The 132,723-nt window shown below is 42.3% G+C and overlaps 2 protein-coding genes and 2 non-coding genes across 6 annotated transcripts; 1 reads left to right on the plus strand and 3 right to left on the minus strand.

Annotated features, from left to right (window-relative positions):
* Positions 1-26,820: 26,820 nt before the first annotated feature.
* Positions 26,821-118,220, plus strand: LOC102391941 (C-C chemokine receptor type 1). Its single transcript, XM_025272170.3, has 2 exons — positions 26,821-26,988; positions 115,782-118,220. Exon 2 carries the CDS (start codon positions 115,915-115,917, stop codon positions 116,794-116,796), a length of 882 nt encoding a protein of 293 aa, XP_025127955.3. The 5' UTR covers positions 26,821-26,988; positions 115,782-115,914; the 3' UTR covers positions 116,797-118,220.
* TRNAY-GUA lies at positions 27,197-27,268 on the minus strand. Its single transcript has one exon. It is a non-coding gene; the product is annotated as a tRNA-Tyr (tRNA).
* On the minus strand, positions 38,250-38,322 carry TRNAS-GGA. The gene has a single exon. It is a non-coding gene; the product is annotated as a tRNA-Ser (tRNA).
* On the minus strand, positions 49,892-81,715 carry CCR3 (C-C motif chemokine receptor 3). Of its 3 annotated transcripts, none has more exons than XM_025272172.2 (2): positions 81,630-81,715; positions 49,892-51,673 (listed from the first exon to the last, which is right to left on the minus strand). In XM_025272172.2, the coding sequence occupies exon 2, from the start codon at positions 51,660-51,662 to the stop codon at positions 50,586-50,588; it is 1,077 nt and encodes a 358-aa protein (XP_025127957.1). In that variant the 5' UTR covers positions 51,663-51,673; positions 81,630-81,715; the 3' UTR covers positions 49,892-50,585. The 3 variants fall into 3 exon arrangements, with proteins under 3 accessions (XP_025127957.1, XP_006071615.1, XP_044790076.1); XM_006071553.3 differs by lacking the exon at positions 81,630-81,715 and adding an exon at positions 62,909-63,334; XM_044934141.2 differs by lacking the exon at positions 81,630-81,715 and adding an exon at positions 62,909-63,334 and having other exon boundaries at positions 49,892-54,369.
* Positions 118,221-132,723: the final 14,503 nt, after the last annotated feature.

Below are 132,723 nucleotides of genomic sequence, written 5' to 3' on the forward strand. Positions count from 1 at the left end.
CTGTAGTCTAACACATATATACAGAATCTAGAAAAACAGTACTGAAGAATTTATTTACAGGGCAACAATGGAGAAACAGACATAGAGAGTAGACTTATGGACACAGGGAGAGGGGAGGAGAGGGTGAGATGTATGGAAAGAGTAACATGGAAACTTACATTACCATATGTAAAATAGATAGCCAATGGGAATTTGCTGTATGGCTCAGAAAACTCAAACAAGGAGCTCTGTATCAACCTAGAGGGGTGGGATGGGGAGGGAGATGGGAGGAAGGTTCAAAAGAGAGGGGATATATGTATACCTATGGCTGATCCATGTTGAGGTTTGACAGAAAACAGCAAAATTCTGTAAAGCAATTATCCTTCAATAAAAATAAATTAATAAAAAGAAAAAGAATGCATCCTCTTGTAGTTGGTTAGTTAACTTTAGAAAACTTCAATTAAGAGCCTCATTCCAAAAAAGTATACATCTTTCTTCCACTGATTTGCAATGACATGTTTATTATATATTAAATTATCTTATAAGCCTGTTACTATATTCAGTTCTGTTGTTATATTTGTCCACTTTTGTACCAGCATCACAGTTTAAAAAAAAATTGTGGGGTTTTGATATTATAGTAGAAAAATACCCTTGTGCTGTTTTAATTCGAGGTGGACTGAACTGGTCCTGCCAGTCAGATTCTAGTTCCAGAGTAGCAGAAAAGAGAAACCACACCTTCTGGGGAATGTCATCAAGGATTAGTTCTGTAGAGATGTGCTCCATCTTATTATGGCATTTAGACTTTCATAAAATATTCTAGCTGTGAACTAGGCAAAGTAGAAGGAGATTTTTTTTTTTTTTTTACCTTGTTTGCTCAGTGTTCTGATTTCTGTTTGTGTAGATTTCTGGTTAACTCTTTCTTTGGGGACATAACTCTTCTTCCATTTAACATCTTTGACCCTAATGAAAACTATTGGGTATTTTATGACCATAAGCTGATATAAATTTAGATCTCTCTCATCCTGTCTTATACAGCTAAAAATTCATTACTTTATATGCTATTAAAGTAATAAGTATTAGAGGAGGAAAAAAAGTCACACAATATTCTAATAGCAATTGCTTTTATTTTGTTTTTATGCAATTCTTGTTCATAATTTTAGTCCAGAATATGCATAAGCACATATAATTTTGCAATTCACAGAATGGGAAATAATTTTATTTTTATCACATACTGCAAGCTTTATTTCTGATGCTATATTGTTTTTAGAATAACACTTCTTCCTTTTAAAATATCCTTAAAATTTTTTTTAATTAAGAAAATTTTTCCCCAGTACTGATATTAATTATATGCCCAGTAGTCGGATTGCTGTATCACATGGTACTTTTATTTCCAGTTTTTAAAGAAATCTCCATTCTGTTCTCCTTTGTAGTTATATCAGTTTACATTCTCACCAACAGAGCAAGAGGGTTCCCTTTTCTCCACATTCTCTCCAGTATTTATTGTTTGTAGATTAAAATTTCCCCTTTTAAGGCATATAATGTGGTTGATATGGTTCAAATATATGGTTCAAATATGTGGTTTGATATGTGGTTCAAATTCCCTGGTGGCTCAGATGGTAAAGAATCTGCGTGCAATACAGGAGACCCAGGTTCAATCCCTGAATCAGGAAGATTCCTTGGAGAAGGGAATGGCAACCCACTCGAGTATTCTTGCCTGGAGAACTCTGTGGACAGAAGAGCCTGGTGGTGACCTCACAGTCTGTGAGGTCTCAGAGAGTTGAACATGACTGAGTGAATACCACACACACAATGTGGTTGATGTATATCAAATTATTAAGCATTATCATTATTATTGTACATTTGTCTCTAGAGTTTTGCTATTATAAATAGTGCCTTAATGAGTTTCTTTCAGCATTTGGCATTTTCTTATTTTTAGATAATTTTTTTCAGTGTAAATCTCTAGGAATGGAGTTACTGTGTCAAAGAGAAAAAAGTAGTTTATGACTGTTGAAGCATTTACCCAATGACCTTCCAATAGTGTTATGTCAATTGATAAAATATAAATGGATCATGTTCACTATTAACTTATAATATTAATACTTTAGCTGTGATCATATTTGATATTTTTGAGATGTTAGTTTTTAATGCATTGAAAAATGAGACTTTATATACATTCCTATTAAATTTTATCCTCTTAGTTTTAACTGGTTATTTCAAGCTGTCAAGATGTTTTTGAAATCTTATTCTGTTATTTGTCATTAGCTGTCATTCCCAACTTTGTGCCAGTTATTCTAATAAGGCACAGCTTTAGTGCTGTCATCCCAGTAACTGCTAAATCATGGATTAGGAAACAGTTCACTGTCAGACATTTAGTTTACCCCTAAAGACCTTCTTTGAGGGTAATAGTAAGCCATTAATCAGCCAATGCTAGATACTATTGTTGAGCCAGTCTTCATTTCGCCAATGACTGAGCTATGCCTTAGGTCAATGTTAATTAAATCTATGTCTCATTATTTGAACTCCAAATGCCAAGATATGTACTAGGCAGTAGAGAGTCTGCCAAATATCTTGTCAGTAACGTTCATTGGCATTCTTGGATTTACCAATTAAGTAACTTCAGTAGAAAGGGAAACGTATTTGGTATAGCATGAATTGTTATTAGTGGATGTATGTTGTCTTAACAGTGGAAGAGTTGATTGCCCTGCCACGGGAGTATGATGGCACTCCGCAAAGGATTTAAGCAACAACAAAAAAATAGGGATGGGCAAGTAGGGTGGAACTGAAAAGTTGTTGCTTAAGCATGCACAAGAGGGGCTAAACAAGAAGTTCATAAGCATGGTGGACTAATTGCAGGGAAATTTAGGTCAGAAGTTGGAAGTAGAAATGAAAGTGTTATTCAAGATGTTCATGGACTTTGGACACTGAGTTTACCAGAGCAAATGAGTATTTGTTTTTAAATTCCTCTCCACTTCTCCACCCCTTCCTCTCATTTCTGTCATTTCTGGGGGCTTAACGTGTCCCTTGTCAGGCTCCTCATAATTAGTGTCTTTTAATATCTGTGAATTAGCTTCTAATTATTCTGCTCAGCATTTGTGAAGGTTTGGTACCAATCTCATTCAAGTAAATACTCCAGAATTTCTTCTTTTATTGATACATATAAATGAAGTGAAGCAAGGATATCTTACCAACTCCAGTCTTGGCCTCTTCTTTTACTCTGAATATCTTTGACAACAATTTTCCATTTATATCTGCAAATTCTTCCCAGACCTCTAACATGACTTATCTGAATCTGGAGAATAACTCTCTTTCAAAAAAAATGGATGCTTTCGATATATATTCACCAACCTTGAGCTTTGATTTCTTCTTTTAAAAAGCGAGTTGCCAGTCCAGGTTTGATGCACGATACTGGATGCTTGGGGCTGGTGCACTGGGACGACCCAGAGGGATGGTATGGGGAGGGAGGAGGGAGGAGGGTTCAGGATGGGGAACACATGTATACCTGTGGCGGATTCATTTCGATATTTGGCAAAACTAATACAATATTGTAAAGTTTAAAAATAAAATAAAATTAAAATAAATAAATAAAAGTTAAACAAAAGGAAAGAAAATAAATCGGGGGGAAAAAAAGCTCATTTCTTCCATTATAAAGGTGATAGATACTAATTTTTGAAAAATTTATCAAAGCTATGACAAACCTAGACAGCATATTAAAAAGCAGAGATATCACTTTGCCAACAAAGGTGCATATAGTCAAAGTTAAGCTTTTTCCAGTAGTCATGTATGGATGTGAGAGTTAGACTGTAAAGAAGGCTGAGAGCCAAAGAACTGATGCTTTGAAATTGTGGTCCTGGAGAAGACTCTTGAGAGTCCCTTGAACTGCATGGAGATCAAACCAGTCAATCCAAAAGGAAATCAACCCTGAATATTCATTGGAAGGACTGATGCTGAAGCTGAAACAGCAATACTTTGGCCACCTGATGTGAAGATATGACTCATTAGAAAAGACCCTGCTGCTGGGTAAGATTGAGGGCAGGAGGACAAAAGGGTAACAGAGGATAAGATGGTTGGATGAGCATCACTGACTCAATGGACGTGAGTTTGAGCAAAAAGCCTGGCATGCTGCAGTCCATGAGGTTGCAGAGTCGTACATGACTTAGCGACTGAACAATGTATAGAGAGAAGGGAAAAATCACTATAGTACTACCATCAAAAGTCTACATTTTAAAGATTTAATTCTACTTCCTTTTAGCACTTTTCTCTTCATATCACCTGGATATTGTGCCAGTTCCTGGAATTGCTATGATAAGCAAAATAGACATACCTCGTACAGTCTAACTGTGGGACATGGACATAAAATTAAACAAACAGGAACTTCCAGGAAAATGGAGTAAAAGTACTTTCCCCTATTCTTCCCACTGAATACAACTAAAACCCCTGATCATTGTATATAAAACAAATAAGAAAACTCTGAAAGGTGAAGAGAAGAAGCTAAACCAGCTAGAAGTTAAACCAAGTACAACATGGTGGTAAGTTCATTGGGTTTTCTTTGCATCTCATATATCCTGGGCTGGGTGCTGGAAAAACTAGGAACCTGGAACTGACAACAAGTATGGACAAAAACTAGCTCCAATGAAATACTACTCTCTCTAGCCAAGGACTAGAAAGACAGAAAACTTTCAGACGTTAAATGCTCTACTCCAGCCAAATGCCTCAAAGGGAACTGTGGCCCCAGCCTCACCTAGGCTGGCAAAGGCCAGTGTCAAGGCTTTAATGAGATTGCCCAGACTTCTCCCTTCCACCTGTGGCAGAATGGTGTCAAGAAAGTTATATAGGGAGTGGGGACTTTTATCCCCACCAGGTAATGAGGCTTACCCCCTCCTCCCTTCAGTGCCAGTGGAGACTATGTGAGGAACCTGTATTTCAACTTCCACCTAGCAGTAAAAAAAAGGGTCCCTCCCACTATCCAGTGTGTTACTGTCAGAGGGTAACTAGTGGGAAGGCCAGGACTTTTACAACCACTCATTAACGAGGCCCAGTGGTAATGTGGTGTCAGTGGAGGCCACATGGAGGAACAGGAATGAGGCATTCCCATCCCTCCCATCCAGAATAGTATTAGCAGAAACCTAGTGAGTACTCTCACTTCCACCTAGCAGTAACAAGAGCCCTCCTCCTTAAGTGTCAGTGAAGACCAAATGAGAAAATCTGGACATCTACCTTTACATGGCACTAAGAAGCCATAAACACCCTTTCCCCTACCAGAGCAGTGTCCAAGGAATCCAACTAAAACAAAGGGTTTAAAAATAAGATCCACAGTTTTGTATTCTACTCAGAATGTCCAGGTTTCAGTAGAAAGTCACTTTGTCATATCAAGAAGCAATAAAAACCTCAACTTGAATGAATAGAGACAACAAATAGCTCCTAATACTGAGATGATAGAGATGCTAGAAATATAAATAATTCAAAGCTGCCATCATATAAAGACTTCAGTGAGCAATTGTAAACACACTTGAAACATGAATAAGTTGAAGATCTCAGCAAAGAAATAGAAAGTCTCAAGCAAAATACCCAGAAAATATTAAGAAGAACCACATGGAGATTATAGAACTGAAAAATATGGCTGCAATAAAAACAACAAAAAATTGCTTCATGGGCTCAACAGCAGAAGTGGAAGTGACAGAGTAAAATAATCAGTGAACTTTAAAAGTGGACAATAGAAATGTTCTGTACTGAGCAACAGAGAGAAAAAATGAGGACAAAAGAAAAGAATAAAAGCTCAGGAATCTGAGGGATCATAACAAAAGAATCCAACATTCATTCATCATACTTCCAGAAGGAGAGGAGAAAGAAAATGAGTCTGAAAGGGTACTCAAATAAATAATAGATGAAAACTTTATAAGCTTAGAAAAATATATAATCCACACCAAGACACATCATTGTCAAACTGAAAACTAATGATAAATGAAGAATCCTGAAAGTAGTTTGAAACACATTACCTATAGGGGGCAAACAATTATGACAATGAATTTCTCATCTGAAGTCATAGTTAGTGGCACAGTCTTTTAAATGCTGGGGAAAAGGACTATTTGATCCAGAATCCTATACCCAGTGAAAATACCCTGGAAGAATGAAGAGAAAATTAAGACATAAGATGAGAGAAAAGAAGGAGCATATGGTTACCTCTCTTTTCTCTTAGGGAATGGCTAAAGCAAGTTCCTAAAACAGAAAGAAAATAAAATAAAAAAATCTTAGAACATCAGTAAGAGGGCAGGGACAACGGAAAAAGTTAAAATATGGGTAATAACAACACATCTTCCTCCTGATACTGTTTCATAACTGACTTTTGATGATTGAAGCAGAAATTGTAACACTGTTTGATGTGGTTTGAAACATGTAGAGGAAATATTTTAAGACAAAATATAAATGAGGAAGAGTAAAGGGAAGTAGAGGAGGTAAGTTTTCTGTACATCATTTGAATTCAGTTCAGTTCTCAGTCGTGTCCGACTCTTTGCGACCCCATGAATTGCAGCACGCCAGGCCTCCCTGTCCATCACCAACTCCCGGAGCTTGCTAAAACTTGTGCCCATCAAGTCGGTGATGCTATCCAACCATCTCATCCTCTGTCATCCCCTTCTCCTCCTGTCTTCAGTCCTTCCCAGTGTCAGGGTCTTTTCCAGTGAGTCAGTTCTTCACATCAGGTGGCCAAAATACTGGAGCTTCAGCTCCAGCTTCAGTCCATCCAATGAATATTCAGGACTGATTTCCTTTACAATTGACTAGTTGGATCTCCTTGGGACTCTCAAGAGTCTTCTCCAACAGCACAGTTCAAAACCATCCATTCTTTGGCACTCAGCTTTCTTTATGGTCCAACTCTTACATCCATACATGACTACTGGAAAAACTATAGTTTTGACCAGACGGACCTTTGTCAGCAAAGTAATAAAGATACTAAATTAATAATGTAAGACTTTCCCTAAAAAGAAAATTCCAGGTCCATATGTTTTCACTGGAGAATTAAAACCATTTCTATGCAGCATCTCCCAGAAGGTAGAAGTGGAGGGAACAATTACAATTTAATATAGCTGGAAGTATCTTTTTACGAAAACTAGGAAAAGTTAATACAATAAAAGAAATGCAGACCAATATCCCTCATGATTACAGACATAAAAACCCTTAAGAAAATATTAACAAATAGAATTCATCAGTATTTAAAAACTGTTATATTCCATGACCTAGGGGGTTTGTTCTGGAGGAGGACATGGCAACCGACTCCAATATTCTTGCCTGGAGAATCCCCATGGACAGAGGAGCCTGGCAGGCTGCAGTCCATGGGGTCGCAAAAAGTTGGACACAACTGAGCGACTAAGCACAGCACAGGGGGTTTATTACAGGGATGCAAGGTTGGCATATTTGAAAATCATGTAATGTAATTACTACATTAAAAGGCTAAAGAAGAAAATCAGAGGATCATATCAGTTGACGCAGAAAAGCACTGGACAAAATTCAAGATGCACTCATGAAAAAAATCTCAGAAAAGCAGGAATAAAGCAAAACTTTCTACTGCAAAAAAACCTAGATAGCATTATGGTTAATGGTGAGTAATTTAATGCTTTCCTTATAAAGTTAGAAACGAGCCAAGAATGCCCACTTTTGCCACTCTATTCAACATCATGCTGAGTTTTTATTGCCCAGTGCCATTGGGAAGAAAAGAAATAAAAATGTACAGATGCAAAAGTAAGAAACTGTCCCTATCTGCAGATAATATAATTGACTACATAGGAAATTTCAATAAATCTACAAGGAAATCTCCTAGAAATAATGAGTTTGATAAAGCTGCTGGATGCAAGGTAAGCAACTAAAAGTCAATTGTGTTTCTATATACTAGCTATGAACATGGACACATGGTAAAAATGTAACACAATTTACAGTTGCTCAAAAAGTGAAATATTTAGGTATAGCTCTAACAAAACTTGTACAGGATGATTATGCTGAAAACTACAAAACTGATGAAAGAAATTAAAGATCTTTAGAAGTCTCAACATAGTAATGATGCCAGTTATCTCTAAAGTAATATACTAGTGAAGTGAAAGTCGCTCAGTCATGTCCAACTGTTTTCAACCCCATGGAAATCTCCAGCCCAGAATACCGGAATGGGTAGCCTTTCCCTTCTCCTCCAGGGGATCTTCCAAACCCAGAGACTGAACCCAGGTCTCCCACATTGCAGGAGGATTCTTTACCAGCTGAGCCACAAAGGAAGCCCAACCTAATATATAAGTTTAATGCAATTTATTTCAAAATCTCAAGAAGATTATTGTAGATATAAGCAAGATTATTCTGTAATTTATATGGAAAGCAAAGGAACTAGAAAAGCTGTAGAAATCTTAGAAATGAAGAACAAAATGAGAGTGATTAGTCTCCTAGATTTCAAGACTTACTATATAGCTATAGTAATTAATATGTGGAATTAGTGGAGATTTTGATTTTGTTCAGTCACTAAGTCGTGTCTGACTCTTTGCAACCCCATAGACTGTAGCACACCAGGCTTCCCTGTCCTTCATTATCTCTTGGAATTTGTTCAAACTCAGGTCCATTGAGTCAGTGATGCTATATCCAGCCATTTCATCTTCTGTCACCCTCTTCTTCTGCCCTCAATCTTTCCCATCATCAAGGTCTTATCTAATGAGTCATCTCTTCCCATTAGGTGGCCAGAGGTATTACTGCTTTAGCTTCAGCATCAGTCCTTCCAGTGACTATTCAAGATTGCTTTCCTTTAGGATTGACTGGTTTGATCTCCTTGCTGTTCAAGGGACTCTTGAGAGTCTTTACCAGCACCACAGTTTGAAAACATCAGTTCTTCGGTGCTCAGCCTTCTTTATGGTCCAACTCTCACATCTGTACTGGAAAAACCATAGTTGTGACTATACACTCCTTAGGTTTGTCATAGCTTTTCTTCCAAGTATTAAGCATCTTTTAAATTTCCTGACTACATTCACCATCCACAGTGACTTTGGAGCCCCCAAAGTAAAATCTACCACTGTTTCCATTTATTCCCCATCTATTTGCCGTAAAGTGATGGGACCAGATATCATGATCTTCGTGTTTTGAATGTTGAGTTTTAAGTCAGCTTTTTCACCCCGCTCTTTCACCTTAATTAAGAGGCTCTCTAGTTTCTCTTTGCTTTCTGCCATAAGAGTGGTATCATCTGCATATCTGAGGTTGTTGATATGTTTCCCAGCAATCTTGATTCCAGCTTGTGATTCATCCAGTCTGGCATTTCACATGGTGTACTCTGCATGTAAGTTAAATAAGCGGGGTGACAATATTCAGTCTTAATGTACTCCTTTCCCATTTGGAACCAGTCAGTTGTTCCATGTTCAGTTCTAACTGTTGCTTCTTGACCTGCATATAGGTTTCTTAGGAGGCAGGTCAGATGGTCTGGTATTCCCATTTCTGTTAAGAATTTTCCACAGTTTGTTGTGATCCACACTGTGAAAGGTTTTAGCCTAGTCAATGAAGCAGAAGTAGGTGTTTTTCTGAAATTCCCTTGCTTTTTCTGTGATCCAATGGATATTGGAAATTTGATCTCTGGTTCCTCTGCCTTTTCTAAATCCAGCTTGAACATCTAGAAGTTCTTGGTTCACATACTGTTGAAGCCTAGCTTGAAGGATTTTGAGCATTACTTTGCTAGCATGTGAAATGAGTGCAGTAGTACGGTAGTTTGAATTTTATTCTTTGGCATTGCCCTTTTTTGGGATTGGAATAAAAACTGACCTTTTCCAGTCTTGTGGCCACTGCTGAGTTTTCCAAATTTGCTGGCACATTGAGTGCAGCACTTTAACAGCATCATCTTTTAGGATTTGAAATAGCTCAACTGGAATTCTACTCCTGTGTTCTTGCCTGGAGAATCCCAGGGATGGGGGAGCCTGGCGGGCTGCTGTCTATGGGGTCGCACAGAGTCAGACACGACTGAAGTGACTTAGCGGCAGCAGCAGCAGCAGCAGCTGGTATTCCATCACCTCCACTAGCTTTGTTCCTAGTAATGCTTCCTAAGGCCCCCTGGACTTCGGACTCCATGATGCCTGGCTCTAGGTGAGTGATCACACCATTGTGGTTATCCAAGTCATTAATAGCTTTTTTGTATAGTTCTTCTGTGTGTTTTTGCCACCTCTTCTTAATATCTTCTGCTTCTGTTAGGTCCTTACCATTTCTGTCCTTTATGGTGCCCATCTTTGCACAAAATGTTCCCGTGATATCTAATTTTCTTGAAGAGATCTCTAGTCTTTCCCATTCTGTTGTTTTCCTCTATTTCTTTGCATTGTTTGTGGAGATCTAGTCACATAGGTAAGTGAAACAGAATAGAGAATCCAGTAATAGACCCACATAAATGTGGGCAACTGATTGTTGACAAAGGCACAAAGGTAATTCCTGGGAGGAAGAAAAAACTTTTCCACAAATGGCACTTAAGCAGATAGTTGACCTCGGAAAGAAAAAAAAAAATACAAAAACAACTCAAAATGGATCATGGACTTAAATGTTAAAGGTATTTTACAGCTTTTGTTAAAGAAAAAATTTGGGATGTAGTATTAGGCAGAGATCTTAGACTTGATACCAAAAACATGATCCATAAAAGAAAAAGTTGATAAAGTTAAACTTTAAAAGCTTTTGGTTTATAAAATATTCTCTTAAGAAGGCAAAAAGGGAAAGTTCAATGTGGAGAAATTATTTGCAACACACATATCCAACAAAGGGCTAGCATCTAGAATGTATGGTATGAAGAACTCTCAAAACTCAACAGTAAAAAAATAATAACTAAAGAGAAGGACATAAAACATGAACAGACTTTTACTAAAGAGGAAATAGCCAAAAAACACATGAAAAAATGTTCAACATCACTGTCCTTTAGGGAAATGCAAATTAAGTCAGGATGAACTATTACTAAACACCTATCAGATTGGCTAAAGTCAAATGCTGGTGACAGTGAAAAAACTGCTCACATTGCTGGTCAGGATGTAAATAAAACTTGACAGTCATTCCAGAAAAGAAGTTGGCAGTCTCTTAAAATTAAATCTGCAAATATGATATGACACAGCTACTGAATTTCTAAGTATTTATTTCCAGATAAATGAAAATTTATGTTCATAACAAAAACTCGTAGATAAATGTTTCAGTTCAGTTGCTCAGTGGTGTCTGACTCTTTGCGACCCCATGAACCGCAGCACGCCAGGCTCCCTGTCCATCACCAACTCCTGGAGTTCACCCAAACCCATATCCATTGAGTTGGTGATGCCATCCAACCATCTCATCCTCTGTCAACCCCTTCTACCCCCGCCTTCAATCTTACCCAGCATCAGGGTCTTTTCCAATGAGTCAGTTCTTTGCATCAGGTGGCCAAAGTATTGGAGCTTCAGCATCAGTCCTTCAATGAATATTCAGGACTGATTTCCTTTAGGATTGACTGGTTGGATCTCTTTGCAGTCCAAGGGACTCTCAAGAGTCTTCTCCACCACCACAGTTCAAATGCATCAATTCTTTGGTGCTCAGCTTTCTTTATAGTCCAACTCTCACATCCATGCATGACTACTGGAAAAACCATAGCTTTGACTATACGGACCTTGGTTGGCAAAGTAACGTCTCTGCTTTTTAATGTGTTGTCTAGGTTGTTCATAGCTTTTCTTTTCTAGTATTCTTATATTAGGTTAGATAAGAGAAAATAAAGCAAGATGGCTAAAGCCAGATTATATCAAAAACCACAAAAAAGTAAAAAGTAAATGGATTAACATTATTCATTAAAAGCAAATTATTACCCATTGCTTATACAGGAACTCCTATAAGATCACCATATAGATTGAAAATAAAGGGGTCGGAAAGAGTTATTCTATTAAAAAAAGTCAAAAGATTACTAAGATCAAAATAGAATTTATGTAAAATCCTTAATTTGGAAAAGAAGACTATGTAGTATTAAAGCAACAGTCTATTAAAAAAGTAATTTTCATTTTGTTAGTATTAGAAGATGTAAAATTTATAATATAATAAAATACTAATGTTGGTTGTAAATAAATTTTACAAATAAAATATTTTCCCAATTTTAAATGAGAAAGTTTGTCCTATAAACATAAACCCTTATCATGTTTATGCTTGAAACTGCTGGATACTTTCAGATCAAGATTTTTGATAACAATAATTTCAAATTCATGCTAATCACAATAAATGGGAAGCTTTATTTATTTACACAAGTAATAATTTTTAAATAAAAATTAAAGCAAAATATTTACAACCATACAAAATTTTACAACAGTTAAAATTATATTTGAAGAATCTAATAGTTTTTCTCTTTCATTAACAAATATAATGTTGAAATGTCTTACAATGTTGAAGTACAAATGAATATCAAAGGCAATGAAATGTGTTAAGAGTTTAAAAACTGTGCAACTCTACAAAGCTCACAAATATTGTTAGAACAGTCACCCTGCAGTTAGTTTGGATGCCACTAAAAGGGTGCATCAAGCACAAATGGACACAAGTGACGAAATATGTAGAACATAGAGTGCACACAGCTGCTTAAAGCTGGGAGCCCCACCAAGCTTCCCCAGCCCCCGGTGTTAACCAGAAGCCTGTGCTCCATCTCCCAGGCACCTGGACTGTGAACCTCAATTCCGCAGACCCTTTGTCCTTGCTGGGCAGCCATGAGCTCTGCAGCTGGCTGGTGATGTGGGTGTCCCTTTGTCTGGGCTCTTAGCACATTATCATAGAGCACAGGGCCAGGTGGACATCATGAGTTTACTGTTCGTGGGGGCTACATTGTGCACTTCCCCGGGCAAGGGGCTGCCTTCCAGAAAACCCATGAGGTTGCCTATGAGAAGGCCCTGCCCAACTGTCCTGGGGGCTGAAGAAATCAATATGTTACAAAACCTACAGTCCATTCATGGCACACCAGTGGAGCAGCTCTGGAACCAAGACTGTGTAGAGACCTTGATAAATATTGACCAGATCCGAGTTCATAATAGAGTTATTAGAAAATAAGGAAGTGTTATGACACAGACCACAGTCTCTGACTACAGTTTATTAAATTAAAAATTGTGTTTGTATAAATTGTAAAAACCAAAAAAACATGTTTCTGAAACTGAAAAAATAAATTTCTAAATGCCTCATGAGTTAATAATGAAAGCAGAACAGAGGTGACAAAGTAATTAGAGCTGAATGAAAATGAAAGCATCAGTCCGCAATCTGTAAGTCCACAAGTCTGAAATCCAAAAGAATCTGAAAACTGAAACTTTTGTTCGTAACTTTATTTACCCGACCCGAGATCATTCACAGTCTCAGTGATCGCACCTCTAAGCAAGATGGATGAAGGAAAAAAGAACGAGAAAAGGCACAGAGAAGCAATATTATCAACAACAGCCACAAAAGACTAAACTAGAACAGAGATGATAGAATGCTTGCAGCAACTTTATGACAGTACATTTGAAAGTTTGGACAAAATGGATAATTTCCTAGAAAATTATACATTGGTGAAATTGACTCATGAAAAATAGAAAAACCGAATAAACTTTTCTAAGAAATTGAGTTACTAAAATCTCCTTTATCCCTTGGCAACTTTTCAGAATGAGAAAAACAAATGGCCAATAGACAGGAAAATATGCTAAATTTCCATCGTAATCAAGAAAGTGCACACTGAAACAGTATCGGGTTAACCGTTCCCATCCATCTGCTTAGTAAAGATGAAAAAGCCAATTTTCATTGAGGATTTGGAGAAACCAGCCCTCTCCCATAATGTGGGTAGGGATGTAAGTTGGCAAACCCATTTGACAAGCAGTTTGGCAATATCTAGAAAATGTAGAGATGCTCTGATTCAGCAGTTCCATTTTTAGATACATGTCTGGCCTGAAGAAATTTCAATACTTGCACACAAAGAAATAGCAAGGGGGCCAGAGTAGTTGGAGCAGAGAAAGTGAGGGGGAGTGTATGGAGACGCAGGGCAGAGACGTAGTGGGGAGCCCTGTATTGTGTGGGGCAGGTAGGCTTTCGGCAGGGATTTGCCTTTTACTGGGCGTGAGCTGGGAAACTATCTGAGGGCCCTGGGTAGCAAAGTGACTGATGTAGTAACAGGATCACATCACTCTGGTGGCTGCATTGAGCACAGCCTGTTGAAGCAGACACCAGCAGGGACAAGAAAGGCAAAGTTCCCATGACAGAAGATTTTTAAGGATAGGAGTAAGAGGTGGAAATGAGTGGTCAGATCCTGAATATGCTGGGGTCATGTGTCCGTCCTCTCCCACACAGTGAGTTAGAAATCTTCCAACAGCAAACAAGTCAGCTCCCTTTCATTTGTACTTGTTGGAATCCAGTTTCTTCCCAGGAGAGCAGTACTTCTTTCCTGTTCATTGCGAAAGTGAGGAGGCCACCACTATTACCACTTGTTTAATTTTTACCTTTTAAAGAGTTGATGTTGGGGAAGGATTTCTACAAGTGAGTCAATATGACCATTTTTAGTCACATAGAGTGTGGAGGTGTCATGGAATGAAGCAAGAAAGCAGATCCCTAGATATACGGTCAAAATCACTAAGATCTTGAGAAAAGACATTGCAGAAACAAACAAGATTAAAAACTTTACATAATAATAAGGGGAGTTATGACTCTGCCTCCAGAAGCAGTAACGACTGCACTGTATTTGGTGCCCCTTCCTAAAAGTAGATCTGCTCACGTTCTTCTCTGAGGGAAGATTCCTGCTTTGTCTGAACACCAGGATACTGATTCTGAATGATTCACTGGGTCTTCTATGTTTGGGAGTTTATGAAGAAAATAAGGGTGTTTGCAAAGAACCCATCATTTGTTTAAAGGTATGGGATGCTGGGAAAGATTGAGGGCAGGAGGAGAAGGGGACGACAGAGGATGAGATGGTTGGATGACATCACCGACTCAATGGACATGTGTTTGGGTGAACTCTGGGAGTTGGTGATGGACAGGGAGGCCTGGTGTGCTGCGGTTCATGGGGTCGCAAAGAGTCAGACACGACTGAGCAACTGAACTGAATACTGAATGGGTTGCCAAGCAGTTACTTTGAACAGACTTAAATGACAGATATTACAAGGCGGCCCAGCAACATGATTCTGTCCTTTGGTTTAAGAGCTTAGGAACACGTGTCACCCCGCACTGGTCTGAGCATGTGGCTGGGTGAGCAGAGCGCCACATGGGTTTTAGTTGTCACCTGCCCCTATAGCAGGAGCAGCAGGCTTGTTTAGGGAACAGCCTACAAAATTGTCCTTGCCTATCCCTCCTCCAGCCACATCTTGGTAAAACCCAGAGCTAAGAGCAACCAAAGATCTCCTTACTTCAGTCGGGCTCCTTTTTAAAATTCCTTGTTAATTTTTTGTTGTCGTCTGCTCACTTGGGCCCCACTTACCCCAGACCTACTGAGCCAGCAACTCTCTGGGTGGGCCAGTCAGTCTGTACTTCAGCAAGGACAAGCAGGAGAAGCACTGTGAGGGGAGGGCTCCTACACAAAGGCCACGTTGATTCACCTAACTCCAGCTGGGCTCACCACTTCTTTTTATTAAGACTGAGGCATTAATTTTCAAGAGTCTCTTTATTTTTGTAGTTTCACAAAATTTGGACTTTAAAGTAGATACTTTTTACAACCCTTTCTCTGTGTAACAGTTTAGCTATTTTCCCCTTTACAGTTCAGTTCAGTTCAGTTCAGTTGCTCAGTCGTGTCCGACTCTTTGTGACCCCATGAATCGCAGCACGCCAGGCCTCCCTGTCCATCACCAACTCCCGGAGTTCACCCAGACTCATGTCCATCGAGTTGGTGATGCCATCCAGCCATCTCATCCTCTGTCGTCCCCTTTTCCTCCTGCCCCCAATCCCTCCCAGCATCAGGGTCTTTTCCAATGAGTCAACTCTTTGCATGAGGTGGCCAAAGTACTGGAGTTTCAGCTTTAGCATCATTTCCCCTTTACAGATCCATTTAAATATAGGAACTTAGGAGCTATAGCTTTCTATTGTATGGCTCTGTAAAATGTCTCTTGCTTCCTTCTCCTCCTCATCCCTTCTATAATTAAAGCCTTCTGGATATTCTAATTTTGAGGTAGCAGTGGGTTTAGGCTTGCCTGGTTTGCTGTGTGTGAAAAGCTCTTACAATGGTGGAATTTGAGGCTTAACAGATGTTTGGTCAATAATTTTGGTTGAGGATTCTGCAAAAATGGTACTGTAGATGTACCCCTTCTGCTCGCTAACTCCACTGGCTCTTAATTATTCACACAGATCTCCTATAGCTTCATTTTGATCTACTTTATCAGTTACTTTCCTCTTTGACCAAAACAATTTCATTTTTTAGTCATCATAGTTTGAAGCTGGGAGGCCTGAGCTTCAGTCCTGACTCTGCCAGTGAATCTGAGACACTGACCATGGCTTGTTACCCCTCAACTTCTCCAAAAGTAAAGGAAAGAAGATCAGATTCTGTCACAGGTCTAACAGTCTGTGGAATTTGGGAAGTTGTCTCTTGTTCTGTTTAATAGCGCCTTAAAGGAAGAAGAGTAAAAAGGAGCCTCTGCCCTGGGTGTTTCTTCTTCTGATGTCTCTTTTGCTATTTCATTATGAGTCTAAGGAAGTGGGGTGAAAGACAAGGTTACGGAAATGATTCGGCTCTCTCCCCGAATGGGCTTTTTGCACTGTTTCCAAGCCCTCCCTCACAGTGCTTCTCCTGCTTGTCCTTGCTGAAGTACAGATTGACAGGCCCACCCAGAGTGTTGCTGGTTCAGTAGGTCTGGGGTGAGTGGGGCCCAAGACTGCTTTTCTAACGTGTTGCTCACACTGCTGGTTGGAGACCTCACTTTGAGCACCACAGCCTCCTCAACGTCTCTACTTGTGTGATAACAACTAGAGCTTCAGCTGAGCCTCAGGATTCCTCAGGTTTCTGTGTAGTGGTCTACATGTCTTAGCTTCTCGGTCTCCACCACAGCCCTTTGGGGAAAGGGAATGTAAAATTACTGTTGTGCAGAGGAGAAAGTTCTGGTTGTGACAGGTTAAGGAATATTCCTGATCCCCCTCTTTCAGAGAAGGCAGAGATGAAAGTCAAACCCTGGCTGTCTGACTTGGAGCTAGTGCTCAATTTCACTTCCCATTCTGTGTTACCACCCTGTGGACATGGCCCACACCCAGTCCTCTGTGCCTTTGCTTCACTGGCCCTGCCTGGAGTGCTTCTCTGCCGTGGGCTCTGCCGTATCATCCTCAGAGGCCATTTCAAAGGCTCCCTCTCCTTGAAGCTCCTCCAGATTTCCTAGTCTGTTACTACTCTAGTCCAGACTATTGATAACACTTTCCTCCTGTGAACATCCACTGTACTTTATCCTTGCTGTACTCTGTTCGGGCTTGTGTCTTAGCTCCTTATTTTCCCGGCTTCCTTGCACAAGCCTATGAGCTCCTTAAAGGTGGAGACTAATGCTTGTTCATGTTTGTATTCCCTGCCCCCTCCATTCCCAGCACCCAGCACAGGGCTTCAGATGTACTCACATTCATCACACACACGTGTTGGATTGAACTTGAAAGAAGTGGCTTATTCCTTGATGCAGACTGCACCTCTGGGAAATCATCCTGCTGGGTGTTTATCAGGAGTGCTTAGGATAACTCAGGTGGGAGGGAAAGACAGGAAGTAGATTGAGAAGAGGGAGAAACTGGGCTGCATGCAGTCTCAACAAAGGCCTCAGCTGACTCCATGGGGAGCTCTGGAGCTGGGAGAACCCTGTAGAGTTATGAAGAGGGGAGGCAGTGGATGAAAGCTGTTAAGGGTCTGTGACTCTTTTCAGCCAGAGTAATGCCCAGAGGGGGCTGACAGCTGTGTCTGTGTTGGCAGCCCTCCCAGCACTGGGGGAATGAATCCTTCTGATCTGAAGGGGAGCCTGGGATGCAGCACAGTGACCCTGGGTGCACCCCCTATTTGACTCTGCCCACCCTTTCAGCCCTGGTGCTTCCCCTCTAGTTCCTGCTGCCTGCTTTTTGTATCTTGTACCCAACTCAGGCATTTGGGGTGGCCTCTGGCGTGGATTTCTTCAAGAAAATTAGAGATACCAAGGGAATATTTCATGCAAAGATGGGCTCAATAAAGGACAGAAATGGTATGGATCTAACAGAAGCAGAAAATATTAAGAAGAGGTGGCAAGAATACACAGAAGAACTGTACAAAAAAGATCTTCACGGCCCAGATAATCACGATGGTGTGATCACTGACCTAGAGCCAGACATCCTGGAATGTGAAGTCAAGTGGGCCTTAGAAAGCATCACTACAAACAAAGCTAGTGGAGGTGATGGAATTCCAGTTGGTTCCAAATAGGACTGGTTCCAAATAGGAAAGGAGTATGTCAAGTCTGTATATTGTCACCCTGCTTATTTAACTTCTATGCAGAGTATATCATGAGAAACGTGGGGCTGGAAGAAGCACAAGCTGGAATCAAGATTGCCAGGAGAAATATCAATAACCTCAGATATGCAGATGACACCACCCTTATGGCAGAAAGTGAAGAGGAACTAAAAAGCCTCCTAATGAAAGTGAAAGAGGAGAGTGAAAAAGCTGGCTTAAAGCTCAACATTCAAAAAACGAAGATCATGGCATCTGGTACCATCACTTCATGGGAAATAGATGGGGAAACAGTGTCAGACTTTATTTTTTTGGGCCCCAAAATCACTGCAGATGGTGACTGCAGCCATGACATTAAAAGATGCTTACTCCTTGGAAGGAAAGTTATGACCAGCCTAGACAGCATATTCAAAAGCAGAGACATTACTTTGCCAACAAAGGTCTGTCTAGTCAAGGCTATGGTTTTTCCAGTGGTCATGTATGGATGTGAGAGTTGGACTGTGAAGAAAGCTGAGTGCCAAAGAATTGATGCTTTTGAACTGTGGTGTTGGAGAAGACTCTTGAGAGTCCCTTGGACTGCAAGGAGATCCAACCAGTCCATTCTAAAGGAGATCAGTCCTGGTGTTCATTGGAAGGACTGATTCTAAAGCTGAAACTCCAATACTTTGGCCACGTCATGCGAAGAGTTGACTCATTGGAAAAGACCCTGATGCTGGGAGGGGTTGGGGGCAGGAGGAGAAGGGGACGACAGAGGAGGAGATGTCTGGATGGCATCACCGACTTGATGGACATGAGTTTGAGTGACTCTGGGAGTTGGTGATAGACAGAGAGGCCTGGCATGCTGCAGTTCATGGGGTCGCAAAGAGTGGGACATGACTGAGCAACTGAACTGAACTGGCGTGACAGATCATACCAGCTTACTGCCCCACCTCTGTGTCTCTTCTTTCCTTTCTAACTGTGTTTACATTCAGGACAGTCTCCCTTCTAGCTAGGGACGGCTGTGTGGCACCGTCTTGGCCAATGAGACTGAAAGAGAAATCTACTAGAAATTCCTAGGAAATTGTTCTTCTTTCATATTCTTGCTGCCCTACCTCCTCCTCTTAATTTATCTCTTCGTTTTCCTTCCTGCTTAGAATGCAAATATGAGGCTGGCAGTGGGCCAGCCATCTGGAGCCCATGTGGCAGCAGGAGACGAAAGCATTACTCTAGAGATGCAGAGTAGAGAGCTGGATGCAGAAGCTGGGGTATTTGTGCGAGTGAGACAAGTCCATAATTAGTCAAGCCACCCCTGTGGCTGGGTTTCTGTTGTGTGCAGGTGGAGAGACTCAGCTGGAATTGATCACCCCTGTTATTATGGCTAGTGTCTGTGCTGACCACTCAGTACATTGTTCTCACATATCTGGTTATTTAGAAGTACATGTGCTGGAGCTATGAGACACAGGTTGTGGGTCTTGGACTTAGGGAGCCGATGAGAAGTCTTGGAAAATAGGGAAGGGATCCTAAAGTGTGGGTGTGGAGGAGGTTAGGCAGTAAGAAACAAGCAAAGGCAGAGGAAAGATTAAGCCAAATCCTTATTGTTCAGTAATGATCACTTCCTGCCAACATTGTTGCCAACACATCCAGGTCTTTCATGGGCCCTACAGGACTAGGAGGGTGGCCTAGGAGAATTTAGGCCTCAAAGAGGGGCAAAACTGAGGGTGAATCTTGAATTCCTCTCTGGTAAGCTGTGTAGATCATGGCATCTGGTCCCATCACTTCATGGGAAATAGATGTGGAAACAGTGGAAACAGTGTCAGACTTGATTTTTTGGGGGCTCCAAAATCACTGCAGATAGTGACTGCAGCCATGAAATTAAAAGACGCTTACTCCTTGGAAGAAAAGTTATGACCAAGCTAGATAGCATATTAAAAAGCAGAGATATTACTTTGCCAACAAAGGTCCGTCTAGTCAAGGCTATGGGTTTTCCAGTGGTCATGTATGGATGTGAGAGTTGGACTGTGAAAAAAGCTGAGTGCCAAAGAATTGATGCTTTTGAACTGTGGTGTTGGAGAAGACTCTTGAGAGTCCCTTGGACTGCAAGGAGATCCATCCAGTCCATTCTAAAGGAGATCAGTCCTGGGTGTTTTTTGGAAGCAATGATGCTGAAGCTGAAACTCCAGTACTTTGGCCACCTCATGCAAAGAGTTGACTCACTGGAAAAGACTCTAATGCTGGGAGGGATTGGGGGCAGGAGGAGAAGGGGACGACAGAGGATGAGATGGCTGGATGGCATCACTGACTCGATGGACTTGAGTTTGAGTGAACTCCGGGAGTTGGTGATGGACAGGGAGGCCTGGCGTGCTGCGATTCATGGGGTCGCAAAGAGTCAGGCATGACTGAGCGACTGAACTGAACTGAAGCTGTGTGACCTTGGGTGAGTTGCATAGCCTCTCTGAATTTTTGTTTGGAAAAAGATTTAATGTGATTTACATACAGCTAGGTCAAGAGAAACGTTTCAGATAAATCATTGAGGAAATTGAGGAAAACAAGTGGACAGCAGTGAGTCAGGCCACAGAGGGAGTGCTCCAAATTTTGGTATACTTTCTGGAGGCCTTCCAGTGTCTTTCCCTCAGCTCAGAAGCAAATGAAAAGAGTAAAACATGGCTAGTTTTGAATTGTCAGGAGTCACAAAATCAGCAGAGTAGTTCCCCAGGAAATGCCATTCTTGGTACTGAATTTGAGAAAAGTGTCTCTCGTGGGTCTTCTTTGAGACAAAATGAACATGGTGAAGTCTGTACAGACAAGATTGTCTTGAAAAAGGTGGTTAAATAAGTTTGGAAAGCCCCTATCTATCAGATCTTCTTCTTGGAGCGTTCCACATTAATGTATTAAAGACCTTGTGAATTTCACAGCAAAGAGACTAGCTTCCAGAGCTTCTGGAGCACAGAAGAGAATCTTTGACTTCTTTTTCCTTTTTCTCCTAATTTTCTGTCACAGCTGTTCACTGGTGTATCATGGAGCACGTGATGGCAGCTACTAGGGCACTGTAATCAATACCCTTCACAAGACCCATGGAGTAGATACAGCACAGCACTGCAAAGAGCCACTTTAAAGTGGAACCTCAATGTAGGTCAGGTGCTGAAACACAGTTCAGGAAAAGCTATTCTGGGTGGGGGAAATGTGGTGTGGAGGCTGCATCTGCCTCACACAAAGCATCCATTAAGAGTGCATGGATTAATCTCCCCTTTCTGGACCTAGAAGATAGTCCCTTGCTAAGGGATTAGGGCCATTCTTAACATATGAATTATTCCTTTCTTTGGATTGAGTTGAAATTTTCCCTTTTGTGGGTTTCGTAAAAGCAAAAGGCAGGCCCCTTAATAGGAAGGAAGTATATTACTTGTACCTAAATACATATTTCTCCCAACAGGAAGGTCACATGAGTAAGGGAGAGAAAGGCCTGGTACAGCAAGGTCATTCTGAGGCCCCTTGCAGAAACCCCATTCCACTTCTAGAGTGCAGTCAGAAAGCAATGGCAGAAGGGTATTGGTAGCCCAGGCCAGTTTCTTTGAGTGGGTCAATTCACACCTGATAACCAGAGCCATTGCTGGGCTTGAAACATCCCAGGGAAGTTTGCTGAGAAGAGGATAGACAGGGTGCATGTGTCATCCTGAGTTCACATGTGTGAAGCATTTGACGTGGGCCTTGAGGATACCTCCAGTTCTTCCCTCCCAGCACTCAGGATCCATACGCAAAATTGTCCAAGACCCAACTTATCCATGAAGCTTTGGGCAAAAGTTCCACCTCCAGGCAGTCTCTTCATTCTGCCTCATTGCCTGTATCAGTGTTTCTCAAACACGACCTCTGGGGAATCTTGCTACAGTGCAAATTCTGGTTCAGTAGGTATGGGGTAGGACTTGATATTAGGCTGTTCTGATAAGCTCCCAGGTGATGTGAATGTTGCTGGTCCACCCACTTCATGTCAGAGAAAAAGGTCCTACATCAAACCAGTCAGCACTGCTGTTGAGTGTCTTCTAATAGTTCACCCTGAGAGTAGGTCTTACATTTCGCCTCTATCTGTCATAAATTTTAGCTCAGGACTGCATCCATGGACACTGCTTCCTACATGTTTGGTGGGCACCATGGGAGCTCTCAGAAAAATTGCAAAAATCTGCCTGATTCTTCATGGACTTGAGCTAGGATCATGGGCCATTAACAAAAACATCTTTGCCCCTCTATCAGCCCAGGCTGCCTCAGTTTTGATCCCTGTGTTGAAATCCCCTCTTCTTACCTGGTCTTTTTGACCTTTTATCTTAACCTCTATAGAAGGATGGAAACTAACAACCTTTGATTTTAAGTGCTTAATTTCCTCCTTGCAGGTTTTGAATTATCTGCATGACTCATCTCTCCCCCTACTTTTTGAAAGTCTGCATCTCCCTGTCCCCTGCTAACCTCTAAGCCCACTCACTCCTGGGATGTGTCACAGTTCTGTGTCAGTTTCCCTGAGACACTCCCCACCTTGCTTTTGTCATATCCACCTTCTCTCTGGGGTAGAGAGACTGTAGATGCCTCCCCCATCCACACCTTGTTTACCCCTTCTTGGTTGTCTCCACACACTCCCTCTGCTGTTACTCTTAGATGGCTGTGCTTTCTGTAGAGGATTCACACAACCTCCAGGGCAAAGAGTGCGATTCCCAGGTCATGAAGGCTGTACACATGGGCTGGGACCAAGAGGCAGTTCAGAAACTGGTGCGTTGTGATCACCTCATTCATTGCTCTTCACCTCTGCCCAGGTCACTGTGTCATAACCAACAATGTGGATGAGTGGGGACTCACCTAGAACAGGGGCAGGGGAATGGCTGGACTGCTCTTTCACACCAGAAGAAGTGTCCCATGGTGCATCCTACACAGACTCTAATGGAGTATCTTGACCCAGGTTCTGATTCCATCCAAACTGCTCAGTCTGGTGGATGGGGCTTGGTGGTAAAACTGCAGACAACACCTAAATCTGCTTCCAAAAGCCAGGTGATGTGTCTTTCAGAGCCACACCACAGATCAGGAGTATAAAGAAGGCTGAGGCCATCCAGGGCCAGCAGAACCCACTCTGCAGCTCAGCAGGATTTCAGGGCCAACACATGTGAAGTAGAATTCACAGGGGTACTGTCAAGCTGGATTCAGGAATCAGTGCTCCAGAGATTTAAATGGTGCCCATGTTTCTCTTTCATCCACAACCAAGGCAGCCTGATATGAGATATAAGACTAGCATTTGAGGGCATACGATTTTAGGTGGTGATGGTGCGAGGAGGGTTTAAAGGAGGCTGTAATCTGATAGTTAATCTGACACAGTTTCCTTTGCTAGAAGCAACCATTTTGAGGGGAAACTTGCTTTCTGCGGTATAAAGTTTAGTTCCTTATCTCATCAAGGTGTGACTTTCAACACTTGTTTATAGTGGGGTTGTTTGTCTTTTGCTTGCAAATGTGTAAGAATGCTATATATTGTAGATATCAATACTTTATTGGTCTTCTTTGTTACAAGTGTATTTTCTCCAATTATTTTTATATTGGGTTTGCTGTGGTCTGTTCCAGTGGTCCCCAACCTTTTTGGCACCAGGAATCAGTTTCGTGGAAAACAGTTTTTCCACAGACCAGGGTGGGGGATGGTTTCCGTTTCGCCAGTTGTTTACCTTGTTCTGCACAGCCCAGTTCCCAACAGGGTATTGACCGTGAGGTTAGGGACCCTTGGTCTCTTCTCTCCTACAAAAAGTGGAAAAGTGTGTATGTTTACCTTTTCTTTTGTAGCATCTACATTCTTATTCCATATCATTAATATAAGGAAACACTGTTGATTAGTATGTGTTCCAGAAGTTTCTTTCTCTTGAATTTTCTAGGTATATGAATGTCCAGAGTTTTATCTGGACATTTATCTGGTGTTTGTTAAACCGGCTAAGGTAATATTGAATTATAATGAGGGTAGCAGACATTGATAGATGGTGCCTGACTTATTTGGCTAGTTTGGGGTGATACATTTTAAGGACTTTTGGTAACAGATGTCAGCACAGATAGTTTCATAATTTCCCCTATTTTGGAGATAATTGCTGAGCTTTTATCAAATAATTTTTTAGTATCTATTAATGCAGTTATTTGGTTTTTGTTCTTTAGTTTGTTAATCTAATGCATTAAGAGAAGAGAACTCCTAATCTGGATTCCTTTTCATGTTTAGCTATCATCACTTGACCACCATAAATTATTATTTTGATGTACTGCTAGATTTTATTCCCCAATGTTTTGACTTTTACTTATAAATTTATAAGTGAGATTGACATATAGTTGCACTTTCTCTCTTTAAAAATAGACCAACCTCACAAAATTAAATGGGAATTTTTCCGTAGTTTTCTATGAGCTACAACAATTTAAGTATCACAGAAATTATCTCTTCTTTAAAAAGGATAGAAGGTTAGATAGTATATCTGGTTCTGATATTTTTAAAAAGCAGGTATTAATTTACCTTTCTAATTTTCTATGTTAATCAGCTGATTTGTATTTTCCACCTCTTCTTGGGTGAATTTTGATAATTAAAAAATTTCTAGTCATCCTCTCCTTTTTCACAATTTTCCAATGAGTTGCCATAGTGTTGTATGTAGAATTCATCTATAATTATTTATCCTTCCCATCTTGGTGTGTCTGTTTTTTTATCTAATGAGTAGACAGCTCATGGAAGACCAAATCCAAGTGGCTAAAAAATATAAAATATGTTCAAACAAGCAAATTATATTCAAAGTGAAAAATCACTCTATGTCCATTGTACTGACCACATTAAAAAGAGTGGAAATGCCTGGTATAATGAGTTGGTAAAAGACAGGAAAAATGAGGGGTTTCTTCATATGCTGTCTGTGGAAAAGTAAATTATTATTATTGTTTTATAATATAATCTGCTTGGGGCTGGTGCACTGGAATGACACAGGGATGGTAGGGGGAGGGAGGAGGGAGTGGGATTCAGGATGGGGAACACATGTACACCCGTGGCGGATTCATGTTGATGTATGGCAAAACCAATACAATATTTTAAAGTTATTAACCCCCAATTAAAATAAATAAATTTATATTTTAAAAAATAAAAATAAAAAAATAAAATTTAAAACATATATCCTGTGCCCCACCAATCCCATACCTGGGAGCCAATGCCATAGAATTAGAAGTACCAGTGACTGGCATGTAAGGATATGTAAGTAAAAAATAATCTTGAAAAGTGATTAATGCTAAGTACTAGAAATGTTCAGGCTTCCCTGATGACTCAGATGGTAAAGAATCCACCTGCAATGCGGGAGACCTGGGTTCAGTCCCTGGGTTGGAAAGATCCCCTGGAGGAGGGCATGGCAACCCACTCCAGTATTCTTGCCTGGAGAATCCCCATGGACAGAGGAGCCTGGCGGGCTATAGTCCATGCTGTCGCAAAGAGTCGGACACGACTGAGTGACTAAGCATACACACAGCACAGAAAAGTTCAATAAATTATGGCCCAGCCATACTCGGGAATATTATTATGCCGTTAAACAGAAAGAATTAGAGCCAAACCAGCCAATTAGGAAGAATTTCCACAAAGTATTGTTGGGTTTGAAAGTAAGATGCAAAGAACAGTGTATTGTGTATTGTAAACAATGGCAAAAAAGGAAAACAAAACCCCAGACAACTGTGTATGGATATGGTGCATTAGGACAGAGAACAAGGGCCATTTGTGAGACTTGGGGGATATCAGATAGGAGAGGGCAGAGAGGAGATGAAAAGACTGGTAGAAAAAAAGGAGAGAAACAAAAAACTGTGCTAAAAAGATACCCTCAGACATGCATGTATAATATCATTCTATAAAAGTAAAATTATATACCTAATGTGTGTTTTGGAGGGTAGCCAAAGTCATCAAGTGCTGCATCTAGAAATGAGTTCCTGAGTTCAGTCATCCAAGCCCATGCTCTCCCAGTGATGTTAGTTTCTTTTGGACTTTCACTTCAGCCCAGCTGATCATCTGTAACCTGTGAACCAAATGTTACGTTTAAGCAGAACCAGCATTACTCAAACACAATAATGGGAGAAGTAAAGAGGGATGAGAACTACAGGCAGAAACAATACTTGTTTTTGTACCTGGTTTTTAAGACCTTCATCCTCCACTACTATTTAAGTTCCCCTTCTCTATGGCCACCACCTCCATGGATGGAGTCCTTTGAGGTGGCCTAGTCTGTCATCCCTCAGTCACCTGAGACATTCATAGATCTGTCTGTATAGGACTGGGGTTGTTTCTGTTAGTTCCTACTTTGGGGTATAAGGCAATGCACAAACATTCCCCTATGTTTCATATATTATACATACCCTGCCAGAATATGTATATACACATGTATATGTATCTATATGTTTTTCTTTGTTCACCATTTCTCTGATTGTGTAAGGAAATGGCAGTGGGGTCAGGTGGCATTCTCAGTTTCCAATTAAGAACTTTTTGGGGTCACTTGGGCTCTACAACCTTGAAACTACTGGAGCTTAGAGGTGTGAAGACCGGAAGCAGTATCTATGAGTGGAGCATGGGGTGAAAACATGACAACTGTCACAGCCTCCTGTCTCTCCACCCATCTTCACCTTGTGGTTCCTGGCTCTGCTGCAGAGGCTAGATCATCTCAAGCTTCAAGATGCGGTCTCAGCTGGTAAATGAGTTACATTTTTACATAATTTAAAAATAATTTATTGACTTTTCCGGCACGGTAAGAAAAAAGTGAAGAAGCAAAGCGAAGTTGCTCAGTCGTGTCCGACTCTTTGCGAGCCCATGGACTGTAGCCTACCAGGCTTCTCAATACATGGAATTCTCCAAGCAAGAATACTGGAGTGGGTTGCCATTTCCTTCTCCAGGGGATCTTCCCAACCCAGGGATCGAACCTGGGTCTCCCGCATTACAGGCAGACGCTTTACCGTCTGAGCCACCAGGGAAGCCCAAGAAAAAAGCATTACACTAATATATCTTTAGGATTCTTATAAGACTTCTGAAATTGCTATGGTTCTGGAAATAACTACACAGATGTTCTGTCTTTTTTTTCTCTTTAACTTCTCATGAGTCACAAGAGACAAAACGTAGATTTTGACCAGTACCCAGTACGGATATGGGCTTGCCCGGTGGTTGAGACGGTAAAGTGTCCGCCTGCAATGCAGGAGACCTAGCTTCGATCACTGGGTCAGGAAGATCCTCTGGAGAAGGAATTGGCAACCCACTCCAGTACTTGCAGGAGCATGGTAGGTTACAGTCCATGGGGTCTCAAAGAGTTGGATACGACTGAGTGACTTCACTTTCTTTCTTTCTTTTCAGTATGGATATAGTTGATGTAAGAATTAAATGCCATTCAAAAATATGGTTGAGGTAATATGAGACAGGTGAAAAAAATATGACTTGAAAGAATCTAATTTGGGCTTCAACTTTGACCTTACTTTAGAAGAGCAAAAAGCTAGTTGCCTGCATCAGTTATTTTTGGGATTTTGGAACTTTTGAGTGATCAATGGTCATGTGATTGTGCAGATCCACATCATATAAATATGTGAAACACAAGCATAAGTTTATTATAAATAACTGAATTCAGTTCCAAAGATATATAAGCATTTAGAAGTAACTTAAGAGTGAAAAGTGACCTTATTTGCTTTTATATGTTGAAATTCAGTTAACCAATTGAAATATAAACATTGAATATTCCAAGAGGGCTGCAAAAACTGATGGTAATAAACTGTCGATTTTATGTACAAAAGTAACATATTTCTATTGGTTAAATAAATAGGCAAACTTGTTTTTGTTCAGTCACTAACATGTCCGATTCTTTGTGACCCCATGGACTGTAGCACACAAGGCTCCTCTGTCCTCCATTATCTCCTGGGGTTTGCTCAAATTCATGTCCATTGAGTCGGTGACACTATCTAACCATCTCATCCTCTGCCATTCCCTTCTGTTTTTTCTTTCAGTCTTTCCCAGCATCAGGGTCTTTTCCAATGAGTCAGCTCTTCACATCAGGTTGCCAAAATATTGGAGCTTCAGTTTCAGCATCAGTCCTTCCAGTGAATATTAAGGACTGATTTCCTTTAAGATTGAGTGGTTTGATTTCCCTGCAGTCCAAGAGACTCTCAAGAGTCTTCTCCAGCACCACAATTCAAAAGCATCAATTCTTTGGCATTCAGCCTTCTTTATGGTCCAGCTTTCACATCCTCATATGACTGCTGGAAAAACCATAGCTTTGATTAGACAGACCTTTATGGGCAAAGTGATGTCTCTGCTTTAAATATGCTGTCTAGATTTATCATACCTTTTCTTCCAAGGAGCAAGTGTCTTTTAATTTTGTGGCTGCAGTCACTATCTGCAGTGATTTGGGAGTGCAAGAAAATAAAGTCTCTCACTGTTTCCATTGTTTCTCCATCTGTTTGCCATGAAGTGATGGGACAGGATGCCATGACTTTGTTTTGTGAATGTTGAGTTTTAAGCCAGCTTTTTCACCCCCCTCTTTCATCTTCATCAAGAGGCTTTTTAGTTCCCCTTCACTTTCTGCCATAAGGGTGGTGTCATCTGCATATCTGAGGTTATTGATATTTTTCCCGGCAATCTTGATTCCAGCTTGTGCTTCATCCAGCCCGGCATTTTGCATGATGTACTCTGCATATAACTTAAACAAGCAGGGTGACAACATACAGCTTTGGTATACTCCTTTCCCAATTTGGAACCAGTCTGTTCCATGTTGGTTCTAACTGTTGCTTCTTGGTCTACATATAGGTTTCTCAGGAAGCAGATAAGATGGTCTGGTATTCCCATGTCTTTAAGAATTTTCCACAGTTTGTTGTGATCCATACAGTCAAAGGCTTTAGTGTAGCCAATGAAACAGAAGTAGATGTTTTTCTGGAATTCTCTTGCTTTTTCTATGATCCAACAGATGTTGGCAGTTTGATCTCTGGTTCCTCTGCCTTTTCTAAATCCAACTTGAACATCTGAAAGTTCTCAGTTCACATACTATTGAAGCCTGGCTTGAAGAATTTTGAGCATTACTTTGCTAGCCTGTGAAATGAGTGCAATTGTGCGGCATAGTTAATTGTGTTGACTATGAGGGCTACTCCATTTCTTTTAAAGGATTCTTCCTATAGTAGTGGATATAATATTGTCACCTGAATTAAATTCTCCCATTCTCATCCATTTTGGGCTTCCCAGGTGGCTTGGTGGGTAAAGAATCCACCTGCAGTGCAGGAGAGCAGGAGACGTGGGTTCGATCCCTGGGTTGGGAAGGTTTCCTGGAGGAAGGCATGGCAACCCACTCCAGTCATCTTGGAGAATTCCATGGACAGAGGATCCTGGAGGGCTACAGTCCATGGGGTCATAGGAGTTGGAATTTCTGAAGCAACTGAGCACAGCACATGTTCCCATCCATTTTAGTTCACTGATTCCTAAGATGTTGATGTTCATTCTTGCCATCTCCTGCTTGACCATGTCCAATTTACCTTGACTCATGGACCTAATGTTACAGGTTCCTATGCAATATTGTTCTCTACAGCATTAGACTTTACTTTCACCCCCAGACACTTCCACAACTGAGTGTCATTTCTGCTTTGGCCCAGCCACTTCATTCTTCTGGAGCTATTCGTAATTGCCCTCCGCTGTTCCTTAGCATATTGGACACCTTCTGACCTGGGGGGCTCATATTCCTGTCTTATCTTTTTGCCTTCTCATACTTTTCATGGGGGTCTTGAGGCAAGAATATGGAATGGGTTGCCATTTTCTGCTCCAGTGGATCACGTTTAGTCAGAACTCTTCACAATAACCCCTTTGTCTTGGATGGCACTGCACAGCGTGGCCTATAGCTTCACTGAGTTATGCAAATCCCTTTACCATGACAAGGCTGTGATTCATTATGGGGAAATAGACAAACAGACTGGCATTAAAAACAAGAACTTCTTAAGAATTTGTTTTATTTGTGTACTATAGCAAGTATATTGTGTCAATTTTAGGCTGAGAAATGTTTATAAGCATATTAAAAGGTATGAATAGCATTAAAAGGTAGAACAGAAAAAAAGAATAAAGATTTTGGAGAGTCAGTTATAATTTTGATATTTATAGTTGCTTGACCTGCTAGAATTATTTGTAAAATTAAACAAAATGACCTTTAAGAACTGTAATTGAGTCTTAGTTAATTCAATTTTAGCCAGAAATCTTTGGATAAAGTTTTCTATTTGAGAGTTCTTCTCATCCTATGAAAATGAATTAAAAGCAAAATGTGCAGATTTTCACCTTAAAATTTTCCAAAAGGATGTCAGAAGAATATATGAAAATTTTCATGATAAATTTTCTTTGATCCTGACATAGAAAAGAATATGAGGTGTTTTTTTTAAAAGAAAATGTTGGGGAGAGAAGGGAAACATTTTGCTTCATTAATCAAACTTTGAGATAATCTACTTCACAAGAATGTTTTACTAGGAGGGAGATTCAAGAGGGAGGGGACAGATGTATACCGATGGCTGATTCATGTTAATATATGGCAGAAACCAGCACAACATTGTAAAGCAATTATCCTCCAATTGAAAAATAAGGAAATTTAAAAAGGAATGTTTTGCAAAGGCAGAATCTTTGTTTTCAAAAGACAGTTGAAAACAGAGGCTAAAATTGAAACAAAAACTTGTCAAAAGTATTTTTAGAGGTTCCCAAACATTTTCAGAAGTTGAAGAGTTTTGAAATTTGTCCAGGCTATGAATTCTAGATGCAAAGATCCTTCTAGAAAACACGGATTACTGATGATCCTAAATGTGCTGGTTTTGTGTACAATGCACCTGCTATTTGGATATGCAGAGACAACCAGGTATCTTTTTTTGAAACATTTTGTAACCACACAATTCTAGTATGCCTCTTATTTTGTTTGTCAAGAGATTTCTGGGTCTCATGCAGATAACAACTTAGTGAATCTGAAGGAAAGAAAAAACATGTATGGAGTGGAAAATCACCAGAATGTTCTGTAATTGTCACTGATAATGGAAGACACATGGTGAACCTGTGAGTGATTTAGGGATCACAAGCATGCAGTGTTTTGTTCACACCTTCAGCTGTGTTTTCAGAAAGTACCTATGACACTGCATAATGTAGCAGATTGCTGGTCATAAGCACAAAGGTAGACGACCACTTGTGTTATTCAGTGTTTAGCCAAAGATAAAATGTGTGACATATAAGGGATAGTGAAACTGCTTTGATACACATTTCTCCAAAATGCTTAGACAAATGGAATAGCATCCTTGATGTGTTAGAAAGGCTGCTTGACCAAAAGAAAGTGAACTAATACACCTTACAGTTAACAGTGCTATTACAGGAAAACTTGGTAATAATCAATAGTTGCTTGTGGAAAAATAACTGATATTCTGGACCCACTGAAGAAGTCATTTTGAAAGCACAAGTATTTCTGACCAGGTACGGCTGTGGAGATCCTGCTGTCCTTCCTCTCCATAGGTGTGCCTGTCATGACAGCTGAGGTGCAGGTGGAATCTGAGATGGTTTTTTAAAAAAATGTTTAGTGCCATTTGGATTACCTATGGCACCTTATTAGATTCAAGACTTAAGAACAACCCTTTCTCAAGTGCTTGTATGAAACAAGCATGGGAAAATATTAGATATTTAAAATGAAAGTGAAGAAGATAATTGTCATCTCTTGTCTTCACTTGAGTTTCCCACAAGGCAGAGCCTAAGATCAAGATTTATGTGCCAGAACTTCATCAGTGTGTGTGATTGCAGGCCGCAGAGGTGAGGGATGGGGTAGTAGGCAGGGAAATAGTAAGTGCATTGTGGCCACTACCACATGAGCTGGATGCTATGAGATGCTTCTCAAGATTGTCCATCTCGAGGGGTGGAGGCAGACACATTTCTCTGTCAGCTTCTGTTTTCCATTGGACATCAAGTTGCCTGCACTCCCAGCCTTCATGTACACGGTGCTGAGTGTCAGTGCCGGAGTCCTGGGGTAGGTGAGGAGAGGCACTGTACCAGCCCAGACCAGGCACCATCAGGCTACACCTGTTCAAAGCTGACTGGAGCCCCAGCAGAAAAGGCTGAGAGGATTGGAAGTGACTCCTAAGAGGCGTCCAAATAGTCAGCTTTTAAGAACACTCTTCAGAAGGCATCCTCTTGAAGCTGTCCACTAATAGTGAGATTGCATTAGCAACCAGTGATGGTATCTTTAATTCCAGGAGTTAAAGAGGAGACAAACTGTTCCTTTAGTTGATTACCATTAGAGATAAGGAAAGGAAAGCTTAATAAGTCCACAACAACATCACTGTGAGCACTTTCCCACACTGGCATGGTAAGCCCAAGACCTTGGTCCTCAGCCACCTTCAGCAGTGACCACAGGAGCTGCTGAATGTTGACAGTGCAGAGACGTGATTATCTCTGCACCATGATGTCAGACTTTAAAGATGAGAACACTCACCGTTAACGATACAGTTGAATTTATAATTATATTTTAAAGTAGGGTTTCAGATTGTATGTAAATCCCAGCAGTTTTTTCCTCTGAAAGTGACCATTTGGCCTTAGCTGTGGCCAGGTATTTTAGCTAACATTGGGCCATTCAGCGTTCACCCAAAATGTGTAATTGATTAGCCTCTAATTTACTATAGTTCCGATAATCTACATATGTTTTGGTTACTGTTTTGGACAGCGTTTTGTTAGTTGTTTGGGTTACTATTAATAAAAAACCAGCACACAGTCAAGTTTAAGCTTAGGTTTTCCAGTTGTCAGAGCCTTAGAGCATATAGAGTAAGGGATTCTGCTTATGGCTTAATCTTACTTTCCCATTCTTATTTTCCTTTTGCACTTATTTTCGCATATATTGACATCAAAATTTTAAAATTTGTTTTTATGAAAGTTATAATAGTGCATAGTTAAAAAAATTAGATGCTGGCCACAGAGGACAGGAAAAAAAAAAAAAAAGCAATTACAAATAGCATCTTCTGCTCCACTTCTCCCCACCTTTGCCCCACTCCTCCCAGGCAACCATTTTCATCTCTGTTGGTCAGTTCGCCTGCTGCTTACCTACAGTTGTTAAGTAATATGCTTCAGTTGCTGCCTTACAGTCTAACACCTTTCGGCCTTACTTACTGATTTCCTGTTCTTGTAGGGGAGGACTAGCTCGCTCACACTTCCTTCCCCTTTCTACATCTTCTCAATATGGTTATTGTCTGGTTTCTGGTTAAATCTGCTAGTTAGTGTTCATGCCATGATAGCTGCATAAATAGTATTCACTGTGGAGCAATGTATTGTGTTCCTGCAGTTGATTGGCTTCCTCCCATCTACTTTGTTTTATATCCGCCTTACCAGTTTTCCAAAATTCTTCAGTTTGATCTGTCAGTTATTGCCCAATAGTAATTTTTCAGAATGTCCAGACCCCACATTTTCTGTTTTGTCTTCAGGACCAGTCTGGACTGTCTCTGAGGGTGAGTTCCCTTTGTTGCTCTCCTATGCTAAACTGTGTTTTTAGGATCCTGAGACCCCCTTTTTCTTGCTTAGTCCTCATTTTGCTGAAGCATATCTTTTGTCTCTTCCTGAGAACAGGTAAATTGGAGGTAAATTTCAAAGTCCTTACATACCTAATAGTACCCATATACTACCTTCATACTTGATCAAAACTCTGCCTCTGTATAGATTTCCAGATTGAATGTAGTGGTTTCTCAGAATGGTGCAACTGCTGCCCCGCTGTCTTTTATCAGTCAGTGTTGTGTCTTTGCTTGGTCTATTTCTGTTCTTTTCTGTTACCCATTTTTCCTCCTTATAGCTCCCAGTATACTTACTTATTTCTTCTTATAGCCCTCAAACTTATTTATAGTTCGTAAGGATGTGCTGCGGAGAGTATCTCTACATAAGAGAACTGTTACGAGGATTAAATGAGTTAATTTATAAAACCCTTCAACCAGGTCCTGGGAAAATAGTAAAAATTGTTATTATGATCTATTTCCTATTAGTTTTTCTATTCAACTTTATCTTTCAACTTTGACTTCCCTGGTGGCTCAGACGGTATAGCGTCTGCCTACAATGCGGGAGACCTGGGTTCAATCCCTGGGTCAGGAAGATCTCCTGGAGAAGGAAATGGCAACCCACTCCAGTATTCTTGCCTGGAGAATTCCATGGACAGAGGAGCCTGGTAGGCTATAATCCATAGGGTCATAAGGAGTCGGACACGACTGAAGGACTTCACTTTCTACACTTTATCTTTCATACCTTCCGTTAACTTTTCTTTAAAATTTATATTTTCAATTTCCTCTTCTCTGAATGTTCTTGCTCTCTTTCCCTTTTCTCCTTGCTTCCAGAAGCCATACTTTTTATCTCTCTGAGAATTCAGAATGTATATTACATGTTTGGTGGGGTTTTTTGTTTGTTTAGTTTTAGTTTTTTTCATTTTTTTCCATGTCCCCATGTTTCCCTTGCCTCTGAGTTCCTTTTCTCCTAGGTTTTCATTCCAGATGCTGTCTCCCATGTAGGCTATTGTCCTCAATGTCTTGCAGTCCTTGGTATTCCATTTATATTTAAAAGTGAGACACCAAAGCTGGTGGGGAGCATTGAGTGGGCAGAGCTTGTCCACTGGTGGTGTTATCATAGTTGTTTAGATAGTGAGCTCATCCTTCTGTTGAGGGACCCCTGAACTGTGGCACAACCTGTGGGTATCTATCGCTGGGATCATTTGTTTCTGCAGAGGAGAATCTTCTCATCTCCTGCTCTTCCTGGCTGGAGAGATTTTTGAAAGTTGGTGTTTTTGAAGTGGGGCTAGCGGTGTCAGTATTTGGCATGAGATGGTGTGCTCTAATCTCTTTGGTTTGAGTCCAGCACTCACCCCTGCCTTCCACTGTGTGCCTCTGAGTGTGGAGAACCTTGAGTTTATTTACTCTGGAGACACATAAGGGTCTCCTGTGGGGATGAGTAGGATAATCACCTCTGTGCAGGGTGAAGAAGGGTGTGGGGACTCCTTTTGCAGATTTTTAACTTACTGCCCTGTTTTCAGCCTTGAGATTCAGTTCTAGCTTCCACAGTACTTGTACCCCTGAGTCTCAAGAATGGCTGAAGTTCTAAAGGGCTCAACTAGCTGCTTCTCATTGTTCTTAGTAAATTCTTCAATAGGCCTTCCCACCATTCTGCAGGTCCAGTTGATTCTAAATAAATGTGAGTTCATACCAGAACCAAGACCAAGAGGCCACACTGGGCATCAGCCTAAACCCTCCACTTTATGCTGTGAAATAAACTCTTTGCCTAAGGTTAGGGTACTGTGATGATGTATAAACCCTTCAGGAGGTATAAGGGTAGACAGAGTTAGCAGAGGCATGAGTAAGGGAAACAGTCCAGTTACAGAATATTTAGCCCACTGAAGACAAATCCTATCCCCCTCCATAATGCAGCTGGAAGCTGGCTGGTTTGCTCTGAGCATGGTGCCATATTGGAGTTTAGGTTGATTTTTTCCTGAAGGAAAATGGGCACACGGTCATGGTAGGAACCAAGGTAGCCTCAACAAGTAGAAGTCCATGTTTTTAAGTACCATTGTTTACTTTGTTCATGAGCCCCATGATAAATATGTTACAGGAGGGCAACCAGCACACCATATTATCAGAACCTCTTTTCCATTTGTTGAGCATTTATATGAGATATGAATGTTTTTAGGTGTTCCCATTGTCCGAATTCCTGACTCTAAAATAATAAATGAGTGCTGTTGTTCTAGGCCTTTGTGTTTTGGGGTAATTTATTTTATAGCCCTAGATAACCAAGACAATGCAACAACTTGTCCTTCAGAAATATTTGCCAACCCCTATTCTAGATGAATATCTGCATGGTAATTACCAGGACTGTAATGATTTGCTTCAGCAGTGGAACCAAATTTAAAAGAATGTATACAATTAAAGGCACTATCTGATTTAGTTGTAATATTTTACTGTTCTTCTCTAAGACCCATCCGTTTTTTATGTCGGCCAACTGGAGAATTATAAGGAGGTACTATTATAGGAATCACTATGCCTGCATCTTTCTTATCTGTGATGGGACACTGATTTCTGCTCTTTTCTTCATAGGATAGTGTTCTGGTCTTGATTGGGAGAACAGGAGGCCTGCAATTACTTCCACTTGGACCTTCCTCTCATAGTAACCATTCTCTACTGTCTGAAAGCCAGTGTGGGAATCCCACCTTTTGTGTATATCTCTTCCTACACAGCACTTGAGGTCTGGGGAAAAAAATCACAAGGTAGGCTCAGGGTCCTATCCAGTCCACAGTGATACAAAATTCATCAAAACTCTATCATCTGATTCTCATGAGCACTACTCTGAGGCTGACCTCAGTGATTCCTTGGGTCTTTTGGAATTACTGTACTCTACAACTGGCATCTACTAAAAAGTATATTTCTTTTCCTGGTAGTGGTAGAGTTAGTCGCTCAGTTGTGTCCAACTGTTTGTGACCCCGTGAACTGTAGCCCACCAGGCTCTTCTGTCCATGGGATTCTTCAGGCAAGAATACTGGAGTGGATTGCCATTCCCTTCTCCAGATGATCTTCCCAACCCAGAGATCAAATCCAAGTCTCCTGCATTTCAGGTAGATTCTTTACCATTTGAGCTACAAGGAAGACCTTGTTTGACTGTTTCTTTTCTTTTCCTAGTGCCTGTTATTCCAGAAAATTGGCTGAGGGTCCACTTGAGAAAGGTGAGGGTGAAGGTTTTCACAAGTGGCAATTTTTTAAAGCTTTTTCTCAATGGAGTGTAGTTTTCTCAATGAAGTCTAGTTTTCTTATCAATCAAGTGCCCCTGGTTTTGTAAAATTACTCACTTCTGAGAATTTGGACAGAGGATACATTCTCAGCTAAAGTAATCAGGACAGATCTGATTTTTGTCAGACTTGAAATTTTCTTGAGTAAGAGTTTTCTGGGTGTGTCAGATCCCTCCTTGGGCCCAGATCACCATCCTTTGCCTATTGACTTCCATAATGGCCATATTGACTTCCATAATGGCCACACCTACATTGTCTCTTTGGATGGTAAAACATCCACACTTAATATACTCCTTACCTTACTGAGATCAAGAATTGTATTAATATTTTAATTATAGCCCATCCTACCACCACTGCAGATGACCTTCTCTCTCCAATCATGTCTTCAAGACAAAAGAGAGAATGGTCTTCCCTGCTGTAGAGAGAAAGGGAGTGAGGCCGACAAGTCAGAATGCATGTGATAGAGGTGATATAATGTATAGTCTTCCTCTGGGTTCTTCCAGGGGATCCCTGGCCTAGCATGACACTCACCTAGCATGGATGAGCATTTGGTCTAAGTCTGTATTTGCCTAGTCAACAAACTCACAGAACTTCAGCCATTGAGTTTAGTATTTCTGATGAGTGCACATATAAATAAAATCAGTCCGATTAAAATTCTCTTCTGCTCACTTTTACTAAGTATTCTCAAAATCCAAATTCAGCATTTTGATAATATGTATTGAAATTTTTCTATAATCCCTTATGGAATTTTCTTTCCTACTCTGATTTCTGCATTTTATCTTCTGGGTTGTGTTGAATTCAAATTCTGTTTATTAGGTGAGCAACCTTAAAGTGTGGACATGGGGTGAACTGTTAACTTTGTCATGCTAAGGAAAAGTGGCTTTCTTTGGAAAGAAAGGTGTAGATGAGAGTGTGCCAGAGGGCAGTGAGGGTCAGGGCTTCCCAGGAAGCCCTTCTGCATCTGTCCAGGTAGTCCCATTCTTGCCTGTCTCAATTACTGCCTTAATATTCATTCATGCTTTTTGGCAAATGTGTGAATTCGGTTTACATTAAAGAAAGCGAAAGCGAAGTCGCTCAGTCATGTCCGACTCTTTGCGACCCCGTGGACTGTAGCCTACCAGGCTCCTCCCTCCATGGGATTCTCCAGGCAAGAGTACTGGAGTGGGGTGCCATTGCCTTCTCCAGGGGATCTTCCTGACCCAGGGATTGAACCCGGGTCTCCTGCATTCCAGGCAGATGCTTTAACCTCTGAGCCACCAGGGAAGGCCAGTTTACATTAAGACACCTGCCAGTTCTGGCTCTGAGTTGGCTTCCAATAGTCATAACCTGGCGACTTCAAGTAATAAGATTCCCATCCCACCTCCCCAACGTGGTCACAGAAACGCTGTTTCTCTCTAATTTGAAGATGAAAACTTTGGTATTTGAGTGTTTTTTTTTTTTTTTACTGCCCTGAGTTTCTCAGTGCCTTCAGAAGCAGCCATTCTACCCTCTGGTTCTGGCATCCCTCATCCTTCTAGGAGGTTGCATAGCAGCACCTTCCTGCCACCTGCCCCATCCCTGGCCAAGCTCTGTCTTCAGTGGGCCCACAGTGCAAGGTGATAGCCTGACTAACTGTTCACTGCTCTAGCCCATGGCCTGCCATTTTCTCGTTCTGGGATATGGATGTGAGTCTCGTCTCTCTGAAAGTCTTTGATGCCTGCAGCCTGCTTTCTAGCACTCATTTTTACGTCACTTTGTCTTGATTTATAAATGACCCACCTTGAGTCAAGAATGACTGTATGCCTGTGGTTTGGACAGTTCACGGAAGGTGAAAAGGTGAGAAGGACCTCAGAGGAGATCATGCAGCCCCACTCTAGGCCACAGCCACAGGAGCAGGCACTGCCACCCATCTCTTTGTGTCTTCGTTTGAGTTTTTGATTCTGATTGGCCTAGCTTAGGTCAGGCTAGGATCTATCACTCTTGGATCAAACAAATTAAGGAGAACCTAGGAGGAGCCTGGTGATGGTCACTGTAGGAGCCGTTATGAACCAAGCAACCCCCACCCCAGTCTGAATCTGTAGCGGTGTCACTCCGGTTGCCAGAAGGGTACACCAGACCCTTAGCATCAGCGTGTCCTTGCTTCCTCACTTGTTGATTACTCCCATCCACGTTGACTTAGTCTCTATTCCTTGAACATCTGTTGTTCATTCTCAACTTTGCCTTTGCATAACCCTTTCCTACAGCTTTCTTCAGAGGTGTAGTTTCCTGTACTTAGGGCCCGCTTCACCCCTCCTCTTTCAGGAAGTCTTCCCTGAACACTTAACCTGCATTTTCCATGTTTTTTCTTTTGTTGTCAGCTTGTTTTCATGTGCCATATATTGTCTTCTCATTGTCACTCAGGGTCCCAGCAAGAGACGACACATTCAAATTGGGCAATTTGAGAGGAATTTAATCAAGGGACCATTTACAAAGGTTAGCAGGGTGGGGGGAGAATGCAGTCCCCTGAGATGAGTAACTTTGTTACCAGCTGTAGGTCAAATTGCCAACATCTGTTGAATCATAGAAAAAACAAGAGAATTCCAGAAAAACATCTACTTCTGCTTCATTGACTAAGCTAAAGCCTTTAACTGTGTGGATCACAACAAATGGTAGAAAATTCTTAAAGAGATGGGAAGCCTACCTGCCTCTTGAGAAGCCTGTATGCAGGTCAAGAAACAACAGTTAGAACTGGATGTGGAACCACAGACTGGTTCAAAATTGGGAAAGGAGTACACCAAGATTGTATATTGTCACCCTGTTTATTTAACTAATATGCAGAGTACATCACGTGAAATGCTGAGCTGGATGAAACACAAGCTGAAATCAAGATTGCCGGGAAAAATATCAATAATCTCAGACATGCAGATGACACAACCCTTATGGCAGAAAGTGAAGAGGAAGTAAAGAGTCTCTTGATGAAGATGAAAGAGGAGAGTGAAAGAGCTGGCTTAAAATTCAATATTCAAAAAACTAAGATCATGATATCCGGTCCCATCACTTCATGGCAAATAGATGGGGAAACAGTGGAAACAGTGGCTGACTTTATTTTTCTGGGCTCCAAAATCACTTCAGATGGTGACTATAGCCATTAAATTAAAAGATGCTTTCTCCTTGGAACAAAAGTTTTGCTAAACCTAGACAGTGTATTTAAAAACAGAGACATCACTTTGCTGACAAAGTTCCATCTAGTCAAAGCTATGGTTTTTCCAGTAGTCATGTATGGATGTGAGAGTTGGACCATAGAGAAGGCTGAACGCAAAAGAATGGATGCTTTTGAAGTGTGGTGTTGGAAAAGACCCTTGAGAGTCCCTTGGACTGCAAGGAGATCAAACCAGTCAGTCCTAAAGGAAATAAATGCTGAATATTCATTGGAAGGGACTGATGCTGAGGCTGAAGCTCCAGTACTTTGGCCATCTGATGCAAAGAGCCAACTCATTAGAAAAGATCCTGATGCTGGGAAAGACTGAAGGCAGGAGGAGAAGGGGGAGACAGAGGATGAGATGGTTGGATGGTATCATTGACTCAGTGGACATGAGTTTGAGCAAGCTCCAGGAGGTGGTGAAAGACAGGGAAGCCTGATGTGCTGCAGTACATGGGGTTGCAAAGAGTTGGGCACAACTGAGCTACTGAATAGCAACAACAGGTAAAAAGGGGTGAGGGGTGGGAGGAATTGGGAAGATCCAGAACTAAGAAATGGATCTGCTGTGCCACCAGCCCCCAGTGCTGCTGCAGGGAGAGGGTTGGGGGAATAAACACTCTGATCTCACTCTTCTCCCTTCTTCCAGACTCCTGACAGTGTTCCCTATAGACCTAGTCCAGAGAACAAGGGAGAAAACTGGTGTGGTCCATTCAAGGCAGCTTTTCAGGCACAGAACAGGGTGGAGAGTGGATCTGGATGGGACAACAGAATATCCACACACTCCGTAACTTGATAAATTCTCATCTTCTTGAGACAAGCTACTATGTTTTTGTTTTGTTTTAACCATCCGCTTTATCTCCTTGCCTCCTTGAAATTAAAAGATGCTTACTCCTTGGAAGAAAATTTATGACCAACCTAGATAGCATATTGAAAAGCACAGATATTACTTTGCCAACAAAGGTCTGTCTAGTCAAGGCTATGGTTTTTCCAGTGGTCATGTATGGATGTGAGAGTTGGACTATAAAGAAAGCTGAGTGCCGAAGAATTGATGCTTTTGAACTGTGGTGTTGGAGAAGACTCTTGAGAGTCCCTTGGACTGCAAGGAGATCCAACCAGTCCATCCTAAAGGAAATCAGTCCCGGGTGTTCATTGGAAGGACTGATGTTGAAGCTGAAACTCCAATACTTTGGCCACCTGATGCGAAGAGCTGACTCATTTGAAAAGACCCTGATGCTGGGAAAGATTGAGGGCAGGAGGAGAAGGGGACGACAGAGGGTGAGATGGTTGGATGGCATCACCGACTCAATGGACATGGGTTGGGGTGGACTCCAGGAGTTGGTGATGGACAGGGAGGCCTGACATGCTGCGGTTCATGGGGTCGCAAAGAGTCAGACACGACTGAGCAACTGAACTGAACTGAACTTACCTCCTTGCATAAAGACTAGGATGATTATAGATGTTCAGTGAAGTGACCAGCTGAGGTTTGACCAATGAACAGCATCTTGATTGAACATCTTGTTCTGCTCATTGAGTAGGATGAGCAGAACATCTGTCCATCTGTCCCTTCTCACATGGCCTGGGTCAGAGGAGTTGCTGTTCTGATTTACAGATTTCAGAATATAGATTGGGCCATACTTACTAGCAGCTGGGGCTTTTGTATATTAAAAGGTCCCATGCGTGCCCTAGCAAGTCTAGTCTGTTTACATCCTCCAAGAGGCTGTATGTGGAATCAGGGTGGGCCCCATGAAGGCAGATTCTGCCATCCTCCTACTCTCTTCTGGTCGCACGTGTTTTCAGCCTACCCATTGCTTGCATGTGATCTCTGGCATTAGATCTGAATTTTTAAGAGGAGATAGTGTAATTTCTTAGGACTTGAACGATAACCAGCTTTACCAAAGCCGTACACTAGGGAACTGGGAATTAGCCCTGGTAATAACAAAGTGAAACTGTCTTTCTGTCTATCCTCTGTTTCTTCCTCTTGTGGCCACTGCATCGCACAATTCCTTGGGATATAAATGACATCTCCTAGAGTTTGGCGACTTCAGTCAGACAGAATCAGATATAGGCATTCCTGAGTTTCTTGCTGCAACATCATCAAAACCTCACCTCCCACCTAGCATATGGGCGTTTTTTTCTGCTTCACTGTTTTCTTGAGTGCTGCATGGGGCTAGCAGCAGCTCTGGCGTTGACGAAGGCCCCCTAGTGCTCACATTTCCCACTGCGACTAAGTGAAGCGGGCGTTAGCAAGTAAGGGGCAACCTGAGACCAGGGGTCAGTTTCCCGGGACCCAAACTAAGCCACGAAGAATCTTGTCCTGTCTGCAAACTGAGAGGCTTTCGTCAATTCAGAAAGTCTATATTACAAGAAGTAACCAGTCTTCTTTTCCTATTTATTATTTTTTAAATTTATTTTTAAATTAGAAGATAATTGCTTTATAACATTGTGTTGTTTCTGCCCTACAACAATGTGAATGAATCATAACTATATATACACATTCCCTCCTTCTTGAGCCTCCCCCAGCCATCCTACCCCTCTAGGTCATCACAGAGTTCATTGGGCAGTGGCCAGGGGATTAGCTCCTGCTTAGCCACGAGGCAAAATCTAGGTGTATAGAACTGTAAAGGCATTATTAAGTATTTCTCTACCTTAGCCTATATTAACATGTATTTATATCTCTCTATATGTATTACGCATCATTGCTTTTTTCTCTCTCTGCCTTATTTCTTAGCCAGGATCTGGGGGCTCTAACATCCATGTAAGTCCTGCAGAACAGTCCTACAAATTCATGGAAGCCCTCTGTGGACCTCAAGAGCTGAAATTTGGGGTCCTTGAATTTACCGCCAGTATGTTGAACCAATAGGGCTTATGAGAATCTACTTTCATGTCTCACATCCCTTCAAACTGAATTACAGGCTGAAGTTCTTCCAGCCCCAGTGAAAAGTTGCGCCCTCCCATGACTTCTGTCATCAAGCTTAGGTGCAAAAAAATCCCATAATCATTTGAACTCACTAAAAGGAGAGGGCTTCAACTCAGAAATTGAATGGTTGATCCCTGTATGAATAGCAAAGGTCAACTTGCTTTGACTTTTAAACCTTCCTCCACCTCCCAGCTGGCGGAGGGATGAACCACGCCCAGGGGCTGCCAGCCTGCTTGTCTCTCTCCTTCCTTGGCATTCCTGCTCCTCCCCCTGCTTGATAAACATGGTTTCTAGTCCCCCTACTGGTGGGCGCTGGGAGAGGAAGGAAAGTTCTTGATTGACTAACCCTACCATCAGGTGGTGACTTCACCCCCAGCTCCACCCGTGGGAGTGGCAGGTGTAAAGGTTGATTCTTTCTCTCATGGACTGCTTTTGTGGAGTCATTAAAGACGTCCCTGGGAGTATTCATCTTCAGCATAACAGGAGTATCCTGTTGTTTTGGCTGCCCACTGCACACATATTTTTCTCATCCTACAGACAAACTCCATCCAGGCAGTCTTCTTGGGCAAGATTAGAAATCCCCCAGTCAGCTCTTTCTCATTTGGTCTGTGGAAAACAATCCCACGTTCTTTGCCAAAATCAACTCTGAAAGCATAGATCTATCCCAAAGTAGTGGCAGTTTTTCTCTACTCCAGCCCCAGAGCAGTTGGCTGGCCTGTCTCTGGTCTCCCCATTTCCTGAATGAGAGTCAGATCTTCTTTAACCTGAGTGACTTGTATCAGTCTCTTTGTGTGGCTCCATTGGCATAGCTCTTAACAAGCTTGAGGTGAGAGATAGCACCCACCATGCCTTCCTTCCTCCCCATCCCTGAGAGAGAAGTGGTACCAGCAGACCTCAGCAGAGAGTTTCTTTTTAAGTGTCTCCCTAATTTTAATCAGTTCAATTTCTTTGTCCCGAGTAGAGGTGAAGTGTCTCAAGAGTTGTGAAATATGTTTTAACAGTTCCTATGTCCATTCTGCATATGGCCTGCTTTAGAACACCGCATCTGTGGGGTCTGGCTGCCCCAGCTGAAACTTTCAGTGTGCTCTCTTGGTATAGACTGTTAGCATTTTTTCATTAGTGACCAGCATTTGACTACTATACAATCTAACCCTATTTTGATTGTTTAGAACTGCATCCATGGTCAAGCTAGAACTAACCTGTGGATTTTGGCAGCTTGTCTACAAACCTCACATGCTGAGTAACCCCCCTGCCCCGCCCCAAATCTAGTCTCTCTTATTTTGGCTATGCATATCAGAGCCACAGATCCTGTGGGGCATGAATTATCCAGGTTCAGGAAACTTATTCTGTAGAGACAAGAAAGTAAACGGTGCAGGATTTGTGGACTGTGCGGCCTCTGTCACAGTCACTGAGCTGTATTATGGCAGCACAACAGCAGCCACAGACAGCTCATCAGCCAACGAGCATGGCTGTGCTCCAGTGACGCTCTACTCACAGAGCAGGCAGTGAGCTGTGTTTGGCCCCTGGGTCACAGTTCACCAAATCCTGGATTGGATCAGTGAATTGAGAAGAGAAATGGCGGCCTTAACTAAACCCGGGATTTATCTGGGCAGAAAGTGGCGAAAACCTCAGTGATTGAAAGCCCACAGACTATGAAGGACATAAACCTGCTTTGTTCAGAAGGTGTGAAGATTAGAAATTTGGCTCTGGAATTTGAAGAAAACTTCAAAAACTCAAGCTGGAAAAGGATCATATTTTTTAAACCACCAGGATATGATTCTCAGCAAAAAAAGAGGAGCGTCAGGAAAGTCAGCACTGAGGAGTGTTCAAGGTCACCTGCCATTGTCAAGGTCACCCTAGTCTTCACCACAGTAGACTCTCTCTAGTGCACTTTTGTGTCATCGTGGCTGCCAGTATATTGACCTACCTGCCTGAACATTGCTCCCGCTTCCCCTCTTTGGTACATGAAAAAGTCGTTCAAATATGTGGCAAACACTTTATCCCTCAAGCCTTAACTGAGTGTGCCCAGCTGGCTTCCAGCATCCATATCTGCATCTTGTTGCCGGGGAGCTTTTCCCAAAGCTAGAAGGGCTCTGAGAGCCAGGCAGGCTGAAAGTCCTGGTAAATTAGTGCCAATCAGCCAATGACCAATAGGAGTGGAATGTTAATACCCCAACTTTCTTCCCCCTCACATGGGATAATGGAGGACTGTGAGTTACACTGTTTCCCAACAGTTTTCTAGTGGTTTTGAGCTCCAGTTACCCCTCAGTGGAAGGTACACTGTAATGTACCCCTTTTTGGCATCTTCCTCTCCTGTTGAACTTCCCCACTCCCTCCTGGAGTTTCCTTTCAAATAAACTCTTTGTTCTCCACTTCCTGCTCAGGAATTGCCTTGGGGGGAACCCAGCCTAATCAGAATATCATTTTCTCTGTGTACTTTTCTTCAATGATTTCATTCTGTTTCTGTTGCAGGGGCTTTTGGGCACCTGTCACATTTCATTATAGTCACTTGAGTCTATTCCATGGAATGGTGAGTTTTCCAGAAATGAATCTTATTCATCTTTGCATCACTGGCATTTTCCCTAGCCTGTTACACAGTGTTCAAGATGTGATTGCTGACCACAGGAGGCTTGATGCACAGGCAGAGCAGAGATGAAGAGGCAAGTTTGAAGAGGCTAGTGCTGCACCACTAACCACATGAAGTAGCCACTAGCCGCATGTTGGCTATTTAATTAAAATGGAATGAAAATGAAAACTTCACTTCCTCAGTCTCACTAGCCACATTTCAGGTGCTCAGTAAGTGCATGTGATCAGTAGTGATTACATTGGACAACACAGATGTAGAACTTTTCTATCATTGCAGTTGGTTCCATTGGACAGCATGGGGATGGGGAGCAGGGTGGAGCACACTGAATCCATGATTTGGTTTTGTGCGGCTTTGTGTGGGTCACAGAACTGAAAGCTTTCAGGATCAAGGGAGTATGAACCAGCACCTATAGATCCTGCACTTGCGGTTATCTAAGGGCAGATACTTCATAGTGCAAGAGAGAATCAGAGGTGTATAGTTTTTACATGATTGTTTCATTTACATTTTGGCTGAACCACAAAAAAGAGAAAAAGTAACTTCAGAGTTTCCTAGCCAAATTGAGATTCATGTTGTGCGGTTTAGTGTTCCACAGTTCATATCCTGTGCTGTCCATTTAGGGTTGGCCTGAGGTAAGACCTTTCAGACAGGGTCACATGAAGGTAAGAAACCTCAAGGCCACTCACCAGCAGTTGAGGCTGGATTGCATGGATAGCTAAGAGCATGTGTGTCATTTTTCCAAGCATTTGACTAGAATGTGAAATGTTCTGGACTTGGAGTGTTTTCTGGTCTTGAAGGCAGGAGAAGAAGGAGCTGACAGAGGGTGAAATGGTTGGGTGGCATCACCAACTCTATGGACATGAGTTTGAGTAAGCTCCGGGAGTTGGTGATGGACAGGGAAGCCTGGTGTGCTGCAGTCCATGGGATCACAAAGAGTCGGACATGACTGAGCAACTGAACTGAACTGGTCTTACAGTGGAAGTCTCTGTCATTTGGATTGAATTTAGGCATTGGCAGTTTTTAAGACATGATTTTGAACTTGGGCAGCATAGGACAAAGCAGTGTCTAATTCAGTCTGACAGTAGTTTCCTGAGGGGCTTAGTTAAGAACATGACATGTGCTCAGCAAATGTTTATTGAATGAATGGATAAGTGACCAGATGAATGACTAAACACGTGAAACCTGAGTATACCTTAGTGAGCACAGGAACTGCACTTGGTGTCATGGCCAGTAGGAGGTGATGCTGTAAAATTGTTCACTGTGTCACAACCTCCTTTTAAAACAACAACAACAACAATGTATTTTGTAGACTTTGAGCATCTACTTTCTAAAACTTTATCAAGATTAGAGTTTACTTTGGCTATAAAGGGTCTTAGAAATAATCTAACCAGGTCACAGGTTCATTCATGGCAGAGGACGTCTAATCTCTTTATGGCTAGTAGAATGGATACCATATATGAATAGTAGCCTAGTCTTTCATTTTTTAAATATAATTCTAAAATGTTTATTTAAAAAAAAAAAACAAAACACGTTCCCATGTTTCAGAGTCCAAAAGATGCAGAAGACTGTTCAGAGAACTATCCTCCTTCTCTTCTCTACACATGCTGCTGCTAAGTCGCTTCAGTCGTGTCTGACTCGGTGCGACCCAATGGACGGCAGCCCACCAGGCTCCCTCGTCCCTCGGATTCTCCAGGCAAGAACACTGGAGTGGGTTGCCATTTCCTTCTCCAATGCATGAAAGTGAAAAGTGAAAGTGAAGTCGCTCAGTCGTATCTGACTCTTCGTGACCCCATGGACTGCAGCCTACCAGGCTCCTCTGTCCATGGGATTTTCCAGGCAAGAGTACTGGAGTGGGGTGCCATTACACATGCCCCTCCCTAAAGACAACCATTGTTCCTCTTTTCCTTTATATCCATTTTAAGAGGATGGTCAGCGCATCTAAACACAATGAAAAATGTGTCTGTCTCTTTTTCTTTTTTTAACATTCTGTTTTGCCCCCACCTTTTTTTCCCGCATCAACCATATACTGCTCCTAGTGTTTTAACTCTTCCTTCACACTGTCTCTTGGCCAGATTCTCCTCAGGGTGCTCTTGGCACCTCTCTTGATCGGTCGTTGATCTTTCCTTGCCTCCACACTTGCACTTGTCTCCTAACTTAGCTCCCTCCACAGTTCTGGGGCCTCTGCTCCATCCTCCATGTGATACCAGAATTATCTTCCTGACACACCATTTTGATTTCCTTGCTCCCCATGCCTTCCCCAATAAAGCCTGAGGTACTCTGCCTAAACATCATCCCCATCCCAGCCTCCCCACCTCACTCTGCCATCCACCCACATTCATGCCTTCCCCTCTCCTCACTGGCCTTCCCCCCAAACCTCCCACTTCTTCAGAAACCTGCTCAAAAGCCACTTCCTCCATTAAGTCTTCCTCCTTCAGATTCCAGTGGAAATGGTCTTTCTTCCTGACCCAGGTGTAGCATTGAGTGTGTTCTTATTTGCACTGGAGTTATTTGTTTCTGTCTTACATCCTCTACTATAGGGAACGTTTCATGGGGGCAAGGATCGTGTTTGTCTAATACAGTTTGGCATCCTTCACTTAACCTAAGACAATGTTTGTGCATCCTGCCTGTATCACCTAACACACAGTTACTGGATAAACAGTGAGAGTGGGGTGCCGAGGTCCAGCCCCGGCTGATCCAGGGTATTCGAAGGAGAGACAGCCTAGGCGACTATTCAAATGTTAATTAGAGATATAAAGAGTAATAAAAAGAGGATAGCTCAGTAGGAAAATTCAGTGGAGAAAAGAAGCTGAGTGGCTTGGTTTACGCGGAAAATCAATATAACCCGTGACACCAGGTTAGCTCTGACCACGGAGGCCGCAGGCGCCCTCTCAAATAGCGGAAGGTGCCCCACCTTAGACACCTTCTCGAGTGGGTCTTAGAAGCCCAGGCAAATAAATGGTCGCAGAGGATATCCGCGCTCCAGATGGACACTCAGCTGAAAATTGAGGGGAAGAATGACATGGGGAGACCACGTATTGGTGAGCAAGGCCCATAGCTTTATTTTCAACAGGGGCTTATATACCCTAAGTTACACATAGTGGATAATAGGGGATGCAAAGTCAGCAGTTTTTGATCCTTATCAAAAACCAGAGTTTCTTTCCTGCAAATTTATCATATACAAATGGTTTAGGTGATTTACATCATCTTCTGGCCAGAAGGCCTATTAACATTTTATGACTCTTGACAAGGACTTATCAACAAAGACTTATTTTCTCTAAGAGTAATTATTTTAAGGTTTGGTGCCATCTTCCGAAGATAAAATTACATTCCTATAGGGCGGATGTGTAATGGGTTTACAACAAAGGAAAGAATTTATTACCTTAAGGGTCTAAAGTTACTAACACCAAGGCCACTACTTATTTTTCTACATACCAACTATATTAATTAATACACATTCAAGGATACAATACAGGGGATGTGGAAACTTGGCAACAAACATTGGTTCATCAATGAAATCTTTTACTAGTTTTATTCTGACAGTTTCTAACTCTCTGAGAGGCTCTAAGCTATTTGAATATCTTAAGCTTCCCGTGCCTCTCGAGGCTGGGAGACTGTAAACAATCATATGCATAGCTGTAGGTGTCCGGGTAAACTTGTCAGGCGAGTTAGAGAGCCATCTGAGGGGTTTGGATTTAAACACTTCTAATTGCCCAGGAACTTTATTAATTGGAGCTGTAAGTTAACTCTTTGACAGAGAGAGCGAGATGGTGGTGGGGGACAGCCCCCAGTAAAGTCAGAGGTGAGAGCACAAAGCAATAAAGTAGGCAGACTCTGGTTTTTTGGGGGTAGGTGCTCGAGAATATCCGGGGGGACTCCCGAGGCTCGATCCTGCCTTTGCGTATGCCGAGCCTCCTTCCTCATGACCTTTGTCACGAGTGGAATGTCTCTCGCCAGCTCCTGGCAGTGGGGTAAATTAAGACAGTGTCCACACATGTCAGGGCTCTGAGAAGTTTCTGTGAGCAGGACCTTTATTCTCTGTACCGCTGCTGCTGCTGCTAAGTCACTTCAGTCGTGTCCGGCCCTGTGCGACCCCATAAACCCCACCAGGCTCCCCCATCCCTCGGATTCTCCAGGCAAGAACACTGGAGTGGGTTGCCATTTCCTTCTCCAGTGCGTGAAAGTGAAAAGTGAAAGTGAAGTTGCTCAGTTGTGTCTGATTCTTAGTGACTCCATGGACTGCAGCCTCCTAGGCTCCCCTGTCCATGGGATTTTCCAGGCAAGAGTACTGGAGTGGGTTATTCTCTGTACTGAAAATGCCAAATTGCTCTTCTTCTATTCTCCCCCTTGCCTTCAATCTTTCCCAGTGTCAGAGCCTTTTCCAGTGAGTTGGCTCTTTGCATCAGGTGGCCAAAGTATTGGTTTCAGCTTGAGCATCAGTCCTTGCAATAAGCTGATTTATTACATTGTAATAATAAGAAGAAATGTGATTGATTTATTAATATTTCATTTGTTTATTATGTTTCATTTATATCAATAACTGGCTGAAGTTAAGGTTTAAGATATAAAAAGCTTGACTAGTTTATAGCTGCATATAGTAACCATCTAACATTCAGGTGCATTAAAATTATGTGACTCGAGTGAATCAAGCAAAGCTCTGCTTTTCAGGGTTCATAATAAGTCATTGTCCAGCCGTTGACCTTTGGTAATGACTTTGGGGTGCATAGATACACCGTCACCATTGTGTATATATTTTAATGGCTTCAAGAGCTGTGGCCATTGTGCTGGAAGTCCAAAGGACTGGTGAAGAGGTCGATGTGTTGGCTTCATCTGGTCTGTTCATCTTCTTTAGGCAATGTTCTGCATCTGACCTAAAATACAGCAGAGAGTTCCTGCTCCCCTGTTGATGGGGAGACGGAGCTGGTTCTTTCCAATTTTTCACTAGGAAGAAATGGCATGAATTTTCCCAGGTAGATGGCCACATGTCTGTGGAAAAAGTGGCGGAGATGCTTCCGGAACCTCTCACCAACGAAGGCATAGATCACGGGGTTGACACAGCAGTGCGTGTAGGCGATCACCTCTGTCACCAGCATGGCCAGGTCCAGCTGTCTGCTCTGTTCACAATCAGCCTTCAAGTGCATTTGAAAAGCAAACAGTAGGACAACCAGATTGTAGGGTGTCCAGAAAATAAAGAAGACCACCATAATTACAAAAATAAGTCGAATGGCTTTGTATTTTTTTTTACTGGGGCATCTCAGCAGTGTTTTAATAATTCCTGAATAGCAGATGGCCATAACAAGCAGAGGCAGGGCGAGACCCAGGATATTCATTCTCAGAGCGTGGAATCTCTTCCAGGCATTTTCATTATCCTCTGGGTAAAGAGGACTGCAGAAAGTCTGTCCAGCCTCCTCTTGGGTCTCATGAAAGAAAAATTCAGGGAGGGCTGCTAGCCCTGCCAGGACCCAGGTGAAGATGCTGGTAACAATACCAAAAGTGACTGTACGGGCTCGAAGGGCAAACACGGCGTGGACGATGGCAAGATACCGGTCTATGGTCAAGAGGATGATGAAGAAGATCTCACTGTACAAGCCCATGTAATAGAGCCCGGAGAGCAACTTACACATGCGGTGGCCAAAAACCCACTCGTTCCACCTAACATAGTGAATCCAGAATGGCAGCGTGAATAGGAAGAGCACGTCAGAAATGGCCAAGTTGAGCAGGTAGATGTTGGTCATGATCCGGAGCCGCTTGTATTTGGTGAGTATCACCACCACCATCACGTTGCCCAGCAGGCCGGTCATGAACACCAGGGAGTACAGTGGGGGCAGGAACTGGGCCGCCAGCTCCTTGACGTTGCTCTTCTCGCACGGCAGCGCCGCCTCATAGTCGTAGGGTGTGGTCCCAGCAACTTCCCCCACAGTTTCAATCCCATCAGCTGAGGTCGCCATTTCCCTTGTCCCTGTGATAGAAGCAGGCAGAAGTAACCCCACAGTTAACGGTGATTGCTCCTTGTGACCCACACCAGTCAGCTTATTCACTTACCCACTGAAACCACACGGAATAAATAGCCTATACATTCTTCAGCATATATTTCCAAAGGTGTATCAGATATGCCATGGGGTGGGGGAAATGTTAGGAGTGAAAGATGCAATGTTTTGAGAGTCAGCATGATCCGTCATGGGAAAAGAAACAAACATTGTGGATGGTAGTGAAGAGTGGAGATGTTGATCCTGAAAGCATTTGGAAGAAGAAATACAAAACAGGAAGAGATAGGTTGGGTAATGTTAACAATAATCTTATAATAATTATATTATCACTGTATTTTAAAATTTTGTGTTTTATGTTTTATAGTTTATATATGACCTTCAAAATCATCCATTTAAAAACCAAATGCTATTTAATAGTGATTATTGTCCTTAGAAATAACTACCCATTTCCATGGCTCCATAACATAAAATGCAAAATTTAAAAATACAGTAATGGGGAAATTGAACCTCAAAGAAATTTAATAATGAGTCTAAAATCCTTTAGTAAGCAATTTCAAAAGTTCAGGCTAGATCTTCAGTATCTATGCTCAATTCTGTCATCACTGGATTCAAGTACAGTGATTTTTAACTTATAATGATTATTATAATTAGCTGTTGTAGTAGTTACTAACTGTTGTAACAATTGTAAGCAGCATCCCCTTTTCCTGTTCCTGACAATGCTGACATAAGCCAGTCATGTGCTTACAACAGAGCCCTTAGAGTTTCTCCCTCATAAAGGGGCTGAGCATGTGCCAATGGGACTACTTCTTAGATTTTGGATTTTTTAGACCAGGATCCCTAGGGTCAGTGCCTGCTTTTCTTAGAATTACAGACTTGGCTGGAGAAGAAGGAAAAAGAGACAAGGGAGTAGTCCATGAAAGGCAGCTAATCCCTACCCTGCTTCCTCAGGAGTCCTGCTAACCTTCTCTTTTCTGTGAAAGCACAAGTGTGAGGTCATGAACGTACGTCAGCAGGTATTTCTCAAGGCAGGCCTTAGAAATGCAGTAATTGGAGCCGATGGCAAGGATTGTCTTTGCTTTCCTAAGAAAATACTGGGACCCTAAAGTCAGCACCTGTTGGGGTTCTGTGTGGTCCAAGTGACTGTAGAGAGGGGAGACATAGGAGCGGTTCCTGGCCATTCTGCTTGCCAGTGAGAAGACTCAGACAAGCCCTTAACTCTGAGCCTCGTTTATTCATCTCCAAAATGAGGATCATGATAGCCACCCATTTGATGTGGTGAGCATCAAATCAGAGAGTCTACATGAGATCATATTTTAAACTAGAAAAAGAAAAAGCTGTATGGTAGAAAGCAGAAGTGAAAGAAAGGCAATGAGAAGTGGTTTCACATGAAATCAGGAAAAAGTAGAGGCTCTTGGATAGAACTTGACCTATTTTCATAGCTCTGGCCTGGTCCATCATCTACTAATCAGTGACACATTCAGGCTTTCGAGGTTAAAAATGGAATTGAGTAGCAACCGACTTATATGATCTTACCAGCTTTTTTTTTATTCCCAATGGCATAATACACAGCAGCTGAGAAAAAATACCCATCATTTGGTCTGTTATGCATTTTCGGTCATGAGAGTATCTCTCTAAACCTTAATGTTTAAGGCAAGAGTGAAAAGAGCCTCTACTCATCATTAATTATTTATATTTTCTTTCCTTTTCTCACAGACTGATCTGAAAACAAGTCAAACTTTAAAAAAGAATTTCACTGAAGTGTTTTCCAACTTGAAGATCATCTTTAATTCATGTGTCATTTCCATAAATCCAACATGATGAGTGTAAGATTATAGAATCTTGTGAGGCGAAGGGGCCTAGACTGCAAAGCACTGGAAAACAAGTAGAGTTAGAAGTCAAGTCCTTGACCCCTAGTTACATGAGATCAGAGACACAAAAACAGATACAATTTTTACCTGTCTGCACTCCTAATCACAGTCCTTGCAGTTTGGAAAAATTATATAGTAATAGTAAACGAACAACATCAATCATAAAGAAAAGGAAAAAATAGTAAAAACCATCCCAGATCTCACCATGATGAGTTTACTACCATTAACATTTCTCTATGTATGCATATGTGGATACAAAGTTTTACATAAATTAACATCATACTCCTTTAGCTGATTCACTAAAATTGCCCATAGTACAATTCGGTTGTGCAATGTAAATGGAGTTTCTTTAGTTTCCAAAACTATTTGAATCTCTTACCAGCTTCCCACCTGCTGGGTAAAAGAAAAAAGTATTCACAAATTTTAGTCCTAAGTGGTTTAAATTTAGTCTTATCCTTCCATTCATTTGAATGATAACTTTAGGTTTTACTCATCCTCTGTTAATCAGCTTGTAATTTCAGTTCCTTGTCTCCTCTCATTGGGCCTTTCTAAGATGGCAGTAGAGAAGGGCCAGCATGACTCGATGCATGGGCAGAGGGAGAAGAGGGTACTCTAATCTCCTGTTGGTTCTTGATTGACGTGACTGGTGTCTGCTAAGGTAGGGGTCGACCCAGTCCCAACCCTGAGTCTTTGTGCTGGCATCTGCTGCAGTGTTGGTAGTAATGACCTCAGGATCCATTCATTCTCAGTCCTCCCCAGGCACAGTGACCTCTCCAAGGTGATGAAGTCTTCACTCAGCCCTGTAGAATGGAGAACCACACTGCCATTGAGTTCCTGGCCCAAGCTCTACTCTTTGTTTTGAACTGGCAGGTGCCCGTCAGACATGCTCCTCTTTGACTCCATGTGCATGTCCTGTACAAACCAAGGCACACGCAAGACTGCAAACCAGATCTTTTTTTCTGCCTGACCACCAACTTAACGGCTCTGGCCACCCCATGTGGGTAAGGAGATACTTTGCAGAGAGATAGTTTATCTTGAGAGTCCCCTAGTTTATCAAACAGCTCTCCAAACCCCCTAACTCTGGTCAAAGCCTGGATGGGAGAGATAGGACACACAGCTGTGACTGCTTCCTTCCAGAGTCTCTTTTCTTATAATTTCTGAAGTCAGAAGTCGGGGAGCCCTTTCCCTGCCATTCTTGTCTGGCCAGCTCCAATAAATATATATGCACCCTCCATCTATACTATGATAAATGGGATGAGGTGATGGATATCTTGAACTTCATAAATTCACATTCACCAGTGTAAAATTTTAGTGAGTGTTGCAAAGTTGAATTGAAAAAAAATATTTAGAATTGGGGATCCTTCTTTAGAAAATATATTTAAGTTTGAAATGTCATTCTAATTATATAAAAAAAAAAAAACTAATGGTGATGCTCAATGCTGGTGAGTTTGCAGTGAACCTTATTCATTGCTGGAACACTTACTCATTGCTGGTGCTATGTAACTTGTTTTAATAAATTTTGTATCTAACATGAGCCATCAAGATACACATGGCTTTAATCCACTAGTTCTAGTCCTGTGATTTTACCCTGAGGGGAAAAGGTCGAAAATGTATTACCAATACATAATGTGCACAAAGATGTTCGTTGTGGCATTGTTCTCATAGTAGAAAACAAGAAATGGGAGTGATCTAAATGTTTGACACATGAAGGATGTTTTGAGTAAACTGTAGTCCATTTAAAGAATAGATTATTATGTAGTCATTAAAAGTAGTTTTGGATACCAGATAAAATCACAGACAGATGTTTATAAGAACGAAGAGAATGTAAAATGTGTAAACAAAGATTGCAACAACGTGAAATTATATGTACATATAAAAGGCAACAGGCAAATAATCAAAATAGTTGTGAGAGGTAGGTGGATTATCATTTTTAAAACTGAAGATCTTAAATTTTTCTGTATTTCCTTATCAGTTAAACTGTCCCTGAAAGCTAATGTTTTTAGGCAGGCACTGCTAGAAGATTTGGCAGACATTTTCTAGGGTGAAAACCTAGGCAAATTACAAGATGAAGGGTTTACTCATCAGAACTTGAAACCACAAACTGAAATCTAAGGAACTTGAAGAAGAGGGCACACTAGGCAAAGCATTTGAATTTTGTTTTCAGATTAAGAGATCTTAGGGGCTAGGTTCTCCCCTTTGATCTTGGGTTGAGCTGGCATCCAACCATCTAGACTTGGAGAGGGGAGGCGTCTTTTCCGGTCTTGAGACCTGCATTGGCAGGGGCTCGGCCAGCCTCCACGGAAAGAGTGAGACGGCAGTTCAGATGACTGCAGTGGGCACCTGCGTGAGGACAGGTGGCCCGCGGGACACCAGCTCCCTGGATGCCTCCAAATTGTTTGTGTAGATTTATTAGATTATTTATGTATATTATCTGATTAAACAACTGCATTTCAGTATTCATTTCCAGTATGTCTTATCTTTTAGAACCATTTGTCCTATTAGATAAACTTTTGGATCCTGTAGTCAATACTTAGAAAAACATAATTTTGAGTGAAATTTTGTTAAATTTGTAAATAAGTTTAGGAAGAATTGATAACATTACATGTCAGGCTTTTATATTTGGGAACATACTATGTCTGATTACTCTGCTTACCATAGGGCTTTAAGTTTTTGGTGTTGCATGTTTCTTTTTACATTTTTATCTACCTTTATATTCCTCGGGTTATTGTGAATGAGATATTTTTCCCTAACAAATTTTCTAAACAATTGTTGGTAGTATGAAAGAAAATACATGTTTAAGCTGACTACCTTACCGACTTTTAAAAATAAATTCCTTTAGGACTACTAGGTAAATAATCAAATTATTTGTGAACCACTGACAGGATTATATCCTCCTTTCTGGTATTTCTCATTTGTTTCTCTCACCTTATTGCTTTGGTGGGAACTTCCACAGTGATGTTAAATAATAGTGGTGTTTCTGGTTCCTGATTGTAGTTAGACATCCACCCTCCAACCTTTCAAAGTCCCCAAAGTACAGAAAAGATATTATTAATTTGAAATCTGTTTTATTCTAAAACTTTACTAAAGTGGAAAACTGCCATGCCTGTGATGAAGAGTGCTGATCCTTGACAGTAGTGGGAGTTTGGTTGAACTCAGTCATGTCTGAAAGAGGGCCATGTGCTGAATGATATCCCAGTTTAGTAACATCACTAATCTGGTGTGTGTGTGTGTGTGTGTGTGTGTGTGTGTGTGTGTGTGTGTTTAAGTGTTGAGTCTCTCTGAGGGGGATCAGCCTCTCAGGTGAACTTGATGAATCTTCTAAAGTATATATAACAGGAGGGGAAGGAGAGGGTGGGACGATTTGAGAGAGTAGCATTGAGATATGTACACTAGGGTGAGTGAAACAGAAAGCTAGCGGGAAGCATATGTGTAGCACAGGGAACTCAGCTTGCTGCTCTGTGATGACCTAGAGGGCTGGGATGGGGTCAGGGAGGCTCAGGAGCGAGGGGACCAATGTATACTTACAGCACAAACCAATACAACATTGTATAGCGATTATACTCCAATGTAAAAATTAAAAAAAAAAAAAGAATATAGAGAAGAGAGGAGGTTGGGAAGTTACTGCCTACCATCCTGAATCTGCCTGTCCATCTAGAAAAGCTCTGCCCACAGACTCCAAGTGGTCAGCATTCCTGAAGGACCACCTGCTGTTAAGATCAGATTCCAAGCCTAAGGCCCTAGATACTCTTGGTTTCATGGGTGTTGGTGCCAGGGAATCATAGTCATAAGATTTTCTTGCTTATATATCCTTGGTCCTTTTCAGTATAGGATAATGATTGAATTCCTGAGTTTGAAGAAATGACTGTGTGACATAGAGCAAGTAGGTTACCCTCTCTGTGCCTCAGAATCTGTATGTGTAACCTGGTGATTAAGAAGAGTTACTGCCTCATTCATTCAGCAAATGGGGTTCTCCAGTCAGTCATTCAGCAAATAGTTAATAGCAACCTATGACATGCCAGGCACTGTTCCACTGATACGGCCACTGTTCCAGCAATACGGCACATCCGTGAACGAAATAGACAAAACTCTTTGACCTCATGAAGCTTATATTCTAGTCAGGGAATAATAGAAAGCCAAAAGCTACAGTGTCTCAGATGGTCATGAGTGCTGCAGAGAAAGGTAAAGGAGATGAGAGAAGGCAGCAGTAGGGTGGGATTGGAGAGGGGCAGTTTAAACTGGAGAGGGTCAACAAGAAACTCATGAGATGACATTTGAGAAAAGTCTGGAGGGAGGTGAGAGAGTGAGTTGAACAGGTTTCTGGGGGATAAGAGGAACACCAAGTGCAAATATCCTGAGGTGAGAGAGTGGCTGGACAGGTTCTTAGAGGAGCAGAAGGGTTTAGTACGGCCGAAAGAGAAATGAGGGATGGGTATTATGAGAGGGAGTCACAGAGACATGAGGAGCTGTGGGCAGGGGTTCTGTGGAGCTGTGCAGCCAGGAAGAACTTCAGCTTTTCTCTGAAAGGAGTAGGGACTGTAGGTAAGTTTCCATTAAACTTGACATTATCCTCCTCATATTCTGTAAGGATTGTTCTGGTTGCCATGTGGAGAATAGACTATGGAAGCACAATTAGAAACAAGGAACCAGTAAGGAGGCTGAAGCTCCAATACTGTGGCCATGTGATGCAAAGAACTGACTCCTTAGAAAAGACCCTGATGCTGGGAAAGGCTGAAGGCAGGAGGAGAAGGGGATGACAGAGGATGAGATGGTTGGATGACATCATCGACTCGATAGACAGGAGTTTGAGCAAGCTCTGGGAGTAGGTGAAGGACAGGGAATCCTGGTGTGCTGCAGTTCATGGGGTTGCAAAGAGTCATACACGACTGAGCGAGTGAACTGAACTGAAAGAGGCACTTATGATAATACAGGGAAGATGTGACACTGGGCAGGGCTTGGTAGTAGAGGTAGAAAGGGTGAGAATAGACGGATTCTCTATAAATGCGGAAGCTAGCCACAAGATTTGTTGACAGCGTATGAGTAAGTGAGAAATAGTCGACGACTCCAAGAGTTTTGTCTGAGCAACTGGAAGGATGGAGTTGACACCAACAGAGATAAAGTCTGGGGGAAAATAAGCCTGAATTGGGGCAAGCAAGTGTGAGATTGATTATATGCCATCCAAGTGGAGATGTGCAGTAGGCAGTTGGACAAACGGCTCCAGGGGAGAACTGTTGACTGAAAACACAAAAGTGACAGTTGTCATCACATAGATGTAAAGCCTTGATTCTGGAAAACAGCACCAGAGACATAGGTGTAGACAGCAAAGGACTGCATCCCCAGGCATGCCAAAAGTCGGAGGTCAGAGAAATGAGGAGGACACAGAAAGAGAGACTGAGAAAGGGTGGACAGCGAGATCAGAAAAAATGCAGAACTGGTGTCCCTGAAGCTGTGTAAAGAAAGTGTTGCAAGGAGGGGGGAGTAATGTGAGGACTACATAAGTCCTCACATAAACCCATGTGAGAACATCAGCACACAGTGCCAGGCAAATGCAGGCTAGTTCTTCTCCCTCTCCCTCTAGTCACTGCCATTCTCTATTTTTCCAAGTTTTCAGCCCTTTTCAGAATTTCTTACATCTTTTCCAAAATAGGATTTCCTCCATCTAAAGAGAAATTCTTAGCTTTCCACAAATCACCAGTCTGTAACCCATTACTCAGAGTTACAGAAAACACAGTGATTGGTATCCAAAATGTTTTAAAAAGGTATTTCAGCCTTCATTAAAATATGTAGTTACAGTAAATGAGTTTGAATTTCTACAAATGGTTTTGGATCTGTACCAAATTAAATAGCCTAATAGGAACCCAAGAATATATTAATCTATTTATTTACTGACATTCCAATGAAGAATTATTGATAATTCTTTCACAAAGAAATAATTATCTTTCACAAATATGACAGGAATAGAGAGAAAGAGAGAAGTGACAGGCTGTACTCTCCTAAAGTTTTTGAATCTCTTTACTATCTCTGAGTTACATACCTCCAAACTTTTTAAGTTGGAAGAAAAGAGGAAGCTTAAGAGTTGAACTAAGAGTATCCTCAATTGCAAGCTCTTTAGAAGCCAATCCCAAGAGCTGGTTCAGTCTTTATCAATATTAATAGATCATCCAGAACAAAGGAAATCTGCCCGTCTGATTTTCCATCCACCTCTCTTCTCAGCTACCTCTTCATGTATTCATCCAATTATCTGTCCATCTAGCACCTTGAATTGCTTCCCACGTACACAGTCTTAAGCCAATCCTCCTTCCCTTTCATTTCCACAGAAAACCTGGGTAGTCAGAAAAAAACAATTATTTGGTACAGCACTATCCTGTAGACCTTTCTTGCAGTGATGGAACGTTCTGTGTCTGTGCTGTTCAGGAAAGCACCTAATTGAGCACTTGAAATGTGGCTACTGCTGTTGAAGAACTGAGATTTTCATTTTATTCAAATTTTATTAAGTTAAATTGGAATGGCCACAGGTGGCAAGTAGCCACCTTCTTGGACGATGCAGGACTATTGCCCAGTACAATGCCTGACAAGTAATAGCTGCCTAATAAATGCCTCTTAAATGGATAGAAGGATGGAGCAGAATAATTTTACCTTTTTTCACTTTTCAGATTATGCGTTTGAAATGTTAGATTCTCTTCAGGTGCCACATCTTATGAGCATTGGTATCCACCTGCAGCATAGAACAGGCTAGGATGATAAAGGTCTAGAAACATCAACGGTATCTTGCAGAACTTGGAATGTTTTATATAAAAAATAAAAGTCTTCAGGTTTATTTTAATTTGTTTTCTTTTTATCCCAATATGTGTATATCTTTGATCTGGACCAAAGTTTTCTAAGGAGTCGGACATGACTGAGCGACTGAACTGAACTGAACTGAAAGTTTTCTAATCTTTTTTTAAAAAAAGAATTGGATTAGAATGTCCTAGGTTTCTTTGAGATGGGAAAATCTATAATGTGATAGCTTCTGCTGTAGAAAAAGGAAGCAGACTCTACAGAGAGCAGAAATTTGATGGTAGTAGAGGAAACTACATTCAGTCACATGTGGGAAAGAACTTGGTGAGAACCACATTGTGCAGGATGGAATGGGCTGCCTTGTGAGCCAATGAGCTCCTTCCCTGGAAATACACAAGAACCTCTGAAGGTTGAAATCTTGAATAGATGACGTCTTCTTCCCAGCTGCAGGCATCTCCCAGCTTTTATATTTTAGGGCAGCACATGGACTTCCTCAGCTTCCAGTCATTAATATTATTAGAGCAAAGATTATATTCCATTCTTGGAATGTAGTCAGTTAAGTGACTTGGTTTCATCCACCTGCAAAGTAACTTGGAATAGTTTTACCAACTTCTTTGTTCAAAGAGTAGATTTACTCACTATGTTCTAATACCAGGTCTTTCCAGTGTGGCTGATGTTTAATGTTTGTATGCAGGCTGATACATGATTTAATTGAAATAGATGATCCTGAAAAGTGTTTTATGGGGAAATTATGCCTGTGCAGTCAAAGTACACGTGGCAGGAGTGTTCAGTGTACTGAGGGTCAGTTTCCTGGCCCCTGGTATTTCCACCTCCACCTGTGTCTTGAAGAGAGAACCATTGCCTCTTTTCTAGGCATATTGGTTACAGTTGATATCACATTTGCACACCCTTTTGTATTCTGGTACTTAAAATTTTATTGTCGTTCTTCAGTCACTGAGTCATGTCTGACTCCTTTGTGACCCCATGGACTGTAGCCCTCTAGGCTCCTCTGTTCATAGCATTCCCTGGCAAGAATAGTGGAGTGGGTTGCCATTTTTTCTGCAAGGAATCTTTCCAGCCCAGGGATCCAACCTGTATCTCCCTGCATTGGCAGGTGGATTCTTTACCACTGAGCTACCAGGGAAGCCCCACCTGCATCTAATTCCATGTGGTTAAAAATTATATGAAAATATAATTTGTAATCACTTCAACATACTGTATATTTATGGCTTTTTAATCATTGTCTTACTGTCGTGTGATTAAGTTGTTCCCTTGCACCTTTACAAATAATGCTGCAGTAAACGTCTTTGTATTTTTATTAGTTTGTTAAAGTGGATTTCTCAAAGGAATATTTCTACCTCTAGTCACATTTGTAAGGCTCTTGGTGCATTTTGCCAAATTGTTTCCAGAAGTTGTATAACAATTTGTATTCTATTTCGTATTGGTGCCAGTCTCAACAAGCACCCATCAATACCAAGATCTAAAAGAAAAAAATTACTTGGCCAATTTTACAGGTAACAAGGGTGTCATTATTTATGTAACTAATACTTAATAACTGAGGGGGTTTTTTTAGCTGTAATTATTAGTCATTAGTATTTCCTTTTCTGTGAATTATCTGTTTGTGCCTTTTACCCTTTTTATTCTGCTGGATATATCTGCTTTTTTCTTATTGAGTCATGCAGTTCCTCCCTAGAGAAATAACTCAGCCTGCATAGTTCATGGTAATCGTCACCATTTTCTGAAATGAGTTGCAGATATGCTCCAATTCCTATGCTTCCATGAACCAACAACCCCATATTCCCACTCCCTCCCCTCAAAACACTTGCCGAACACAGTTAACTTTCATCTCCAACTGGTTGAAGGTTTCCCAGAAGATTAGAAAGACTTTCTATCCCTACCCTCTAATATAGATCCAAGAAAAGCAGTCAACTTCGTAGATCCAAACATAAAGAGACCAAATCAACCAATCAGCTGATTCATCTGACAGCCTGACTTAGAGTGGATTTTCAGTGAAATATAAAAATTTATATATATACAAATGTAAGATACATGTATGTGCACACATATGTCAGTTATACTTTCACTGCTTCTTACTAATCAATATTACGAACGCAAAACTACTAAAGAGGACCCTTTTGGAGTGGCCATCCTCTCAATAGTTGAGAATTTATGAAAGCACAGGGAAGACAACATGGACACAGTTGTGGACAGGTTGACTGAAGAGGGTAAAAGGCTGAGTTTGGATGAGTGGAAAGGCAAACACATCATGATACAGGTGAGAGAAAGGCAAAATGGGAAAAAGTGAGAAGAAAATGGACATATCTTACAATCAGCTCTCCCACTTTGGCCCCATACTACCTACTGCAGCACAGCCGACCTCCCTCTACACCCTGTCCATCCAAGAGCACTCCTGGGAGGTGTAACTTCCACCTGCCAAGACTCCTTGCTCCATCTCCTTTTTCCGAGAAACCTGACTGTCTTCCTGGAAACCTCTCCTGAATAAACCACTTCTGTTGCATTCAATAGGTTCTTGCCCAGATAAGAACAAAAAGAAGATGATGGTACCTGCTAATTTAGCAAAGTCCTTGATGCGTCCAGTGGTAGCTTAGGTCTTGCCACTCATGAAACGGAGATACCATCTGATACCACCAGAGACATTAGTAAGGTAGGAAACAACACAGCTTCCTGTTTCAAAGAGTCTTAGCTTCTCAGGTTTTGCAAGTTTTTGAAAAGATAATCAAGTCTGGAGCAGTTCTTCTTTTCTATGATTGAGATCACACACAAAGCAAGCACTCAGTTGAGTAATCCTTGAGAAGAATGCTGTTGATGTCAGTAACTGTTTGGGGGATTCTGCCTTCCCTTGGAATTGCTCATTGTTTTGGAAGAGGGATCAATTCTTGAATAAGCATGCATTGACCTGTCAGGAGACAGGATAAAAAATGAAATCGGGATTTCCTTGTAATTACTCTGCAGAGCTGAATGGGAGACTTAGATGAGGCGAGTTGTACTATGGGTTTAAACAACCCAAGACGACTCGAACTTGAATTTCAGTTAGGGCACCCACAGCTGCATGGCCTGGGTTAATCGTTTAATCTTGCTGGACCTCAGCTTTCTCATCTGTCAACTTAGAATGATAATAACTACATCATAGGGTTGCCATGGAACTAGCTAAGATAAATATGCAAAAAGTCTCTGAGGACTGTCCAAAGCTAAGCAAATGTAAGGGATGAGTAGAATACCACTGAGACCTAAGCCTCATGGGGAAGAGCCACGTGCCTGCTCCATGTGCTGATGTGTCCATGGCACCCAGGATGGTCTTGGGCACAGCGCAGGTGCTCATCCAATGTTTTGGGATGAAGTCTGACCATGGATGGTGCAATCTGTGATGCAGTGGCTAAAGTGGACAAGGCAATGAAGTTCACCAAGCGTTCATCAGACATCTGCTGTATATGCAGGAATGTGCTTTATACTTCAAATGATAAAGAAAAGGTAGGAAGGAAAGACAACAACTTTGCTGGGAGGGCTCATGGGCATCCTGGGGCCCCAGTTTGAGGAAGCTTGATAGTCAGCATCTCGGCTCAGGTGGTCAGCAGAGTCAGAGAAGAGTTAGGAGAACTGGAAGCCTCTCTGAATATGAGAAAATAAGTCACCGTTGCTTTCTGTTATTATAGAATTGGCCTTTCCCATGGGCCAGTTATTCTCTGAGAATCATGATCACATAGGATTCTTGTTAGAAATATGACTCGGGGGCCTGTGTAAACTCTGGAAGGGCACTGGTGACTCTGAGAGATCTTGGTCAGATTTGTCATGTATGTTGGGAATTTCTCCTGTGGGGTTTGTTTTTTTTTTTTTTTTGGTATCAAGAGTATTCATTCTTCCAGGTTGTAGCCCCGCATTAACCCTTCATTGGTTAAATGTACTCATTTGTCTTTCCAGTCTCTTATGATCCAGGCATTAGCATTGGAGGTGACACCAAGTCTGACACCTTCATCCTCCTCTCAGGGATCATTGTGTTATCTAATATAGCATTCCAGCAAAGGGTGTGGTGTGGGAGCCCTCAGGGCCTCTCGGACACTGTGTGGAAAACACTCATGGAGATTGCTTCACAGGACGTTAAAATGTCTGAGAAAGCCTCAGTGAGGAATAGGTTTCAATTTGGTTAACCTTGCATTCCTCAAACCTAGTGTTAAGATAGAGAAAACATTGTGTGTGTTTTTGTGTGTGTGTGTATGTTTTTTTTTTTTTTCACATAACAACTGTTAATATACTTCAAGACTGGGGTTGGGTAGGAGAATGCTGCAGGCACTTGTCTAATGACTAGTCAACGTGTGGGCACAGGGTACAGTTGCCAACCCGCTTCTGGCCCATCTTCTCGTTTTGACAAGGGTCTCCTGAGCAGCCCCTCAAGGTATGTGGGGATGCTGTTGTAGACAAGGAAACTGAGATTCAACAAGGAACTTGGCAAATACCACAGAGACTAAAAGACAGAGCTAGGTTCCACCTTAGGGTTTTCTTTTTTTTTTTTTTTTAAGGTATTTTTATGTGGACCATTTTTTAAAGTATTTACTGATTTTGTTTGTTTCCTGTTTTGAGTTTTTGGCCATGAAGCATGTGCGATCTTAGCTCCCCAACCAGGGATTGAACCTGTACCCTTTTCACGGGAAGGCAAAGTTTTAATCACTGGACCATCGGGGAAGTCCCTTACCTCAAGAGTTTAGACTGTTCACTGGTGCTCATTTTTCCTGCCCTGCATCACCATCTGAAGGACTGGTGCTTTCAGCTGAAGATAAGGATGGCAGATTGTAAAGGCAGAACCAGAGTGACTTCCCTGAGGTCCAGAGTGGCTTGTTTGGTCTGACTTTTCCCAGGATGGGCAGGAGATTTTTGATGCTTCTTTCAGGCTACTTGAGACAGTCAGCTCATGAGTTTCCAAGGTACACAGAAAAACCTGACCCCGAACTCTAATACCTCTGATCTTTTCAGATTCTTAATGTAGATAAAACTAAAGCAGAAGCATTTTGGAGAAAACAACCAAAATAATGACATTGACAACAAACCAAACAGAAGACAGCTTAGGAATAAGGAACATCTGAGGGAAAAACAAACAAAAGATGTTCAGAAGCTATATGAAAGGGTCAGAAATTTCTTGCAGGCAAGCTCAGGTCAACTGTGGCTTTGAGCGTGTGAAAGGAAGTGGTTGTTGAGCATCAGGAAGAAGTACTTGGGTTCCTTTATCCTATCTTCAACACCAGCTCCTGGCTGCAGGGTCCTGGGGCAGGAAGGTGGGTTCCAGCCATTTACCTTCTCTTACTGACATGTTCCCAGGGGAACATTAACTCCCAGGGGAGTTAATGGAAGGATTCATGCAGTCAGTGGTGCCTGCCTCTGGCATTTGGTGGTCGAGTGTATTTCTGAGTTGTCTCCATTGACAGTACCCTGCCCTTCTGTAAACCGCCAAATCAGCAGAAGCAAACCTTTACAAAAAGGGCTCCCCCCCTCCAGACTGTTAATACAAGACAAGTTGGAGTGACCATGTGGAAGCTGTATTATTTGGGGAGGTAGTGGACATCTCAAGATTTGAACAGAAGAGCAGGGTCTACACTTAGCATTGGCCTGCAACTCAAATCTAGAATTAAACCAAGGATACAATGAGCCACCCACTGGACAGCTGCAAGCACCTGGCACACTTCCAAGTGCAGGGTGTGTGGTTGACCAAGCCCTACTGCTGGGCTATGAAACCAACACTCTGCTTTCCCCAAAGCCAAACTTCCTGTGGCTTGCCCCACCCCTGACCCAGCCAGCATGGAACCTGAGGCAGGCCCACTCCTGCGAGACAAGGCTTCCACTGATGGCTGCCTTTAGCTGGAGAGGTCCCAAGTAGACATGCTAAACTCCCCTTAGTCTACACAACAGGCTGGGAATCATCTGCCATCCTCCCCTTGCTCCCTGTTTCACTTGAGGCCTGACCATTCTCGCCCACTTTCCCTCATAGGTACCTCCTGTAATAAAGGTGTAAGACCTGCTGGGTGTTTGCTTTTCACTGTCACACCCTGCATATTCACACTAGCTTCAGAATAGAGCCCAGGTCCCTTTAGGCCATTTCCAGGAAAAATTGGGTGGTTGTTGATCTAACTATTTTGTATGTTTCATTTTGCACTTTTTATTTCTTTCTTGTCAACATTGAAAAAAATCTAGTATCAAAATTAGAAAATAAATGATGAAGAAAAAAGTGAACAATGATTTCGAAATGATGCAGAAAATAAGTTTTCTCCCCAAGATATGGGAAGTACCTCTTAATGAGGTGCAAATACAATGCATCTCTGCATAAACAGAAAATTCACCAGATGTCTGTCAAGTGGAGTAAATGACATCTTTTCTTCCACAATATCTTGAACTATAAGATGGGCCCTTGGAAATGTAAAAAGAGAAGAGAGAGCAAGAGCATAGATAAAAAGACAAGAGAAACAGGAGATACGAGGGATAGAGAGATAATAGATATTTAAGTTAGTCTCTTCCTTTTTTCCAGGTGGCAGCCAGAAATTTTCTACCAGATGAGAAAATTTAGTTTCTGCTTTGTTCACAACCATGTGACACAGTGTTATAGAGGCTTCTATAAAGCCCAGTGGCCAGAAGGACACCTAGAAGTGTAACTTGGGATGGAGAGGACTAGATGATTTGTTTTCCTCTGGGGTGTTGTTTTGCATCTCATCTCTGTAGACACAAAAAATGTTCACAACCTAAAAGTAGAGAGTTACATTTTATTTTGTGGGAACTTTTAGGACTTCAAGCCCAGGAAGCATCTCAAGTAACCCTGAGAGAACTGCTCTGAGGAGGCGATGAGGGGAGCTAGGTTATATAGAAGTTTGGCAACAAAGGGCAGATAGTTGGTACATCAAAAGATGATTGTTAATTAAAAAAAAAACAAACAAAACAAAAAACCAGATATCTCCAAGTTAAGGACTTTAGTGCTTTTCTGTGTATGGGCAAGTGCAGGAGTCTGGGCTTGCATCCTGGTTCCCTCAGGGCTCACCATCAGGAGTGGCTGCAGTCTTATGACTGCTACACGGCCGGTATTCTTTTCCTCCTAAGTTTCCTCAGGCCTCACTGGCTCACGTTCAGGGGTTGCAGGGCTGCAATCGCTGATGACTGTGACATCCTTTGTTTATTGATATGGCAAGAAACATTCCGTTTCTCACCCCCAAGATTAATCTGGGTACTTTCTAAACATGTCAAACCTCTGTTTTGAGCTGTGCAAATCCTGAACGAATTTTCAAACGTGCCAGAGCATCTACTCTGGGAAAGATAAGACAGCTAGTGAGGGGGTTGGAGGAAAGGTGTATGTATCATCAGTCCTGAGCTCCAGGCGGCATCAGTGAACTCAGACAGTGACCAGGAGTGACAGGGTGGGGGCTGCCCTGGGGGTGGGCAAGTTATGTGAGAGAAACCGTTCAAAAATGTAAACAACACTTCCTGCACACTTGTGTCACATGTCACACAAGGGATCTGCTAAGGGCTTTATGTACTTTGTCTCTTTTAAGCCTCTCAGTGACCCTGTGAGGTAAATGAGTTTGTTTTTTTTTACCATTTCTCAGAGGAGGAACTGAGACAAGTGGGTTAAGCAACAGCTCAGGATAACACAACTAGAAAATGGTGGGGCTTATTCTGGAACCCACACCTCTGTATGCTTCCATCTCTCTCCTCTGACCACTGTGTCCGCTATTCCTCCAGGAGTCTGCAGATGAGGCCCAAGGAGTGGGCAGTGGGTCAGTTGGTGCTGGCTCTTCAATTCACTCCAATGGTCCATGACCAAGATTCAACAGGTGATTTTTATGTCAGAACACCTTTGCTTTAATTCAACATTAAGAAAAAAAATCTGAAGAAAGCAGGCATATTACACTTCATTATAATAAGGAACAAGTTCTCCTTCTAGGAGAATATGACATATGTTGGCAGAGCTCTGCTGGATCCCCTTGAGTCCCTTTCCCATTTCTGGCTCTCCTTCCTCAGCCTCTGTGCTCTTTTGCTTCCAGCCTCGGCACCTGTGACTGGCTGTGGAGGGCTATCAGGCTCAGGAACCATCGTGCCCCCGACTCCCCCAGCCCCAGTCTCCTGCATAGAGCCAGGAGGAACCCCTCTCACTGCCTTGTACTGAGGCAGGACACACTGCGAGGCTCCTGTCCCAGGGCCCACTCAAGATCAGGCGGAGGCCCTGGGGATCTATGCCTGAGACCGCATCCTGCTGCTTGCTTCCTCCCTTCTTGTCCTGTTCCCTCAGTCTCTTGCTGGTGTCTTCTGAGAGCACCCACTGAATAAATCACTCACACATGAATCCTCCCCTCAGGGTCTGGGCCCTCGTAAGATAGGGCATTTAACATAGATGGAAGTTGCTTGATTTTTCAACAGCTTATTAAGATGTAACTTTTGGACAATAAAGTATATCCATTTAATGTCTACAGTTTGATGAATTTTGACAGTCGTATACCTTTGAATTACAACTGCCATAGTCAAGATATGAGTGTTTCTATCACCTCCAAGAGATTCCTTATGCCCCTTTGAAGTCCATCCCTCCCTCCAGCCCCACTTCCAGGCAGTCACATCTTTCCACTTCCTAAGATCAGTTGCTTTGCAGCCTGCTGCCTAAACTTTAAGCCAGTGCTATATATTTTTGATTTTTGTATGGCACTACTTAAAATTGCCAATTTCTATTTTAGCTTAGAAAATGCTAGCTGACACAAAACTCCAAAACGTACAATGAGCTTGAACGTCTAGAAGTGTATTTCTTGATCATGTACAGCAATCAGGTTTATTGGTGGCAGTCTGCCTTTAATCATTAGTTCAGGCACCTAGGCATCTACATACAGTGTCTACTATCACTGAAGTTGGCATTCAAGACCCAAATGTATACAGCTGCATCAACCAGAGAGGAAGGAGAAGAGTATGAAGGAATGGTCATGGAAGGATTTTTATGAGCTGGTGGAGAAATCGTTTACATCATTTCTGTCCACATTCCGTCAGCTAGGACTCAGTCATGTGGCCACCCATGAATGCGTCAGTAGCTAGAATGTAGTCTGTCTGTCTGTCCAGAAATTAATAATACTTAGGTGTAAGCATGTGTTAATTAATAACTATCTGACCAGAAAAGAACAAGCTCAAAAGAGGAAGATAAAAGACACACTGACAATGCCATTTTAATCATTAACAGCAACAACATAACTATGAAGTGACAAACAATAAGAGTGACTATCATCTTTTGAGGAGTTTGGTGCCACGTGCTTTATGACATTTATCCTGACAGTTCTACAGGTATGCAATTTCCTTATGAAGATCAAAGCAGTAGGAGATTATAAAGCTGTGGTTACCAAATGGCAGAGGACAAATTTGTGCCCAGGTCTTTCTTGATGCCTAAGTTTCTGCAGTTAGCATAAAGCAGAACAAATCAATTACAGCATTTTCCCACTTCAGTGAGAGCTATGAATTATCAGCAGCAGATTTCAACATAATCCAGGGCATCAAAAGTCTGTCATTATTCAGAGATTCTAGAAGGAGCAGTAAATAAACTTCCCACATCTTAGACCTCAGGGCAGATGGCCAACCAGGCACCTGCACCACAGATACAAGGGTGGGGTCACATTCAGCCCTAGGAGAGTGAGAAAGCTCTTTGCTGTTTACCATCCCCTCTGTGTTCTAAGGAGGCTGAATCACAAAGAAAATTCTTAATGTGATGATGGCAGGGGTTCAAGGAAGAGACACATTTTTTTTTAATAACTTGAGAGAGAAAAAAAAAAAAAGAAGAGAGAGGGTGGAATGCAGAGTGGGTGTCACATGAAGTCTAGGAAGAAAGATGAGGCTGGCACCAGGGAGACTGAAAGGGCTCTGTGGGGCCAGGAGGGAGAAGGAAAGATGCCAAGCAAAGGGGCAGTAGATGAGAAAGGATTTAGGAAAAGAAGACAGAAAGTTCAGCAGGATTTGAAGGTGGGTTTTTGTGCAGTGTGGGATGTAACCTTCCTATATCAGTTAGGGTTTGGTCATGAAAAAGGCTTCTCTAGGTATTTTGAGCAGGAAGGGAATTAATGTAGATTCCAATGCCTTGACAACTAGTAAATATTTTCAAGTGCTTATGGAACATTCACCAAGATAAACCATATCTAGAGCCTCAAAAAGTTTTTAAAATTTGCATTATATAGAATATATTCTCAGATCAAAATGCAGTCAATTAAAAAATAAAAACAGAAAGATGACAAACATTTCTAAACGTGAAAAATTAAATCACACGTCTATATAATCCACAGATCAGAAAGGAAGTCTCAAAGGAAATAAAAATGACTTTGAACTAAGTGAAAACAAAAATACAGCATCAAGATATGTGGGGTGCAGCTAAAGCCATTCTGAGGGGAACATATTGCCGCATTGAATGCTTGCATTAGAAAAGAAGAGCAGAATCAAGTCAATAATCTAAGTTTCTTCCTCTAGAAACTAGAGAAAGGGCAAAATAAGCCCAAATTAAGCAGAAAGAAGGAACCACAAAGATAAGAGCACAAAGTAATAAAATTTAAACCAGAAAACAGATTAAAGCACTGAAACAAAATGCTGATTCTTCAAAAAGTCATTAAAAATGAGTGATAAACCTCTAGCAAGATCTGAGAGATCAGATGTCACAATGTGACAATGTCACAAGTGAAAAAATGTCAAGAATGAATACAGATTCTTCAGCCATTAAAAGGACAGTAAGAGAATACTAGGAACAACTTTGGGGATTCCCAGTTGGCTCAGTGGTAAAGAATGTGCCTACAATGCAGGAGACGTGGATTCGATCCCTGGGTCAGGAAGATCTCCAGGAGAAGGAAATGGCAACTCACTTCAGTATTCTTGCCTGGGAAGTCCCATGGACAGAGGAGCCAGGTGGGCTACAGTCCATAGGGTCACACAGAATCGGACATGACTAAGCAACTGAGCACACACACAGCACGTGAACAACTTTATGCTTATACATGCAACATTTTAAAAGAAACAGACCAATTTGTTGATTATTAACAGAGATAAGACATTTGACAAAGTATTTCACCCCCTCATGATAAAAACCTTTGTGAACTGATAATAAGTATCTACAAAGAGCCTAGAGATAGCATCATGCTTAATAATGAAAGATGAATGCTTTCCTCCAAGATCATGAACAAAGCAACAATGTTCGTTCAGTCACTTTTCTCCAAACATAAGTCCTAGCTAGAGCAATGAGACTGGAAACAAAATATAAGGCATATAGATTGAAAAGGAGGAGATAAACTGCCCTTATTTGAGGATGACGTTGTTGTCTACATAGAAAATACCAAGGGATTCTCCCCAAAACTCTTGAAACTAACAAGTTTAGCTTGGTTGCAGGAAAAAAATCAGCAAACAGAAATCAATCACATTTTTATGTATCAGTGAACACTTAGAAACCAAAATTAAAATACCATTTATAATTGCTTCCAAAATCTTTTAGACTATACCTCAGTATAAATCTAACAAAACATAGTCAAGATTTGCAATGAAAACTACGAAATGAAGTTAGAAGAAAAAAAAAGACCTATGGTTTAGGCAGAGGGATATACACATAGAGTAATGGAACAAAATAGAAAATTACAGAACCAGACTCATAAATATATCCAACTGCTTTCTGACAAAGGCACAGTACCTTTCAACAGAAGAACAGGAGCCTTTTTCATAAATAATGCTGGAGCAATTAGATATCCATAGACAGAAAATAAATAAACTTTAACCTAAACTTTACATCATCTATCCTTCAATAAAATTTTTTAAAAATAAATATCAACTACACTTCAATAAAAAACTTAAAAAGACACATACAAAAATTGACTCAATTTATCACAGACTTCATTGTAAAATGTAAAACTATGAAACTTTGGAAGATAGCAAAGGATAAATCTTTGTAATCTAGAATTTGGTGAAAAGTTGTTAGAGTTGATGCCAAAAGCCCTATCCATAAAAAAATAGTTGATAAATTTGGCTTCGTGAAAATTAAAAGCTTCTCTGAAAGACTCAAATATAAGCCAGAACCTCAGGAAAAAACATCAATAAACAATATATCCAATAAAATATTCGCATCTAAAATATAAAGCATTCTCAAAATTAAAAAGCAAAAAACCAATCTGATTAGAAAATAAACAAAGATTTTTTTTTTCCAACAAGGTAGAAGTTTTAAAAGGACTTATCTCAAGCGAATAAAGAAATCTACAGATGGTTAGAAAGAAAGAAAAAAGAAAAAATGGGCAAAGGCATGAACCTCACTGAAGAGGACATGTATTTGGCAGCTAAGCACATGAAGACACATTCAGTATCATTAGTCATTAGGAAAATGCAGATTAAAACTGCCATCACACGTATCAGAATGACAAAAAGTAGTGACAACACCAAATGCTGGAGAAGATAAGGAGGAAACTGGATCACTCCTACATTGATGTTGGGCATATAAAATAATACAGACACTCTGAAAAAGAATATGGCAGTTTCCTATAAAACTAATGGCACTAATGGTAAAGAACCCACCTGCCAAAGCAGAAAACGTAAGAGACTTGGATTTGATCCCTGGGTCAGGGAGCTCCTAGGGAGAAGGAAATGGCAACCCACTCCAGTATTCTTGCCTGGAGAATCCCATGGACAGGGGAGCCTGGTGGGCTGCAGTCCATAGGGTCACAGAGTCGGACACGACTGAAGCAACTTAGCACACAATCAAAACACATGCTTACAACACAATCTAGCAGTCACATTCCTGGGCAGATACCTCAAAATAAGCATTTTTGAAGATTTTAGATTTGAAATGTGGCACGCATGTAATAAAATGCCTAAAGCATACTAATCCAAGTTTTTGCATGTATACACACCCGTGTAACCACCATGACTGGACAGTGCCAGAACCCCAGACCATTCCTTAGTGTCTCTTCCCAGTCTGTATCCACAGAGGTAACTGCTATTTTGTTTCTATTACTATAGATTAGTTTTGGCTGTACCGTGTGTAGTAATAGTAGATTGTTCTTTTACGTTATCACATAGCATTTTATTGTGTGAAGACACCATAGTTTGGGGCTTCCCTGGTGACTCAGTGGTAAAGAATCTGCCTGCAGTGCAGGAGACCCAGGTTCAATCCCTGGGTCAGGAAGATCCCCTGGAGGAGGGCATGGCAACCAACTCCAGTATCCTTGCCTGGAGAATCCCATGGACAGAGGAGCCTGGTGGACTACAGTCCATAGGGCTGCAAAGAGTTGCACACGACTGAAGCGACTGAACACACAGCACATAGCACCCCAGTTTACCCATTTTATTGTTGATAAAAATTGGGGGTTTTCAGTTTGAGACTGTTATGAGTAAAATTAGTAGCTACATTCTTGTGTATATCTTTAGAGTTCATATACACTTCTTTCTCTGGAGTATATACTTTGAGGTAGAATTTTGGGGTCATAGAGAAGGCATTGTTTAGCTTTACATGCTACTAAATGGTTTTCTAAGTGGTTGTACCAATTTATTATTCTTTTGCCAGCAGTACGTGAGAGTTCAAGTTCATCTCCATTCTCGTCAATAGTTGGTATTGCCTATTAGAGATTTTTCTTGTTTTCCTTTTCATTTTAGCTCTTCTGATGGGTATGGGCTGCTATATCATTATGGTTTTAATTTGCATTTCTCAAATGATTAATGATATTGATTATCTTTTCACATATATGTTGGTTATTTGGTTATCATTTTCTGTGCAGTGCCTGATCAAATCTTTTGCTGGTCTAAAAATAATTAGGTTGTTTGTCATTTCAATATTGACTTGTAGGAGTTTGTAATCTATTCTGTATATGAGCCCTTTATCTAAGAGAAGTATCTCTGATCTGTTTTTGGCTATAGGCACTTGTGCTTTTTTCTACCAGTCTTCTGGTGCACCCTGATCACTCCTAATAGTGATTCTATTTGCAAACATCTCTAGGCTTAAGTTTCCAAACCCTGCTGGAGTCACCAACCAATTCTCCAGTGCTTCTGTCAGTGTCTCAGATTCATACAGGCACACGGCTTGCCCTTGCCCAGATTCTGGGCCAGCCATAAACAAAATCTCTCTGTCTTTGATCCCTTCATCTCTCACTTACTTCTCAGAAGCAGGAAGATTTCTTGTTCCCTGAGGTAGAATGAAGTGAGGAAATAAGTTTATTCAAGCAGGTACATGATAATATCATACTCGGAATAAAAGATGTCAAACTATACTCTCACCTGTGGTCACACACACATCAAGGCATCAAACTTAATCAACCAGTCTCCATATCAGCTGCCTCTTATGCATGCAGCTCAATGCTGGGCACTGTGGGAAACCCACAAAGGAGGACTGGACATGGGTCCAGCTGTTGAAAAGCTTACAATCAAGTTGGGAAGAAAAGATGTAATGCAGGTTATGTGATTTAGTAAAATAATGCGTGTTAGATAGTACATAGCATAACTCTTCAGAATCAAAGAGTTTTAGAACTGGGCATGCAAGACCATAAGTGCTAATTCAAGCTGGCCCTGGATGGGACTTCCTTAAGATAGTCTCTCCTTCCCCTTTTCAGCATGGGGGTGGGGAGAAGGGGTTTCTTGGACAACTTTTTTGCATGTAGGAGATACTCAGCACATGTTGGCTGGTTTGAGTGAGGCTTAGGTTGCAGAAATAAATAGCTACATAACACCCATCAGCCAAATACCTACCAAGTACCAGGTACATAGTAAATCACATTTAATTCTTGCCACAATTGTGAGGAGGGAATTGCTTCTGTTTTACCGGTGGGAAAATGGAGGCTCAGGCAAAGAAAAGACATGGCATCTGATAGAGCCACGATTCAAAGCAGGTTGACATACTGGGGCACTTGTTGCTTGCTGTGAGACACCGCCATTTCCTGTTGCTTGAACAAAGGGAAGGGGACAGTGGGCCTAGCCACTCGATGTCAGAGATTAAAGCCCAGGTCCTAGGGTACCGGGTCTCTGAGGCAGGGCCCAGTAGAAGAGGCCAACCCTTCAAGGGAGGCCTAGGGTGGCCTGAGTGGTGACTTTGGATAGCAAGGCAGAAGCGAGAGGGAAGCAGATTAGATAAGAGAAAGTAACACAGCGAGGTGGTCTGTCACCCCTCCCCCCTTCCTGTAACTTCCCCAAAAATAATGCTCAATCTCTCATGTGCCCAGTTTGGCTGGATGTCCATCTGTCCTGTGAAACCCCACCTCCACCTCCACCTCCACCTTGCCATCCAGGAGTGCCCTAGCTATGCCATACCATGGAACTGTGGCTGCTGGGCTGCTGTGGCCTGGCAGTGCCATGCATTCCTCCTTCCTCTCGTCTCATTGTTCTGAAGCAGGAATTCAGACATTGGCCCTTTGTGCTTAAATCTGCCAGTTTTTCCTTCCCTGGTGGCCCAGTGGTTTAGAATCCACCTTGCAATGCAAGGGACACCAGTTTGATCCCTACTCAGGGAAGATTCCACATGTCTTGGAGCAACTAAGCCCATGCACCACAACTGCTAAGTTCTAGGGCCCGCAGGCTGCAACTCCTGAAGCCCGTGTGCCTAGAGCCTGTGCTCCACAACAAGAGAAGCCACGCAGTGAGAAGCCCACACACCAATGAAGAGTAGCCCCTGCTCGCTGCATCTTGAGAAAGAAGTGTGCAGCAACAAAGACCCACCACAGCCAAAAAATAAATAAGTAAATCTTTTTAAAAAATTAAAAACAGAAAAACTGAATCACTTTTCTGTACACCAGAAACTAACAACACTGCAAATCAACTATGCTTCAATTAAAAAAAAATGAAGGCCAGAAAACAACAAAATACCACCAACCACAGCTTACTCCCCTCAAGAAAACCCACAGAGGGAAAAGGAAGATAGTAACGAGACTAGAAAGTTCAGAAAAGGGAAGTATGAACTGAATACAAGATGCCTCACCCCACAGGCACAAACCCATGGTTTGAACTTCTGTTTGTGTGGCATGAAGCAGAGCCCACCCCAAGATGGCAGTGCGGCAAGACCCCTGCCTCCCTCCAGAAAGAGGACTGATCTAGCAGTGGTCTCATGAGCTGGTACATCCCAAGTGTAAGGGAATCCCCCTGCAAATAAGAAATTGAGCGCCAGCTAGCTGTATAAAGGGCAAGCATTTGGTTTCTGCCCAAACCAAAGATTTGTGGACTCAGATACAAAATCTGTTATGTTATTGGATCCCTTTGTCCTTGCAGATTTAAGATGAAAGAGATGGAAATACCTTTCCTGTACATTCATGGTGTGTAGATAGCAGTAATGTGCTGGTAAGTGTTTTAACAATCCACTAGGAAGAAAGAAACAAAAAAGGCATTGAAATGTTTGCTGGTTTCCAGTTCCCTGGTGCAAAGACTCTCCTTGTGGCCAAGTTCAAGCTGCTGACTTAAGGTTACTGAAGGTGGAGTTGGGCAGCCTGAGCTTACCACAGGGTTAAACAACCATAGTGTTGCATTTACCTTATGTGCTTTATGTGCATCGTTGGATAAATGTTCATAGATGAAAAAAGTGAGGCTCAGAAAAATAGATTACTTACCCTGTGTCATTAGCTACTTACTGGTGGAAAGAGGAGTTTAAAATAAATTAAAATTGATCTGCTCTAGACCAGTAATTCTGAAGCTTTTTTGATATTGGCATAAACAGCCTTTTTTTTTTCTTAGTCTTATGAGAGGATTTTATGAGCAATAAATTGGATAGCCTGTGTAAGACCCCTAGTATAGATTTATACAATTGATGATCAATAAATAACTGTTATTTATTACTATCAATATTGTTATTAGTATCATATCCTTGTTATGTATGAGGTAGAGGCTCCTTGCTTTGATGTGGAAAAAATGAAGCATTTGTTGACATGAACCTAGTTAGAGAAGAAGTGGCTATGCCTGCAGTTTCAATAAAATTCTTTGAAAGGCATTTCTTATGGCACAGACCTTGTAAGAAGCAGAGCAGGGCTCAAGGCCATAATTTCTCCATATATCCCAAAACAGATTTCATTGGCTTCTCTTAAACTCTGCTCTTTAAGCCAGATCATAGCATGTGTTGAGGTTTAGATAATACCACACCCATGGGATGCTGAGGGCAGAAACCTTGAGCAGGAGAGAATACCTTGCTGCCAAAGGATGTTGCCAAGCCAAGAAGTACATCTTCATGAGGCACTCAGTGGCCATAAACTCAGCTCCATTCCATGTTTTCCTCTCACTCTTATGTATTTTTACTTTAGAACACTGTGTACACATGGGTGTTGGTTTTATTCTCAGTGGTTCCCAAAATAGAAAACAGATAACAAACACTTACCAAATTGTGGTGCTGGGGAAGACTCTTGAGACTCCCTTGGACTGCAAGGAGATCAAACCAGTCAATCCTAAAGAAAATAAACCCTGAATATTCATTAGAAGGACCGATGCTAAAGCTGAAGCTCCAATACTTTGGCCACCTGATGCAAAGAGCCAACTCATTGGAAAAGACCCTGATACTGGGAAAGACTGAGGGCAAGAGAAGGAAGCGACAGAGGATTAAATGGTTGGATAGCATCACTGACTCAGTGGACATGAGTTTGAGCAAACTCTGGGAAATAGTGAAGGACAGGGGAGCCTGGTGTACTGCAGTCCATGAGGTCACAGAGTTGGTACCTCTTAGTGGCTGAACAACAGCAGCAAGTGCCTAACAAATAATTTTGTGAAAGTACATTATGACTCTATTTTCACAATAACTCAGACCAAACTAGAATCTTTATAGTAGAAAGTATTACATCCCTCACCCATGAGTCAAACATTTACAGATTTAGCAAATGGGCTCTGTGTCCTAAAACGATGTTTACTTGTAACTATTGTTGTTGTTTAGTCACTAGTTATGTCCAACTCTTTGGGACCTGGAGGCCCGCCAGCATCCTCTGTCCATGGGATTTCCCAGGTAAAAATATTAGAGTGGGTTGCCATTTCCTTCTCTGGGGATCTTCCCGACTCAGGGATCAAACTCATGACTCGTGCATTGCGGGTTTGCTACTGAGCCACCAGGGACTCATTTTCTTATTTAAATATGTGATTTTGAGTCCTGGCTCTATGACTTTTTTAACTGACTTGACTCTGAAACTTTATGGCATTGAGACACTCGAGCCCAGAGGGTCACAGGGCAGGTTGGTTTGGGATTTTGTTTTTGTATTACAGTTTGTGGTCATTTTAATTTATCAACATAAAATTCAAATAAATGGATATTCCCAGAAGTTCCCTCTGGGACAATTATTGGGAAAATGCCATTAGTTCCTAAAGTTTAAAATGTCCTACCTCAGAAAATCCCAAGTTGCACACATACCAAAAAGAATAATTTCAAACTCATAGAAAAAGAGGTCAGTTTTGTGGTTACCAGAGGTGGGAGTTGGGAGGTGGGGAGAAAGGGAAGGTGGAACTGGATGAAGGTGGTGAAAAGGTACAGACTTCCAGTTACAAAATAAAAAAATACTAGTCATGTAAAACATTTTGAATATAATTGACACTGCTGTTATAGGTGAGAGGTGTTAAGAGAGTAAATCCTGAGTTCTTATCACGAGAAAAAAATTTTTTTCTATTTCTTTAACCATATCTATTTGAAATGATGAGTATTCGCTAAACTTACTGTTACTTCATGATGTATGTAAGTGAAATCATTCTGTGGTACACCCTAAGCTTATACAATGCTGTATGTCAATTATATCTCGATAAAACTGGAAGAAAAAAGTAATAAAATATTCTTAGAAGAATGATTTGCAATGCCAGTTTTAATGGCTGGTAAGCATTGTATCATGTGCATATATTTACTGATTTTTCAGGTGGTCCATTATTATTAGATACGTAGATCGGGTAAAGTATTCCTCCGTCATTAATAAGGCTGTGATACACATCCTTATTCACAGAGTGTTGTGCACATCTCTGATTGTTTCACTGGACTTGCTACTAAAACTTTGTGCCCTCTGGAAGCTTTTGATACATTATTGCCAGATTTCTCTGCCAAACAGTTGCATTTAAGGTCTTTATTCCCAACAGCAGTTCATGAAAGTGTCTGTTTTTTTCACACTGTCAGCACATCAGATATTGCCATACTATTTCTTTAACTTCTTTAATGATTCTCAATTTTATAGGCAAAAAAAAGTGCCAACTTGTTTTTTTTAGTTTGTACCTCTTGGAAAAAAACATGATTTTTAAAAGAATCCTTTTAAAAAAGCCCTGGACCCCTCACGTTTCCCAGCATCGTGTTGGGGGCGCCACAGCCACTGCACTGGGGCTGCGTGGCCAAGTGACTCACTCTGTCAAAAGGCTAACAGAGTTCCCTGCGTCGGAGGTTCTGTCAGAGCACCACGTGGCTTACTTTTGACCCTAAATACCAACATCCTTTGTTCCGAGAGGAGGGGAAGAGAAAGCATCAAGTAAACATCCTAAGAAAAGGTAGCAGCTGGCAGGAGCATTTCTGCTTTCATTTGTCTGGATTGTTCGGTTCAGACTGAAGGGCAGATAGGAAAGCCCTTTAACAGGCAGGGAAATGGACCGTAAGGAGACTTTGTTTTGACACAGGTCACTCTCGGTGTTTTAATGCACTCACAACAGTTTCTCCTTCTGGTGTGGAGTTGGAACGACCCTGGACTCCACAGAGGCGTGGTGCCCTCCCTGTAGACTGAGCGAGTCACATTCTGTCGCTCCTCTGTTGCAGTTCTGAGTCGAATACGTTTGCCCTCATCTCTTTTCCCCCCTTCTGTTAGGAGCAGACTAAATCTAATACTGTGTTCTTAGCGTATGTTGAACTTAGTGAACTCTGTGATTCTCATGAAAAGGCTCGAGTGGAGAAAGGCCAGGTCTTGTAATTAAAGGCTTCTGGAAGCATCCTTCAGAGCGCATGCCATTGGCTCTTGTACCCTGTTGTCCACCAGAGTCTCTTCTCTGTGTATTTCGGTGTAAGTGTGATGTGGCTAAAGAGAGCTGATGCTTGAGATTTTTCACTGTGACAGTGCAGAATAACAAAGAAGGGGGAGACGTTGCTTTCATTTTATTTTTAGGTTAAGTTTATATTGACCTAGCTTCCATTGCTCTGAGAATTACTATATGAAAAAAAATTTTTTTAATGTAGTCTGTACTATTATATCATTATTATTGATGTAATGGGTTAAAAATTGCATATTGGTTTTCATTTTTAATCCGTCTATTATATATAATATGAACTTTCCAGATGGCACAGTGGTAAAGAATCTGCCTGCCAGTGCAGGGAGACACAAGAGATGCAGATTTGATCCCTAGGTCAGGAAGATCCCCTGGAGCAGGAAATGGCAACCTACTCTAGTATTCTTGCCTGAAAAATTCCATGGACAGAGGCACCTACTGGGCTACAGTCCAGGGGATCGAAAAGAGTTGGGCGCAGCTGAGCACAACACCCATACAGAATATATATTAAATATTAGTTTTATATCTGGTCAGCCTCAACTCTACCCCTTCCTAGGTTTTAACACTTTTTTTCACTTTATTCCAGACTGCAGCTTTTCCCTAAGCTCATATCAGGTCCTCATATATAGAAAACTGCCTTGTTTATTTGAATAAGAAAAAGTTTGAGACTTCCAGAAGAACATTAAACAGCTACATACATACAGAAACAGAATATAGAATATACATTTCTAATTTAACCTTGGTATAAGTCACAACTTCTCTAGACCTGTTTTTACATGATGAAAGGAGAGTTTATCATTAGAAGAGAGAACACAAGTAAACCCTTCTCTATTTCAGACCTGTCAGGGGAGTCAGGCCCCAAGTCTTTCCCAAACCAGGAGCTGTTTCCCCTTCTCCTCCTGAATCTTAGCTCCATTCCCCTCTAGCTCTTTACTTACTAATAGAACCAGACAGTAGGGTTAATAACCACCACTGATTCCTATTCTGGACCCGGAATAGGTGTATAAGGTTCAGAGGGTGGATTTACTTGCTCCATGAGGCACACAGAATCCAGGAGTGGTTGAACTTGAACTTAAACCCATGTTTTCAAGCTCCAGAACCATAATCTCAACCACTGAACTATGCTGTCCCAAAGTAGCCTGGTGGTTCTCCAACATTTTTTCAGCACTGAAACTTTTTAACTGATATCTTCCATAAAATTGCAAAAATAGGGCTGCCCTGGGTAAGAAGGAACCCAGTCTTATTTGCTTGGCCTCATTTACAAGCCTGGGTTGGCCCTATGGTGCTTTCACAGAACACTGAGCTGCAGGAAGTAGGAGAGGAAACCACTACATTCCCATGACTACACTGACCTTGATGGAGCAAAACCTACCTTGCCTCCTCTCCAGAGTCTCTGGGTGAAGACCAAGCAGTCAGGGTCCACAACAGCAGAGGCCCAAGAGCGTGAGTCACAGCTTAAGTAGCAGTGTCAACAGTCAAAGGGCCAATAGAGCTGCCCTATTTTAATACTTCCGCAGCACTGCAGAAAGGTTATCAAGAGACAAGCGGTGTCTGCATTTTCTCTGCCTTGACAATGGACATGATAAGGGATTTGAAAACTCATTTCCCCTGTTCTCTGCCAAGTAAAAACCAGAGTTATACTGAATAAAAATTGAATACCCTATGTGGCTGGTTTGGTAATCATTAATGCATCCTTAATATCTAGCCATGTGTGCTAGTCATACCAAAATCTGCTTTTAGATCTTTCAATTCAGTTCAGTTCAGTTGCTCAGTTGTGTGCGACTATTTGCAGCCCCATGGACTGCAGCACACCAGGCTTCCCTGTCCTTCATCATCTGGAGCTTGCTCAAACTCATGTCCATTGAGTCAGTGATACCATCCAACCATCTCATCCTCTGTCATCCCCTTCTCCTCTTGTCTTCAGTCTTTCCCAGCATCAGGGTCTTTTCCAGTAACTCAGTTCTTCACATCAGGTGGCCAAAGTATTGGAGTTTCAGCTTCAGTATCAGTCCTTCCAATAAATATTCAGGACTAATTTCCTTTAGGATGGACTGGTTGGATCTCCCTGCTGTCCAAGGGACTCTCAAGAGTCTTCTCCAACACCACAGTTCAAAAGCATCAATTCTTCACCACTCAGCTTTCTTTATAGTCCAACTCTCACATCCATACATGACTCATGGAAAAACCATAGCTTTGACTAGATGGAACTTTGTTGGCAAAGTAATATCTCTGCTTTTTAGTATGCTGTCTAGGTTGGTCACAGTTTTTCTTCCAAGAAGCAAACAACTTTTAATTTCATGTCTGCAGTCACCATCTACAGTAATTTTGGAGCCCCAAAAATAAAGTCTTTCACTGTTTCCCCATCTATTCGCCATGAAGTGATGGGACCAGATGGCATGATCTTAGTTTTCTGAATGTTGAGTTTAAAGCCAGCTTTTTCACTCTCCTCTTTGACTTTCATCAAGAGGCTCTTTAGTTCCTCTTTGCTTTCTGCCATAAGGGTGGTGCTATCTGCATATCTGAGGTTATTGATATTTCTCCCAGCAATCTTGATTCCAGCTTGTGCTTCTTCCAGCCCAGAGTTTCTCATGATGTTCTCTGCATATAAGTTAAATAAGCAGGGTGACAATATACAGCCTTGACATACTCCTTTCCCTATTTTGAACCTTTCTGTTGTTCCATGTCCAGTTCTAACTGTTGCTTCCTGACCTACATACAGATTTCTCAAGAGGCAGGTCAGGTGGTCCGGTATTCCCATCTCTTTAAGAATGCTCCAGAAATAACTCATGCTTTAATAGAATCTGACATGTCAGTGTCCTAGTGAAGAATATTGCTTTCATTGTCTCTTGCCTTCTGAAATACCTCAGTCCACTGGGGACCAGTGTATTTATAGTACCCACAAATTGTTTTTAAATTTCAACTGTTGAGTTAGGTGTGCTTGAAGGACTTGTGAGCACAGAACCGCAGCTACACTACCTAGTTGGCCCCAGGAGCACTTATCTTCAGATAAATGGGAGAAGAGAATTTATCTTGACTGCAGGGGTAAAAATCATAGTGCATAATCAATCCAAGCAGATGAGGGTTAGCAATGAACATGCAGAAGAAACCGATGTTGGTGAGTAAAGAGAAGGAGGCCAGAAGTTTTCCATAAGAAGTATAACCTAATCAGAACCCTGGCAACTTGAATGGGATTTAAAAGCATGTCCAAAAGAAGTTTGCCTTGTTGGCTCTCTGGTGGTAGTGGAGTGAGAGCGCTTGGAGCAAGTTCCTAGAACTTTCGGCCACAGTAGAGTGTAAATTATGCAACAATCAAATTCATTTATTGGTTTTATTTAAGCTGAGTTTTTCATTTTGGATTTTTTCTTTTTCACATTTTCAAATACTTCAACCACATGTAAAATCTTCTTTGGAAATGACCGATCAACCAGCATCGTTACAAGTACATGTGGACACAGCATACTTAGCGCAGGATCCTGTATGCACATCCGCTCTTCCATTTGCTGTGTAAGACGTTTCTGTTTCCTAGTGCAGAACACCCTTCTCTGAGCTCACCTACTTGGGACTGCTGATGAACATGGAGGCAGTTTTCAATCTGGGGCTGCTACAAATACAGCTGCTATGAACATCTGTAACATCTTTGTTTGAACATAAGCTTTCTTCTCTCTTGAGTAAATACCTAGGGGTGATATATGCCTGGACTTGTATAGTGGATGCATATTGAATTTTCTTAAAAACTGCTCAACTCTTTCCCAAAGTGACTGTACCATTTTATATCCTCATCAGTAGTGTGGGAGTTCTAGCTGTTCTACATCCTCACCAACATTTAGTAAATTTGTTATTTTTTTTTTCTTTTATTATACTGTTTATTTTTTTTCCTGGTGATTCTCATGCCTTTTAAGGATTTGCCTTCTTCACATCTTCACCTTCCCCCAACCTCTGCAGTATACTTTCTATTCAGTCAAGTCCTCCTTCCGCTGGAAATGACTTCTAAGAGCTCCCCATCCTTACTGTCCTGACCTGGATCCACTTCCCAGGCCACACCACTGTCCTCTGGAAGCTTATCTCCTACTGGGTGGGGCTCCCTGGCTCCTGGGCCCTCCATCTTCCTCTCTTGCTTTGCCTGAGTACAGACCTAAGTAACTTTCAATGGGGAGAAGGCAATGGCACCCCACTCCAGTACTGTTGCCCGGAAAATCCCATGGATGCAGGAGCCTGGTAGGCTGCAGTCCATGGGGTCGCTAAGAGTCAGACACGACTGAGTGACTTCACTTTCACTTTCCACTTTCATGCATTGGAGAAGGAAATGGCAACCCGCTCCAGTGTTCTTGCCTGGAGAATCCCATGGATAGAGAAGCCTGGTGAGCTGCAGTCCATGGGGTCGCACAGAGTCAGACACGACTGAAGCAACTTAGCAGCAGCAACTTTCAATGAGAGAACAATGATAGATAGAATTTCTGAATCCTCACACATCTGAAATGTTTTCGTCCTGCCTTCATACCTTATATACTTTGATAGTTTGATTGAGCAGAGAAATGTTGGCTCAAAGTTATTTTCCTTTAGAACTCAAAAACCATCTATCATCTTTTAGCGTCCTCTGTAGCTAATGATGTTTCATTATATTATTTCAAATCCATTCTTATTTTCAGAAAGAACCTTTCTGCATCCTTGGTTTTCTGAAATGTCCCCAAGAATGTGTCTGAGCCTAGGTGCTGTTCATGATACTAACAACTCAATAGACTGTTTCAATCTGAACACTTTTGTTCCTTTAATCTGGAAAGTCCTCAATCTCAATTTTGTATAATTCCTTCCACTCTGATTAGTTGATTCCTATTAATCACATTTTGAATCTCATCCATTTTTCCCTCCAGGTAGTTTGTTATTTTCTCCTTTATATTTTGTCTCTTTTGTGGTATGGTTTTCCATTTTAGTCACTCAAAGGAATAGAGGTATATCATATTTTAATTTGTATTTTTTAATGAATACTGATGTTATATGTTTCTCTTTTCTTTTACTTTTAACCAATCTATTTCTTAATATGTGAAGTTAGTATCTAAAGGCAGCATTTATCTAATATCTTCATAATAACTTTGCAACTTTTCTGTAAGTTTGAAATTACTCCAAAATTAGAAGTTTATGTTTTTTGTTTGTTTTATTTTATTTTTTAACTTTACAATATTGTATTGGTTTTGCCATATATCAAAATGAATCTACCACAGGTATACACGTGTTCCCCATCCTGAACCCTCCTCCCTCCTCCCTCCCCATACCATCCCTCAGGGTTGTCCCAGTGCACCAGCCCGAAGCATCCAGTATCGTGCATTGAACCTGGACTGGCGACTCATTTCATATATGATATTATACATGTTTCAATGCCATTGTCCCTAATCATCCCACCCTCTCCTTCTCCCACAGAGTCCAAAAGACTGTTCTATACATCAGTGTCTCTTTTGCTGTCTCGTATACAGGGTTATGTTTTTAAAAAGACTTAAATACTAGAGAAAAGATACTTTATATTTACTCATTTCCAGTGCTGTTCATTTCTTTGTGCAGATCTACATTCACTTCTCATATAATTTTCCTCTTGTCTGAAGTTCTTCCTTTAACTTTTTTGTAGTACTGTTCTGTTGGTGATGAATTAATTCAACTTTTGTTTGTAACCGTCTTTATTTCACCCTCAATTTTTTTGATAATTCTTCAGGGTATAGATTCTCAGTTGAGTCTTTTTTCATTACTCTAAATGTGTTTTTCTAGTATTTCCTCATTTGAGTTGTTTCTAATCAGAAATATCATCATTATGTTATGCTGCGGTGTAGTTTTCTTCAGGTTACTTGTACTTGGATATCAATAAGATTCTCAGATCTGCGGATTAATATTTTCAATTAAACGTGAGTTTTGAGCCACTACTTCTAATTGTCTTTTCACCACTGCTTATTTTTAGGGACTCTAATTATTTGTCCATTAGGCCACGTCTTAAAATTATCTCATTGATGATTTTTAAATTTTTTTTTAAATTCTTTTTTCTCAGTTCCATTTTCAATACTCTCTATTGATATCATCAAGTTCACTAATCATTTCTTCTGCAATGTCCCATGTACCATTAATCCTATTCTACTTTTCTATATGTTTTACATAAATTGCCTTTCCCTCACCTCTGGATTATACCCAATGATATTGCTAATGATTTTTTGTACATAAAATGTTTCTTATATTTTTATAGCAGTTCCTTAAATTGGCAATTTTTTCCACATTTCATGGATTCTGAGAAGCAAGTAAGGGGGTGATATTAATAGTATCTGTGTTTTACAGGTAAAGTAAATGAGAAATCAAGTGAGACTGCCAAGGTGTCTAGTGAGTGGAAATCACTGTGGTTGATCATAATCATTTATCTTTTCTTATATGATCATGTTTAATCGGGAACAATTTCCTATTTTTAAATTTGGTTGTTTTGGGTTACATAGACATATATTACATTATAGATGGATATTCAGTTCAGTTCAGTTCAGTTCAGTCGCTCAGTCGTGTCCGACTCTTTGTGACTCCATGAATCGCAGCACGCCAGGCCTCCCTGTCCATCACCAACTCCCGGAGTTCACCCAAACTCATGTGCATCGAGTTGGTGATGCCATCCAGCCATCTCATCCTCTGTTGTCCCCTTCTCCTCCTGCCCCCAATCCCTCCCAGTATCAAAGTCTTTTCCAGTGAGTCAGCTCTTCACATCAGGTGGCTGAAGTATTGGAGTTTCAGCTTCAACATCAGTCCTTCCAGTGAATACTCAGGACTGATCTCCTTTAGGATGGACTGATTGGATCTCCTTGCAGTCCAAGGGACTCTCAAGAGTCTTCTCCAGCACCACAGTTCAAAAGCACCAATTCTTCGGTGCTCAGCTTTCTTCACAGTCCAACTCTCACATCCATACATGACCACAGGAAAAACCATAGCCTTGATTAGATGGACCTTTGTTGGCAAAGTAATGTCTCTGCTTTTGAATATGCTATGTAGGTTGGTAATAACTTTCCTTCCAAGGAGTAAGTGTCTTTTAATATCATGGCTGCAGTCACCATCTGCAGTGATTTTGGAGCCCCCCAAAATGAAGTCTGACACTGTTTCCACTGTTTCCCCATCTATTTCCCATGAAGGGATGGGACCAGATGCCATGATCTTAGTTTTCTGAATGTTAAGCTGTAAGCCAACTTTTTCACTCTCCTCTTTCACTTTCATCAAGAAGCTCTTTAGTTCCTCTTTGCTTTCTGCCATAAGGGTAGTGTCATCTGCATATCTGAGGTTACTGATATTTCTCCCGGCAATCTTGATTCCAGCTTGTGCTTCTTCCAGCCCAGCATTTCTCATGATGTACTCTGCATAGAAGTTAAAAATCAGGGTGACAATATACAGCCTTGACGTACTCCTTTTCCTATTTGGAACCAGTCTGTTGCTCCATGTCCAGTTCTAACTCTTGCTTCCTGACCTGCATATAGCTTTCTCAAGAGGCAGGTCAGGTGGTCTGGTATGCCCTTTTCTTTCAGAATTTTCCACAGTTTGTTGTGATTCACACAGTCAAAGGCTTTGGCATAGTCAATAAAGCAGAAATAGATGTTTTTCTGGAACTCTCTTGCTTTTTCAATGATCCAACGGATGTTGGCAGTTTGATCTCTGGTTCCTCTGCCTTTTCTAAAACCAGCTTGAACATCTGAAAGTTCACGGTTCACGTATTGCTGAAGCCTGGCTTGGAGAATTTTGAGCATTACTTTCCTAGCGTATGAGATGAGTGCAATTGTGTGGTAGTTTGAGCATTCTTTGGCATTGCCTTTCTTTGGGATTGGAATGAAAACTGACCTTTTCCAGTCCTGTGGCCACTGCTGAATTTTCCAAATTCGCTAGCATATTGAGTACAGCACTTTCACAGCATCATCTTTCAGGATTTGAAATAGCTCAACTGGAATTCCATCACCTCCACTAGCTTTATTCATAGTGATTCTTCCTAAGGCCCACTTGACTTCACATTCCAGGATGTCTGGCTCAAGATGGATATTAAATATATTATATTACATTACTATTTACCAAGTTGTAAAGATACATCAATTCCTTTGTTTGTAACCCTATCTGAATTACTTTGCTGACAAAGGTCTGTCGACAAAGGTCTGTCCAAGCTATGGTTTTCCAGTGGTCAAGTGTGGATGTGAGAGGTGGACCATAAAGAAGGCTGAGTGCCAAAGAAGTGATGTTTTTGAACTATAGTGTTAGAGAAGACTCTTGAGAGTCCCTTGGACTGCACTTAGATCAAGCCAGTCAATCGTAAAGGAAATAAACCCTGAATGTTCATTGGAAGGACTGATGCTGAAGCTGAAGCTCCAATACTTTGGCCACCTGATGCAAAGAGCCAACTCATTAGAAAAGACCCTGATGCTGGGAAATATTGCAGGCAGGAGAAGAAGGGGGGGGATAGAGGATGAGATGGTTGGATGGCATCACCGACATGAGTTGAACAGCTCCAGGAGATGGTGAAGGACAGGGAATCCTGGCATGCTGCAGTCCATGGAGTCACAAAGAATTGGACATGACTGAGTGAACAACAACAATCTGAATTCTAGCCAGTGATTTTTTCAGGAAATGTGAAACCAGGAAACAATATGCTAGGTTTCTTCTGTAAATACTGATGAATATTAGTCACATAAGTGACTGAGAGGTACTCACATAACCAAAACGAAGTATAGGAGAGCTTGAATGAGTGGGGAAATTACCTGCTACTAGGCCCAGCTCTCTCATTAACTCACTTTCATGCCAACCTCCTTTCCTTATGCAGATAATAGAAGAGGAAAATCTAGTTCAGTAAATATTTATCAGGGGCTTACTATGAGCGAAACATTGACACATGACTTTTGATTTAAACCTCACCACAGTCCAGACGTCCCATTATATAGGAGAGAGAACCAATATCAAAGAGATAAGAAGGGGCAAAAGGAGAAAAGGAAAGATATACCCATCTGAATATAGAGTTCCAAAGAATAGCAAGGAGAGATAAGAAAGCCTTCCTAGGTGATCAGTGCAAAGAAATAGAGGAAAACAATAGAATGGGAAAGATTAGAGATCTCTTCAAGAAAATTGGAGATACCAATGGAACATTTCATGAAAATATGGGCTCAATAAAGGACAGAAATGGTATGGACCGAACAGAAACAGAAGATATTAAGAAGAGGTGGCAAGAATACACAGAAGAACTATACAAAAAAGATCTTCACGACCCAGATAATTATGATGGTGTGATCACTCACCTAGAGCCAGACATCCTGGAATGTGAAGTCAAGTGGGCCTTAGAAAGCATCACTACGAACAAAGCTAGTGGAGGTGATGGAATTCCAGTTGAGCTATTTCAAATCCTGAAAGATGATGCTGTGAAAGTGCTGCACTCAATATGTCAGCCAATTTGGAAAACTCAGCAGTGGCCACAGGACTGGAAAAGGCCAGTTTTCATTCCAATCCCAAAGAAAGGCAATGCCAAAGAATGTTCAAACTACCACACAATTGCACTCATCTCACACGCTAGGAAAGTAATGCTCAAAATTCTCCAAGCCAGGCTTCAGCAATACGTGAACCATGAACTTTCAGATGTTCAAGCTGGTTTTAGAAAAGGCAGAGGAACCAGAGATCAAATTGCCAACATCCGTTGGATCATTGAAAAAGCAAGAGAGTTCCAGGAAAGCATCTGTTTCTACTTTATTGACTTTGCCAAAGCCTTTGACTATGTGAATCACAACAAACTGAGGAAAATTCTTCAAGAGATGGGCATACCAGACCACCTGACCTGCCTCTTGAGAAATCTGTATGCAGGTCAGGAACCAACAGTTAGAATTGGTCATGGAACAACAGAAAGGTTCAAAATAGGGAAAGGAGTACGTCAAGGCTGTATATTGTCACCCTGCTTGTTTAACTTATATGCAGAGTACATCATGAGAAACGCTGGACTGGAAGAAACACAAGCTGGAATCAAGATTGCCGGGAGAAATATCAATAACCTCAGATATGCAGATAGCACCACCCTTATGGCAGAAAGCAAAGAGGAACTAAAGAGCCTCTTGATGAAAGTCAAAGAGGAGAGTGAAAAAGCTGGCTTTAAACTCAACATTCGGAAAACTAAGATCATGCCATCTGGTACCATCACTTCATGGCGAATAGATGGGGAAACAGTGAAAGACTTTATTTTGGGGGGCTCCAAAATCACTGTAGATGGTGACTGCAGACATGAAATTAAAAGTTGTTTGCTTCTTGGAAGAAAAACTGTGACCAACCTAGACAGCATACTAAAAAGCAGAGATATTACTTTGCCAACAAAGGTCCGTCTAGTCAAAGCTATGGTTTTTCCATGAGTCATGTATGGATGTGAGAGTTGGACTATAAAGAAAGCTGAGTGGTGAAGAATTGATGCTTTTGAACTGTGGTGTTGGAGAAGACTCTTGAGAGTCCCTTGGACAGCAGGGAGATCCAACCAGTCCATCCTAAAGGAAATTAGTCCTGAATATTTATTGGAAGGACTGATGTTGAAGCTGAAACTCCAATACTTTGGCCACCTGATGTGAAGAACTGACTTACTGGAAAAGACCCTGATGCTGGGAAAGACTGAAGATGCGAGGAGAAGGGGATGACAGAGGATGAGATGGTTGGATGGCATCACCGACTCAATGGACATGGGTTTGGGTAAACTTCGGGAGTTGGTGATGGACAGGGAGGTGTGGCATGCTGCAGTCCTTGGGATCACAAAGAGTCCGACATGACTGAGCAACTGAACTGAACTTGAGAAGGGGCAAGGCAGGGTCATGTTCCTTTCTGTGTACAAAGCCCTGCTTGCTATTAAGGAACCGGTAAAGATGAAAGAGAGTTCTTCTCCTCAGGTTGCTTTCAAAATAGCAGAAGTGAACAGATGCACAGACAGTGAGCAGGGAGGCACCAGTTAATAAGGAGAAGCAAGCGCTGCAAGAAATGGTGCTGAAGGCAAGGGAAGCACGTCGGAGGGAGAAATCACTTCTGCCTCTCATGGGTGGGTGAGGGTCAGGTGCTGATTTATCTTGAGAGTAGACTTTAATTTATATATCTAAGGGAGATGATGATTTTTTATAAGCAGAGATATCAATTCTGGGTGCAGGTATCATCAGTAAGCATCACCGTACACAGTGATGATAAAACTTGGAGTGTGTGCAGGACTCAACCAGCAGGTTGGTGTGGGTGGAACACAAGCCCTGGTGACTCAGAGTGTCCCCTCCAGACCTGCTCCATCCCTGTTAGCAGGGAGCTCCCTAGAAATGCAGGCTGTCGGGTCCCACTCCAGATGGATTGCAGTCTGCACAGGTGATTCATGTGCAGAGGAATAAAGGGACAAGTCACGCAGAAAGGTAGCTTCTGATCAGATTCATAGAAACTGCAGGATGTATCGATTAGATGAGGCCTTGGCATACGACCCAGCAATCTACTGCTGGGCATACACACTGAGGAAACCAGAATTGAAAGAGATACGTGTACCACCATGTTCATTGCAGCAGCTGCTGCTAAGTCGCTTCAGTCATGTCGGACTCTGTGCGACCCCATAGACGGCAGCCCACCAGGCTCCCCCGTCCCTGGGATTCTCCAGGCAAGAACAGTGGAGTGGGTTACCATTTCCTTCTCCAATGGGTGAAAGTGAAGTTGCTCGGTCGTGTCCAATTCCTAGGGACCCCATGGACTGCAACCTACCAGGCTCTTCCATCCATGGGATTTTCCAGGCAAGAGTACTGGAGTGGGTTGCCATTGCCTTCTCCGGTTCATTGCAGCACTTTTTACAATAGCTAGGACATGGAAACAACCTAGATGTCTATCGGCACACGAATGGATAAGAAAGTAGTGGTACATGTACACAATGGAATATTACTCAGCTATTAAAAATAACACATTTGAATCAGTTCTAATGAGGTGGCTGAAACTGGAGCCCATTATACAGAGTGAATTAATTTAGAAAGAAAAACACCAATATAGTATATTAATGAATATATATGGAATTTAGAAAGATGGTAATGATGACCCTATATGTAAGACAGCAAAAGAGACACAGATATAAAGAACAGACTTTTGGACTCTGTGGGAGAAGGTGAGGGTGGGATGTTTTGAGAGAACAGCATTGAAACATGTATATTACCATATGTGAAATAGATCACCAGTCCAAGTTTGATGCATGAAACAGGACACTCAAAGCTGGTGCACTGGGAAAACCCAGAGGGATGGGATGGGGAGGGAGGTGGGAGGGGGTTTCGGGATGGGGGACACATGTACACCCATGGCTGGTTCATGTCAGTGTATGGCAAAAACCACCACAATATTGTAAAATAAGTAGCCTCCAATTAAAATGAATAAATTTGTTTAAAAAAAAAGATGAGGTCTTGGAGCAAGACAGGGTGTCCATGTCTGCTCTGCCTTCAGCTCCATCACTTTCCAGCTGTGGGACCTCTGGAAAAGTTACTTCAACTATATCTAAGTTACCTGTGGCCTCATAAGATTTTTTTTTAATGTACTTTATTTTTTTAGATCCGTTTCTGGTTCACAGCAAAACCCAGGGGAAAGGACAGAGAGTTCCTGTTCACCCGCTGCCCCCACACACCTTCAGCATCCTCTGTTACTGACATCCCCAACCGGAGTGGGGCTGTGTTACAGCTGATGAACCTACGTTGACTCATCATCACCCAAAGTCCATAGTTTGCAGTAGGGTTCACCCTTGGTGTCATCCAGTCTAATGCATTTAGATAAATGTGTAGTAATAGGTATCTGTCACTATGGTATCACCTTCACAACCCGAAAAATCACCTAAAAACGTGCTGTGCCTTTCCATCTCTTCTCCCGAGTCCCTGGCAACTGCTGATCTTTTACTGTCTCTAGAATTTGCCTTTTTACAGAAAGTATTATAGTTGGAATCATACAATATATACCCATGTCATATTGGCTTCTTTCACTTAGTAATATGCGTTTTTTAAAGCTTCTTTGCATGGGTTGATAGTTCATTTCTTTTTAATGCTGAATAATATGCTTTTAAATTGTGATTCTGGAGAAGACTCTTGAGAGTCCCTTGGACAGCAAGGAGATCAAACCAGTGACTCCTAAAGGAAGTGAACCATGAATATTCACTGGAAGGACTGAGGCTGAGGCTGAAGCTCCAAACTTTGGCCACCTGATGTGAAGAGCTGCTTCACTGGAAAACACCCTGATTCTGGGAAAGATTGAAGGCAAAAGGAGAAGGGGGCGGCAGAGAATGAGATGGTTGGATAGTGTTACTGACTCAATGGACATGAATTTGAGCAAACTCCAGGAGATAGTGAAGTGCAGAGGAGCCTGGCATGCTGCAGTCCATGGGGCCACAAAGAGTCAGACACGATTGAGCGACTGAACAACAGCAGCAGCAATATTCCGTTGTCTAGATGTATCACAGGCTATTTATCCATTCACACCCGGGAGGGTATCTTGGTTACTTCTAGGTTTGGTAATTGTGAATAAAACTGCTCCAAATATCCAGGTGCAAGTTTTTCCTTAATATATATTTTTTTAGTTTTAATATTTTTTCTTGAAGTATAGTTGATTTACAATGCCATATTAATTACTGCTATACAGCAAAGTGATCCAGTTATACATATTCTTTTAAAAAAATACTCATTTCCAAATACTCAGTATGGTTTATCATAGAACACTGAGTAGAGTCCTCTATGCTATGAAGTAGGACATTGTTTATCCACTCTGTATATAAAAGTTTATATATGCTAACTCCAACCTTCTACTCCGTCACTCCTCCAAACCCCTCCCCCTTGGCAACTGCCAGTCTATTTTCCATCCATAATTCTGTGTCTGGTTCATAGATGGGTTCATTTGTGTTGTATTTTAGATTCCACATATAAGTGTTATCCTATAATATTTGTCTTTCTCTTTCTGACTTAACTTCGCTTAGTGTGATAATCCCTAGGTCTGTCCATGTTGCCCCAAATGGCATCATTTTGTTCTTATTATGGCTCAGTAATATTCCACTGAATATGTGTAACACATCTTCTTTATCCATTCATCAAAACTAGTGGTAATCTGGACTCAGGAAGATCAAAGATAATTATATGGAATTAAATGAACTGCTGAATGTGGTCATAATCTTGTGACTTGTCTCGCATATTCCTGGCTTCTTGATTTATTTGTTTTTCACTACGCTGGGTCTTTGTTGCTGCCTCTGGACTTTCTCTAGTCACAGTATGTGGGGCTACTCTGTAGTTGGAGTGCACAGGCGTTTCAGTGCAGTTTGGTCTCTAGTTGTAGAGCCCCGGCTCAGGGCACATGGGCTTCAGCAGTTGCAGCACACTGGCTCAGTAGTTGCGGTGCATGGGCTTACTTGCTCTGCAACATGTGAAATCTTCCTGGACCAGGGATCGAACTCTTGTCTCCTCATTGGCAGGCCATTTCTTAACCACTTTACCACCAGAGAAATCCATTGCTGGCTTCTGATCTTTGTTTTTAAGATATAGAAAAGCCCTCTTCCTCACACTACTCATGATTTACAACAATTTGGTAATTTACACCTGTGGGTAAAATTAAAATATTTTTCTTTTTTTTCTGTCTGGTTCCTCCAGAAATTGGAGACCCTTGTTCTAAACAACCTTATCAGGTGAATGGGAAAGGCTATCGCTTGGCATGTGCAGGAATCTATTAATAGATATTTTGTTGTTATTGTTCAGTCACTAAGTCATTTCCAACTCTTTGAGACCCCATGGACTGCAGCATGCCAGGCTCCTCTGTCCTTCACTATCTCCTGGAGTTTGCTCATATTCATGTCCGCTGAGTCGTGATGCTGTCTATCCCCTCATCCTCTGCCACCCTCTTCTCTTTTTCCCTTCAGTCTTTCCCAGCACCAAGGTCTTTTCCAGTGAGTCAGCTCTTTATATCAGGTGGCCAAAGGATTGGAGCTTCAGCATCAGTCCTTTCAATGAATGTTCAGGGTTGATTTCCTTTAGGATTGACTGGTTTGATCTCCATGGGACTCTCAAGAGTCTTTTGCAGCACCACAATTTGAAAGCATCAATTCTTCAGCGCTCAATCTTCTTTATGGTCTCTCACATCCATACATGACTACTAGAATAACTATAGCTTTGACTATATGGACTTTTGTCAGCAAAGTGATATCTCTGCTTTTTAGTAAGCTGTCTAGATTTGTCACAGCTTTCCTTACCAGGAGCAAGTGTCTTTCATTTTCATGGCTATAGTCACCATCCACAGTGAGTTTAGAAGCCAAGAAAATAAAGTCTATCACCGCTTCCACTTTTTCCCTTTCTCTTTGCCATGAAGTGATGGGACTGGATGCCATGAATCTTTGTTTTTTGAATGTTGAATTTCAAGTCAGCTTTTTCACTCTTCCCTTTCACTTTCATCAAGAGGCTCTTTAGTTCCTCCTCACTTTCTGCCATAAGGGTGGTGTCATCTGCATATCTGAGGTTGTTGATATTTCTCCCAGCAATCATGATTCCAGCTTGTGATTCATCCAGCCTGGCATTTTACATGATGTACTCTGCATAGAAGTTAAATAAGCAGGGTGACAATATAGAGCCTTGGTGTACTCCTTTCCCTATTTTGAACCAGTCTATTGTTCCATGTCCAGTTCTAATTCTTGCTTCTTGACCGTCATACAGATTTCTCAGGAGGCAGGTAAGCTGGTCTGGCATTCCCATCTCTTGTAAGAATTTTTCACAGTTTATCTCGATCTACACAGTCAAAGGCTTTAAGGTATTCAATGAGGCAGAAGTGGATGTTTTTCTGGAATGAAATTGTCTAGATTTTTGGGGGGGACCTGAAAAAGAGATAAATGTACCCAATCTGTAGATATCCCAGGCAGAATCTGAAGGCAAGACAAGCCATTGGCATGGCTTTACTGGCCTTGAGAGGCCTTTAAAAAGCTCAATCTGAGATTCGTAGTAAAAAGTTTCAGTGTAGTCAGTTTGGTTGGGCATTAGTCCGATGTGGCCTGCTTTGCCTGGTAAAGCAATAAAAGCTACTCTTTTCTACTTCACCCAAAACTCTGTCTCTGTATTCGCATTCAGCACTGGTGAAGAGAGGATGAGTTTTGGCGTCAACACCCTAGTCCTCTGCCTATTTCTCTGATAGACTCCTGCTCATGGTCTGTATCAGATTAAGTCTCTGCAAATGTGATGTCTCTGCAAAACACTTTGGACCCCGCCTACTTTCCTCTGTGCATCTCTTGAACCCAACCAGATTTCTGTCCTAACCAGACTGTGACTTTGTAGACAAGAGTGTCTCACACTGTAATATGCGAAGAAATCCCTGGGGACACTGGTAAAAAAAAATGCAGATTCTGTAGGTTTGCAATGGGGTGAAAGTCTGCATTTCTGATAAGCACTCAGGTCTTCATCACACTTTAAGAGCAAGGATCCAGCACTGATTCTCAGACTCCAGCACCAATAAGAAGCATGTGGAAAGCTTGTTCAACCATAGCTTCCCAATCCAACACCCCCACATGCTGAAATTCTGCAAGTCACAAGGTGGCGCCTGAGTGTCTTCATTTCCACCAAGCTCCCAAGGTAGTTGCTGCTGCTGGCCCACAGACCTGACCTTGAGTTAACACGAGTTCCAGGCCTTGATTAATGCAACTTTGAGACCGTTAACTGGCAGAGAAAGAGGGCGTTTGATAGGCATGTGAGAAATTAGCTGGATGGGAATCAGTACCAGCATGCATCAGCCATGTAATTAGAGCTTTCAGAGCAGATAGATGAGTCAGTGGGTGTGTACATACACATGTGACAGTCTGCAGCTTAGAACTGAAGTACAGAGGGTCATAGTCAGCCTCCTCTTTCCTCCCTGCCTTCCCACCAGGCTCAGCCCACAATGGGCCAGTACCCAGTGCTTGCGGGTACTTCGTTCAGGGAGCTGTCATGGTCTGGTTAGCAGCCCTTGGCCCCAGCTTTAATGGGCTCAGTGGCCACACCCTGGGCTCTATACCAGCAGGAACCACCCCCAGAGATCCTTGTGTTTATGAGCAGGTTGTGGAGGGGTGAAAAGAGGCCATGAGGAGATACAGCACTCCCCCTTTGTCCATAACTACTCAAAACCTGCCCACAGTGTCTGCTTCCTGCTGAGCAGCTCCTTGAGGCAAAACTGCAGAAAGGAGTACCCCGCCCCTTGTCACCATAGCCCAGTCTTGCCCCAGGATGCCGGGCCCAGGGACTGTCTCCTGGTTTCACTGCATAGAAACCATCTTTCAAGTTGCTATTTTCTCACAAAACGGCTTTGAGCTTCCTTATTTCTAAGAACCAACGACCGGAAGAGACAGCACTTTTTTCCGTTAGATGTCATCATGCCTGGATGAGCTGCACCATCTCATGGCCATGAGCAGAGCTGGTCTGTGTGTGCTAGAAAGATAGAAGTGCCCTGGGTCCTGGATAAGTCACAGAGCTGTCATTAACCAGCTCTGTGACCATCTTGACTCTATGTTTCTTATGATTCATCCATTCACAAATGTTTATTGGGGGACTTCCCTGGTGGCCCAGTGGTTAAGACTCCACCCTCCCCAAGCAGGGGGCACAGGTTCCATGCCTGGTGAGGGAACTAAGATCCCACATGCTGCACACCATGGCCAAAACAATGTTTACTGAGCACCTGCTGTGTGGGGCTACAGCAGTGGACAAAAGAGGGAAAATTCCTCAGGAAGCTGTCATTACACTGAGAGAAACGGTGGACAATAACTACATATTAAATATATGTAACCCAGGTAGTAATAAGTAAATCTGGGAAGGGGGTCATTGATTTCTAAGGTGGGAGAAGAGGAGATTCAATTTTAATAAGATGGTTAGAGAACACCTCCTGAGAAAGCATTGCACGCGTGTGGAAATGAAGGAGGTGAGGGAGCAGGCTTTCCGGGCATGTGGGGGAGGGGCATCTTGGCCGAGGAAACAGCACGTGCAAGGGCGCTGAGGTGGAAAGGCACCTGGCGTGTTCAGGGGCATCCTGGGAGCCAGTTTGGCTGGAACGGAGTGAGCGAAGGAGAAACTAATAGATGAAGTCAGAGAGGGGAGGAGGGAGGTGGTGAAGTGCCTTGCAGGCCACTGTAAGGACTTGGAGCAGGTGTGCCTGACCTGAAGCAACCCTTGAGGAATCCCTCCAGCTGCTGTATTGGAAAGAGACTGTGGTCTTGCTTGGTTTGGACCAAACTGGGGCCAGTGGGTGAAGCAAGAAGGGATTGAAGTCTTTGTATGTTCAAAGTGGAGTCAACAGATTCTGCAAAAAGATCGCAAGTCAGGTTCCAAAGAGTAGATTCAAGTGAGACTCCAAGGTTTTGTTAGCTTCCATCAGAAGAATGGAGCTGCCATTTACCTCCAGGTGTGGATGACAGTGACAATAAAATTTGGAGAGATCAGGAATTCTATTTGAAAAGCTTTCGAGAAAACCAGGTGGAGACATTGAGCAGAGTGTTGGGTATGAGCCTAGATTTGAGGGGTGGGGTGAGCTGGAGATGTACATTAGGGCGTCCTCAGTGTGAATGTGATGTTTGGACCCACGAGAGAGAATGGCGCCACCAAAGGCGTGAATGTAGATCAGAAAGAGGGGAGGATTCACGGACCATGCCTGGGGCATGCCAAGGTTAGGAAGTTGGAATATTGAGCAGAAGGCAGTGGGTATGGAGAAGGAGCTGCCTGCTGCCTGTGAATCATGGAAAAACCAGGGAAAACCTGTGTCCTTCATCCTCAGAGGAAGAGTATCAAGAAAAGGGATCAATTATGGTGTAAAATGTGCTGAGCAGTCAGGTCCAATGAGGCTTGAGAACTGACCATTGCATTTAGCCACCTGGAGGTCACTGGTGAGCCTCCCAAAATCATTGGTGGTTAGGGGGAGAGCAGGGTCCAGAAACTTTGGGTGGAGTGGAGCTGGATACAAATAAAGACAACTCTTTTGAGTATTGTAAAGAGCTGTGCAGAAATGAAGCAGTAATCATATGAGACTTCCCTGGTGGTCCAGTGGCTGAGACTCTTTGCTCCCAGTGCAGGGGCCCAGGTTCAATCCCTGGTCAGTGAACTATATCCCACATGCTGTGACGTGCAAATCCCACAGTGAAGATCCCATGTGCTGCACCTGTGATTCAGCACAGTGGAAAAAATAAACAATTAAAAAAGAAATGACTCAGTAGTTAAAGACAAAAGTGGAATCAAAGGAGACTGTGCTTGCTTACTTCTTTGTTTGCTTATATGTTTCAGATTAAGTGAGGGCATGAGTGTATACTGATGAGAATAACCTGACAAAGCAGGAAAAACTGGTGATACAGGAGACGATGACTAGAATGATGCCCTCGTGCTGATGAGAGAGGATGTGATCCTGGGTAGCGTGGACAAGATGGGCTTGAAGCATGGAGAATCCATCCTCATGGCAGGAGGGAGGCAGGTAGAAGGGCCAGGGAAGGGTGGATGGGAAGAAGGGAGGGGGGATGTGTAAACAGTCTCTTCTGAGCCTTCTGTCTTCTCACTGACGTGAGGAACAAGGTCATCAGCTAAGACTGAGGATGATGGAGGTGGTGCTGGAGGTTCAGGGGAAAGGCAGAAAGTGTGACATGTCTAAGAGGGGGAAAACCATTGATGGGCATGAGGGACCCTTTGCATGTGGCCATCAGTAATTCAGGGGGGTCCCAGTCAGTTCCATTGTATGGTTTCCTCCAGCCACGTTCAACTTCACGGTGCTGGTGGGGATTTGGATCTGATCAGGACTGGGTTTGTGCCAGGTGGACACAACCAGATCAGAAAAGAGTGAAGGTGTTGAGGATGTTGTACGGGAGGGACTGTGATGATGGCCCCTGGACTCTAAGGTGGAAGTAAGGGCAGGAGGAGGCTGAGGGTCAGGAGAAACTGACACGTCACTGGTTACACTGGGGTCAAAGCACCCCTGGAGCGGAGATGCTCGAGGAGTGAGGAGTAAAGGTGGGCGGGGCACGAAGGGCTGGGGTGTCGGGACCGGAGCACCACTGAAGCTGAGATGCTCGAGGAGTGAGGAGTAAAGGTGGGTGGGGCGCGAGGGGCTGGGGTGTCGGGACCCGAGACAGAAAGGACACAGATGTCGATGACGGTAAAATCCCGGGATTAGGGAGGGTCAATGGAGCGAGTGGCTAAGGATGGGGCAAGACAGGCCCATCAGAGGACAGGAATTCAAGGAACCCCGGGTGAGGGAGCTAGAGGAAGCCTGTGCTTTTGGTAGAAGATAAATATGGCTTCAGAGCCCTTCCATCTCAGTACACTGGCTTTTACAGTGTGACTTTATTGTTTCCCCTGAAAAGGCAGATCCCCTGAAAAGGCAGATTCTATTTCCTGACTGCCTTGTCTGTGGCTTGGCTCTGTGACTTGCTGTGAGTGATAGACTGCAGCATAGGTGATCCTCTGTGGCCTCAGAGACTTTTCCTTAAGATGCTTTATAGGTTCTTCTCATGCCTGAGACCGTCATGCATAAAGCCAGTCTGGCCGACAGGAAGACGAGAGCCACTGGAAAACTGAGGCACTCCAGTCAGCAAGCAGCGCCCACCATCAGATGTGGAAGTGAGGCTATGTGGGAACATCTAGCTCACAGAATCATAGAACAATCTCCTTGTGATTTTAAGCCCCAAAGTTTTGAGATTGTTTATTAGGCTGCAAAGACAGAGAGGTATTTAGATAGTGAAATGAACAATTGTATAAGAGAACTTTATAGAGTGGTACCAAACGAGAGCTACCATCCAAGGTTTTTAGAAAATTAAAGTTTCTTTTTATTTATGTATTCATTGGCCATGCTGGTCTTCATTGCTGATTGGTCTTTCTCTAGCTGTGGTGAGCAGGGGCTACTCTCTAGTTGCAGTGTGCAGGTTTCTCCTTTGAGAGCTTGGCTTGTTACAGAGCACCGGCTCTAGCACGTGGGCTTCAGCAGGTGGGGTAGGGTCAGTGGTTGTGGTGCACGGGCTTAGTTGCTTTGTAGCACATGGGATCCTCCTGGACCAGGAATCAAACCCTCTTCCCTGCTGAACAACCAGAAAAGCCCAGAAAATTACAGGTGGTAGTCATTCTAATTTTTGAGTTATTTTGAGTGATGCCTTGCTGTTTATTGTCCAAATGTCCAACCTATACAACTAGGTGTGAATAAGAGAAAATCTATCACCACCCCCAAAAAACTTAAAACTCTCCAAGCTCCAGCATCTACTTGTCATTAATGACTTCCTGCTATAGAGGGTCAGAAGGCTTCATGGAGGAGGTGTCCTCTTGGGTAATCCAGGCAAGATGAGAGGCATCATCAGGGACATGTCCAACACCCTCTTTTGCTTTGGGAGCAGACCCAGCACAAGGGGGCAACTGAGCAGAGCAGAGGGACTATTAGACCTTTCCCTGTGGTTTGTCAGGTTGGGGGTTGTAGAATTCTGGGGGCCTGCAAGAGAGCCTGGGAGAGGCCAAGTCGGTAGGGAGAGGCAGAGATTAAGGAGAGAGGAGAAATATGGAGTGAGGAAGGGTGGTGAAAAAGGAGACTAGGGAAGGAAATTAGACAAAGAGAAACAGGGTAGGAGGGCATGGGGATGAAATGAGGTGATGTGGAGGGGACAGGGGTGGGTTACGTCCGAAGATCCACTCTTGTGCCCCAAAGGCCCTCCTCTTCATCTGTGGGACACTCACCGGCCTTTGGAGTCTGAATGTGACCTGGGAGCAGAAGCCGCCTCCTTTCCCCACATAGAGAGTACATCCCAGGATTAGACAACAGAGAGCTCTCCAAGGTCATGACACTGTATCCCCTCTCTTGGAAATTAATCTGCTAGTGCAGCATTTGAATCTGAAAAGTGTGCCTCATTGATAAGTGGGCTCCCTGGAGCCAAGGAGCCTGGCCTCACCCTGTGTTGGTTACACAAAGCATAAGCTTTCTGGGATGTTGTTGTTATGACAGGAAAGGAGAAGCAGAAACAGGACTGTGTTAGGACTAGATGTCATGGTGAGACGTAAAAAGGAAGTCTGTGAGATCAAACTGGAGGGACCAGTGGGCCAGGATGGGGTTGACACTGGACAGGGTGCTGAAGCATGGAATCAGAGTCCTAGACAAAGTCAGAGTCAGAATCATGTGGTTTGTGCCTCACTGCTACTCTCTCCGTTTCCACTACAACAGGACCCTAAGTGCAGGGTCCTGTGTGCTGGTTGGGAAGAATCTCTTGGGTATGATGTTCAATGACAAAAGGAAGATGGAAAAAAATGTGTATCATATGCTCACCTGTGTTTTAAAAACAAAAAGACCGAGTGTGTGTGTGTGCAGATATGTATGTGTGTTTGCACTAATAAGTTTGCCTTTCAACTTTGAAAGGTCATGGGGCCCTGGGTGTAGGTGACAGGAAGAGGGAACAGAATGGGCCACTGAGCAGCTTCCTCTTTCAGCCTCAAGTTGAAAGCAAAAGAATTCTTCTCAACTCACATCAGGGCCAGTCCAGGTCTCCTAGAGAGAGATCATGTAAAACATTGGGCCAAATGCCTGGTGGAAAACCAGATCCGTGGTTCTCAAACATTCAGTCGAGGGCATACTAAAACACAGAATTTCTGATTCAGTAAGTCTGGGGAGGAGCCCAAACCTTGCACCACTAACAAGTTCCCAAAGTGCTGATGCTTTTGGTCTAGGGCCCTCAGCTTGAGAACCTCTGGTCTGGAAGGCTTCCTGCTTGGGACTTGAACCCACCTGTCTGGGACTCAAACCTGGCCAAAACCCATGGTCCCTGGTTTCAGGACCTAATAAAGTTCAGGTTCTTGATGTCTCATCACAGAAAGAATTCAGTGAGAGAGAAAGTTATAGGTAAGAAGTAGATTTATTCAGATTCAGACAGCATCACACTCCACAAACAGAGTGTGGGCCATCATAGAGGGCAAGTACGGCTCCAAAATTTGGCATGGTTAGTTTTTATAGGCTGGGTAATTTCATATGCTAATGAGTGGGAGGATTATTCCAACTGCTTTTGGGAAGGGGTGGAGATTTCCAGGATCCCGCCCACTTCTTGGTCTTTTCACAGTGCCTTGGAACTGTCAGGGCACCTCTGGGTGTGTCCTTTCACTTACGGATTGAGGAGCAAATTCTAGTCTTGTCTGCCATCTTGGTCCCATTTGATTATAACTGGTTTGTGTTGTGTCCTTGGCTATGTCATTCTTTCAAAAGCTGTGCCCTGCCCCTTTCCCTCCTGTTACAGTGTGACATGAAAATTATCAGAAGCCTGTATTTGTCAAAGGTGGTCCTTCTCATAAAGCTTCTTGAAGATGAATGCAATAACTGTTTATAAATGACAGAAAGAGTTTAAAAAAGAGGAGGAGGCATAGGTATACATCTGATTGCAATGTAATCTGGTAAAGAAACTTGGTCAAAATGTTGGGATTAAATTTAACTGATTGTAATTAATAACAGCAAGTAATCCTAGTTAAATATTTCTCTCTGAGATGACTCAGGGGTCCTCTGAAATATCTTCAAATGACTTCCAATCCTGGAAGTCAAAATTTTCACTTGGGCTCAGTGCTCAAGGATAAGTTGTGTCCAACTCCTTTCGATCCATGAACTGTAACCCTCAAGGCTCCTCTGTCCATGGGATTTCTCAAGCAACAGCGCTGGAGTTGATTGCCCTTTCCTCCTCCAGGTGACCTTCCCCACCCAGGAATCAAAGCCATAACTCCTTCAGTTCAGTTCAGTTCAGTTCAGTCTCTCAGTCATGTCCGACTCTTTGCAACCCCATGAATCCCAGCACGCCAGGCCTCCCTGTCCATCACCAACTACTGGAGTTCACCCAAACTCATGTCCATCAAGTCCATGATGCCATCCAGCCATCTTATCCTCTGTTGTCCCCTTCTCCTCCTGCCCCCAATCCCTCCCAGCATCCGAGTCTTTTCCAATGAGTCAACTCTTCGCATGAAGTGGCCAAAGTACTGGAGTTTCAGCCTCAGCATCATTCCTTCCAAAGAACATCCAGGACTGATCTCCTTTAGAATGCACTGGTTGGATCTCCTTGCAGTCCAAGGGACTCTCAAGAGTCTTCTCCAGAACCACAGTTCAAAAGCATTAATTCTTCGGCGCTCAGCTTTCTTCACAGTCCAACTCTCACATCCATACATGACCACTGGACAAACCATAGCCTTGACTAGACGGACCTTTGTTGGCAAAGTAATGTCTCTGCTTTTGAATATGCTATCTAGGTTGGTCATAACGTCCCTTCCAAGGAGTAAACGTCTTTTAATTTCATGGCTGCAATCACTATCTGAACTGATTTTGGAGCTGAAAAAAATAAAGTCTGACACTGTTTCCACTGTTTCCCCATCTATTTCCCATGAACTGATGGGACCAGATGCCATGATCTTAGTTTTCTGAATGTTATTGAGCTTTAAGCCAACTTTTTCACTCTTCTCTTTCACCTTCATCAAGAGGCTTTTTAGTTCCTCTTCACTTTCTGCCATAAGGGTGGTGTCATCTGCATATCTGAGGTTATTGATATTTCTCCCGGCAATCTTGATTCCAGCTTGTGCTTCTTCCAGCCCGGCATTTCGCATGATGTACTCTGCATAGAAGTTAAATAAGCAGGGTGCCAATATACAGCTTTGACGTACTCCTTTCCTATTTGGAACCATTCTGTTGTTCCATGTCCAGTTCTAACTCTTGCTTCCTGACCTGCATATAGGTTTCTCAGGAGGCAGGTCAGGTGGTCTGGTATGCCCATCTCTTGAAGAATTTTCCACAGTTTGTTGTGATTCACACAGTCAAAGGCTTTGGCATAGTCAATAAAGCAGAAATAGATGTTTTTCTGGAACTCTCTTCCTTTTTCCATGATCCAACGGATGTTGGCAATTTGATCTCTGGTTCCTCTGCCTTTTCTAAAACCAGCTTGAACATCAAGAAGTCTATGGTTCACGTATTGCTGAAGCCTGGCTTGGAGAATTTTGAGCATTACTTTCCTAGCGTGTGAGATAAGTGCAATTCTGTGGTAGTTTGAGCACTCTTTGGCATTGCCTTTCTTTGGGATTGGAATGAAAACTGACCTTTTCCAGTCCTGTGGCCACTGCTGAGTTTTCCAAATTTGCTGGCATATTGAGTGTGGCACTTTCACAGCATCATCTTTCAGGATTTGGAATAGCTCAACTGGAATTCCATCACCTCCACTAGCTTTGTTCATAGTGATGCTTTCTAAGGCCCACTTGACTTCACATTCCAGGAATGTCTGGCTCTAGGTGAGTGATCACACCATCGTGATTATCTGGGTCGTGAAGATCTTTTTTGTACAGTTCTTCTGTGTATTCTTGCCACCTCTTCTTAATATCTTCTGCTTCTGTTAGGTCCATACCATTTCTGTCCTTTATCGAGCCCATCCTTGCATGAAATGTTCCCTTGGTATCTCTAATTTTCTTGAAGAGATCTCTAGTTTTTCCCATTCTATTTTTTTCCTCTATTTCTTTGCATTGATTGCTGAGGAAGACTTTCTTATCTCTTCTTGCTATTCTTTGGAACTCTGCATTCAGATGCTTATATCTTTCCTTTTCTCCTTTGCTTTTCACTTCTCTTCTTTTCATAGCTGTGTGTAAGGCCTCCCCAGACAGCCATTTTGCTTTTTTGCATTTCTTTTCCATGGGGATGCTCCTGATTCCTGTCTCCTGTAGAATGTCACGAACCTCCGTCCATAGTTCATCAGGCACTGTATCTATCAGATCTAGTCCCTTAAATCTATTTCTCACTTCCACTGTATAATCATAAGGAATTTGATTTAGGGTCATACCTGAATGGTCTAGTGGTTTCCCCTACTTTCTTCAATTTATGTCTGAATTTGGCAATAAGGAGCTCATGATCTGAGCCACAGTCAGCTCCCGGTCTGGTTTTTGCTGACTGTATAGAGCTTCTCCATCTTTGGCTGCAAAGAATATAATCAGTCTGATTTCGGTGTTGACCATCTGGTGATGTCCATGTGTAGAGCCTTCTCTTGTGTTGTTGGAAGAGGGTGTTTGCTATGACCAGTGCGTTCTCTTGGCAAAACTCTATTAGCGTTTGCCCTACTTCATTCCATATTCCAAGACCAAATTTGCCTGTTACTCCAGGTGTTTCTTGACTTCCTACTGTTGCATTCCAGTCCCCTATAATGAAAAGGACATCTTTTTTGGGTGTTAGTTCTAAAAGGTCTTGTAGGTCTTCATAGAACTGTTCAACTTCAGCTTTTTCAGCATTACTGGTTGGGGCATAGGCTTGGATTACTGTGATATTGAATGGTTTGACTTGGAAATGAACAGAGATCATTCTGTCGTTTTGAGTTTGCATCCAAGTACTGCATTTCGGACTCTTTTGTTGACCATGATGGCTACTCCATTTCTTCTGAGGGATTCCTGCCCACAGTAGTAGATATAATGGTCATCTGAGAGTTAAATTCACCCATTCCAGTCCATTTTAGTTCGCTGATTCCTAGAATGTTGACGTTCACTCTTGCCATCTCCTGTTTGACTACTTCCAATTTGTCTTGATTCATGGACCTAACATTCCAGATTCCTATGCAATATTGCTCTTTACAGCATCACACCTTGCTTCTATCACCAGTCACATCCACAACTGGGTATTGTTTTTTCTTTGGCTCCATCCCTTCTTTCTTTCTGGAGTTATTTCTCCACTGATCTCCAGTAGCATATTGGGCACCTACTGACCTGGGGAGTTCCTCTTTCAGTATCCTATCATTTTGCCTTTTCATACTGTTCATGGGGTTCTCAAGGCAAGAATACTGAAGTAGTTTGCCATTCCCTCCTCCAGTGGACCACATTCTGTCAGACCTCTCCACCATGACCCGCCCGTCTTGGGTGGCCCCAGCATGGCTTAGTTTCATTGAGTTAGACAAGGTTGTGGTCCGTGTGATTAGATTGACCAGTTTTCTGTGATTATGGTTTGTGTGTTTGCCCTCTGATGCCCTCTCGCAACACCTACCATCTTACTTGGGTTTCTCTTACTTTGGATGTGGGGTATCTCTTCACGGCTGCTCCAGCAAAGCGCAGCTGCTGCTCCTTACCTTGGATGAAGGGTGTTTCCTCACAGCCGCCCCTCTTGACCTTGAACATGGAGTAGCTCCTCTCGGCCCTCCTGCGCCCGCGCAGCCACCGCTCCTTGGACCTGGCGTTGCTCCTCCCCGCTGCCATCCCTGACCTTGGACGTGGGGTAGCTCCTCTTGGCCGCTGCCCCAACCTCGACTGTGGGGTAGCTCCTCTCAGCCGCCGCTCCTGTCCTTGGACATGGGGTAGCTCCTCTCAGCCGCCACCCCAACCTCGGGCGAGGGGTAGCTCCTCTAGGCCACACTTCTGCGTGGTCCATTGCAGCTGGCACGCTTCTGCCACACAGTCCATTGCAGCCACCCTGGCTGCTCCATAACTCCTTACTCATCTCAATCTTTATAAGTGGATTCTTTACCACTGAGTCATCTGGGAAACCGAAAAAGAACTTTTGGAAACTGCCAGACAATACTTAAATCCATTTACCCAACTACATTTAATCCTATTTTAGAAAATCTTGATCATGCAAAACTCTTAAAAACATGTACTTTATTATATCTCAGGGGGCCACCAATATCTTTGCTGCTGCTGCTAAGTCGCTTCAGTCGTGTCCAACTCTGTGCAACCCCATGGACTGCAGCCCACCAGGCTCCCCCATCCCTGGGATTCTCCAGGCAAGAACACTGGAGTGGGTTGCCATTTCCTTCTCCAGTGCATGAAAGTGGAAAGTGAAAGTGAAGTCGCTCAGTCGTGTCCGACTCTTAGCGACCCCATGGACTGCAGCCTACCAGGCTCCTCCATCCATGGGATTTTCCAGGCAAGAGTACTGGAGTGGGGTGCCATTGCCTTCTCCCCAATATCTTTAGTTTCTTACATACCTATGAGTCTCTCTGTGCCAAAGGAAGGCAGTATTCAGTAATTTTTCAGTATCTTATTTTGTTTAGAAATAACCTAGCTATTTGATAAACTTGTCATTTAACTTAACTCAAAATTTCTAAGCTACCAAATACCTGGGGAGATCATTCTTAAGTACACATTTCTAAAACAGCTATTCCTAAAGAGTTTACCCAGAAGCTTTTATCTCACTTGCATTACTTAACATTGATGACTCTAAAGACTGTTTTAGTCAAAGCAGCAAGCTTGCTGCTGCTGCTAAGTTGCTTCAGTCGTGTCCGACTCTGTGCGACCCCATAGACGGCAGCCCACCAGGCTTCCCTGTCCCTGGGATTCTCCAGGCAAGAATACTGGAGTGGGTTGCCATTTCCTTCTCCAATGCATGAAAGTGAAAAGTGAAAGGGAAGTCACTCGGTCATGTCCGACTCTAGTGACCCCCATGGACCTCAGCCTACCAGGCTCCTCCACCCGTGGGATTTTCCAGGCAAAAGTACTGGAGTGGGGTGCCATTGCCTTCTCCAAAGCAGCAAGCTTAATCCACCTTAAATAGCAGATAGCAAGTCAATACTGAATATTTACCAGATCATATGGTTCTAAAATTGATCTTGGTCAGTTTTTAGACATTTGATTTAATTTGTAAGAGTTTACTTTTAAGCTAATTAAATATAGATTATATACAAGTTCAGTCAGTTTGGTTTAGTTGCACAGTCGTGTCCGACTCTTCGAGACCCCATGAATCGCAGCATGCCAGGGCTCCCTGTCCATCACCAACTCCCGGAGTTCACTCAGACTCACGTCCATCGAGTCGGTGATGCCATCCAGCCATCTCATCCTCTGTCGTCCCCTTCTCCTCCTGCCCCCAATCCCTCCCAGCATCAGAGTCTTTTCCAGTGAGTCAACTCTTCACATCAGCAACTTGTACCTAAAGACTGAGCCAGAAACCTCACAGTTTTTCTGCTTGAGTTTAAGAAAGCCTTCTTTCCCCACCTTTTCCTTCAGTCTCAGGATCTATAGGTGGAGTAGATAAGTGTTCCGGAGGGCTAGGGCACAGGCAGAAAGAAATAGCAAATCCTTTTCATGGAGACATAGCTGAAGACGTCCCAGTTTAGTAAAAATACCCTGGAAGGCAGGGGGGCATTTACAGCTTGGAATGGAGCTCTGGTCACCCTTAACAAGAGGGAAAATTCCAACCAACGTTCCACCACAGGCGAAGCCCAACATTATAGGGAATGGTACCCTGGTATTGTCACAGTCAGTTCAGTCGCTCAGTCGTGTCCAACTGTTTGTGACCCCATAGACTGCAGCATGCCAGGCTTCCCTCTCCATCACCAATTCCCAAGCCTGTTCAAACCCATGTCCATTGAGTTGGTGATGCCATCTAGCGATCTCATCCTCTGTTGTCCCCTTCTCCTCCAGCCTTCAGTCCTGCCCAGCATCAGAGTCTTATCCAATGAGTCAGTTCTTTGTATCAGGTGGCCAAACTACTGGAGCTTCAGCCTTAGCATCATCCTTCCAATGAATATTCAGGGTTAATTTCCTTTAAGATTGACTGGTTTGATCTTGCACTCCAAGGGACTCTCAAGAGGCTTTTCCAATACCACAGTTCAAAAGAATCAATTCTTTGTTGCTCAGCCATCTTTATGGTCCAGCACTCACATCCATACATGACTACTCGAAAAACCATAGCTTTGACTAGACGGACATTTGGTGGCAAAGTAGTGTCTCTGCTTTTCAATATGCTGTCTAGGTTGGTCATAACTTTCCTTCCAAGGAGTAAGCGTCTTTTAATTTCATGGCTGCAATCACCATCTGCAGTATTTTGGAGCCCCCCAAAATAAAGTAAGCCACTGTTTCCCCATCTATTTCCCATGAAGTAATGGGACCAGATGCCATGATCTTTGGAGAAGGCAATGGCACCCCACTCCAGTACTGTTGCCTGGAAAATCCCATGGATGGAGGAGCCTGGTAGGCTGCAGTCCATGGGGTCGCTAAGAGTCAGACACAACTGAGCGACTTCACTTTCACTTTCCACTTTCATGCATTGGAGAAGGAAATGGCAACCCACTCCAGTGTTCTTGCCTGGAGAATCCCATGGATGGAGAAGCCTGGTGGGCTGCAGTCCATGGGGTCGCACAGAGTCGGACACGACTGAAGCGACTTAGCAGCAGCAGCAGCAGTCATGATCTTAGTTTTCTGAATGTTGAACTTTAAGCCAACTTTCTCACTCTCCACTTTCACTTTCATCAAGAGGCTTTTTAGTTCCTCTTCACATTCTGCCATAAGGGTGGTGTCATCTGCATATCTGAGGTTATTGATATTTCTCCTGGCAATCTTGGTTCCACCTTGTGCTTCTTCCAGCCCGGCATTTCGCATGATGTACTCTGCATATAAGTTAAATAAACAGGGTGACAATATAGAGCCTTGATGTACTCCTTTCCCAATTTGGAATCAGTCTGTTCTTGTTCCATGTCCAGTTCTAACTGTTGCTTCTTGACCTGAATACAGATTTCTCATGAGGCGGGTAAGGCGGTGTGGTATTCCCATCTCTAAGGATTTTCCACAGTTTGTTGTGATCTACCCAGTCAAAGGCTTTGATGTAATCAATGAAGCAGAAGTAAATGTTTTTCTGGAATTCTCTTGCTTTTTCTGTGATCTGGTGGATGTTGGCAATTTGATCTCTGGTTCCTCTGCCTTTTCTAACTCCAACTGGAACATTTGGAAGTTCTCTGTTCACATACTGTTGAAGCCTAGCTTGTGTTGTCACACGTGAACCTTATTATTTGTCTCAACCAGTCAGTGCAAATACTGTTGCACATTCATGCACACAACAAATATGGTCCCACAAACAAAAGATCAGACAAGGTGTAGCTCAAAGATTCCATTTCCACTCCCAAAGTGGCTTGCAATGAGCAAGTAGAATTTCCCATCATACAAAATGCCAGAGTGGTTCATCCCGAAACAATACATAGAAAAATACAAAGGACAGATAAGCTCTGTCCACACAGACAGAAAATCAGAGGAGGTACAGTTTAAAACTTCCAGAGAAAGGCTTCCAAACAGATTGGCTCAGCTATTGAAAGAAAACAAATAAACCCAGAGATGCTCTATGGGGGTTTAGAGTGACTCAGTTCCCCCACGGGAGTGAGACCAGAGTGCCTGGCACAGATGCAGTGGAGAGTGTTCCCAGCCTTTCCATTCCTGTGACAAAACAATTCTAGCTGAAGAATAGTATAATAATTTAGGCCACCTCTCATTACTTTTAAGAATGTGCATTGGTCAAACAGAATTACAGTAGGATCTCATTCTTCTAAGTGATAGATTCATAGCCATAGGTCGACCAGTGTGCCAGTCTTCCCTGGGGGAGTGTCAGATGTGGAAGAGGAAGCAATGGCCACAATGCATGGCATAAAACAGCCTTGTACACAGAACTGAAAGCAAAACCAAAATCCTCACCAGACAAATGGAAGCCGCATACACACAAAAAAACAAAGAGCCCTAGGCTCCAACGGACGTCCAAGTCCCGCTAAGCTGGTGGTGGCCTTGGTCAAAGCGGCACCTCACAAATGGGATGTTCTTAGTAGAAAATCCCCAGACGGGAATGAAAGGTTCTCCAAATGGACCAGGCCTAGTGGCCTTGGTGTGCAAGCCTGGCAATTTACCAGAAGTGCTGGCAGAGGAGTTCCAAAGTCCCAGATGCTACTTTTCTGCTTCCTGATATTAATTCCTTGATCTGGAAGTCCAGGGTGGTCGAGATAGGAGAAGAGAGGAATGTCCTTCAGACACACACCTCATGGACACAGTCCTCTGAAACCAGAGTGAGTGACACTTGTCTTTTCTGTGTTAGTTACTGGTGAGGGTCTTGTTGTTGGCATGTGGACAGGGCGGACTGTAGTCCTCCTATTGCAGGACATGACATGTTTACCTGTCTGTCTTGTCAGAAGTGGAGAATTCTTCAAGGGCCAGTCAGATGTCTGCCAGTCAGACCCAGCGATGTTTCTGAAGGGCAATGAATTGCATAGCAATACTGAGGATGCATGGATTTAAACAACTGCGTGCTCCAACATAACCTAAGGTGTTCTTTTTATTTTGGGGGAGATTATCTTTCTGCTAAAAACAGGATACTTTCTTTTACAATGGTTTCTGGTGAGTGATTAAGAAAGTCATCCCAGTATTAAGGTACTTTCTGAGGACAGTTATTCAAGACACTAACAACAGTCAAATTTCTCTATGGAAACAAAGCCCAAATGTGCCATAAGAAGCAATTTTAGCAAAAAGGGTAAGATTAATCAGAGATACAATTGCAGAGGCAAAGATGATTTGATACTGAGATACTTCCTGAAGAGGACTAGACACAAGGATCCTCAGAATTAGGACTGTGTGCTGTTTTAGGAGGAGGTAGGATCTCACCCGCCGGAAGGCAGGCAGCCATCCACGTGACCTCCTGGGGGAACATCCGTTCTGTTCTAAAGAACTGGAAGGTCAGAGTTTCATTCTGAAGGTGCAGGAACATGGGGGCTACTTGGAGGCATCTACTTCAGCCTTTCCTCCAGTAGGTCTGGAGGGTCCCAGACTTTCAAGAATAAAAATCCCCAGAAGTTTGCACAGCCGACCACCAGGCTCTGTGCCCCTCACTGACCCTTAAGTCCCCACTCTGGCTCCAGGACAACTCTAGGCTATTCAGACTGAAGGGTATGGATGCACTGGTAAGTGTTTATCAGCTAATTCTCCTGAGAAACGTGCCCTGATTCCTAGTGTTGGCCAATTCCCATGTGTAAATATTCCCAATCTGGTTGACTTTGAGTCACCAGCAGGCTGGATGCAGAACAGCTGCCCATGGCTGGCTCTTATGAACCAGTAGAAGCCAGCTCCTGCACCCCAACAGGTCTGGGTGTCTTCCACCACCACAGACAGCCCTTTGTCTGTCCAGAGGCTTCACCAACTCCTAGGATAAAGGGTGCTGGCGCTGGACCACTGGGGCAGCAGCCTGGGGCAGACGTTAGTAGCAGGCTGCAGACGGACTGGCACGTGACATGGCAACATGCTCCTTGGGTCTCGCCTCCAGGGCCTCACTCCAGTCCATCTCCCTTTAGGGACAACATGCCCAGGAGCTGTTTCTGGTGCCCAGCAAGTGCGGGAATAGTGACCTGGCTTGAAGGTGGGAGTGGGTGTGAAGGTGACTCTGTTCAGATGGCCCCTGACGGTGCTGACGCAGTTTGCCTCCACCTTTGCCAACATTCCCCGGAAACTGGGCTCACGGGCTCAGCCTCGCACCCCTTGCTGTCTGTGCTGCCCCTGCTAACACAGTAAGCCTGAGAACCCACCCGGAAGTGCTGACTGCCACGTGAAGTTGTCGGCACTGGCAGTGGCAGCAGAAATCAGAAATTGCCAGCACAGCTTGTTTAGTGAGTGGCAGCCTGGGTTTCTCCAGAAAGAGGCTTGACTGGCTGTATGCAAGTTCAGAGATGGAGGAGAGAGCCCTAAGGATGGATTGGATGGGAAATGACCGCCCCCCAGCCTGGGGGCCCAGCAGCACCTCACCCCTCTGTGCCTTAATCTCCAAATGCCACTGCAGAAATGTGAATTTTGTGAGCAGGAAGCATTCATTAAGCTCTGTGGAAGGAGGAGCACTGGACTCTCAAGATTTTATACGGGAATTATGATGTAGGTACCACTCACTTTCCTGATCAATGTTTAGATCAGATCAGTTAGATTGATGGCAGCATTTTGGAAATTTCACAGTGCAGTGAAGATGGAAGGGACTGTCAATGTTCATCACTCTCAAGCAGGATTCATTTTCCAGATTAACTACAGACAGACCTGTAGGGAGAGGGGTACATTGGCAAGAATAGATTGAAACCTGGGACATTCCTGGTGGTGCTGGCCCTCAGAGCAGGGCACCTGCAGGGAAGGAGGTCCCCTTGTATTTACTGAGGACCTGATAATATCCAGGGGAAGGTTCAGACATTCCCATACATCAGCCTTGGAAGGTAAGGGTACTTTTCCATGTTATAGATGAGGAATGAGGCTCAGGGTGGTAGGTTACTTATCTGAGGTCACAGAGCTGGTAGGTTATACAAAAGCTTGTGCTCTTTCGGGGAGGAGTCTTCAATAAGTGATTGGAAAGGATGGAAAGGAGAGCTGAAAAGCAAGGGCTGGAGATTTTCTGCAAAGGCAGGCTATCTAGTGGTTTTTTGTTTGTTTTTGCTTTCTGGCAACCCTCGTTACAAATCTCCTATAATTTGTTTTAGGAGAATTCCGGCCTCTGTCTGGTCACTGTGTGACACTTCCTATCTTGAGGCTGTTTTGAGCCTTTCTTTCCTTGGAGCCTCCTCTTCTCCTTACCAGGTCACCCCTACTCCTCCCAGTCTGTGCTTCCCTTTGACTCCTCCTCACAGCTGTCATGAAAGGTCTACAGAGTCACCTGGGTGACTACCGAGGACTGTGTAACATGGGCCAGGCTGGTGGGGCAGGTCGGCCGTCCAGTGTTTCAGTACCACAGCACTGTTGGTGTTTGGTGAATTTTACATTGCAGGGCATCCTTGGGCTTTCCTACCTAATGACAGTGGTGTCTCCCAGTCTTGGTGACAGGCAAATGCACATTGTCCTGTGCCCTCAGGGCACTGTATCCCTTCTAGCTGAGATTCTTTTTCACCTCAAAAGCAAGAAAGATACCTTGCATCTGATGCAGCTCAAGATACGGGTAGTTTAACTCCAACATTAGTGTTTCTATTTAACCTTTTCTATAAAATAAGGTTTCTCTAAAAGATTCTTTAAAACTTACAGCTATGACACCAATTCATGTGTTGCAAATGACACATTTTTTTTTTCTTGCCTAGGTAGTAACAGCCTCATCTAGTGTAGCACCATAGAAATTCTCCAATCATGATGAGTAAAATAGTTAGGGTAAACTTGTAGTTCATATTGAGTACTAGGAGGAATTGTTTTGAATGCAGAATGTAAGTGATCCTTAAGAAAAAACTTTTTGTTGTTATACTGTTTGATTCCTGTAATACAATGCTATTAGGTATGCCCTGAAAGAAAATAAAATGTTTGAAATCCAAAAACAAATGTTTTGGACTCTCAGGCAGGACTGATTTCCTTCCCAGCCTCCTCTGGGGACCCCACAGTGCAGAGTTACTGCCCTGATTGGGGGCAGGAAAGCCAGGGGTTTCAGGAATGGGCCTGAGAGTGGCACGCACCAGGGTTTGAGCTCCAGCTCTTGTTCTCAGCAGCTTTGTGTCCTGACTGCTCAGAAATTGTATGCCTTCACCTCTAAAGTGGGGAATGACCATGGTGCCCCCTCAAGGGCTGTTTAACACTGAGCCCAACGCTGAGTCCGTGGGAAGCCCTCAGGAAGCCTTGGTCATGAACATGCGTGAGGCCTCCCTTGTCCTCCCCTGTCTGCGCTCTCCATCCTCGGGACGTCTCCTTCAGGGCACTCACTGCCGGAGCACTTGGGTTAGCGATGTGTGCACGCCTTGCTTGTTAGTGTGGTAGACTACAGGTTGCATCAAGTCCAGAGGACCTGGGTCTCCCTTGCTCCACAGGGCGTGGTACACAGTAGGCACTAGTAAACAGCTGTCCAGGGGTGAAGGACGTATACTCACTGCCTTGTTTTTGTTGTCCAGAGCCCACTGCCTTTAACAGCAAATACATACGGAAACATTTCCCTTGACCCGTGGGAGAAGCCAGGATGGAAACTTCAACCACCGCAAAGGACTATGACATGACCACAGAATACGACTATGGGGACACGACCCCATGCCAGAAGGTACAGGAGAGGGCTTTTGGGGCCCAGCTGCTGCCCCCCTTGTACTCCGTGGTGTTTGTCATTGGCCTGATCGGAACATCCTGGTGGTCCTGGTGCTACACAAAAGGATAAAAAATATAATCAACATCTGCCTCCTCAACCTGGCCATTTCTGACCTTATCTTCCTCTTTATGCTGCCCTTCTGGATCGATTACAAGGTGAAGGATGACTGGATTTTCGGAGATGCCATGTGTAAGTTGCTCTCTGGGTTCTTTTTCTTGGGCTTGTACAGCGAGATCTTCTTCATCATCCTGCTGACCATCGGCAGGTACCTGACTATCGTCCACCCCCAGTTTAAACGTCAGTGTTGGAACATTACCTCTGGTACTGTCACCGGCACTGTCGTCTGGGTCCTGGCCACCTTGGCTTCTGTCCCCGTCTTGTACTTTTCCAAGGCCCAGTGGTGGCTCACCCACTACACCTGCAGTCTTCATTTTCCTCCTGAAAGCCATGGAAGAAAGTGGAAGCAGTTCCTGGCTCTGAAACTGAACATCTTGGGGCTGATATTACCTCTGTTGGTCATGATTGTCTGCTATGGACATATAAAGATTATAAAGATTATATTCAGAACTTGGAGTAAGAAGGCCAACATAATACGTCTGATTTTTGTCATCATGATCACCTTCTTTCTCTTTTGGACGCCCTGCAATCTGACTGTGTTTGTTTCTGATTTCCAAGACTCCCTGTGTGAGCACTGCAGCCAGCTGGACTTGGCCATTGAAGTGACAGAGGCAATTGCCTATGTGCACTGCTGCGTCAACCCCATAGTCTATGTCCTTTTCTGCAGGAGGTACCGCAGGGTTCTATGGTACTTGCTCTATCAGCTGACTTAGTGTCGCTGCTTCCTCTACAAGGAGGAAGGAGAGGGTCAACTCCATGTCTATTACACAGGCGAGGAAGAACGCTGTTCTGTGTACAGACTCAGGCCCCTCAGGTCCATCAGGGACAAAGTAACCAGAAGCTGCTAACATGCTGACTGGGGAGGAGGCAGCTTGGGTCTCCCAGCCAGATTCTGACACCTGACCTGGAATTGTAGCCCCATGGGGTTGAGGGAGCTCCAAGGTGTTCTAGACAAAATCACCATTAAGGTTTGATTTTTCTCCATGAAATTCTCTTTGGTGGAAAATGAGATGTATAGATGAGATGGTGGAAATGAATAAATGAAGTGGGACATCCCAGAAGACTGGGTCAAAGGATGACAGAGAAAGGCTTGGTACCAAAGAGGAGTTCAGATTGTTGAACAGTAGCATTTGTAAACCAGTCACTGAGCATCTGCTACCCTCACCCCCAAGACCAGTGATCTTGGAGATAGGGATTTCCATAGCTGCCTCCACTCCGAGCAGAGAAGCCAAGCAGGAGCCGGCAGCCACCTCTCACCTCCCCACCCCCACTCCTAGGGCAGTGTTTAGGCTCCTGGAAACCCTGAGGAATCTAGAACTCCTGATGGAAGAACTTGACACCTAATAGGAAATAGGATTGGGGAACTGCTTTTGGCAGTGAAGCTAAGAAAGCCCTTGGATGGAATGTTTATAGTCACTAAAATCAACAAATGCAGGCAGCAGGCTAGACACAGACAAAATGTATAATCTGCTGTACTTCTTGAAATTGCCATGGAATAGAGGTAGTCATTACTTCCTTTTACCATTCCTGTCTTCTGAATATTTTTCAGAATCTCCCTTCCCTGTCAGTTGAGGGATGCAGCAGTAATTTCTGACAGCTTCACTGCAGAAATCATTACCAGGCAAAAGGAGACAGGGTTGATTTTCTTCCTCTGGACTTCCATCCAGACCTTGTAGCTGAATGGATCAGAGTTCTGGCTGCCATCTTGGACCGATCAGCAGGACAGTGACCTGGTGTGCAGGGTTTGAGGCTGGCAGGGAGGGCAACATCTACCAGGAGGGGTGGGGACTCAGTCAGTGTAGGACGTCGAGGACCACTTAACTCAAAGAAATGCGTTTACCCTAAAGGTCCTTAACATCTGAGCTCTCACCTGAATTAAGAGAGGACCTCTTGTCCATCATGCCTTTCTTCCTTTTTCCCTTAGATGTACATTTCTCTAAAAGTGATTTTCCCAGTTATAAAAATTGTTTCCAGAAAAGCTTAAAATCACAAAAGGAGAAAAAAAAAACTTCAAAATTATTCATAATCCCCTACCCAGAGGCAGCACTGTACATTCTTTGATGGGTTAATATTTTCTTTTAGTTTTCTCTCTTCTGTACATGTTTTAAGTTTACAAATAAGATGAACTTTGACTGTAGTTATTCTTCTACTGTTGTTTTTTTAAGTAGCAGTATGTGGGGATCACTTTCCCAGGCAATAAATCATTTCAGAGCATTGGTTTTGGGCCCAACACTGAGTTCTTCCACTGGAAGATACCATAATTCACTTTGGGTAAATGACCTACCTAGACATACCTACCTTCCAAGAAGACATACAGATTTCCCAGAAATATATTGTAAGTGCTCAGCATCACTGATCATCCTGGAAATGTAAGTCAGAACCAGAGTAGGATATCGCCTCATACCTGTGAGAGTGTCTATTTTGAAATAAACAAGAGATTTCAAGAGTTGTGAGGATGTAGGGAAAAGGGAACCCTCGTGCACTGTTGGTGGGAATGTAAATGGGTGCAGTCACTGTGGAAACCAGTACGGAGGCTCCTTAAGAAATTAAAAATAGAGCTACTGTATGACCTAGCAATTCCACTTCTGTGTATGTAGTATCAGTTCAGTTCAGTTCAGTCGCTCAGTCGTGTCCGACTCTTTGCGACCCCATGAATTGCATCAAGCCAGGCCTCCCTGTCCATCACCAACTCCCGGAGTTCAACGAAATCAAGTCATTATCTCAGTGAAATGTCTGTTCTCCCATGTTTATTGCAGCATTACTCACAATAGTCTAGGTATGAAAACAGCCTAAGTGTCAGTGGACAAATGAATGGGAAAAATTGAATGACCAAGGCAGAAGTCCTATTCTAAGGTTTTTAATGTGTATTATTTTTTCATCCCCCTCCCCATTTTTATTGTGGTAGAATACACTCAAAATGTACCCCATTATTGATATTTAAGTTACAGTTAAGTGGTATTAAAAATGCATTCTTCTAGTGTCTGTTATTACAGTGTTGGCCTTTCCTATGGGCCAATTGATCTCTGAGAATCATGCTCACAGAGGATTCTTGTTATAAATGTGACTTTCAGGGGCCTGTGTGGACTCAGGAAGGGCACCGGTGACTCTGGGAGATCTTGGTCAGATGCATCATGCACATCGGGGATTTCTCCTGGGGTTTTTCTGGTATCAGGAACATTCTGTCCTCCAGGTTGTAACCCCACATTAACACTTCATTGGTTAAATGAACTCATTTGTCCTTCCAATCTCCTGTGATCCAAGCATTAACATCAGAGGTGACACCAAGTCTGACACCTTCGTCCTCCACTCAGGGATCATCCTGTTATCTAATACAGCATTCCAGCAGAGGATGTGGTGTGGGAGCCCTCAGGGCCTCTCAGACACTGTGTGGAAAACACTCATGGGGATTCACAGGACATTACCGTCTCTAAGAAATACTCAGTGAGGAACAGGTTTAAATATGATTAACCTTCATTCTGCCAATGTAGTTTTAAAGTAGAAAAAACTTTTCTCAAATAACACCTGTTATCATCCCTCAAAGATGCTTGCTCCTTGGAAGAAAAGCTATGACCAACCCAGACAGCATATTAAAAGGCAGAGACATTACTTTGCTAACAAAGGTCCGTCTAGTCAAAGCTATGGTTTTTGCAGTAGTCATGTATGGATGTGAGAACTGGACCATAAAGAAAGCTGAATACCAAAGAATTGATGCTTTGAACTGTGGTGTTGGAAAAGACTCTTGAGAGTCCCTTGGACTGTAAGGAGATCAAACCAGTCCATCCTAAAGGAGATCAGTCCTGGGTGTTCATTGGAAGGACTGATGCTGAAGCTGAAGCTCCAATACTTTGGCCACCTGATATGAAGAACTGACTCATTTGAAAAGACCCTGATGCTGGGAAAGATTGAGTGCAGGAGGAGAAGGGGACAACAGAGGATGAGATGGTTGGATGGCATCAGCAACTCAATGAACATGAATTTGGGTAAACTCCAGGAGTTGGTGATGGACAGGGAGGCCTAGTGTGCTGCAGTTCATGGGTTTGCAAAGAGTCGAACACGACTGAGCGACTGAACTGAGCTGATCATCCCTCAAGACTAGGGCTGGGTTGTAGAACACCAGGGGTGTTGGTCTAATGATCGGTCAGCACATGGGCAAAGCACAGTACAGTTGCCAACTGCCCATGGTCCATCCTGTCCTTTTGACAGCAGTCTCCATATCAACCCCTCGAGGTTGGTGGGGATGCTGGTGTTACCCCACGTGATAGATGAGGAGAGGAAGGGACTTGGCAGACACCACAGAGTGGTCAAAGGGCAGAGCTGGGCTCCACCCCAGAGTTTATTTCTTTATTTCTCAAAGTTTCTTTTTGAGGTGGACTATTTTTTAAATTCATTTTATTTCTTATTGAAGCACAGTGGATTTACAGCATTGTGTTAGTTTCAGGTGCACGAGAAAGTGATTCAGTTATTCATATGTATATTTTTTCACATTCTTTTCCATTATAGATTATGACAGGATATTGAATATGTGCTGTACAGTAGGACTTGTGTATCTATTTTATATGTATTTGTGTGTATCTAATTTTTTGAAGTTACCCTCTAAGCATTAATTTTCAAATTTGTTTTTAATTGGAGGATAATTGCTCTACAATGTTGTCTTGATTTCTGCTGTACAGCAATGTGAATCACCTGTAAGTATACATATATCCTCTCCCTTTTGAACCTTCCTCCCACCTACCCCCATCTCACCCTTTTAGATTGTTACAGAGCAGCGGGTTGAGGTCTCTGCATCACACAGCAACTTCCCACTAGCTATCTCTTTTACACATGGTAGTCTATCTGTTTCAATGCTACTCTCTCAATTTGTCCCACCCTCTCTTTCCTCCACTCTGTCCACAGTTCTGGTCTGTATTCCTCCCCTGAAAATAAGTTCATCAGTACTATTTTTCTAGATTCCATGTATATGCATTATTATGTGCTGTTGTGCTTGCTTAGTCACTAAATCATGTCTGACTCCTTTGCGACACCATGGATTGTAGCCTGCCAGGTTCCTCTGTCCATGGGATTTCCCAGGCAAGAATACCAGAATGGGTTGTCATTTTCTACTTCAGGGGATCTTCCCAACCCAGGGATGGAACCTATGTTTCGTGTCTCCTGTATTGACAGGCTAATTCTTTACCACTGTACCACCTGGGAAACCCTAGTTTTGATATGCATTTCTCTAGTAATGAGTGATGTTGAGCATCTTTTCATGTGTTTATTGGCCATCTGTATGGCTTTGGAAATATGTGTGTTTAGATCTTTTGCCCATTTTTTGATTGGATTGTTTGTTTTCCTGACTTTGACCTGCATGTGCTATTTTTATATTTTGGAGATTAATCCTTTGTTATTTGCTTCAATTGCATATTTTCTTTCATTTTGAGGGTTGTCTTTTCATCTTGTTTATAGTTTCCTTTGCTGTGCAAAAGAGTTTAATTAGGTCCCATTTGTTTATTTTTGTTTTTATTTCCATTATTCTAGGAGGTACGTCAAAGAGGATCTTCCTGCAATTTATGTCAATGAGTATTCTGCCTGTATTTTCCTCTAAGAGTTTTATAGTTTCTGGCCTTAAATTTAGGTATTTGATCCATTTCATCTGTAATCAGTGAGAGTTTTACTTCTTCTTTTCAAATCTTGATTCCTCTTATTTCTTTTTCTGTATGATGTGAACAGGTGTTCCAATTTCATTACTTACATGAAGCTATCCAGTGTTGCCAGCAAAATACTTATTGAAGAGGTTGTCTTTTCTCCATTGCATACTCTTGCCTCCTTTGTCAAAGATAAGGTGCCCATAGGTGCACGGTTTTATCTCTGGGCTTTCTATCTTGTTCCATTGATCTGTGTTTTTCGTTTTTCGTGCCAGTGCCATACTGTCTTGGCTACTGTAGTTTTGTAGTATACTCTGCAGTCAGGAAGGTTGATTCCTCCAGCTCCTTTTTTCTTTCTGAAGATTAGCTTTGACTAATAGCTTTGGCTATTCAGGGACTTTTGTGTTTCCATCCAAATTATAAAGTTTTTTATTCTAGCTCTGTGAAAAATGCCACTGGTAATTAGATAGTGACTGCATTGAATCTGTAGAGTTTTTATGAAAAGTATAGTCCTTTTCATGATATTGATTCTCCCCGTTGAGGAACATGATATTAGCTGCTTTTGTTTGTGTTGTCTGAGTTCTTTCGTCAGTGTCTTATAGTTTTCTGCATACAGGTCATTTGTCTCCTCAGGTAGATTTATTCCCAGGTATTTTATTCTTTTTGTTGCAATGGTGAATGGGATTGTTTCCTTAATTTCTCTTTCTGATTTTTTTGTTGTTAATGTATAGGAATGCAAAGTATTTCTGTATATTGATTTTGTATGCTGTTGGTTTACTAAATTCATTGATTAGCTCTAATAATTTTCTGATGGTATCTTTATGGGTGTTCTATGTATAGTATGTCATCTGCAAACAGTGAGAGTTTTACTTCTTCTTTTCAAATCTGGATTCCTTTTATTTCTTTTTCCTCTCTGATTGCCAAGGCTAGGACTGCCAAAGCTGGTTCTTTGAGATGATAAACAAAATTGACAAACCATTAGGCAGAGTCATCAAGAATAAAAGGAAAAAAAGTCAATAAGATTAAAAACAAAAAGGAGAGATTGCAACAGGCAATGCAGAAATACAAAGGATCATAAGAGATTATGAACAACTATATGCCAATAAAATAGAAAACCTGGAAGAAATTAGAAAATTCTTAGGAAAGTACAACCTTCCAAGACTGAGCCAGGAAGAAATAAGAAATTATGAAACAGACCAGTCACAGGCACTGAAATCGAAACTGTGATCAAAAATCTCCCACAAAAACAAAAACCAAGGGGCAGATGGCTTCACAGGTGAATTCTATCAAATGTTTAGGGACGCGCTAACTCCTATCCTTCTCAAACTCTTCCAAAAAATTTCAGAGTAAGGAACAGTCCCAAACTCATTCTACAAAGCCACCATCACCCTGATACCAACACCAGACAAAGATATAACAAGAAAAGAAAATCACAGGCCAATATCACTGATGAACATAGATGCAAAAATCCTCAACAAAATACTAACCAACAGAATCCAACAACACATTAAAGGAATCATACACCATGATCAAGTAGGGTTTATCCCAGGGATGCAAGGATTCTTCAATCTATGTAGTCAGTCAATGTGATACACCATAGTAACAAATCGAAAAATAAACATCATATGATAATCTCAATAAAAAAAGTGAAGGTGTTAGTCACTCTATTGTGTCTGACTGTTTGCAACCTCATGGACTGTATAGCCAGCCAGTCTCCTCTGTAGATGCATAAAAAGGTTTTGACAACATTTGACACCCATTTATGATAAAAACTCTTCAGCAAATGGACATACAAGGAACCTACCTCAACATAATAAAGGTCATATAGAACAAACTCACCACAAACATCATTCTCAGTGGTGAAAAACTGAAAACACTCTTTTCTAAAATCAGGAACAAAAACAGAGTTTCCACTTTTGCCACTATTATTCAACATAGTTTTGGAAGTCCTAGTCAGGGCAATCAGTGGATTCTTTTTTGAGTATGCCCAGAGTGCATTGAATTGAGGTTGAAAGTTTCCCCTCTGCCCAGTCAAGAGTATATTCTTGAGTTATTTCAAAGGGTCCCCAAGTGGGTCCTCACATGTGTCCACAAGTCAGTCTGTTAGATGCTGTTACCACAGCACTTCTGCCGCCGCCTCGGCCAGCCCCGACTCAGTCTGCCTGAGAAGCCTCTTGCTAGCGTCGTTGAAGCCTTCACTAATGGGCTTTATTGTGAGGGTGCCAGCCCTCTGGGTCCCAGGGTTGGGCCAGGTAACTCACAGACAATTCTGAGCCTACAGCCTACAATTCTTCAGACCTGTAAGAATCTCACAGTCCGTAATGAAAGCAGCTTAGTCCTCCAACATCGGGGCTCAGATGCAATTTAGGGAGCCAGACAGGGAAAAAAGACCACATCACCCTCCAGCCTCCTTTTCTGTCCTCCTCACCACCCCTGAGTCAATTAAATTTATTCTCTGTCCTCCCTTACAAAATAAAGGCGCTTGCGATCATAAGTCAATGACAGCAAACATTTGATGAGGCAACCGGAGAGATGATGAAGTATTTCATGCATTAGCAGTATCTGGGTGCAAAAGTCAGACAGCCCAAGTGCCCTGTCCCATAGTTGCTGCAGCTCACTAGCCCACCTCCTGTGGACATTGTGACCTTCAGAGCACAGAGGTCGTTAGGTCTGGAGTCTCAGTTGAAAGTCACAGTGGGTTGTTCCTGGATTATCCACCAGAATCTAAGAGAGAAAGCCATCCTCCTGGGTGATTTGGCATTCTCCTTGGCAGTCTAGAATAAGGTACCTCCCAGAGCCTCTACATTCCCCATCTTTAGAGAAGGCATGACCTCTCTGGCATCAGACACAGCTGTGGACTCCTTCCTTCTCCCACTCCTCCAGGCTTCCACCAACAGATTAGTATGGCAGAGTCCCATTTCCTTTGGTGTCCTAGTTCTTCCTTTCCACTGTGATTATAAAAACATTTATTAGAGAATACTTTATTCCTCAGGTCCCTTAATGAAGTCCAGATTCTGTTTGTTTTATACAGACATACGGATGTGCAGTTCTTTGTGCTACTTTTAGATGAGCAGTGCGGTTTACAGGGGATTTTCCTGAGTCCACACAACTCAGTTTGCATGTCATCTTCAGTTACTTCCATAGAAAAAGTTTAATAACTCAGTACCCTATGCAGTCTAGAAGATATAATACTGAAGGAATTTGCAAGCCTGCACTGCCAGTCAACGTGCCTACATCAGATAAACCATCTTCTCTTATTCTAAAACAGGGAAGGTGGCTCCAGAAGCAATCTGCTCTCTGACCTCCTCACACGTGTCTCATGTCTCATACCTGGAGCAGTTGGAGCAAAGACCATAAATCTAAAAAATAATAATAGTAGGCGAAATACTTAATCATTGGTCCTCCCCAAGACTTCTACCTTCTGTATATTCACATAAATTGCCTTTACCCCCAGCTCTGGATTATGCCCAAAGCTATTGCTAATGATGCTTTGCACATGGACAGTTTGCTATATTTTATAGCATTTATATAAATTGGCAATTTTTGCTCATTTCATGAACTATGAGATGCGAGTAAGGGGATTGGTATTAATAGTATCTTCGTTTTACAGATGAAGGAAATGAGAAATCAAGAGTTTGCCAAGGTGTCCCAGTTGAGCGGGAATCACTCTGGTTGATCATAATCATTTATCTTCTCTTATATGATCATGTTTAATCTGGAACCATTTCCTATTTTTAAATTTGGCTATTTTGAGTTATGTAGACATACCATTACATTATAGATGGGTATTCAATATATTATGTTACTTTAACATTTACCAAGATGTAAGGATACATCAATGCCTTTGATTTTTAAGCCTTATCTGAATTTTAGCCAATGATTTGTGCAAGAAATGTGAACCAGAAAACAGTATTCTAGGTTTCTTCTGTAAATACTGATAAATTTTAGTCACATAAATGACTGGGAGGTACTCACATAACTGAAATAAGGTCCCCCAGAGCTTGACAGAGTGGAAGAATGACTTGAATAAAGGTTGAGTTACCTGGTACTAGGCCCGGCTCTGTCATGAACTCACTTTCATGCCCACCTCCTTTCCTTATTCAGATAATAAAAGAGGAAAATCCAATTCAATAAGTATTTATCAGGCAGGGGCTTACTGTGGGCATTTAACATATGACATTTAATTTAAACCTCACTGCACTCCAAACATCCCATTTTACAGAAGAGAGGGCCAGTGTCAGGGAAATAAGAAAGGGGCAAGGCAAGGTCATGTTCCTTTCTGTGTACAAAGCCCTGCTTGCTGTTAAGAAACCTGTAAAGATGAAAGAGATAGACTTCCTCTCCTCAAAGTGCTTTCAAAATAGCAAAAGTGAACAGATGCACAGTCAGTGAGCAGGGAGGCGCCAGTTAATAAGGAGAAGCAAGCGCTGCAAGAAATGGTGCCGAAAGGCAAGGGAAGCCCGTCGGAGGGAGAAATCACTTCTGCCTCTCATGGGTGGGTGAGTGTCAGGTGCTGATTTATCTTCAGAGTAGATTTTAATGTGTATGTCTAAGGGAGATTATGAGTTTCAACAAGCAAAGATGCGGCAGTAAGACATTCTGGGTGCAGGTAGCATCAGTAAGACAGTGATGATAAAACTCGGGGTGTGTGCAGGACTCAACCAGCAGGTCGGTGCGGGTGGAACACAAGCCCTGGTGACTCAGAGTGTCCCCTCCGGACCTGCTGCATCCCCGTTAGCAGGGAGCTCCCTAGAAATGCAGGCTGTCGGGTCCCACTCCAGATGGATTGCAGTCTGCACAGATGATTCACGTGCAGAAGGAATAAAGGCAAGTCACACAGAAAGGTAGCTTCTGATCAGATCCATAGAAGCTGCAGAATGTATTGGTTTGGTGAGGCCTTGGAGCGAGACGGGGGGTCTGTGTCTGCTCTGCCTTCAGCTCCATCACTGTGCAGCTGTGGGACCTCTGGCAAAGTTACTTCAACTTTATTTAAGCTACCTGTGGCCTCATAAGATTTTTTTAATGGACTTTATTTTTTAGAGCAGTTGCAAGTTCACAGCAAAACCCAGGAGAAAGGACCGAGTTCCCTTCCCGTTCACCCACTGCCCCCAAACACCCTCACCCTCCCCTATTATCATCATCCCCCAAACAGTGTCACAGCTGATGAACCTACTACAGTCATTCATCATCACTCAAAGTCCCTAGTTTATAGTAGGCTATACTTTTGGTGTTGTACAGCCTAATGAATTTAGGTAAATGAGTAATAATATGTGTCCATCACAATGGTATCATTTTCATAACCCTAAAAATTGCCCTTAAAAAGGTGCTCTGCCTTTTCATTTTTTCTCCCTAATCCCTGGCAACTGCTGATCTTTTTACTGTCTCCATAGTTTTGCCTTTTTCAGAAGGTCATGCTTTGGAATCATACAATATGTACCCTTGTCAGATTGGCTTCTTTCGCTTAGTAATATGTATTTAAGCTTCTTTTCATGGCCTGGATAGCTCGCTTATTTTCAGTGCTGAATAATATTTCATTGTCTGGATGTATCACAGTCTGTTTAATCATTTACCCACTGAAGGGCATCTCAGTTTCTTCTATGTTTGGCAGTTGTAATTTACACTGCTCTAAAAATCTGGGTACAAGTATTAAAAATTTTTTTTTCAGTTTTCATACTTTTTATTGAAGTATAGTTGATTTACAATGTTATGTTAATTTCTGCTATACAGCAAAGTGATTCCGTTCTATACACATTCTTTTTTTAAAATATTCTTTTCCATTATGGTTTGTCACAGAATATTGAGTATAGTTCTCAATGGTATAGAGTGAAAGTGAAAGTCACCCAGTTGTGTCCGACTCTTTGTGGACTATACAGTCCATGGAATTCTCCAGGCCAGAATACTGGAGTGGGTAGCTTTTCCCTTCTCCAGGCGATCTTCCCAACCCAGGAATCGAACTGGGGTCTCCTGCATTGCAGGCAGTTCTTTACCAACTGAGCTATCAGGGAACCCCGGTGCTATAGAGTAGTATCTTGTTTATGCGCTCTCTCTATAAAAGCTTGTATCTGCCAAACCAGCCTTCCACTGCATCCCTCTTTCAAACCCCCTTGGCAACCACCAGTCTGTTCTCTGTCTGTGATTCTGTTTCTGTTTCATAGATAGGCTCATTTGTGTTGTATTTTAGATTCCACATATAACGTGTTAAACTAGGGACAGAACCTAGGTTCCTTGCATTGTCTTCAGATTCTTAACCACTGAACCACCAGCGAGTCCACTACTGGCTTTTTCATCTTTGCTTTAATATATAGAAAATCCTTCTTACTCAAGCTACTTATGATTTACAACATTTTGCTAGTTTATGTCTGTGGGTAAACTTATAGGATTTTTCTTTTCTCTCTGTCTGGTTCCTCTAGAAATCAGAGACCCTTTGGTTCTAAGCAACTTTATCAGGGGAATGGGAAAGATTATCTCTTAGCATGTGCAGGAATTTAAATATTCATAAACCGGGAAAGAGACAAATTTACCCAATCCATAAATACCACAGGAAGAATTTGAAGGCAGGCCATTGGCATGGCTATTCTGGCCTTTAGAGGCATTTTAAAAATTCAGTCTGAGATTCCTATTAAGTTCCAGTGCAATTAATTTGAAAGAGTTTATATGGGCAGTTACATTCATGTGAATAATTTGGTCATGTTTATTGAAAACAAACCTATTTTAGGTGAATCAGTCTTAATTTTGCTATATTTCAGAGAAATAAAGAGAATCTAGAGAAGAAAATTACATTTCAATATTAAACTCTTGTGGATCATGAAGTTTTGTATGTACTGAGGCTTTGTATTTATTATCTCTGTCCAGGATGGCTCCTTGTTGCTGTGTTACATTATTATAAAGTTTAATTGAATTAGTAAAAGAATATTCTAAGCTTGTTTCTAAGTCTGATCACAGTGATTTTCTTTGCATAAAGACCAAATGTCTTGTGACCTGCAGCTAGGAGATTATGTACACTGGAAAAGATATCATTTAACAAACTATCTCCAAGCTAAATAAAAGGACCTTATAAGTACTCTTAACTAGCACTTGTGCGACAAAACTGAAGGGAATTGACTCTTAATTCCATATTTCCCATTTAAGAAGGGCGTCCACATAGGATTATCTATAGAAAAGACTGTTAACCCCAAAGGATACCCACACCAGATGAAAAGGAGACAACAGCAGTAGAAGACAGCTGACATATAAGTCTGGACCAGGACTGTAAGAATTAGCCAACCAGTTCAGTTGCTCTGTTTACTGAATGTTTGTCTTCCTATCATCATGGAAAGTTATTTTACTTCTAAGCATACTTAGACCCCGATGTTCAGGATGAAAAGAAAATTCTGTAGTGAAGTTGTCAGAGTGTAACTATTCATGACATGTATCACTGTTTATTTTAAGTCTATTGCTAAAAGCACATGTACAATGCTATGTGACAATTAAGTGCAAGTGATAAAATGCGTAGCCTGCAAAGCATTTCCCCATTAATATGCCTCTGAGTTTGTTAATGATATCTGATTAGTTTTCCCCCAACATGGAGAACTAGGGGAAAAAAAGAGGCCTAGCATCAAGGTGCATAAATGGACCCAGAGGAGGCAACTTGGCCACTTTGGCAATGTTGGGAAACTATTTTGATTATCAGTGATGTTTATGGAAAGATTTGCAATTAAAGGGGGGAAAATGATGGGCGAAAATTTCACATGTTGAGGTATGGGGAAATTGTTCTGACTTGTATATAATTGAATTTGAACTTCAGGCTAATCAGACCAGCCTTTTGTGGCCTATTAAACATGCTTTAGCCATTAAAAAATTACATCTAAAAAATTGAAATGAAATAACTATGATTCAGACATCCCAAGTGGAACTACATGGCTATTACGAATGTGTGTTCAGACACGTTTCTAAGTTACTGAAAACCTGAATTCTCTAAACTTGATCATACTTTACAACACCATCAACCGTTTTCTAAACCATATGTACTAGCAGCTGCCAACTGCACCCATATGGTCTCAATGTCCTCTTTTTAAGTATGAAAATTCCTACTTTAAAAATAGTAATAGCAAATGAGACAGCTCAAGCTATATAGCCACTGAGCAAAAGGCTACTTGGTTACTAAATATATAAGTAAAAAGTAAACACTCCAAAACTTAATTTCCTGATTGCCATCTAAAATACAACTCTTTTAAAAAATATTTCGAAGGTGTGATTTAAACTTTTTCTTCATTGTAATAATTCTGAATGTTTCTCCATGTGCTACAACAAAGCAATCAAAGATAGAGGTAATGTTTTCTTCATACAAAATATTGATGCTAAGCTTGAAACTCAGGATTCTTTTCAACTCTGTCCCTTCCCCAGATTAGGCAGGACTATGCCCCCAGGTCAGTAGGAAGTAACCAGTGCAGTTTATCAACCCATTCTCTCAAAAAGTTGGGGAAAATTGAAACAAAGGGAACTAAAATTGAGTTTCCTTACCAAATTTATGATTAACCTCTCAATCTAAAACTTTGTTCCCTTTCTTGTTCTCTGTCATCAAGACTGAGGAATCTAAAGCTTTATTTCCTTTTCTGTTCTCAGTCCTCAAGACTGAGGAGTATCAAAGAAAAAGGGAGGTTAAACAAGCCTCTGTGTCCTTGAAATAAAATGCTGACTAAAGAAAGTGCTGCACTGAATAGCCCAGGAAATTTGGAAAACTCAGCAGTGGCCACAGGACTGGAAAAGGTCAGTTTTCATTCCAATCCCAAAGAAAGGCAATGCCAAAGGATGTTCAAGCTACTGCACAATTGCATTCATATCACATGCTAGTAAAGTAATGCTCAAAATTCTCCAAGCCAGGCTTCAGCAGTACGTGAACCGTGAACTTCCAGATGTTCAAGCTGGTATTAGGAAAGGCAGAGGAACCAGAGATCAAATTGCCAACATCCGCTGGATCATCGAAAAACCAAAAGAGTTCCAGAAAAACATCTATTTCTGCTTTATTGACTATGTATGCCAAAGCCTTTGATTGTGTGGATCACAATAAACTGTGGAAAATTCTGAAAGAGATGGGAATACTGGACCACCTGACCTCCCTCTTGAGAAATCTTTATGCAGGTCAGGAAACAACTGTTAGAACTGGACATGGAACAACAGACTGGTTCCAGATGGGGAAAGGAGTACGTCAAGACTGTATATTGTCACCCTGCTTATTTAACTTTTATGCAGAGTACATTATGAGAAACGCAGGGCTGGAAGAAACACAAGCTGGAATCAAGATTGCTGGGAGAAATATCAATAACCTCAGATATGCAGATGACACCACCCGTATGGCAGAAAGTGAAGAAGAACTAAAGAGCCTCTTGATGAAAGTGAAAGAGGAGAGTGAAAAAGTTGGCTTAAAGCTCAACATTCAGAAAACTAAGATCATGGCATCTGATCCCATCACTTGATGGCAAATAGATGGGGGGAAACAGTGGGAACAGTGTCAGACTGCTCCAAAATCACTGCAGATGGTGACTGCAGCCATGAAATTAAAAGACGCTTACTCCTTGGAAGGAAAGTAATGACCAACCTAGACAGCATATTAAAAAGCAGAGACATTACTTTGCCAACAAAGGTCCGTTTAGTCAAGGCTATGGTTTTTCCAGAAGTCGTGTGAAAAGTTGGACTGTGAAGAAAGCTGAGCGCCAAAGAATTGATGCTTTTGAACTGTGGTGTTGGAGAAGACTCTTGAGAGTCCCTTGGACAACAAGGAGATCCAACCAGTCCATCCTTAAGCAGATCAGTCCTGAGTGTTCATTGGAAGGACTGATGTTGAAGCTGAAACTCCAGTACTTTGGCTACTCGATGCCAGGAGCTGACTCATTTGAAAAGACCCTGATGCTGGGAAGGTTTGAAGGCGGGAGGAGAAGGGGACGACAGAGGATGAAATGGTTGGATGGCATCACCGACTCAATGGAGATGAGTTTGAGTAGACTTTGGGAGTTGATGATGGACAGGGAGGCCTGGCATGCTGTGGTCCATGGGGTCACAAAGAGTCAGACATGACTGAGCAACTGAACTGAAAGAGTTAATGATCAACATTAATGATCAACAAAGAGTTAATGATCTTCAATGTGAAGATGTAGAAATGAAAAATGACTGTTGAACTGGGGAACTGGTAACAGTTTAGACTATCATTCTACAACGTAGCAGATCACCAAACTCACAGTTCCCTGGTAAGAACGTGGACCCTAGACTGGCTGAAACCAGAAGGTTGAAGATGCTTGAAACTTCACCTTGTTGCCAACCACTAATCATCCACAAGCTGCTTACTCCCTGCTCCTTAAACACTGTACAAATTCTCACTACCCCCTCCACAAGCTTCCCACAGTCTTGAGGGCATTAGCATGTTGTGATCTGCTTTGCCTGGCAAAGCAATAACATCTCTTTTCTACTTCACCCAAAACTCTTATCTCTGTGTTTCCCTTTGGCACCAGTGAACAGAGGCCATTTTGGCAACACAACCACTGGTCCTCTGCCTACTTCTCTGATAGACTCCAACTCACTGTCTGTAGTCTCAGATTAAGTGTAGCTGTCTCTGCAGAGCACTTTGGACCCCTCCTACCTTCCTCTGGTGCATCTCTTGAACCCAAGAAGATGTCTCCACCACTAGACTGTGACCTTCTAGACAAGAGTGTCTCACACTGGGATGTGTGAAGAAATCCTTGGGGAGGCTAGTAAAAAATGCAGATTCTCCTCTGTAGGCCTAGGGTGACACATGAGAGTCTGTATTTCTGATAAGCACTCAGGTTTTACCATCACACTTTAAAGAGCAAGGGTCCAGCCAGGATTCTCAGACTCCAGGACCAATAAGAAGCATGTGGAAGACTTGTTCAACCATAGGTTCTGGATCCAACACCCCCACATCCTGAGATTCTGCAGGTCAGAGGATGGCATCTGATAATCTTCATCACCACCAAGCTCCCGGGCAAGGTCTACTGTAGCCAGCCCGCAGATCTGACCTTGAGTTAACAC

Source organism: Bubalus bubalis, chromosome 21 (assembly GCF_019923935.1).
Source record: "Bubalus bubalis isolate 160015118507 breed Murrah chromosome 21, NDDB_SH_1, whole genome shotgun sequence".
NCBI classification, from domain to species: Eukaryota; Metazoa; Chordata; class Mammalia; order Artiodactyla; family Bovidae; genus Bubalus; species Bubalus bubalis.

Bases quoted from the DNA above. Each gene is read 5' to 3' on its own strand.
- CCR3 (XM_025272172.2), bottom strand. From the start codon at position 51,662: ATGGCGACCTCAGCTGATGGGATTGAAACTGTGGGGGAAGTTGCTGGG.
- LOC102391941 (XM_025272170.3), top strand. From the start codon at position 115,915: ATGCCAGAAGGTACAGGAGAGGGCTTTTGGGGCCCAGCTGCTGCCCCC.